The following is a 144,179-nucleotide window of genomic DNA, read 5'->3' on the forward strand; positions in this document are numbered from 1 at the left end:
ACAGACAGCACCAGGCTCCCCCGTCCCTGGGATTCTCCAGGCAAGAACATTGGAGTGGGTTGCCATTTCCTTCTCCAATAACCTATGATAATGAACAACCCTCAAATCTACATGACTCCATCCAGGTTTATTTTTCTTCATGAAATGTGTCCAGCATGGGTCAGCAGAGTCTCCACTTCATTTAATCTCCCGGGTCCCAGGATGACTTCATGCTAATTCATGATCCCACCATCTCTGAGGCTTCCCTTGTAGCTCAGTCAATAAAGAATCTGCCTGTAGTGCAGGAGACCCAGGTTCAATCCCTGGGTTGGGAAGACCCCCTGGAGAAGGAAATGGCAACCCACTCCAGTATCCTTGCCTGGAAAATCCCATGGACAGAGGAGCCTGGTGGGCTGCAGTTCATGGGGTCTTGAAGAGTCGGGCACAACTGAGCAGCTAACACTTACTTATTTACCATCTCTGAAGCAGGAGAAAGAAATGTGCAGTCGGTACCACCAATTAAATCCTTCTACTTGGAAGTGGCACATATCACTTCCACTCATATTTTATTGGCTGAAGTCAAGTCACCAGCCATACTTAACTTTAAGGGGACAGGAAATTGCAATCTTAACAAGGACCCAGAAGGAGGAAAATCAGAATATTTGTGAGTAATTATTACCATACTGCCTATTCCCTGTGACTGACTCAGGAGTTTAATGATACACTGTGGTTTGAGAATTTAGCATTGAGTGTGTGACTCTATGAAAGTGTACCCTGAAGGTCTATGATAAGATCTAGTGTCTTGTGGGAGAAAGCTATTTAACTAATAAGTTAGCTTTGTGGTCCCCAACTTGTTGTCACATTTGCTATAATTCAAGGAAGGTGATAAAAACTGTATCTCTTATAAGCATACTTAGTTGTCCCTTATGAGAACTTTCTATTGTTTTAGGAACTAAGAAAAGCTTTGTCTTCCATTGACGAGTTGGCATGTTTCCAGTTGGAAATTAATTAGAATCTGTGGACTCTGCAGAGAACTAGGTTATAAGCTTTGAATTAGCCCCAAGAGTTAACCTATTTTCTTATCTGCTTTTAACCTTGTTTCCTCCATTGTAATTAATTGTAAAACAATGGTATTATATTTGTCCTTTAGATAAACTACCTCCAGCCCTTTTATGAGAGATGGAGATTGAACAAAGAATTGCAAGTCAGGGTGTTGTGGGGCAGGGGGGTGGGGGGAGGTGGGGAACTTGTCACTTTGTTAAAAACAATAGCTTTCCTGGTGGTGATGTTGTACTATAGTAATGGGCTTTCCAGGTGGTGCTAGGAGTAAAGATCCCTCCTGTCAAAGAAGGAGATGTAAGCAGACGTGGGTTCGATCTTGGGTGGGGAAGATCCCCTGGAGGAGGGCATGGCAACCCACTCCAGCATTCTTGCGTAGAGAATCCTTTGGACAGAGGAGCCTGGTGGGCTAATAGGGTCGCTAAGAGTCAGACACGACCGAAGTGACTAAGCACGCATGCACTATAGTAATGCAAGATGTTGCTACTGGGGGCAACTGTGCAAAGGATATACAGGGTTCCTGGGAGTTATTTCTTAAAACTGCATGTGAATCTGTAATTATCTCAAAGTTAAAAGCTTTTTTAAAAAAAAAATCTACAATAGCTTTCCAAAGACGCTGCTAGTGCAGGTGATTTAAGTTTTTTTAAAGGACTTGAAAATGTCAAGATTCTCTTTCAAACCAATAATGTAATGAAATTCCCAATTTACCGTGCAATAGGAATCATTGTGGCAATGACTTGAAACCACAGATAAGGGATATTTCCATGAATTACTTAAAAGAAAAGGCACAAGATTCATATATTTAAAAAGTGAGAAGCATCGCTGAAGTCTCCCCACCTCGACTGCTGTCATGTCAAAGTCAGAGTTTCCCAAAGAACTCAAACAGCTACAAAACTCTCCGTCAGTCATCTGAGCTTTGAAACAACTGATGAGAGTCAGAGGAGCCATTTTGAGCAATGGGGAACGCTCACAGACTGTGTGGTGATGAGGGCTTCAAACACCAAGCACTCCAGAAGCTTCAGGCTTGTCACATGTACCACGGTGGGGAAGGTGTGGATGCGCCCATGAAGGCGAGGCCACGCAAGGTGATGGAAGAGTTGTGGAGCACAAGGGCCATCTCAAGAGAAGATTCTCAAAGACCTGGTCCCCACTTAACTATGAAAAAAAGATTTTTATGGGTGGCACTAAAGAAGACACTGAAGAACATTACCTGAGAGATTATTTTGAACAATATGGGGAAACTGAAGTGTTTGAAATCATGACTGACTGAGGCAGTGGCAAAAAGAGAGGCCTTGTTTTTGCAACCTTTGATACCGTGACTCCATAGACAAGACTGTCATTCAGAAATTCCACCCTGTGAATGGCCACAACTGTGAAGTAAGGAAAGCCCCATCCAAGCAAGAGATGGCTAGTGTTTCATCCAGCCAAAGAGGTGAAAGAGATTCTGGAAACTTTGGTGGTGGTTGTCAAGGTGCTTTCAATGGGAATGACAACTTTGGTCATGGCGGAAACTTCAGTGGTGAAGGTGGCTTTGGTGGCGGCCATGATGATGATGGATATGGTGGCCGTGGGGACGGCTATAATGGATTTGGTGATGATGGAAGCAGTGTTCGAGGTGGCAGAATCTACAGTGATTTTGGCAATTACAACAATCAGTCTTCAAGTTTTGGACCCAGGACAGGAGGAAACTTCAGAGGATGAAGTTCAGGCCTTTGTAGCGGTTGAGGCCAGTACTCTGCCAAATCTTGAAACTAAGATGGCCATGGTGGTTCCAGCAGCAGCAGTAGCTATGGCAGCGGCAGAGGCTTTAACTACTGCTAGGAAACAAAGCTTAGCAGGGGAGGAAAGCCGAGAAGGGACAGGGAAGCGACAGATCACAACAGATTTGTGAACTCAGCCAAGCAGAGTGGTGACAGGGCCTAGCTGCTACAAAGAAGACATGTTTTAGACAATACTCATGTGTATGGGCAAAAAACTTGAGGACGATACTTGTGACTAATTGTATAACAGCTTATTTTAGTTTCTGTTCTGTGGAAAGTGTAAAGCATTCCAACAAAGGGTTTCAATTTGGGTGTTTTTTTGTTGTTGTTGTTTTTTTTTTGGTGCACCCATGCTGTTGATTGCTAAATGTAATAGTCTGATCATGATGCTGAATAAATGTGTATTTTTTTCAATCTGCTGTGTAAAGTTAGTCCACTCTGAAGCCATTTTGGTAAATTACCCCCAGTGTGAAGTTAGAATTCCTTCAGAGTAATGCCAGTTTCCATTTGAAATTTATTTACAACCTGCTTTGATGGAGAAGCTGTTGTCTTCAGAACCTTGGTGTAGTTGAACTGACAGTTATGTGTTGTGACCTGGAGTTCACTGTTAGAAGGGTCACTCATGAAAAGTCATGGAGTTTCTGTTTTTTTGTTTGGTCATTAATGATTGTTGATGATATATCTAAATTGAGTAGATATGTATGTAATATATCTAAATTGAGTTATGGTACCAGATAAAGTTATAGATGGGAATGAAGCTTCTTTTATTGATTACCCATGATCATCCATTATTATGGGTAATCAATAAAAGATTTAATACCCTCTTGAAAAAAAAAAGTGAGTACTCTCTGCCTTCTTTCCTTTCTCTCTTCTCCCTCTGCTCTCTGTCCCCTTACTTCCTTTTCTCCTTCCCTCTCTTTCTCCCTTCCTCCCTTCTTTCTTTGTTTCTTTCTTTCTTCTTTCTTACATTTTTCCTTTTGAAACACAATTAATCCCTCCTTTTGCTAAAAACTATGGTAAGCAGTTTATAAAGAAGACAGAAAATGTGTCTGCCCACATAGTGCTTATAATTTAAAAGAGGAGACAGTAAAATTGTAGTTGTGATGCATGCTTAGAGTAAAACTAAGAGAGGGCTGAGATGCGGTAAGAGGAGTGAGGAGCTGCTCTAGACAAGGTCATCATCTGAGAAGAGGAAGGAGAGAGAGAGAGAGATTTGCATATTTTTGAGAATCCTTAAAGGTGACCAGTTTGGCTGGAAGATGGTTGGCAAGGAAAAGGCAAAGATTATCTTGGAAACATTGTGGGCAAAGCAAAAGTGTAGTAACTCCAAGCATTGTTATAGGTGACTGTCAGCTCAGACTGACATAATTACTGATATTTGTTCTAAATTAAACAAGTTCATTGTTGAACCAATGGAACTTTAAGTAGTCATTGTCTCTCTGATATACTGTTCGCATATTCTTCCATATTCATTTTCCAAAGAGAAAGCTAATGAACAAGAAGGGAAGTGATTACAAAGTGGGATAGAAAAGTTAGAATTAGTACTATTTAGAGAGCTCTAGGTATGTAAAGTCGGAGAAGGCAATGGCACCCTACTCCAGTACTCTTGCCTGGAAAATCCCATGGATGGAGGAGTCTGGTGGGCTGCAGTCCATGGGGTTGCTAAAAGTCGGACACAACTGAGCGACTTCACTTTCACTTCTCACTTTCATGCATTGGAGAAGGAAATGGCACCCCACTCCAGTGTTCTTGCCTGGAGAATCCCAGGGACGGGGGAGCCTGGTGGGCTGCTGTCTATGGGGTTGCACAGAGTCGGACACGACTGAAGCGACTTAGCAGCAGCAGCAGCAGGTATGTAAAGTACCAGCAATAAGGAAAGTCCTTTTGTTGACACACATAGGTCACAATGTAAATTTATTATGATTCTAGAGCCAGCTCTTTCCATGGGAATGGATATTCTGCTCCTAACATCTCATTCCATCTGCCCAACATTCTGCTAAACATATTTGTAATCTATTTATTTTAATATTAGAAATATAAGGCCTAAATCCCTTGCAAAGATAACACTATGGCTTAAATTTACATTAAAGACTAAAAGACTATTTTGGAGACAGGTTACCTCCAAGGTGTAGAGAAGGAATGGCAATAGATGAGAGGATATTAGGATATCAAGAGAACTAAACTTTTTTTTTAGGGCATGTGGCATCTTAGCTCCCCAACCGGAGATCAAACCTACATCCCTTGCATTGGAGGCATGGAGTTTTAACCACTGGCCTACCAGGGAATTCTCAAGGACTAAAATTTCATGGTAACATCTTATTTATTAATATTGTGAGATGAGTACATGGATGATAAAGATATTAATCTTTATAATGTTTTGGATTTTTGTGTATATTTCTAAATATTTCTCTTTTTAAAAGTGATAATTGCTTTCTCTTTTTAAAAGTTTTTGTTTATTTATTATTATTTTATTTTTGGCTACACTGGGTCTTCATAGCTGTGCCTAACACCTTCTCTCGTTGCCTTGTGTGGGCTTCCCATTGTGGTGTCTTCTCTTGTTGCAGAGCATGGGCTCTAGGATACATGAGCTTCAGTAGCTCTGTCACACAGACAGGCTTAGTTTACCTACAGCAGGTGGAATCTTCCCCGACCAGGGATCAAACCCATGTCCCCTGCATTGGCAGGTGGAGTCTTAACCACAGGACCATCAGGGAAGTCCAGATGATTACCTCCTGACTGTGTCCTAAGAGTAATCTTTAAGCAAGTTAGCTCTTAAAGTAGAAAAAGTAAAGGAGAGGGGACAGATGGAAAGGGCTATGGGAAAGACTGAGTCTACTAATGAGAGATTTCTCAGACTTGAAGAAACTTAGACAGAGAAGAGATTTAAACAGTTGACTAAAGGAAGCCCTTCTTTTTAGAGCAGTTAGTCTGTTCACGGTCATGGGACCAGTTGGTGGAGCTAGTGGAAGAAACAGGGGGTCAGAGCTTCAAGCCAAGAACTCCTGACTTCAGGCTGTTGTCTAAGAATTGTACCACAACTGCCTGGGATTTCCTTTTTGTTTTATCACTGTTGACACCAAATTTCATTTTAGTGACAAAAATACTATCTGGAAGTTAGAAGTAGGTTTGTTATTTAATGGCAAACTGGAGAAAGTATTTTAAACAAGGATGACAAGGAACCGTTTTGGTCCACAGTAGGGTTTCCCAGGTGGCTCACATGGAAAAGAATCTACCTGCAGTGAGGGAGACCTGGGTTCGATCCCTGGGTCAGAAAGATTCCCTGGAGAAGGCAATGGCAACCCACTCCAGTATTCTTGCCTGGATAATCCCATGGACAGAAGAGCCTGGCAGGCTACAGTCTATGAGGTCGCAAAGAGTGGGACATGACTGAGTGACTAACAATGCACAGTAGAGCAAGGAACACGTTTCTGGTAGGAGCCCAACCCAACTGACTTTGCCTCCCAGCGCGCTAGTCTCTGGTTCTGAAAACCTACCCCCTCAGAACTGGGGAAGGAAAACTCATTGGGATCACTTGGGGTCAGCACTGCATCTCCACTGCCCCCCAAGAATACTCGAGTTCCTCAGGTTATCAGACAACCAGCTGTCACTGGCAGAGAACTTACTTTGATATAAAAGGAAGAACTTAATCAGGTTAGTGTTCCAAGAAACTTCAGAACAGCTGCAACTTGGCTGAGAATCTTGTTTATCTTGTTTATCTCTTTAATTGTGCATATAAGCCCAGAGGCTCTCTGATGGCTCTAATATAAAGAATAAATAGTGTGTGGGAATCCAGTAATTAAGTCTCCTTTTGTTTCCTGTGTGGTAATTTTTATGGAGACCACCATGATAATTTTCTCTCATGAGGCTGAGACAGAAAGGAAGTGCCAGGAGAAAACTCAGAAGGAATGAACAACTCAGGAAGTGCATCAATTTCATAATCAAACCTGCACATGTTGGGTTTCAAACAGACTCAAGACTAGCTGGAGCACAGTGATATAAAATCACTTCAACTCCAGAACAAATGCTTTTGTTGATAAAACTGATCATGCCTTTCACATGAATCTTTTTCCGGAAACTCCCTGATGGTCTGATGGTTAGGACTCTGGGCTTTAACTGCTGAGGGCTTAGGTTCAATCCCTGGTGGGGAAACTAAGATCCCACAAGTGGTGTGATATGGCCAACAAACAAATAATAATATCAGAGGGAAGAAAGAGATACAATATAAACAAAATAAAGAATATCTATATAAAACCAACAGCAAATATTTTTAAAAAATAACCTAAACAAATGAAATCTTTTTCTAACCCCACAGTAGTTTCTCAGTAGTATGCACCTCTATTTGATGTTTACTGAGAAATGTTTTGATCACCATTTTCAAATGTGAACGAGCAAATGAATTATCGGGTTAAAATGCAGATTCTGATTCAGTAGACAGAGAATGAGATGGTTGGATGACATCACTGACTCAATGAACATGAGTTTGAGCAAACTCCAGGAGATAGCAAAGGACAGGGAAGCCTGGCATGCTGCAGTCCATGGGGTCACAAAGAGCCAGACACGACTGAGTGACTGAACAACAGCAACAAGATCTGAGATTCTGCATTTCAAGGGGATGGGCCTGAGATTCTGCTTTCTTTCTTTTTTTGGCCACACTGTGAGTCATATGTGAGATCTTAGTTCACCAACTAGGGATGAACCCATGCCCACTGCAGTGGAAGTGTGGCATCTTACCACTGGACTACCAGGAAAGTCCCAGATTCTGCATTTCTAGCAAGTGCCTAGGAGATGCCCATGGTGCTGGCCTAGGTTTTACATAAGCTCTAAACTCATCCAACAGTTACTGTTTTAGATTTTAAAAGACATTCTCTGAAAATAATAAATTAATCCAAACAACTGGAAACTAGGGTGAGTTTCAATGCTAAAGGCTCATGTCTCTTTGGGCCAAGAAGAAACTTTTGTGAGTTGAGATCAAGAGCAAGCTGGTAGACAAAAGCAGTGCCAGGCAAGATGCCACCTGATGGGGAAGTAAGGCTTATTTGGAATTATCTTGTCCATGGGTTATGGCAAACTCAGATCTCATCAATGTCGTTTTCAGAATGAATGGTTACAGTCTGGTTGATGGGATCCAGCAATAATCATAATGGAGCAAGAGGCAGTGATTTTGTTCCAAAGGTGTCAATCTGGATGGAAAATGGATCCACCTATGTCCCGATTGGAAGAGACAATGTACAGGCTTAAGAAGGTGGCTGAACCTCAGTCAGATGGGCTGTGGCTGTGAGCACAATGACTCCCACAAAGAACTGTACCAGCGTAGAAATCCAGTCAATCGGGAAGAGTGGACATGCATGTTGAGGGTTAGGGGAAAAGCACAGTTGGATCCAGGGGGTTATCCAAGAGACACCAAATGCTAGGATTAGGACAGCAAAGCTAATTTCATGCCCCTGAATTTCAGATGTTAAATGCTCTTTGAGACCTGTTTCCAATTAACTCACGAATTAGATGAGATTAAATTAATTGATGCTTTTGAACTGTGATGTTGGAGAAGACTCTTGAGAGTCCCTTGGACTGCAAGGAGATCAAACCAGTCAATCCTAAAGGAAATTAGTGCTGAATATTCATTGGAAGGACTGTTGCTGAAGTTGAAGCTCCAATACTTTGGCCACTTGATGAGAAGAACTGACATTTGAAAAGTTCCTGCTGCTGGGAAAGATTGAAGGCAGGAGGAGAAGGGGGCAACAGAAGATGAGATGGTTGGATGGCATCACCAACTCGATGAACATGAGTTTGAGCAAGCCCTGGGAGTTGGTAATGGACAGGGAAGTGTGGCGTGCTGCAGTCCATGGGGTTGCAAAGAGTCGGACACCACTGAGCGACTCAACTGAACAGAAAATTAGATGAGACGTCTTCAATGCTTGAAGGTAAGTGGTGTTTCAAGAAAAAGCGGGAGCTGCCAGATATGGTATACCTCCTAGATGCTGAACACTACATAGAATGTTTAAGACCCACTACTTTTATATGATTAAAGAATTTTGCTCTGGGAAGATAAGAGAATGAGGAAGATGCAATTCTTTGAAGAGTTACTGGTCGAGTGGGAGTGGGAACTTTGACACAAGTAAGTTCTCATGATCGCCTACATGAAAGGGGAGGGTTGAGAGCAGAGCTGTCTGTGGCCTTCATATGCTCAACTGAATAGTAGCTATTCAAATCAGTAATTATAGGACTTCCCTGGGGTCCAGTGGCTAAGACTCCGAGCTCCCAGTGCAGGGGACCCAGGTTCCATCCCTGATCAGGGAACGAGATCCCACATGCTGCAACTAAGAGTTTACATGCCCCAACTAAAGACCTGGTGCAGCCAAATAAATAAATGATAAAAACTAAGTGAATAAAAAAAATAAGTAAATTTAAAAAAAATCAGTGACTAGCAAGAAGAATAATTGTTGAGTTGAGTCAGGAGAATTACTGACATTAAAGAGAGGTTGCATTGAACTAGGGTGGGGGAAAACTCGTGCAGAAAATGCAAACATTTATCTCGCGATTACAACAAAACCCAGGCCAAGAAAAATATTGTTTCTTTTCATAGGAAACATGAAATTACCTTTTCCTATGTGAAAAACCAAACTGGTGAGGAGTTCTTTTAGAAGTTCTCTGTCCCCATCACTTAACCTCATCCGGCTTCTTATTGCCTTTTAGATTGCCTTGTCAAATCTTACTGGAGAAGCAGACTCACTGATTCTCTTTACTCAGGAATTTACAAAGACTGTCTTGCAAAATATAGCTTTAATATATGGGGTATACTCCTACCTATCTTGGTAAATAAAAGTTCAAACGACTACAAAGATGATTCCTAAATTGAGCGTGGTAGTGAAAGCATCCGTAAGTATGGGGTTGAGGCTGGTTGTCATGCTGTGTAAGGTCAGCAGGGTCCAGGTGACTCCGTGATGTTCATCATAGCCTAGTGAATCTGTGAAACTGATTTTTATCATCAGGGTGGTTGTTTACCTGACAAAATAACCCCATCACTTAATTATACCAAAAATGGAGTTCTTACCATCTACTTTTGGCCACACTGTATTCTCAGGGCATTGATTCAGGTCAAAACCACTAAGGTAACAGTATTTTATGGGGTATTTAATGACCCACCACTAAAAAAATAGTTTCCTCACTGACGCCTGAGATTTCATTGGTGATGTCTGTCTTCATTTAGTCAGTTTAGGTTGTATAACATAACTAGTCCTGAAATTCTTAAAAAACTATTGCCAGTTCCTTATGCAATGAACAGTTTTCTGAAAGCTAGGCATGCCTTAGGTTAGATACTTGAGTCAAAAGAAAATAATACAGTAAGTCCCCTATATACAAACAGGTTTCATTCCAAGAGCTCGTTTTTAAGTTCAATTTGTTCAACAAAGTTAGCCTGCTGCTGCTGCTAAGTCACTTCAGTCATGTCCGACTCTGTGTGACCCCATAGATGGCAGCCCACCAGGCTCCCCTGTCCCTGGGATTCTCCAGGCAAGAACACTGGGGTTGCCATTTCCTTCTCCAATGCATGAAAAGTGAAAGTGAAGTTGCTCAGTCGTGTCCGACTCTTAGCTAGTACCCAACTAACACCACTGGCTTTCTAGTACTGTACTGTAATAGGTTTATAATACTCTTCACATAAGTAATACATAAAAGAAAAACACACAAAAAAGAAAGAAAACATTTTTAACATCACAGTGCAATACCTTGAAAGGTACAGTAGTATAGTACAACAGCTGGCTTAGAGGCACTGGCATCAAGCGAACAGGCAAGAAGAGTTACTGACTGGAGCAGGGAGAGGAGATGGGAGATGGTAGAGCTGAAGGATCATCAGCAATAGGAGATGGAGGGCAAGTGGCAACTTCACTCACCCCTGACCCTGATGTTGATGGAATGCACATTCACATCTTTGAAAGATTGCAACTTGAAGGTTCATATGTAGGGGACTTACTGAATAGTACATGATTTTCTTCTCTAGAAGAGGGAACCATAAGTGTTAAGAATATTGCTTATTATTGTACTAGACAGGGTTCTATAGAGAAACAGAACCAATATACCTACCACCTATACAGTACTTATACATAATGCATGCATGCTAAGTCATGTCCAGCTCTTTGCAACCTCCTGGACTGTAGCCTGCCAGGCTCCTCTGTCCGTGGGATCTCCAAGACGAGAATACTGGAGTGGATTACATTCTCTTCTCCAGGGAATATTCCTGACCCAGGGATCGAACCAGCATCACCAGTGACTCCTGCATTGGAGATTCACTGAACCACCTGGAAAGCCCTGTGTGTAATGTATCAGTTCAGTTCAGTCACTCAGTTGTGCCCGATTCTTTGAGATCCCATGGAGTGCAGCATGCCATGCTTCCCTGTCCTTCACCAACTCCTGGAGATTGCTCAAACTTATGTCCATCAGGTCAGTGATGCCATCCAACCATCTCATCCTCTGCTGTCCCCTTCTCCCACTGTGTACCATTATTATATTGACGAGAAATGTTTAATAGATTATTATAACTATCTTTGAAAACAAATGCAGCTTAATTTCTTTTTAACCAGTTCTGTTTAAAAATAGATACATTGCATTCAGGATACAATCAACTTGAATCCTGAAACTCGAAAGTGTTTCTGTAAGTGAATCTCATAGATTTTTCAAAAATCCTTAGTGATGAATGAAGACCTTTGAAGAGAATGAACCATGGTTTCAATCAACACTGTCCCTTCTGCCTACAGACACAGTTAGAGAACAAACATACACGGAAGAGTCTATATCTTGGCTGTGGGTTTTTTGGTTGCAGGAATGTGATCCTAAGTTGTCACTATTTTAAATAAAGTCAGGCTATAATAGAATATTTCATCTGAAGATATGGTGTCAAGCAACTATGAAAGGTCTTATATGTGGAATCAATTCTTGATTCAAAAAATATGCTTAAGATCAAACTGAATCAGTATAACAGAAAAATAAGTACAAAGGCTGAAAATTCTCCCCTAATTTTTTTTTTCCTTCTGTTAGTAAACCGATATAGAAGAGACACTTTGTACCCTGAAGGAGACTGCTGTCGCATCTGATAAATCATATAAGCTCGTGAATGTATGTCATCACCCTCAGGAATGACAGGTCTATCTTTGTCACCCTTGTGGGATTTCAGCTCTGACACTGTCAGAAAACTTGACTAATAACCTTCAGCTGGACCTTTCGAACTCTGCACTTCTTGATAAAGATCGTGATCAAGGACAATATTTTCACAGGTTGACAGGGTCGGGAGAAGAGGGTCACTGAGGACTTTGACACTTTGAAGTTCAGTTTACAGTACTCGGTGAGAAACCTTAAGTTTTGCTGCACTGGCAACTGTCGGGATGAGTCACAAGAAAATGAATATGTGACCCTCAGAGATACTGCACTGGCTTTATTCTCGCGAAGATATGTGCATATGAGGGCAATTATACACATCATTGTTTGACAAGAAGGACACATTGTTGACATTCTCTAAGTTTAAATCGAATGCCTTCCACTTTATATTGTGCGCTTTAGGGCATGTGTTTTATCAGTGAGAGATTCATTATGACAGTGAATGGGAAGAAGCAATTTATTCCCCATATGTTCAAAATGCAAAAACAAAGGTAAGTTTTGCTAAAGATGAAGCCATACCCAGGGGAAAGGACAATTCTGAAATGCGCATTGCATTTTTTAATCCACGTTTGAAAATATGAGAAAATCTAGATTCTATCCAGGGGATTGTACTCAATTCCTTCCTTCTCAATGTCATTTTGGTTTAAAAACATCATACTACGTTTACATCATGACCAAAAACCTTGGAACATCATAAAACAGTAACTAAGCATGATTATTTTGTGCATTCAATAATGCCGATTTCAAGAGACTACGCAAACAGGAATCCTTGAAATTGCTTTATTGTTGACAAAAACAGTGTATAATTAAAGATTTGATGAGGAACCTGCAAACAATAAAGAATGTGACTATTGCCAGCAAAATACAATTATTCCAAGTCCTTTAGACATTACAAATATAGCTCTTTCACACCAGATGGTTCACATGTAACAAAGCCATTTTAGACTGCTTAATTGTGCTTTGACAAAACCTTCAAAGAATGAGGTAGTTTCCTTTACCCACCATATCTTCCACATTACCATTATTACAATTTTAGTGAGCTTAAATCCTTTTAACATGACCTTTAAATAATTATTCATAAGAGCCAAGCCTTATTTACAAAGTATTTCTTTCTACTTGATTATTCTTAAAGAGAATTTTAAGAATCACTTCATAACTGGAAAATTTTGAGACAAGCAATGGTGGGAGCTTTTTTTTTTTTACAATCAGACTTAGATGCAAGAGAATAAGTTCTATCACACTCCGATTTCCTCTCAGCCATCAAGCAAGCACAAATTCTTCAGAATAGGGAGTTAGGTTCCATGTGTAGGCTGATTGGGCAATTCGTGGGGTCATTCATTCTTATTCATCAATAGGGGACCATCTGCATAATTTATGAATGCATACAAATTAGCTAGCTTATTTAAAGACTTCATTCAAAATTTACTTACAGCCATACTCTTGAGAGAATACTAACACTCTTTAACAACTTATCAATGAAGTAGAATTTGAGGCAGGTATTTGTAATCCTTTCTCGACCCTGAGAATGACTTTAACAACCACTATGAAATTAACTTGAGGTTTCACGGCATGTTGTACAGTTTAGTTAAAAACAAAATGATAATATTCAACTATTTTCCAAGTCAGTTAACCTTCAACAAGGAAAGGGGGGATGGTGGCAAATAGTATTCACAAGGGGAAAAAGAAGTCGTGATTTACTCCAAGCTACATATTTTGTCTCAAGATGATTCACAAATCTTAAAACAGTTGAAGAAAAGACATAATAGACCTTATAGATATGCAATTATGAACTCTTGACCAAACTGGTAGTAATTCGAAGTGGTTCCCATGGAACATGAATGTCAGATTCCCATGTAACATGACCTCAAGGTCATGGTAAAATTCTAGTATCTGATAAGCTGACCACTATATTTAGTTATCTCCTAGCTGGCAATGTTTGTACTTGGCACCTATATTGAAAGCTGGAGATCCCTATGGCTGGCACAAGAGAAAAAAAGCTGTTTTGGACAGCACAGACCCAAGTTTGAGATTTTCCTTTCTTTCTCTACAACCAGTTGTTCTTCCTCTAATATCTCTAACTAAAATTGTCTCCATTCAGTGATGGGTAACAAGGAATCTAGCCATTGCAATAGTGAGCTTGAGGAGAAATCTGTCAGTGAAAATACATTTAAATTCATTCCCATATCACAGTTCACAATTTTTACCATCCCAACAGTGGATTCCACAGGTAAACATGATGTAACTCAAGTTTTAGACCTTATTAATTGGGCCTACTGTGGTATGAAAAATATACTTACTTACCTGAAACTTCAATACTTGAATCCAGCAGAGTCATTTGCTAAGACTGAACTTCATGCTTTTATCATTCACTAAAGCAAATATATTTACATGTATCTGGATTATTTGCTCCAAACTCTTTTATATTCTATTGTTTCATTATCATATCCTCAGATGAATATCTGGCATATATGCTGAAGATGGAAAATAAATCACTTTATTCTATCTTTCATTTTTTAATTTTTTTCTTTTTTGTCTGTACAACTTTCAGGATCTTAGCTTCCCAACCAGGGACCAAACTCCAGCCCCTGCACCAAGTTCAAACCACTGGAAAACCAGGGAATTCCCTACCTTTGTGTTTTTAAAACAGCTTTCTGGCAATGATTTTTTTTTTTAATAAAAAAAATCTCTTTGCAATATTTTAAATGGCCTTTTAAAACCTCAAGCTGTGAAAAACTGTTGTGTTAAGTTTTCCACCTGCTATTTTCTGAGTAGCTGTAATCCATCATTTTCAAGCTAAGTCTAAACAGTTTGATTTATAATTGACATTTTCCAGAAAAACTCACTCTAGAAACATTTTGTTTATTTCAATAATACCTGACTTTGAGTTTAAGAAGATCAGCAAGGATGCTGTACTTTGAAGTGTTCTTTTGTTAGATGTACCACAACAGCTTAACATTGTTCCAAAGGAATGCAGTTAACAAATATACCAAGCTGGTACAATAATTATACCAATATGCAGTGTACAGATTTGTGTGTGTGCTCAGTCGTGTCCGACTCTTTGAGAGCCCACAGACTCTGGCCCACCAGGCTTCTCTGTCCATGGTATTTTCCAGGCAAGAATATTGGAGTGGGTTGCCATTTCCTACTCCAGGGGATCTTCCACCCAAGGATCGAACTCTTGGCAGATTCTTGAGCCACCTGGATAGCTCAGTAGGCAGTAAACCAGGAGGTAATTCCTACCAGTAACTCCTAAGTACTAATCTACTGAGCAGTTTCCCATGAGAGGAAAGAAAGGAATGGAAAAATAGGACATATTTCTTCTAAAAATGAGATGAAAATGTTCATTGTGATTTCTTGATAACAGATGTGCTCTGGCCTTTGCTTCATTATCTAACTGTATTATTAATAAATACTACTTTTATACCTAAAACTTTAAATAGCAGAGTACAAATGCCATGAGGGTAATGTCTATATACTACTTATTTTCTAATCCCTACTGTGAGTTGTTAGGCACATTAATCATCAAATGAATTCATCATCAAATTACCTATAAGCTTTTGTGATCTTTATCAGTCAATATGTTAAGCTTATTGAAAGTGACTCCTTTTGTGGGGAGGTATTTAGAAAAGAGACACCTGAACAAATTCTACCTGTGGGAAAACAAAATGATAGGTGTTATTGTCGTTGTTTAGTCACTAAGTTGTGTCCAATTCTTTGTGACTCCATGGACTGTAGCCCTCCAGGCTCCTCTGTCCATGGGATTTCCCAGGCAAGAATACTGTAGCGGGTTGACATTTCTTTCTCCTGTGTCAAGGATCTTGCCGATTCAAGGATCGAACCAGCGTCTCCTGCACTGGAAGAATTCTTTACTGCTGAGCCACCGGGGAAGCCGGATAGGTGTTATATCTACTAAAATTACTTGCCAGGATTATTCTTTATAACTTAGTTCACATAGCCACAGAAGAAACCCACATTCCAGGAATATCAGGGATCCTCCTTATGTTTCTCTGTGCTGTGTGCTGTGCTTAGTCACTCAGTCATGTCTGACTCTTTGGACCCTATAGACTATAGGCCCCAGGCTCTTTTGTCCATGGGGATTCTCCAGGCAAGAATAATGAAGTAAGTTGCCATGCTCTCCTCTGGGGATCTTCCCAACCCAAGGACTGAACCCAGGTCTCCTTCATTGCAGGTAGATTCTTTATCATCTGAGCCACCAGGGTAGCCCAAGAATACTGGAGTGGGTAGCCTATCCCTTCTCCAGGGGATCTTTCCGACCCAGGAATAGAACCAGGGTCTCGTGCATTGCAGATGGATTCTTTACCAGCTGAACTATCAGGGAAGCCCAGTGTTCTCTAATCCCTGTCTAAACTTTAGTGCACCCCACGAATATTTATTGTTCTCAATATTACAAAAACTATCACTCACTGAAAGTAAACAAGCATTGTTTTCTGCTTAAAATATTCTTTTCCCAATCATAAGGGTAAACTGAACATATAATTTTAAAAAGGAACTTTTTAAGGAAAAAGAATACAGTGATTGAGTGGGAATGGGGAAAATAAATAAGCTTATGGCAGCAACTGATTTTATAGCACAAATTCCTTAAAACAGAGCTGAAACTGCAGCTCTAATAAAAGGTCCCTACAATTCTTTTGACCAAGATATATTCATTTATTGCCTTCAAGTGGGCACCCAATGGGAAGAGCTGACTTGGAAAAAAACCCTGGTGCTGGGAAAAATTGAAAGGAAAAGGAGAAGGGGGCAGCAGAAGATGACATGGTTAGATAGACAGCATCACCAATTCAATGGACATGAATTGGAGCAAACTCTGGGAGATAGCAGAAGACAGAGGAATCTGGCATGCTGCAGTCCTTGGGGTCACAGAGAGTTGAATATGACTGAGAGACTGAATAAGTGCCCCAAAGTGCTCTGATTTGAGGAAAGCCAGACTCCGATAGTTTGGCCACCTGATGTGAAGAACTGACTCATTGGAAAAGACCCTGATCCTGGGAAAGATTGAAGGCAGGAGGAGAAGGGGACGACAGAGGATGAGATGGTTGGATGGCATCACTGACTTGATGGACATGAGTTTGAGCAAGTTCTGGCAGTTGGTGATGGACAGGGAAGCCTGGCATGCTGCAGTCCATGGGATCACAAAGAGTCAGACACTACTGAGTGACTGATCTGAACTGAACTGAGACCACTTGTTTGGGTACAACTGTATCAAGCAACAAAATTGATATGATGAAGAATTCTCATCCAGGGTATATAACATAAGCTTCTCAGATCTTCAGAAGGCTAACACTGCCAAGTCATATAATCAATGTGACATTGCACTTTCTTGTAGCTACTGCAGATCTCTTTTTCCTCCCTAGTGACAACCTTTTAAGAAAAGAATAAAGGGGGTTTACTAAGTAGGAAAAAAAAAAGTGATTCTCGAACAATGTTTCCCAGGCATTTATTCCTTTTTCCCTTTTATTTTTCCGCTGTACTTTTGGAAGAAAAGGTTTTATTATGAGCGTATTCATTCCTGCAAGTTCTGGGAAACATAATACCTGTCCCTGAAATGGACTCGTCTTTTGGTGTATTGTGAGCTGAATCCTTGATAAATGACTGCAACAGAGAAATTCCTAAAAGCAAACAGCTTTAGGAAATGCTCTGGTTATTTCTAATGCCTGAACACTTTGTTTTAATAAGATCTTGGTTTCCACTGATTTTGTTTTGAAAAAGGCTGACGAACTCAGTCTGAAATGTAAAAATGGGGGGAAAAAAATGGAAGGAAGAGAACATGCAAAATAAGCTAATCATTATCATTTTAAGTGCCACCAGTTCTGTTTATAATCATGCACATGTGAATTGCTGAATCTCATTTGATCAACCCAATTAAACATTAAATAATTGCAGCCAATTATGCAAATATCAGCAACAATATTAATTTGTTGATCTTTTTGAGCAGATTAGCCTCACATGTTCCTAATGCTAGACTATCTTATGCCTTAAATGATCAATTAGTGTTACGATAACTAAGTCTTGAAGAATGGATAATTGCCTAGTTATAATGTGCCACTCTTGCTGTATTAATCCACTGCAATTAAACAAACAGTGCACAAGGAAAAAAGATGTGCAGATGTTCCTTTTAAATCTATTTAATAAGTTAGTGTCAAGGTCAATTTCCTGTCTTATTACTTAAATGAGAATGGCAGATTGTGTTCGCTGTTTTAGGAGACTTGGTTCCTTTAAATGTATATCCTTCGTCTTCACGAAGTCTGGTTTTTAAGGGCTTAAAATGCTCTTAAGGTTTGATGAAAGAAATCACACAGACATAATGTCAAGACATATTGTTCTTCAACTTTTACAAGGAACATGTCTAGCCATACTAAATTTAGAGATGCAAAGTATAAAATGTATTTGTGGCAAACAAATGACTTCCATTTCTCATAGGAATGTTGAGTCTGGTTATTATGTGCTACTTGACAAGTTAGAATTACCTTAGGTCATTTCTAGACTACAATATTGAAAGTGAGGTCACAGGTTTAGCAAAGGCAAACGCATACCCTTAGAATGCTACTTGGTGAACAGCGTGCAGGCAGGACAGTTAAAGCATGTCAGACCTGAAAAGAACAGACTCTCCCAAGACTTCAGATTGCCAATTAAGAGCCCCCTAAAAAAGATATTTTTACCATTCCTTTTCATCTTCTACTTTCCTCATTTTCATTTTACCATTCCTATCTAAAAAGACCCTATGGCCAAAAGTCTTGGAAAAGAATCAAAGCCCCATTTGCTATGTGCTGCTAAATGCCTTAAGGAAATTTTTCCAGCACGTCAAAGTTTTAGAATTTTTTTCCTTGCTCTGAAAAGAGAATGAAATATGATCAGCAAGATGAAAGTTATTAGGACTGAAGGAAACCAAAATAAAATGTCTGAGAGTTGACCTTCCAAGGGTAAATGTTTTCTATCAAGATTTGACTTTCCCCTAGATAAACCAGGACACTACAATTTTAACTCACAGCTCCCAAACAAGGAAAATATCATCTATAATCGCTCTCCCTATACCCTAACCATGTGCTTATCCAATCCCCATTCAACAGGAAAGAGCACCTATAAACCCAGAGTATAAAATCCAGAGTATATTCCTCTTTGCTTTCTACCAAAAAACTAAATGATTTATTTTGTATTTAACACTTTAACATTTATGTATTCGACATATAACATATAACATGTCATTTCCATTTGGTTGATATGATATCACCACCTTTTTAGAATTATTACTTTAATTCCCAGACACTCTTCAAATAAGAAATCATTCCTCCAACAAACTACAATCAGAGTATCTCTAATGACTTGGCAGTCCATGGAAATTAAAGACAACATGAGGTAAATATAGACAAAGTCAGAATCAATCACAAATTCTAATAAAGAGGTTTCATAATATAGAAACAAAGAAGGTACACTTCTATAGAAGCTAAATGTTCATTCATTCCTTACTATGGGCCAGGCTGGGGGATGCAAAGATCTATAAGGCACAAGACCCTCAGTCCTGTAGTGAAGCCTGCCCACGAATTACAACACAATCTGGAGACAGCAGGGGTGGTCTTGTTGATGTACCAGTGGAGCCTGGTGCAGACTGTGATATCAGGAAGGAGGAGAGATTCTCCCTAAGAGGACTTGGGGGACCTAGAAAGAAATGTAAGGGAAAGAAATCCAGTTTCTCTAAGTCTTGATTTATAAACAACAACAACACACTTTTCTGAGAATGGAGATGTGGCCTGGGAAATGGAACCTATGAAATGTACTCAGATCAGCTTTCAAACACAAAGACACTCATTGGTTGAGAAGCACAACATAACTTAGGCTAAAGAATAAACATTTTTTTAAAAAAATCTGAGTGAAGCCCTAAGGGAGGCACTAAGATTATGGAGGAAAATTCTACAATTATATGGCTTCCATAATCAACTCTCTAGAGAAGGTAAGGAAAACTTCTAGGAGCAAGTTTAGAAACGATCATTGGACGATTGTGATTCGTCTTCTCTGGCATGAGGAAACAATCGCCCTGGTAACGCAGATAATATGAACAACAGCACAACTAAAATCAGGTAGCCAAAGACATTTCCCATAATTCAAATGCCACAATCTGTCCCAAGCGCACACGTCCCGTTCCTGTCCATTCAGGCTACCGTGATTGTCCAGTCGCTCTCTTCTCTTCCGTACTACAAGAGAAGCAAGAAAACAGGTTTCAGTGTAAAAGCTAACAGCACAGGAACAGCTTATAAATAAACTAAATGATATAACCAACGTTGAACAAATGGTTCATTTCTGTTTTGTACATTAAAAGCAGGTTCATATTGAAAATAAGACTATGTATAAAGAAACAGTCAAATACCTGGGAAGAATCATAGATTGTATAATTATTGTTGAGCTCAAATTTAGAGCTGGTATAGGTTCCTTACATATGCCTTTTCATTGCTATTCTGTATTTAGTTTCTCAGATCATGTCTCGTTTTCGCTTGAATCGCCTCTTTAGTACTAATATAACTTCAGTTGAAATGAATACAAAACATTAGAATTCCTGAATTGGAAAGAACATTACAAATCATCTAGGCTGCAGGGAATGAGCCAAATAAGTGTGGCTCTGGATTTAACTTCAGAGCAGTTCTACTTCTATTTGTTTCGTATACTGGGATTCCACGAAAGGTCTCTTTTGCAGAAAGTTCTAAGGCTTAAAAAATCAAGTGTGAAGAGCAATAAACTTTTAAGTCCAGCTTCTCATTTAAGGACACTAAGGCTCTAGCAAACTCTGTTTTTAAAATTTTCTTTTATTGAAGTATAGTTGATTTACAATGTAATGTTAATTTCAGCTATGCATACATATATATGTATGTGTGTATATATATATATGTACATATACATGTCTATATATATATATGTTGTTGTTCAGTTGCTAAGTCATATTCTACTCTTTGTGACCTCCATTGACTGCAGCACTCCAGGTTTCCCTGTCCTTCACTATCTCCTGGAGTTTGCTCAAACTCACGTCCATTGACACGGTGATGCCATCCGACGATCTCATCCTGTCGCCCCCTTCTCCTCACAATCTTTTCCAGTGAATTGGTTCTTTGCATCAGGAGGCCAAAGTACTGGAGCTTCAGCTTTAGCCTCAGCCCTTCATATATATATATATACACAATATATATATTCATTGGAAGGGCCTATATATATATAGGATTCCCTGGTAGCTTAGGTGGTAAAGAATCTGCTTGCAATGTAGGAGACCCTGGTTTGATTCCTGGGTCAGGAAGTTCCCCTAGAGAAGGGATAGGCTACCCACTCCAGTAGTCTTGGGCTTCCCGGGTGGCTCAGAAGGTCAAGTATCTGCCTGCGATGCTGGAGACCTGATTCGACCCTTAGGTTGTGAAGATCCTCTGGAGGAGGGCATGGCAACCAACTCCAGTATTCTTGCCTGGAGAATCCCATGGACAGAGGAGCCTGGCAGGCTACAGTCCACAGAGTTGCAAAGAGTCAGACACGACTGAACAACTAAGCGTTGTACTGCTGCTGCTGCTGCTGCTAAGTCGCTTCAGTCGTGTCCGACTCTGTGCGACCCCAGAGACGGCAGCCTACCAGGCTCCCCCATCCCTGGGATTCTCCAGGCAAGAACACTGGAGTGGGTTGCCATTTCCTTCTCCAATGCATGAAAGTGAAAAGTGAAAGTGAAGTCGCTCAGTCGTGCCCGACTCTTAGCGACCCCATGGACTGCAGCCTACCAGGCTCCTCCATCCATGAGATTTTCCAGACAAGAGTACTGCAGTGGGGTGCCACCGCCTTCTCCGAAGCATTGTACAGCACCTATATATATATATATTTCCATATTCTTTTCCATTATGGTTTATCACAGAATACTGCATACATTTACCTGTCCTATACAATAGGTTCTGTTGTTTACACATTTTCTATATAGTTTCCTTCTGCTAATCCCAACTTCCCAATCCATCCCTCCCCCACTCCCATCCCCCTTGGCAACCATAAGTCTGTTCTCTTCTAGGAAACTCTTAACTACAGCCCAGTTCTGTCTCTGTGCAATGCTATTTCTCCTCCATCACACTGTCCATGTCCTGGGTGCCTCTTAATGGAGCTTTAAAGACTTCAGAGAGCAGAATCTATCACATTGGTAAAAATACTAGAAGCTAAGAATGGGTCCCCCTACAACCTTCTGGTTTCCTTGAAAAGGAGAATGAAGGAAGCCAGTGTCACTAAGTGACTTACTTAATCCACATCAGCAAGTGTTGCCTACAGAGTATGGCCTCCCACTGTTCACACTGTTGATTTCATAATGAATTCCAGACAAAACATTCCCAAAATCTGCCTGATTTATATATAGAGAGAAATACACGTTTTATTTTTCCTATTTGAATTTCCATTAATACATTAGACACTTTAGCCATTAATAATAATTGAGTGTCAGCCTACTGATATTTTGTATGCTAAGTGGGTTTCCACATTTCCTATTGGGTATGTGTGTGTTTGCATACTAAGTCACTTCAGTGGTGTCAAACTCTTTACGACGCTATGGACTGTAGTCTGCCAGCTCCCTCTGTCCTTGGGATTCTCCAGGCAAGAATACTGGAGTGGGTTGCCATTTCCTTCTCCAGGTGATCTTCCGGAACCAGGAATCAAACCCACATCTCTTGTGTCTCCTGTACTGTAGCTGGGTTCTTTACCATTAGCGCCATCTGGGAAGCCCTATTGACATTTTAGCAGATCTACAAACTTACGATTCATGACTATAATTTCATCATGAATCTCACCAGTTAAAATGAATTTGCTTTCAGTTACTCATTTTAGTTTTATCAACAGTCAAGATCAGTTTTGAATACAATGATAGTCATAGGCTGTGTAATTCTAGGAACCTACAGAATATGTATTAAGGTTTTTCTCTCTTGTCCTGCAACTCATGCTCTCATGTAAAATCATAGCATCTTGAGATATTATTCAAGGGATGTGAGAATACAGCTAATTCATAGTATCTAGACCTAGGTGATTATCACCTTTCATTTCAATGATGAATAATGTACTTTAATTTTCCAAGGTGAAATAATTCAAAGTAGAGATGACAGATTTTAGCAGGAATAGAAATATGCTGCCTTTAAAAGGTATCCAGAGAAGGCAGGGAAAGAAAACACTTGTCTGCATGGACCAGGCTGTCCTTATACTGCGGTCAGTGCTTTTAATGGGCTTCCCTGGTGGCACAGTGGTAAACGAATCTGCCTGCCAATGCAGATGAGAATTTGATCCCTGGGTCGAGCATATCCCCTGGAGGAGGAAATGGCAACTCCAACATTCTTGCCTGGGAAATCCCATGGAGAGGAGCCTGGCAGGCTACAGTCCATAAGGTTGCAAAGAGTCGGACATGACTTAGTGACTAAACAACAAAAATGCGTCCTTAACACTACCATAGCAACAGCCTTTAATGTCTGCAGTGCAGTAAATCAAATCCAGCCTGTGGGATGGTACTTTGAGTCCATGTGGAAGGCTCAGTGTGATGTGCAGAACTTTTCAACTTTTCATCAATTCCAATTAGACCACTGAACTAAAACGTGACTAACAATGACAATCTTATTACTTGCATTCAATGCACATTTGGCAAAAGTTTACAAGGCCTTCGCTAAAACGTGCCTTTTACATTTGGCAGAAAATTCTAAAACATCAAAGGCCAAGCTGCAAGTTAGGCACTTAACTCTCAACAAGGCCAATAAAAATAGAACCAGGGCTGCCCACAAGTTAACACTTCATCATCCTGGTTGTAGGTAATATTCAATGGCCATGCAAAGCTCTGTGATATGAGAACAAGGGGTGAAGTGTGAATTAGGGAACAAGGAGCGGCTGGGAAGCTGGGCAAGGAACTGCAGCATCAAGGCAATCTAGGATGTTCACCAAGTCTGCACACACGCACAGAATAGCTCAGGACTTCTCCAGGGAAAGAACGGTTATTTATTCTCACAAAGCTGCAGCCACTGGTGGGAAAAGAGATTTTTAAAATTCTAACTGGTGATGGGCTATCAATACAGATCACGCTTTGACCCCACTCATCTTCCCTTATTTTAAACTACTGAAGATGTCCACCTCTGGGTCTTGACAATCACTCCTCCCCCTTTCTGAAATGGCAGTAGAAGCACTGCTAGTTACTCAAACGTGCTACCCTGATGTTTACGACCTGGGCTGCAGCTTTTATCTGATCTTGACAGCAGTTGCGATGTATATCTCACTTTGAAAAAAATCTAAATCAGATTCTCTTAAGTTTTTTTTTCTTTTTGTAAAATAATTTGACATTTTTATCTCTTCTCAGAATGTGTTAATACACAAAGGCAACACGTTTTTATTCTTTAGTACTTGCTTGGTGTGTCACTCACCCATTCATTCCTTTCTCAACATTACTGAGGTTCTTGCCTGGCGGTCCAGTGGTGAAGAATCTGCCTTCCAATGGCGGGGACGTGGGTCCAATCCCTGATCAGGGATTTAGGATCCCACAAGCCACAGGGCAACTAAACTCACATGACACAACTAGACAAGCCCACGTGCTGCAATTACTGAGGCCGTGTGCCACAAGAGAAGCCTGCAGGCACCACAACCAGAGCAAGTCACAGCCAAAAATGAATTAATTAAAACAAATTTTAATTAATAAATTAATCTTAAAAATTGAAGAATATAGTACAAAGAGAAAATGTTAGCAGGAGTCAGGGTAAAAAAATTAAAAAAAAAAAAGAAAGAAACATTACTAAGTATGTACCATGGCACAGACGCTGTGAGATACTGGAGTTACAAAAAGAGAATAAAATAACACCCACACTCAAACAACCATGGAACAAAGGCAAGTGTGTGACTAATCAGAACGTACTTTAAAAGTTCTAAGTGATCCTCCAGGGGCTATGGAAAATGGGGAAGAAGCAGCAGTTAAGTGGGTGAATGTACGTTTGTACTAAGGAAAGGAGATGTTATTCTAGAGATTTAAAATATTCTTCAAGGAGATGCATCTTGAAGAAACAACCAACATCTTATCAAACAGGCAAACTGTAGAAGATACAGGAAGGCAGGAAGGAAGCAAATAGAGCAGAGCATATTGGAGGACAGAGAAGACCTCCATATGTCAGAAGCAAAGGTGAGTATGATGGTAAGAGGAATAGCAAAGAGCAATGGGAGAATGAGGGATATGGACAGCATGTTGATGTTCTCCAAGTTCAAGCCTGGTTAAGTATGAACACAGAAGTGCTTTTTTTTGTCATATTGCTGCTGCTGCTGCTGCTAAGTCGCTTCAGTCGTGTCTGACTCTGGGTGACACTATAGACGGCAGCCCACCAGGCTCCGCCGTCCCTGGGATTCTCCAGGCAAGAACACTGGAGTAGGTTGCCATTTCCTTCTCCAATGCATGAAAGTGAAAAGTGAAAGTGAAGTCACTCAGTCGTGTCTGACTCTTCGCAACCCCATGGACTGCAGCCTACCAGGCTCCTCCGTCCATGGGATTTTCCAGGCAAGAGTACTGGAGTGGGTGCCGTTGACAATAAAAACAGCAGCTGTAGTTCTACCACTTAATGAGAACCTGTCATGTGCCAGTATTAAAAAAAAATAAAAAGAAGAAGGGACTTCCCTGTTGGTCCTGCGGTTAAGAATCCACACAATGGTTCAATCCTTGGTCAAGGAACTAAGATCCTACACAAGGAGCAACTAAGCCCACAAGCTACAGCTAGAGAGTCCATGTGCAATGAAAGGATCCTGAATGACAATGAGGATCCCACATGCCACAACTAAGACCAAACACAGCCAAACAAATAAAAAAAAAAAGTCACAAAATCAGTCTGCATTCACTGATTTAAAAAATTGGAAAAGAAAAAGGGGGAAAACTCTAAAACCTTGTCATTTGAAAAGTTTTCCCCCAAGAGGTAATTTGTAGGGCAATAAGACCCAGGGAACTACGTCTAATTAGCCAAATGGGATGAACGCTCAGCCTCAGAGATTCTTGCTCATATACAGAAATATACAAGTTAAATGAAAATCAGATCTGTGGTTAAGAAGGAATTCTCCCCCCCAGAGAAAGAACTGGCAAGAACCTTGAGGATTCTTTGGTTGCTATTGCACTCCTTTTCAATTTCAGAGCACTTGGGAGGAAACATCATGTTTCCATGTAACGTCAAAGAGATCAAATGTAAAACATGGTGCAATTCTATGCTTTTTCCTCAGTAATTACTTAAATTATTTTTCTTGGAGAGAAACAGACAATTTAGTAGCTTGGCTGACAGCATCAATTTGCCATCTTGTAAGAGAATAATTTTGAAACTGTAGGGTTCATGCCCAGAGGCACAAAATAATTGAAGAAGAAAAGAGGTGGTCTTAGATTCCAAAGGATGGTCCTGGGTTACTTAACAATTTGGAGCAGATATGGTGCTTGGTTTGTGGTTTAATTCAGAATCTCATGTATCCCTGCACTTCCCAGGTGGCTCAAGTGATAAAGAACCTGCCTGCCAGGAGAAGCAAGAGACAAAGATTCGATCCTTGGGTCAGGAATATCCCCTGGAGGAGGGCATGGCAATCCACTCCAGTATTCTTGCCTAGAAAACTCCATGGACAGAGGGGCCTGTCAGGCTATAGTCCATGGGGTCGCAAAGAGCTGGACATGACTGATCACATGCATGCTTGCATCCCTTTGTTTCTTCGTTCAGTACAGAGCTCTTGAATATATCATTAGTTTTTTAGTGTTATTACCATTATACTTTACTACCTACGGTAAAAAGAGAAATTACTAACTTCTCAGCCAAGTTATAAAGAGAATACATACAGGTAAGAGAAAAATGTTCTATTTCTCCTCCTTTTCTACTTCATATGTAACTTTTATTTTTAAACCTTTTGATATGGTCTCAAATTTAAATTGAATAAATCTGTCCTTCTATACCAGTTTGCTCTGACTTCTCCAATTTCCTGGTCACTTTTTTCACTACTCTATTCCCAGGCATCTGAAACAGCCTCTGGCATACAGTGTATGCTCAATATAATTGTTGAATGAATGAATCAAAACCATTCACTTCTGTCACCTACATTCCTGCGTTCTGTAATCTTACTTCTAAATATGCTTTTTCTCACAGGGAACTCTCCTCAATTTTATGTGGCAGCCTGAAAGGGATTGCATTTGGGGGAAAATGGATACAAGTATGCTTGTGTCTCTCTGCAATCTTCCTGAAACTACGCAACATTGTTAATTGTCTATACCCCAACATAAAGACTTCACATATATACACTACCAAGTGTTAAACAGACAGCTAGTAGGAAGTTGCTGTATAACACAGGGAGCCTTCCAGTGAATATTCAGGGTTTCCTTTAGGACTGACTGATGTGGAAGCTGAAGCTCCAATAATCTGGCCACCTGATGAGATGAGCCAACTCATTGGAAAAGACCCTGATGCTGGGAAAGAATGTGGGCAGGAGGAGGGAATGACAGAGGATGAGATGGTTGGATGGCATCACCGACTCAATGGACATGAGTCTGAGTAAATGCCAGGAGATAATGAAGGACAGGGAAGCCTGGTGTGCTGCAGCTCAGGGGGTTGCAAAGAGTTGGACACAACTTAGTGACTGAAGAACAACAGGGCATCCAACCCAGTGCTCTGTGGTGACTAAGAGGGCTGGGGTTGGAGGGAGGAACAAGAGTGAGGGGATACATACACACACACACATACTTATGGCTGATTTGCATTGTTGTATGGCAGAAACCAACACAACTTCGTAAAGTAACTATCCTTCAATAAATAAATAAAAATGGTCTTTCTGAGACCTTTCGCAAAGGTTTCCCATCTGTCCCAAAGTTACCTCTGGACTTCTTTTATTCATACTTTAGGGTTAAGGTAATGGCACCCCACTCCAGTACTCTTGCCTGGAAAATCCCATGGACGGAGGAGCCTGGTAGGCTGCAGTCCATGGGGTCGCTAAGAGTCGGACACGACTGAGCGACTTCACTTTCACTTTTCACTTTCATGCACTGGAGAAGGAAATGGCAACCCACTCCGGTGTTCTTGCCTGGAGAATCCCAGGGGCGGGAGAGCCTGGTGGGCTGACATCTATGGGGTCGCACAGAGTCGGACACGACTGAAGCAACTTAGCAGCAGCAGCAGGGTTTTGGGGCATATATGTAGTCACCATCTCAAAGGGGATGATACTCATTTCTGCTTTGCCTTTCAAAGTTTCATGATTATGCTGGCTGAACAACTCAGCTTTTTCTTCTGATTCTATTTAATAGAATTTAGTTTTCCCTCTGTCATCTTCACGACCCAGATAATCACGATGGTGTGATCACTCACCTAGAGCCAGACATCCTGGAATGTGAAGTCAAGGGGGCCTTAGGAAGCATCACTACGAACAAAGTAGTGGAAATGATGGAATTCCAGTTGAGCTATTTCAAATCCTAAAAGATGATGCTGTGAAAATGCTGCACTCAATATGCCAGCAAATTTGGAAAACTCAGCAGTGGCCACGGGACTGGAAAAGATCGGTTTTCATTCCTATTCCCTACGAAAGGCAATGCCAAAGAATGCTCAAACTACCACACAATTGCACTCATCTCACACACTAGTAAAGTAATGCTCAAAATTCTCCAAGCCAGGCTTCAGCAATACGTGAACTGTGAACTTCCAGATGTTCAAGCTGGTTTTAGAAAAGGCAGAGGAACCAGAGATCAAATTGCCAACATCCACTGGATCATTGAAACAGCAAGAGAGTTCCAGAAAGGCATCTATTTCTGCTTTATTGACTATGCCAAAGCCTTTGACTGTGTGGATCACAATAAACTGTGGACAATTCTGAAAGAGATGGGCATACCAGACCACCTGACCTGCCTCTTGAGAAACCTGTATGCAGGTCAGGAAGCAAGAGTTAGAACTGGACATGGAACAACAGACTGGTTCCAAATAGGAAAAGGAGTACGTCAAGGCTGTATATTGCCACCCTGCTTATTTAACTTCTATGCAGAGTACATGATGAGAAACACGGGGCTGGAGGATGCACAAGCTGGAATCGAGACTGCCAGGAGAAATATCAATAACCTCAGATATGCAGATGACACCACCCTTATGGCAGAAAGGGAAGAAGAAATAAAGAGCCTCTTGATGAAAGCGAAAGAGGAGAGTGAAAAAGTTGGCTTAAAGCTCAACTTTCAGAAAACTAAGATCATGGCTGCCAGACCCATCACTTTATGGCAAGTAGATGGGGAAACAGTGGAAACAGTGGCTGACTTTATTTGGGGGGCTCTAAAATCACTGCAGATGGTGACTTCAGCCATGAAATTAAAAGACGCTTACTCCTTGGAAGGAAAGTTATGACCAACCTAGACAGCATAGTAAAAAACAGAGACATTACTTTGCCAACAAAGGTCCATCTAGTCAAGGCTATAGTTATTCCAGTAGTCATGTACGGATGTGAGAGTTGGACTATAAAGCAAGCTGAGCGCCAAAGAATTGATGCTTTTGAACTGTGGTGTTGGAGAAGACTCTTGAGAGTCCCCTGGACTGCAAGGAGATCCAACCAGTCCATCCTAAAGGAGATCAGTCCTGGGTGTTACTGGAAGGACTGATGTTGAAGCTGAAACTCCAATATTTTGGCCACCTGATGTGAAGAGCTGACTCATTTGAAAAGACCCTGATGCTGGGAAACATTGAAGGCAGGAGGAGAAGTGGGTGACAAAGGATGAGATAGTTGGATGGCATCACTGACTCAATGGACATGAGTTTGGGTAAACTCTGGGAGTTGGTGATGGACAGGGAGGCCTGGCGTGCTGCAGTCCATGGGGTTGCAAGAGTTGGATATGACTGAGTGACTGAACTGAAAAAATTATTCTTTATTAACATATTGGAGTTCAATTAAACTTTATATCAGTTCAGAGAGATATATATATAGATAGATAGATAGATAGATATAGTAGAATCAATTTGCTATACACCTGAAAGCTCATAAATCAACCATACATCAATTAAAAAAAAAAAAAAAAAGACTCACTAGAAGAGAAATACCTGAACCATCCATGCAGAAAAGTTTTATTAAATTTCTTCAAATTACTTTTGATTGTTTCTATGTACAAAAGTAGAAAACAACTCTAAGTTTTAAGTCCTCTAATATTAAGATATGCCTTTAAGGTTACAGAAAATTCCTATAGAAAACTTCTATTGAAGAGTAGAATTAAGACAACTTGTAAATTCAAAACCCACAATTTTTCTTTTATTGTTATAAATTTTGCATAAAAGTTGCTAGGTCATCAAAAAATAACATATTTTATCCAAAGTCTTCAATTGCTCTGTAGGGACCTGCTGCTTTTCCTACCCATTTTAAATATTTGCTTAGTTTTTAAGACCACACACCATTTGATGTCACCCATCAATTAAACTTCATTTTACATTTCAATATGAATCTCGGCTGCCTTTTCACCAACTGGCAATGATGGTATCTAGGCTCACCAAATTTTGGAAAAATATCTTTTACAGGCGAGCCAGGTTTACTGAGTATATTATCTGCCTACCTAGAAAGATGCTTAACTGCCTGATATTACTGTAGATTGTTGCTCAGAAAAAAATAGACAAAACAAAGTTAGCAGTACTAAAAAACAGGTGTACATGCTCTTTGACCCAATAATTTCAATTTCAGGAATTTATCCTAAAGAAAAAAACTAAAAATACACTGTTCATAACAATGAAAGAATTTCCAACAACATAAATGTTCAACAAGAAGATTTCTTTAAAAATTATTCTTTATCAACATAGTAGAGTTCAATTAAACTTTATACATGAAACTTTAACATTTACTGATATAAAAAAGCAAATGATTTATTAATTAAAAAAAGCAGGTTAACAAAATTATATGTGATCCCATTGTTAGAAAAACATCTATCTAAAAATATATAAATGCTTACAAAATATTAAAAATCAAGATATCAAAAATTAACGGTGCTTTTATCTGTGATGGAATCACAGGTAATATTATTTTTTCTGTGCTTTCTTCTACTTTAAAGCTTTTTTTCTTTTATAAAAGTTTGTTATACTTTTCAATGAGATTTTTAAATGTTATCAAAATTTACTGAATATATTTATTTTTTAGTGCTAAGTAATTGAGTCTCTGATTCTCTGACTGTGTATGTATGTATTTGTATCTTTTCCCACTTCTTTCCTTCCTTCCTTTTTTTTTTTTTAAAAATATGCATCTTTTTCTCATTTCCTGCTTTGCTCATGCACACACACACTATCAGCAACATCTTCCTTAAATTTAGTTTGTTGATCTCAAATGGCAGTACTTACTCTCTTCTCTCCATGGAGGTAAGATTTGGTTCTAGGCTTTGCGTGAAATAAATAACATCTTAAAAATAGATGCTCTTACCTGAATATCAGTCAGTTTTTCTAAGATGCGGCTTGCAAGCTTAGGACCATTCTCCATAGTTGGAATGTGTATAGTCTATAAAAGAAAACCAGACATGAACTAATTTGAGGATATTCATGTACACAATGACAACAAGTAAGAAACTAAGCAATTTTACCGAAATAGGGAATGGCACTATAATAACCTTGTTACATACGCTAACTTCTATGCCAAAGATTCTTTCTTATTCTTAATTTGAATAAACACAATCTAGTCAATGCTAGGTTGTTCATCTCCCACCAGTTGATTTCAGGGTACAACTGGTTTATATGCCAATCTCCAGGCTGATTTGAAGAACGAACGAGAAGCCAGGGGTACTTAGAACCATGGCTAAACTTAAAGAACCATACTTCCTCCAGCATCCTGAGAATCTACAAAGATGAAATATTAGCCTCCACATCTACCCTTTTGGCAGGGAATGAGAGCTCAAAAGGTATTCTGCCATGAATTAAAGCAAGCCATTTCAGGGACATAAGTTGTTTTTGTTGTTGTTGTTTGTTTTCTGACCTTGTTGTATGGCATGAGGGGATCGAACCAGTGCCCCCTGCAGTGGAAGCATGGAGTCTTAACCACCAGACCACCAGGGAAGTCCATCAGTAACATAAATGCAAACAAGTCTATGTCTTCACAAAAGGGGTTGCTAAATCTGTCTGTTCTAAGCCAAGCTTCCAAGGGCCACAAATTCCACAAAGTTGCACAGATGGTTAAAGTCAGGACAAAGAGATTTTGTGACCCTAATCTGTATTTTGAGTCATGCCTATTCATGCCTTGCTGGCTTGAGGCTTTTGATAGTTTGATTTAAGTAGACAGTCTATACTCCTAGTTTTCTTATTATACACTTTAGGGTAATAGGATAATTAGATATGCCTTTTGGCTCTGAATGCTCCCCTAAAACAAGGCCACAAACTTTATAAACTTACTTCTAGAGATGAAGTAACAATGGACTTTAAAAATCTGACTCAGGGACATCCCTGATGGTCCAGTGACCAAGAATCCACCTTGCAGTGCAGGGGAAGTGTGTTCAATCCCCGGTCAGGGAACCAAGATCTCACATGCTCTGGAGTAACTAAGCCTGTGAGCCACAACTAGAGAGACTCTGTATGCTGCAAGGAAAGATCCTGCATGATGCAGGGAAGACCCGATACAGCCAAATAAATAAATAAATAAATATTAAAAGAAACATGTGCTTTAAAAAAAAAAAGACCTAATGACAACTTTAGTTCATTTAAGTGTAGACCAATAATATATTATCTAGTTATTACCACAGTAAAATGTGAAACAGTAGCTTTATAATCAGTACAAGTATCCATATACAATAGAATAATCTTTTTCCCTTGAAATCATCTATCTGTTCATGCAATTATGTCAAGTTTTTGAAAATCCCAAGCAATGAAGCAACCACCATTTAAATCTGCAGAAAAAAAAAAATCAGTTCACCCAGTTGAGGAAACATAATTATAATGTTGAATTTAAAAACCAATAGAATTTGCATTTACTATTATGACTAATTTAAGCCAATTATATTATAAAAATAATGCCCCTATGCCTCTGAATTATGAAGTTAGATGAGGACAGAGCTATGTTGTTATAAAGAAGCAAGCAAGAAACAACAATAAAAAAACACTGACAAGAAATGGAAGTACAGCATATATAAACAAGATTAATTTAATAGGAGAAAATGTCTTCCAACTAAAAGCTTCTTGAAGTAAATGCATCATGTTTGCCAAATGAAAATTTTTTATGAAGTGGTTTAATTAATGATGATGATGAAGATGAAAAAACTCAATCATCATTCAAAAGAGTTTTCCTTAACAATTTGCTATTCCTCCTACAGTAGTTAGGAAGTACTTTTGGAAACCACAGACTGAAATGTAACTACTTGTAAGTCCTCCTTTATGGCTTCCCTGGTGACCCAGTGGTAAAGAATCAACCTGCTAATGCAGGAGACTCAGGTTGATACCTAGTCTGGGAAGATCCCCTGGAGAAGGATATGGCAACCCACTCCAGTCTTCTTGCCTGGAGAACTCCATGGACAGAGGAGCCTGGCAGGCTACAGCCCACGGGGTCGCAATTCAGACACAACTTAGCGACTGAACAACAACAACAAGAAGACCGATGCTAGATAAGTGTAAGCCTACTGGCATACTTAAGGCAGGTATGATAACCAAGGATGAAACTGTTGGCGCTTTCAGGAAACCACTGGAAAGATGAATAAGTCATTTGCTAACACAGGTTCATAAAGACAACTGCCGCAATTAACAGAATATCAAGTTATTTAAAAAATGCTTTGCATCCTGAGGTCAACTAGCATTTTGTCCATATATATATCCAAAGAGTTAAATTATAGGCAAATGTCTGAAAATGACAGGACGTGAAGAGACAATGTCTTACCTCATCCTGGTACAGTATAGTCGAAACAGGGCAAACAACACAGGCAGTGCCTGAACCAAACATCTCCCTCACCCGGTTCTCCTCCACAGCTGTGATCAAGTCATCCATGGTGAGGTATCTCTCTGATACCTTAAATTCACCCTGTTTGGAACAGAAATAAAAACAAATATAATTCAAGAGGGAGGGGACATATGTATACCTAGGGCTGATCCATGTCATTTTGCAGAAAAAAAACAACAAAATTCTGTAAAGCAATTATCCTTCAGTTAAAAAATAGATTATATATATACATATATATTTAAGGAAAAGACAAGCAAAAAAATGCCCTGAGGTACAGACCTTTCTACTTTACCTTCTGACTGAACTGAAACAATGTCATAATCATGTTTAGAAAGAAAAGCTGGAAAGAGTGACATCATCTTTTGGGAAACACACCAAGATGCTAAGCACCCTACTCCAAGGTCACAGCATCTCTAAATGAGATGATCAGAATATAAAATATAAGATCAGCATGATAGAGTACACAGTATATTTTAATACTTGCTTTCTTTTCTGCCTTTTGTTTGTTATCATGGCCAAAGTTTCACAAGCTGATGCACTCGAATGTTACTTAATGAGTGTTCCAAACCCTTTTTATCATAAGACAAAGTACATTATTATCTAATATTAATAATTATAGCCACTATTTATTGAGCATCAGTTACACACCACGTTCTCTAATTTTTAAGATGGGTCAGTTCAGTTCAGTCGCTCAGTCATATCCGACTCTTTGCGACCCCATGAACCGCAGCATGCCACGCCTCCCTGTCCATCAAACTCCCAGAGTCCACCCAAACCCATGTTCATCGAGTCGATGATGCTATCCAACCATCTCATCCTCTGTTGTCCCCTTCTCCTCCTGCCCTCAATCTTTTCCAGCATCGGGGTCTTTTCCAATGAGTCAGCTCTTCGCATCAGGTGGCCAAAGTACTGGAGTTTCAGCTTCAGCATCAGTCCTTTCAATGAACACCTAGGACTGATCTCCTTTAGGATGGACTGGTTGGATCTCCTTGCAGTTCAAGGGACACTCAAGAGTCTTCTCCAACACCACAGTTCAAAAGCATCAGTTCTTCTGTGTTCAGCTTTCTTTATAGTCCAACTCTCATATCCATACATCAACACTGGAAACATCATAGCCTTGACTAGACAGACCTTAGTCGACAAAGTAATGTCTCTGCTTTTTAATATGCTGTCTAGGTTGGTCATAACTTTCCTTCCAAGGAGTAAGCGTCTTTTAATTTCATGGCTGAAGTCACCATCTGCAGTGATTTTAGAGCCCCCCAAATAAAGTCAGCCACTGTTTCCACTGTTTCCCCATCTATCTGCCATGAAATGATGGGACCAGATGCCATGATCTTAGTTTTCTGAATGTGGAACTTTAAGCCAACTTTTTCACTCTCCTTTTTCACTTTCATCAAGAGGCTCTTTAGTTGTTCTTCCCTTTCTGCCATAAGGGTGGTGTCATCTGCATATCTGAGGTTATTGATATTTCTCCCGGCAGTCTTGATTCCAGCTTGTGCTTCCTCCAGCCCAGCGTTTCTCATGATATACTCTGCATATAAGTTAAATAAGCAGGGTGACAATATACAGCCTTGATGTACTCCTTTTCCTATTTGGAACCAGTCTGTTGTTCCATATCCAGTTCTAACTGTTGCTTCCTGACCTGCATACAGGTTTCTCAAGAGGCAGGTCAGGTGGTCTGGTATGCCCATCTCTTTCAGAATTGTCCACAGTTTATGGTGATCCACACAGTCAAAGGCTTTGGCATAGTCAATAAAGCAGAAATAGATGCTTTTCTGGAACTCTCTTGCTGTTTCAATGATCCAGTGGATGTTGGCAATTTGATCTCTGGTTCCTCTGCCTTTTCCAAAACCAGCTTGAACATCTGGAAGCTCACGGTTCACGTATTGCTGAAGCCTGGCTTGGAGAATTTTAAGCATTACTTTACTAGCGTGTGAGATGAGTGCAATTGTGTGGTAGTTTGAGCATTCTTTGGCATTGCCTTTCATAGGGATAGGAATGAAAACTGATCTTTTCCAGTCCCGTGGCCACTGCTGAGTTTTCTATATTTGCTGGCACATTGAGTGCAGCACTTTCACAGCATCATCTTTCAGGATTTGAAATAGCTCACCTGGAATTCCATCACCTTCACTAGCTTTGTTTGTAGTGATGTTTCCTAAGGCCCATTTGACTTCACATTCCAGGATGTCTGGCTCTAGGTGAGTGATCACACCATCAGGATTAGGTCATGAAGATCTTTTTTGTACAGTTCTGTGTATTCTTGCCAACTCTTCTTAATATCTTCTGCTTCATTTAGGTCCCTACCATTTCTGTCCTTTATTGAGCCCATCTTTGCATGAAATTGTTCCCTTGGTATCTCTAATTTTCTTGAGGAGATCTCTAGTCTTTCCCATTCTGTTGTTTTCCTTCTTTGCATTGATAGCTTAAGGTGGGTATTATCACCCTATTTTACAGACGAGAAAATTAAGATTCAAGGATGTTCAGTGACACCCCTGAGGCCTCACAGCTAGGAAATGGCAGAAATTGGATTTGAACTCAGGTCTGATCTGACTGACTCCAAATCTAGTCCTATTTCTACTGTGTCTTTTATGGAGTAGAAACAGGGGCTGAGTTTAAATATCTGAAATATTTCATTATTTTAAAACATACATAGATAGCATATTTGAGAAATTACACTGTGTATTTTTTTCCCCCTAATTTCACTGATTCAATTGACTTTACAGCAGTAATCCTCTTCTTTCTCTCTGATGCCGTTTCAGGTTGAGTTTCATCACAGAATTATTCGTACACCCTCTCATCAACTTCCGCTGAATTATTTGAACATCTGCTCAAGGATAGGAAGTGGGGGGGGGGGGGAAACCCTGATGCTTTTAAGCTGTGTTTAAACTGTTTCATACTCATTCTTTAATCTGTTTAATTCTCATTCTTTGTTAATAGTTAAAGTTAAAAAAAAAAAAAAAAAAAAAGGCTGGTCAAGAGGCAGCAAAGAATGGATACTTTAAGTAAGAAGAGAGCATTTTTTTTAATGTACAACTCCACAACAGATACAAATGGAAATCACTGCCCTTGGCAAGATTCAAACCATTAGAAGACTGCTTCATGCTGTAAGTATATTTGGAAAGATAAAAAAAAAAATATGCCTGCAATAGAAATGTGGCTTTTTGTAAGTTTCAATTTATCTCAGTCTGCAACTGCAATTAAGTCGTACAAAGGTTAAGTAAATAAATAAATAAATAAACTCCAGAAAATCAGCCAAGTTAAAGCTGAGTTTTGTGTTCTGGAAAAGAAAAAAAAATAATCTCCTGTAAATAAACAGAATTGTTTTTCCTCTCCTCAGCCTCCTTTATCTTTGGACAATTTCCCCCTGTCTGGCAAATACTGGTAACCCCCCACATGCCTCTTGGCGTGTATGTCTCACAGTTTTAAAAATAAATTATAGCTAAGAAGTCAAGAAAAAACTTCCTCCATAATAACCTATTTTTCATGCTAGCAAATCATTAGTGTGGGAAAGCATTTCCACTTGCAACTTGTCATCAAACCTTCTGTACTTGGTTGATTTTTCTCTTTAATGAAACAAAAATTACTGAGCTTGGAAAATACATCTTTCCAATTGCAAACATATTTAGGACAGGGCAAGCTGTTTGAAATTATACCAACAGTCTGTAAATGTCATGCCCAATGTGCCAGCCAGCATGTGGCAGTTGGGTCTTGTCTACTTCAGGGTTTTGTAGAATTATTTATAGCACATTTTCTCTACTTCCAAAGCCTTTTCCAAAGAAACTGTACTCTCCTAGATATGTGTATTTCTAAACATTTGTCCTATTAACACTGTTTGACCACAGTATGTTCAAAGCCTTTTCTTGTCCCCTGGAGACCATTTTAACACATGGGTCAGAAGTCCCATCCAAGAATCTTTGCCAGCTTAACCAACTCATTCAATATTCATCTTGAATATGCGAAGTCATTTCCAATACCGAATGGTTTAACAGACTTGCCTGTGTCATGTGAATCAGAAAGGCTACTGAAAACAACTTTACATTTACTTGAGTGTTTAGATTTTAAAAGGCTGGCGAAAAGGAAGTACACGGAGGATAAACCAGGTGAATTAATAGGAGACACCTGGCATAAAGCTTGAGTCTAGTACTAGAATACTTCTTCACTAGGACAACTTGCTAAACTGGTTTCTGCCTGCCCTTCCCTATAAACAGTACTTATTTGATAATCTTGCCAAGACAGTCCTTCCAGAAGAGTTCTTTTCACTCAAGTTATGATTTAAAGATAAGATAACATTGGTTGGAACTACAGGAGATTATTTCAACACTAAGCTGGACTTATTCTGATTACTTTTTATTTCATGCTTTTATAAAAGGGGTTCATACCAAAAGGTACCCACCCACTTGTGTGCCAAGTCCAGGATGCTCTGCCTCGTCACTCCTGGAAGAATGATGCCATCTAGCGGAGGAGTTGCCAGTTCTTCTTCTATCAATTAGAAATTGGAATAGTTTCAAACTTTATTAGATGCTTTCCTAAACAACAAACACTTCTTGTTATTTTTAAAAACACTTCTTGTTATTTTTCTGGTAACAAACACGAAAAGGGGGCCACTGTTCTGTACTGTCAAATTTTCTAAATCAACTCACACTTCAGGTAGATCCTTATATTTTCTTTAAAAGAAAAAAAAATGCAGAAAAAAAACCAAGAAAGAAAATCAGTCATCCTTCTGCTATTTAGTCACTAAGCTGTGCCGGACTCTCTGCAACACCATGAACTATAGCCCACCAGGCTCCTTGAGGTCCATGGGATTTTTCAGGCAAGAATACTGGAGTGGGTTGCCATTTCCTTCTCCAAAGGATCTTCCTGCCCAGGGGCTGCACCTGCATCTCCTACATTGGCAAATGGATTCTTTATCACTAAGCCACCAGGGAAGCCCCATCAGTCATTCTACCCCCTTCAATTTATCCTTAACCAGTGAAAAATGAGATGGTTTCCCACTAACAAACAATAAGAGTTACGAAATACTCCAAAGAGCAACATTCCAAAAGTCAAAAAACATTCCAACTGAAGAACAATCCAAAAGTCAAAAAACATTGCAAAGTCAAAAAGATTAAAGCTGATTGTGATTAGGAAAATGTAGGTAGACTCTTATCCAGAAACACTGGGCATTACCAAACCTTCTAAGAGTACTGTGGGGTAACCCTGTCCCAAGAGGTATGCATGCCCACTCAGGCTGTCCCTGCTCCCACACTGGCCTTGACAACTCTATCCAGAGTGGCATTCAGCCATGGAGGAGCATCCACATCAGGTATGGAGATGTTGACCTCAGGCTCTGAGATGTGAATGTAATGCATGCAGGGTGGGCTCAAGCATGTATATGCCTAACAAAGAAAACATAAAGAAAAAAAGAAATCCAAACAATAAAATAACACTCCATGGGTGACCCACAGGGCCAAAGCCAAGACACTGGTCTAGTAGGAGAATGACTGCAGACACTCCCAACCGCAGTGCAAGCTGGCATGATGACCTGTCTACAAGACTCAGTGTGGGGCTTCCCTGGGGGCCTAGCAGTTGAGAATTTGCCTGCCCATGCAGGGAACATAGGTTCAATCCCTGGTCGGGGAAGATCCCACAAGCCATGGGACAATTAAACTAAGCCTATGTGCCATAACTACTGAGTCTGAGTACCACAGTTACTGAAGTTCATGCGCCTGGAGCCCGTGCTCCACAAAAAGAGAAGCCATCCCCCTGAGAGGCCTGTGCACTGAACAAATGACCCCCACTCGCAGCAACAAAGACCCAGTACACCCCAAAATAAATAAATCTTACAAAAAAAAGAGAGTGTGGCACACCAGCCATACAGCCTCCTTACAGAAGGATGCCTCTGGTACTCAACATTCCCCTTCCTCCTCACCTCTGGCACCCAGGAAGCGGAATCTAGTGAGAAATTCAAGCCTTAATCACTTTATATAGATGTGGAACCTTACAATAGATGTGTTGCTTGTCATGTGTCTGCAGAGGACTTCACAAGGGATGCTGTAAAGGACCACTGGGTAGCAAAAGTTGGGTAGCAGTCAGTCTTTGAACTCCAGAGCCACTTGATGCAGCCTGAAAGGACTTTAGAGATCACCTAGTGCAGGCCTGTTTTCCAGAAGGAGAAACTGAGGCTGAAGAAACATGTGACTTCCCAAGGTTGGTGACACTGGGGAACACTGCCAGCGCTCAAGTCTCTCAACACTGTGGCCACCACCCTTTCCTTTTGTAGACTGTGCTCTGGACTCATCCACTCCACTGTGGCCACATGAGACGTCCCCAACAACAACACAGCTCTCTGGAATGCCAAGACTCTATGTTTACTCCTGTGTCCCCAAAACTCAACAAGATGCCTGGCCCGGAGTGGTATGTAATACATGTTTTTGAGTTAAAAAAAAAAATCCTCTTTGTTAGGGTATAGCAGTATGATTTCTTTGAATTTTGAGTCAAAAAATCATCTGCTGAAAACCACTGTTTCAAAAGAAGAAAATTTGTTTTTGGCAAGGTTTTGGGGGCTACTTTGATCTCAAGATAAACACGTGTTTTGCAATAGCAAGCAAGCTGGATATATGGATGTACAGATCTACATGTGTATGCACACATACACCCCACACATATAAACAAACAATTCTAGTGCCCCCCAGACTGGACCTCCCCCAAAGTTTGCTGGGCTCTAAGACCATGTGCTAAGTCACTTCAGTCGTGTCCAACTCTTTGCGACCTCATGGACTGTAGCCCACCAGGCTCCTTTGTCCATGGGATCCTCCAGGCAAAAATACTGAAATGGGTTGCCATGCCCTCCTCCTAAGACTGCATAGAGTTCAATGAAAACAGTGGCCCCACGTGGGCAAATGCAGTTTTGTGAAACATATGTAACACCCAAATCTGTAACCACTAGCCTGAGGTCAAGGAACAGAACATCTGCTTCTCTGGTTGCCAGACAGAGATGATGACATGACAACATTTGGGTGAGAAATATTCATTTTCCTCTGCAACCACAAACAAGCTTACAAGAGCCAGAATGAGCTCCAGATTGCTCAACAGGAGGAAAACGGAGCCTACGAACGCAGCTTGTTTTTGACAGAGAAATCATTTGGGGGAGATGAAGAGTTTAGAAGCAATGACAGCAGGATTTATCTGACTTCCCAAATTCAAGCACTAATGGGAACCAGGAATGTGGGTTTGTGTTAATGACCCAAACACCAACAGCACAATCATTCATTCATTCAACAATATATACTGAGCATCTATCAGTATCAGTATCAGCATCAGTGCCGCTGGCCATTCTAAGTGTGAGGGATACAGCAGGGAACAAAATCGATGTAACTCCTTGCTCACCTTCTAATGGGCAGAGGCAAACAATTATATTAAATAGCATGTTAGGCAATGGAAGGGGAAAAAAAGAAGGTGATGGGGAGTGTTGGGGAAAGAGTTTAAGATTTGTATTAAGGTATCCAAGAAAAGGCTTACTGAGAATGGGGTGTGTGGCGAAGACTTGAAGGAGGTGAGTGAGCAGCCACCCAGCACGAGTACTCTGAGCAGAGCTGGTGTAAATGCATCCCAAACTCCCTGTGAAACTCAACCACGAGAATCCCATCTTACTTTCACAGTAGTTCCAGTGTCTAGTATTAGATAATACTGCTTTCTCAACAGTGAACAGTAAGTGTGTATGTCATATGACTCATCAATGAAATAATACAGAATTGGGGGCCCTGTGATCTTACAATCAGGGCTGCGGTTATGGAATCAAAACCCACATGAACAGACACTCAAAAAGGACCTATTGTATAGCACAGGGAACTCTACTCAGTGTTGTGATAACCTGTAAGGGAAAAGAATTTTAAAAAGAATATAAACATACACACACACACACACACACACACACTGAATCACTTTGACATACACCTGAAACTAACACAACCTTGTAAATCAACTATACTTCAGTTTAAAAACAAAAACAAAAAACCCCTGAGTTCCAAGCCAAGTGCCACAAAATAGGGCACAGCACTGTGGCAGCTACCTGGGCCCAAAGGAATGGTGAGTGGGTGCTCACGGAAAGAACTCTGCTTGTAACTCTTATTGGAAAGCTTTTTGGGGGAAAAAACTCAATATTTTGCTGATTTTCAACACATTATTCTTTGTCTTTTCCTAAAGCCACACAGTATAAATCAAAGTTACTAGAGTTGTTGCAATGTCTGTTTCCTTTTTAAGCCCAAAGATTGTTTCTGACATTTCCCTCACTTCTCTCAGAATACTATTCAAACATTTGTTCCATTTCCTTTCTCCTTACTTTAAATTTTATCTGATCTGTCAGTGAACACCCTCAAATTGAAGGAACATCTTCACATTAAAACTATACTTATCTCAGGCAACCATAACCTGAATAGGAACTCTCAAGGTCTTGTATATTTTATAAGAGCCAGAAGACAAATTCATTCAATTCTCTTCTGACCTTTAAAAGCCATGGAAATGGTTCATGATTATTGTTTGCGTAACGGGTCATTTTTCACCAGGACAGTTTCTGGTGTTTCTGGTTAAACTGTGTAGCTCTGATTCAGACTGTGCTTAAATCCTGACATCTCCCGTCCATAAATAAGGATGGTGCCACTTCTGTATGATGTCACTGGTTTTGTTTGGGGTTGCGTGGGTTTTCTTGGCGATGGGGATGGGAGTGGGTAGATGGAAAGAATGAACTGAATCAATTTATTATCTCCTATGCACAGAGTTCAACAGTGGCTGTCAACTTTCAGGCACAGCTTTTGATAGATGTCATATGAAATAACTCCAATTTAGAAATCACAAATATTCCAGTACAAATTGTGTTTTCAAGAGTGTCAGCTACAAACAGCCAGGTATGGAAGGACAAACATAATCTATATCTGGCTTTTCATATGCCAAGGGTTACCAAGGATCAACCCCAGAACATGGTGTACTCACCACACCTGTTTATTCTCGCTGTGACTGGAATATAAGGCTCATCTTGTAATTCTCTGAAAGCAATGCTCAAATTAGCTCTGAAGTCAGCCACATCTGAATCACAATTTCCCTCTATTTGTAGCCAAATAACAAAAGAGCAAGAGGCTACTATATCTGCTTTAAAATTAAAATTTCATTTAAAATCTGAATTAAAACCAATCCCAAGATTTCAGCAGTATTAGGTTGGTCAAAAAATTGTTTGAACTCAACTCAATCTTTGGAAACTTATCATTTTACATTTGGGCTTTCCCTGGTGGCTCAGACTGTAAAGAATCTGTCTGCAATGCAGGAGACTCAGGTTCGACCTCTGGCTTAGGAAGATCCCTTGGAGAAGGGAATGGCTACCCACTCCAGTATTCTTGCCTGGAGAATCCCATAGACAGAGGAGTCATATTTGGAAACTTATCATTTTACATTTCTAGTCTGTGGTTTCTGCCAACTAATTTAAAAGAAAAGAACTGCAAAGAAGGAAAGTGAGCATTCAGGATATTAAAGGTAATAAAGAAGTACTGATTTTTGTCGTAGATATATATTAATGGTCTTAAATGAACCACAATCTACATACAATCCCCAAATTAAGACCAATTTGCCCTAAAAACGGTGTCCTTTATTCAAATAGAGCTCCAGTGTAAATCTGGAAGGCTTCTAATGTATTATCAAAATACGTAGAAAGGGCAATGATTGTTAAATGAATTACAACAAGAGCATGCACTAAATTTCGTATCAGTAGAAAGAGTAGACTATGTTTATCACTACAGTGTCTTATACATAGTATACGGTAAATGACCACAGGCTTCCCCAGTGGCTCAGATGTGAAGAATCCACCTGCTATGGAGGAAGGGTGGGTTCAATCCCCGGGTTGGGAAGAGTCCCTGGAGGAGAACATGGTAACCTACTCCAGTATTCTTGCCTGGGAAATGCCACGGGCAGAGAAGCCTAGCAGGCTACAATCCATGTGGTCACAAAGAGTCAGACACGGCTGAAGCAACTGAGCATGCACGCATGCGTGGTAAATGACCACTGAAATAATCAGATCGGAAAAATGATAAGATAATAAAAAGGATAAAGCAGCACATTTTCAAATAGTGGAGATTTAAATTTCTTAAATTGACAACTCAAAAGTAAGTACATCTAAAGCCAAAAAACAAAGCCAAAAATCTTTGTAAACACTGTAAACTTAAACTCATGTGCACTTGGACAGCAAAAGCACAGAAAACCTTAAGATCTTGGGAGTGTGCTACTTGTTCTCTTGTTCTAAGGTTTTAGTTCTTTTCTCTCCAATCCTACTGAAAATGATTGAAAAATAGCAGAGAGTTGAAATCTGAGTGGATTACCTCCATCTTCATTTATCCAATAAAGAAAAAGATTCATAGTTCCAACTTCAGTTATTTGATTATCTTCTCCATAGAGCCACAGAACCTGCTGACATGCATTTTCCACGGCTTCACATTGGGCAAAAAGAGATGAGCCATAATTCCTTTTAAGAAAGAGGAAACACATGATTATGAATATACTTCATCCCCTACCTCCCAGCAAGTCTTTAATTCAAGCGTGGATGTAGTCAATGTACTAGGTTCTTAATTATATATCCTCTCCAGTTAACTACATAATATTAGAGGAAACACATCAGAGAATCTACATGGTCTGACTACATTCATTTGGGAGAGAGAGATCAAAGAAAAACTGTGCAATTCTAACTTGAAAAAAGAGAACACAGGTGAAGAGCCAAGTCAACAACACTTAAAAGTTATTGAGTATTTTTTTCACATGCCAATCAATTTTACATGAATTACTTCATTTTGGAGGTGTGCTACTTTTTCCCTTTGTTCTAAGGTTCTAGTTCTTTTCACTGGAAAAGACCATGATGCTGGGAAAGATTGAAGGCAAAAGGAGAAGAGGGCAGCAAAGGATGAGCTGGTTAGATAGCATCACTGACTCAATGGACATGAATCTGAGCAAATTCTCAGACAGAGTGAAAGACACAGAAGTCCAGTGTGTTGCAGTCTATGGGGGTCACAAAGAGTCAGACATGACTTAGTGACTGAACAAGAATATTTCATTTAAACCCCACAAAACACTATTGAGTTAGCTACGATCATTAGTCCCATTATTCAGATGAGAAACTGAGGCTTAGAGAAGTAACTTATATCAAGTTATATCTATTAATTAGCAGAGCACCAACTCCATGCTCTAACTGGAACCTTTCAATATAAACAAGAAATACCTATTGCTCAATGTCTAAATTCCCTAAAAGTGAGACAAGAGGCCAGAAATCCTTATTTTAACCAAAAAATATTCCAAAAGCCTGTTTTTCTCAATCAATACTATTCACCCTGGATTATTCAAAGGAACATGGTGTATCTTCCTGGAATGACAATGTAGTTTCTAATATTTATTTACTCATTCATTCATTCATTTGTTACTTGACTCCTAGAAGTTTAAGTAAACTCAGTAGGGGAGCACTTTCCTCTGTGAGTCAGAGTGTAAGATACAATCGACATTTAACACATACAGACACACACATACACACAGCTTGTGGAGAATAAATTCAAACTAAAGAGACAAGAAATTTAGATATATTGGAATTGACTCATATATTTTGACAAATGGTCTATCATTTGGAAGGAGAAATGACCTCTAAATTAAACAGAAATGTTAATGCTTTTTATACCTTAAAATTTTATTTGGCGTTCTTGTCTGGAGAATCCCAGGGACGGGGGAGCCTGATGGGCTGCCGTCTATGGGGTCGCACAGAGTCGGACACGACTGAAGCGACTTAGCAGCAGTAGCAGCAGCAGCAATTTCATTCTTAATGATGCCTAGCTCTCACCATCCTCATTAATGAGTTCTCCAATTATATGTTGCCTTAGGAGAAAAGGATTGGGGCTTCCCTGGTGGCTCAGAGGGTAAAGCATCTGCCTGCAATGCAGGAGACCTGGGTTTGATCCCTGGGTCAGGAAGATCCCCTGGAGAAGGAAATGGCAATCCACTCCAGTACTCTTGCCTGGAAAACCCCATGGACAGAGAAGCCTGGTAGGCTATAATCCATGGGATCACAAAGGGTCAGACACAAGTGAGCGACTTCACTTTCACTTTAGGAGAAAAGGAAGTAATATTTTAAATTTATCCTTTATTAAATGGGAAAAGTATTCAGTAGAATACAAAATATGAATCAATGCTTTAGATAAAACATGAGAGTCCTCAAATATATGTGATGCTTGTTTGCCTTTCTATGCTCCTGGCTGTATAATTCACTTTCCTTGGCTTTTAGAAGACATCAGCAAACAAGTTTGAAAGCACTCCTCTATGACAGTCAGGACTAGGAAAAAACCCTAGACCCATCCTTGGACTATGAAGCCCCAAGAAGTACACAGAAACAATCAAACATACTACCAAAAAATTAATGTTATTATTACTTTCCACAAAATACCCACCTAGGCCTTTTAAATGATCTCTTTTATATCTGGGCAAGATTAAATTTTTAGTATTTCCTAAGTCAAAGTGTAACTTAAACACAGAAGCCATATATTCCAGTGGCTACATGCCATTCTCATCTGCACAGCTTCTCTTCCCACTATATTCTCTTAGGCCCTTCCTATGCAGCCAAGTCATTCTGCTTGGGTTGACAATCATAGCATCCTGCCCCTACCACAAATGAAGAAAAGGGTGGGCAAGTAACTAAGTTGCTCATAAGTTCTTCTTTGAGTTTACTCACTCATTCATTTCAATGTACAAAACCCTTTGACAGATGTATTTTCTCCCTTTGAGAATGGTGGCAGCTTGTCTGCTATGATGCTGGGTCTCTTGTATCCATGATCACCAGCTTTCAAAGCAGAAGACATCTGAATTAGGAGAGCCTTAGGCTAACACATTGCCAGAAGCCTTGACAAGAGAGGGGGGAAGGATAGAAAGAGAGGGAAAAGGAGAGAAGAGAGAGACTGGGGTGGATGTAGCATGAGAAGGACATATGCAAGGGCAAATCAATCTGGTGACAATGAGTCGAGCTCTTATTGGTCCACAGCTACCATCCTACTAACATGAGCCAGTCAATCCCTTCTCTACTCAAGATGGATTGAGCTAGTTTTCTGACCTGTAACTCAAAGACTAGTGACTAATAACTGAAGTATTCTAGAAAGCTATGGGAAATAGACATCATACAATCTGGCGAATGATGAGATTTACTTACACCAAGGTGTTCAGATTCTTTTAAAAGACCCTCAACATGTATACTTCAAAATACAGGCAATGAAATGTCAATTACTAGTCAGTCTGAGGATGACACAATTCTAATATTCAGGAGGCTTTCATTTTTAATGACCATAAAACATCAGACCACCTATATTCAGAACTAATGGCAAATACGCAGTAACTGGGTTCAATTATAAATACTTTTTAAGGAGTATAGACCAGCCTGCAGGGAGAGCTTGGTAGACAGAGCATGGGTTTGGAGCCGATAGGCCCAGATGCAGCTCTTTAATGTCTACTGCTGCTGCTGCTACTACTAAGTCACTTCAGTCGTGTCCGACTCTGTGCAACCCCATAGACAGCAGCCCACCAGGCTCCCCTGTCCCTGGGATTCTCCAGGCAAGAATATTGGAGTGGGTTGCCATTTCCTTCTCTAATGCATGAAGGTGAAAAGTGAAAGTGAAGTCGCTCAGTCTTGTCTGACTCTGAGCGACCCCATGGACTTCAGCCTACCGGGCTCCTCCATCCATGGGATTTTCCAGGCAAGAGTACTGGAGTGGGGTGCCATCGTCTCTACTTCTTGTTATTTAGTTGTTAAGTTGTATGCGATTCTTTTGTGGCCCCATAGACTGTAGTCCGCCTGCCTCCTCTGTCCATGGGACTTCCCAGGCAAGAATACTGGAGTGGGAATCTCCTCCAGGGGATCATCCTGACCCAGGGATTGAACCTGCATCTCCCTCACTGACAAGTGGATTCTTTACCACTGAGCCCAGGGAAGTCCATTTATAGGTGTGTTTTTCCCCGAATACAAATGTGTATCAAAATTCTCTCTCAGGTGTAAACTGTATTATTAATGTCCACTGGGTTATTGATACTTTGGTAATATACTTGGGCTTCCTTCCACATGCTGCCAATATTAAGAAGGAAAACACATGTCCTTGGAAGAAAGAGGAAAATGAAAAAGTGGGAAAACTGTCTACATAAAATTTTAATGTAGAATCTGGGAGACTAGGAATATTAAATACATCCCTCCAAAAGAGTAAATCCTATTGTGTACAATCTAACTGATTGCTCCTAGGACAGAGTCCTGGAGATAAAACCAGAAAGAAAGAGAGCCTCATAATATAAACTACTGTCTGCTGAGAGAGTACCACCTACCAGGCAGGGTACAGGTTCTGAACCCCATTATTTCAACAAATTGTCTTAACACAACCCTAGATGTTATTACACTTTTGAGGATTTGTAGGGAGAAAGGACTTAATTGCATAAGATCATGCAGATATGTGCACGATTCGTGGGTATCTCTTATTCCCAAGTCCATGCTGGAAACCGCTAGGTTCTAACTCCATACTTGTTGAGAGCTCCCTAAGTGCCAGCCAGGATACGAGGCACTTCACATTATCCTCCTTCATCCTCACAGGTAAAGTGGGCATTATTACTCTCATTTTATCAATGAGGAAACTAAGTCTTACAATTTAAATTAATCTAAGTTTAAAAGTTCTAAGATTAAAAAATTTAATCTTAGAATTTTAAAATTGAAACATGTAAAATATCATGTAGTATGAAATGGAAAAAAAAAAAACAAAAAACCCAAGAGACAATGCATGATTTCAGGGTATTGGTATTATTTCACATTAAAATCTATATACATAAAAAAATAAAATAAAATAAATAAAAACATCTAAAAAAAAAATAAAAAAAGATAAAAATACATATATTCTCTCTCTTCCTCAGACTCACTTAGACAGAAAGCAGAAAATTCTTGAGCTTGTGAAAGTCAATAGATATTTAATAACTACCAATTGACTACAGAGGTACTAAAAAAAAAGATTAGAAGATAACTATTGAATAAGTTGGAGGAGGGCATGGCAACCCACTCCAGCATTCTTGCCTGGAGAATCCCCATGGACAGAGGAGCCTGGAGGGCTGCAGTCCTTGGGGTTGCCAAGAGTTGGACACGACTGAGCAACTAAGCACAGCACAGCATTGAATAAGTTAGGTCTAGAAAAGAACAATAATACATAAATCTAAGGTTGCCGCCAAATGTCTTTGTTAACTACACTGAATGACGGTAGATGCAAAATCATTTGTTTCCCTGTGCTCCTCCAGGCTGGGAGTACAGGAGCAGAGAGGTTTGAAACTCTTGGAAACAACAGGCGGGTTTGTGACGAATCCACTCTCTGCTTCATGCCTGCCCTCTTGCCAATTTTGCTTTTATGTATGGGGCCCAAAACTCTCTTCTCTAAGAAATTTCATGTCAATGTCCCCTGATTCTGGTCCACGTGAGCCTAATGAGTCAAACTAGTAATTTATTTTATAGCTGGCTTTATTTCTTAGAGAAGTTTCAGATTATAGAAAACCTGAGCAAAAAACAGAGCTTCTATAACTCTTATTCCTCAATTTCCATTTCCCTTCTTATTAACATCTCACATTAGTGGGGTACACTTGTTATAACCGATGAGACAATATTGAAATACTAGTTGTTCATAGTAACACCGGACTTCAGTCTTTGTGTTGTACAGAAAGTAGTGATTTTTAATTGCTCTTTAATGATCATATATTCTATGAGACTGCCTCAATATCCTCTTTGTAACAAATAACCATCTGCCCAGACACCAAACTAAAGGATTCCCTGCAATTTGTGTCCCCATGTTATCTTTTCCCTAGGCAGGTAGGGGGAGCTAGAGAGTATGATTTAAAGTAGAAAAAATTTTACATTCTCTCTTCATCAAGACTGCTGCTTTACTGCAATGTGCACTGAGAGAAGTTTTAATAGAGTAATACAGATATGCTCTGTGAATACGTCTGAAAAAGTAAAAAAGCCATTGAGAACAAACAAAAAAGTTTTTGATCTGGCTAGCCTAGGACTTAGGAAGGAGATCTAACATGGAATAAAGTGACTTAGTTTATTTAATGAACTCCATCAGAATATTTTTTTTTTTCTGGGCTTCCCTCATAGCTCAGTCAGTAAAGAATCTGCCTGCAATGCAGGATACCTGGGTTTGATCCCTGGGTTGGGAAGATCCGCTGGAGAAGGAAACGGCAACCTATTCCAGTATTCTTGCCTGGAAAATTCCATGGACAGAACAGCCTGGCATGCTACAGTCCATGGGGTTGCAAGAGTCGGATACAACCTAGGGACTAAGCCACCACCATCAGGATTTTTGTGACCCGATGAGGGAATGCAGTCAGTGAGTGAATGCCAAGAGGGATGACAGGACATAGCATTTTACCACCATGCCTTTTTGGGGATAGAAAAGTGAGAAATAGAAAAAGTCAATGGAGGGTTCAAAGCCAGCTGTCAAGGTCTCTCTGGCATGTCGGCGCCACATCCTTCCTCTCTCCCAGGGCCCAGAAGACTGCACTGAGTCACCTTGAGGGCCAGCTGGTGCTCTTCCAAAGGAAGAGCCACGCTGGGTAACCCGGCTATTCTTGTTCACCCGTCGGGGCATTCCCAATTCATGGCCAAGTCCACCCCTGAAATTGTCTAACACTTTCAAATGCTCTTTTATTTCCAGCCAGCTACATATGGCCTATGAGACTGGCCTGACAGAGCCAAAGCAGGGCTGTCCCACAGCCAGTTGGCAGCAGATATGGTTGCAATCTGCGGGAATGAAGACAGCACTTCAGTGAAGCAGGCACCTTCCCCAGACAGGGCTCCTTGGAGCCGACTGAGAGCTTGGGCCCCGACACCAGATGCTCTCGAATGCCAACTGTCAGCCCACGGCCAGGGACCAGCATCCCGGGCAGCTCATCCAAAGCGCTGATTTCATTCCTGGTCTAGTTACTTTAGTTCTTGATTATGTTTAACAGTCAATGTTTCTCCCTTACAAAGGGCCACAGAGGTTATCCTTCAAACATCTAGCACATTCAAACCACTGAAGGCTAAACACAAAATAAAAATGACCATTCCAGTGTGAATACTAATATATATATATATATATATATATATATATATATATGTATGTATTGAAGTGAAATGGCCATAACTAAATGGTCACAAGGGACTCTATCCTTTAGACAGAAACACAGACCAACTTACCCTCCCATCTTGCAGTCTCCGGTCCCACCTTTCCAGGCTCTTACATACTTCGGGTTGGCCCACAGGGACACAGGATTAAAGCTTCCAGTGGAAAAATAAGGTCCCACTGGGCTCAAGATTACAAAGAGCAGGGCTTTAGTCGGCTTCTTGACTCCCAGAGAAGGCTGGAATATAGTACAAGTACACACAACTGTTAATCTAAAATGCAGATGCCAGTCTCGAAGTCTAGAACACATCTGTAACATCTCCCAGAAGCCACAAATGACAGCTGTTACTTCTGAAGCTGAGTTACACAAAGCCTGATGGTCGTCTAAGAAGAAAACACCAAGACTGGGTTCCATTTTGCTTTGCTTTCAGAGTTATGATTTTAAAGGAAAGGCAAATTTGTCTATTGTTTTATTAATAGGTTTTTTGTGCGTGCTCAGTTGCTCAGTCCTGTCTGACTCTTTGCGACCTCATGGATGGTAGCCCACCAGGCTCCTCTGTACATGGGCTTATCCCAGGCAAGAATACTGGAGAGGGTTGCCATTTCTTCCTCCAGGGGACCTTCCTGACCCAGGGATCGAACCCACGTCTCCTGGGGCACCTGCACTGGCAGCGGATTCTTTACCACTGAGCCACCTGGGAAGACCAGTACATTGTCAACTAGCCATATATTTTTGACAACTAGCCATGTAACACCTTTCAGGATTGTACTGATTGGGAACTGAAAAAGGAAAGAACCTAGACATGATTTCAGTCTTTGGGGGTGAAACCTAATATTTGCTTCTCTAACTTGCCTTTCTACTTCATCCAAACACTCTGGTGCCAGCAGACTCGGGCTGGAGAAAGTGCCATTATCGCATCCGACTGTGACAGATAACAGACACCAAAAGTGTAGCTTCACTAGAAGCAAAGACATCAGACAAGACAAATCCCCGCCACCGGGGCCCCTGCCCACCAAAAGACAGAGGATGAAGGACTCAGCAATTCATATTAGGAATGACAAAGAGAGAAAACGGCCTTCCCCAGAAACACTGAGAAAAGCACAAGCCAACAATGCAATCATAAATTTCTTCAGCACAAAAGTAATTACTCTCCGTTGTTTTTTAAAGAGGAAAATTGAGAGGCTAAAAAGTTTTGAGGGCTACATATCTAAAGGCATTAAAGGTTGCTGGGCTATCCTGTACAGTTTAAGGCCACGCAGGTAAGAAAACAAATTAAGACTATTATATTAAATCTTGGGCAATAAAATACATACACCGAGTCCTCAAAAAAGAAGCCTAGTCTGCCTGGATGGGGTAGCAATCTGGTGTGAAAATAATGACAGGAGACTCAAATTCAGCTAATTCGTGACTTTTGTAATATTTAATGAAACTGGCTAAAAGTGGACCTGGGGATATATTTTTTTTTCTGAATTTCAATTAAATCTCCTTTTCTGCTACCTGTTAGCTCAAGGGGCCTCCCCACTACTTATGCCCAGATGAAGAATCAGGTAGGGAAAAGATGTGTGAGCATGATACAGTGTGTTTGTATATGTGCACTCTGATGCCACCAGAGAGGCTTAAGAAATGGGAAGCTGAGTCCATTCACACAGCATGTGAACCTGAGAGTCACACAGGGCTTGGCTGGCCCCAAAGGAAACGGATAAAGAGTGACAGATACCAAGTTAAAGAAATGAGTCAGTTCACAGACTTAAATAATGAACTTATGGTTACCATGGGGAAAGGATGGGGTGAAAGGATAGTTTGCATGTTTAGGATTGACAAGAACATGCAACTGTATTCAATAAGGATCTAAAGTATAGCACAGGGAACTCTGCTCAATGTTATGTGGCAGCCTGAATGGGAGCAGAGTTTGGGGGACAATGGACACATTTATATGTCTGGCTGAGTCCCTTTGCTGTCCACCTGAAACTGTTACAACATTGTGAATAGGCTATCCTCCAATGCAAAATAAAAAGTTCAAATTTAAAAGAAAAAAATGATAAAGAAATGAATCAGCGTTAGGGAAATTAAGTAGTCTTGTTTAGGCTTCAGAGACAAAGCAGAGCAGGCCTCCGACCTTGCTTCTGACCTACATGGATACAGCCCGGACTACTGCTGTGGGTGTCAGCCACACCTGCTGTGAGTGTCAGAAGAGAAACAGGATAGATAGATAGATACATAGGGAGCAGATCTTGGAATTTGTCAAGTCCCTAGAGGATGTCTGGCCTGCCACGCCTAGGACTTAGTAACATTCCAAGATTTGCGTAACAAAGCAAGTGTTAGTTGCTCAGTCCTTCCAGCCTCTGTAGCCCACCAGGTTTCTTTGTCCATGGGATTCTCCAGGCAAACCTACTAGAGTGGGTTTCCATTTCCTTCTCCAAAAAAGGAAACAGCATTGTAAAAACTTAACATAATACCATTGCTGCAGATTTGCTGGCAGATTGATGAAGATATATCAATAACCTCAGATATGCAGATGACACCACTCTTATGGCAGAACGGGAAGAACTAACGAGTCCCTTGATGAAAGAGAAGAGTGAAAAAGCTGGCTTACAACTCAGCATTTAGAAAACTAAGATCATGGCATCCGGTCCCATCACTTCATGGCAAATAGATGGAGAAACAATGGAAACAGTGACAGACTTTATTTTCTTGGGCTCCAAAATCACTGCAGATGGTGACTGCAGCCATGAAATTAAAAGACGCTTGCTCCTTGGAAGGAAAGTTATGACCAACCTAGATAGCATATTCAAAAGTAGAGACATTACTTGGCCGACAAAGGTCCGTCTAGTCAAAGCTATGGTTTTTCCCAGTAGTCATGTATGAATGTGAGAGCTGGACCATAAAGAAAGCTGAGCACTGAAGAATTGATGCTTTTGAACTGTGGTGTTGGAGAAAATTCTTGACAGTTGCAAGGAGATCCAATCAGTCAATCCTAAAGGAAATCAATCCTGAATATTCACTGGAAGAACCAATGCTGAAGCTGAAGCTCCAATACTTTGGCCACCTGATGTGAAGAACTGACTCACTGGAAAAGACCCTGATGCTGGGAAAGACTGGAGGCAGGAGGAAGGGATGACAGAGGATGAGATGGCTGGATGGCATCACTGACTCGATAGACATTCTTGAGCAAGCTCTGGGAACTGGCGATGGACAGAGAAGCCTGGGGTGCTGCAGTCCATGGTGTCTCAAAGAGTCGGACACGACTGAGCGACTGAAAGGAACTGAACTGATGAGGATCTTTCAGTTTGCATCCTGGGATTATAAATGGGAGAAATGAAACCTTTGAAGTCTCACCCACAAAGCGGACACGCTGCCTGGGACCTTTTCCTAATTGGAACTCCAGACTGCTGTCACATGAGACTTCCCAGTGCTGTTAAGTACGGATGTTGGCAAATCCAATTTGGTGATGTATGTACTATTGCTCTCCTCTGCTGTTTCTATTTCTTTTTTCTTTTATGTTAGAATATTCAAAGTAGACTAGATAGTTCTCTAAGAAATATTTGTATTGCTTATATGTATATAACGAATGGCTTATTTTGTTAACAAATCCTCTGGACATGAGGCAAAAGTGAAAACTTTCAGCAAAACAGCCAGCAAGCAACAACAGGTTTTGGTTTTTTTGCTCATTTGGGTTTGTTCTTTAGTGAGGGTTGAAAAGGTCACCCCTACAAAGAATGAGGAGATTTAAACTCCATTTGCTTTTATTGGTTTCATTATTTGGAAAAAGAAATTCCCAGAATAACACACATATCTGCCTTTCTTCCCAACTTTGATAAAAATTGACTATCTTATCTCTGCACTTTCATTTACCTATCAGTTAAGTAAGTACACCTCATATCAGGGGGGCTTTGAAGCTTTACATTAAAAAAAATTATTGACCATTGTAATACAGAATTAAGCTTCTCAACATAATTTATAAATACAATATGCAGGACACAGTATCAATAATTTACCTAGCTTCTAACGTTCTAAATAAAATACCTTATTTATGGATAAGCTGATAAGCATATTATTACTGATATCACATGAATGCCTGGACTTTTTTCACTCTTGTATTTTTTGCAGCCTACACTCTACTAAAAAAAAGTAACAATAACTCATCATCATGGATAAGTTTCATGTTATTCATTTCCTTCCCTTGATTTTAATTGACAGGCAAACTTGCATTTAATCCACTAGGTGGCAGTAGAGAGAAAACAGATGAAAAACAGACTAACACACTAAATCTATTTCTAGAGAAGAATATCTTGATAAAAATCTTTAAACAATATCTTTATCCCTGGGTTAGGACGATCCCCTCGAGGAGGAAATGGCAACCCCATTCCAGTATTCTTGCCTGGGAAATCCCATGGACAGAGAAGCCTAGTGGGCTATATAGTCCATAAGGTGGCATAGAGTTGGACATGACTAAGGAATTAAACCAGCTTCCCTGGTGGCTCAGAGGGTAAAGTGTCTGCCTGCAAAGCAGGAGACCCAGGTTCGATCCCTGGGTCGGGAAGATCCCCTGGAGAAGGAAATGGCAACCCACTCCAGTACTCTTGCCTGGAAAATCCCATGGACGGAGAAGCCTGGTGGGCTACAGTCCATCGGGTTGCAAAGAGTCAGACACAACTGAACAACTTCACTTCACTTAAGGGATTAAACCACCACCACCATTCTTAGCAAGCAAGTCGATTATAGACTAGAATGTCTCGATGCTGAGAGAAAGTGTGTTTATGTGTACTAACTTTTATTTCTGAAATTTAAGCAAGGTCAATTCATATTTTGCAAGCACTTTACGTACTGGTGTCACCTTCATCCTTAAATAATTATTTATGTCAAATATCTTTGCATGAAAAGAACTATGACTGTACTGAAAATGATCACACTGTTTCATGAGTAAGAGTAAATAAAATGTAACTTTTTGCATCAGGAAGGGAACTTGGTGATTGGATCTGTTTCTCCCCTCCACATTTGTTCCTCAGTTCTCCCTTCTTTCCTGGAAAGCAATTTAAATTCTGTACTATTCCTACAGTAAAGAATAGTTTATGATAGCATAATATTAATCAAATGGCAATGAACAACATTCTATGATCACAAGATCAGGATTCTGGTTGAAATAAAATAAAAGCCATATACATAAAGAAAAATATGGATAGTAACAGCTGATAAGTTATGTAGACCAGTTTCACTGTCTTATTTTGATTGATTTTTAAAAATTCTCCTCTACTAGTTTCTTGGATTATTTCAATACATAAAGAACTGAAAGGGGCTTTTAAGAAATCCCTCGGAAAATGAGAAATACAAAATTTTAGATGCAAAGTTTATAATGTCTCAAGGGACCACATTGACTTTGAAGTTGGAATTCTGATATGTTAAAATATATACTCTTTTAAGTTATACCCCACAAATAACAAATAAATATATATATGAGCATTAAATGTGGGTACATCTTGCACAAAATAACAGAACAATTGAGTGTGATGGAAAATAAAGACACATTTCACAGTGGAAATGACCACTTCTGTGTCACTTAGAAAATTACTCTATAGAAAGGCAGGACTTCTAGGGTGATCCATCTGCAGCGGGCATTCAGCAAACTGAGAAATGTACTACTTAATAGTCCATGTTGTGGCCTGGAAGGCAGAGAAACACTGCTGCCATGTAGAGGCTTGAGAACGATTCTGCTGGGCAAGGCAATTAAGGGACAAAAGAAAATACAGAATTAGAAATAACTGGGGGACATTTTTCAAAAAGAAATTTTTAGGGTGCTCCAAATTATTTTTTTGATCCAAAGGGTAGACTAATTAAAAAAAAAAAAAATTCTGCCAGTTATTAAAAAAGATTAGTTAGGGGGGAAAATGACAAAGAATACTGAACTGGGATCCCTAGTAGGCAGGTGGTTAAGAATCCACTTTGCAATGCAGAGAACACAGGTTCGGTCCCTGGTTGGGGAACTAAGATCCCAGACGCTGTGGGGCAACTAAACCCTCGCACCCAACTAGAGTCCATCTGCCGCCTTGAAAAGTCCCCATCGGCCTCGACTAAGATCCAGTGCAGCCAAGTTGGTTAGTTAATTTCTTTTGTTAAGTTTCTATCTTAAAAAAAAAAACAACAAGAACAATGAACTAAGGGGATGCTGTAAGAAACACAGGACTGACCAGTGACCCATTTAGGGTTTCAGCGTGAGTCACATGGGGGAGGAACACCAAATTCATGGAATGTGTTTATAGGAAAAACTAGTTGGCCTGATTTAAGATTTAAAAAATAATTAGCAACCCTCAATAATTACACAGTACTTTCAGGTTTCCAAGACATTCCATAGCCATTATCTCAGAAAATCCAACAATCCAGGAATATTTCTAAGTTAAACTGAGCCTCAAATGATTCACCCAGAGTTTTCATTATTTAGCTCGGGACATCGCTCTACTCTTAGTCCAGAGCTCTTTTTTTGATATCAGAATTTGAGGGCGGGGGGGGGGGGATAAATAAATAAATCGGTGAAATTCTCGAGATTTCCTAATGTGAAGAGAATTCAAACCAGACCTTCCTTCCACCCTCAGCCTTCACCACACTCTCATATTCTATGCATCCTCTGCTCAAACCATATGGAATCTTTTTGGATTCCTCCTTGCTTTCCTACTCAAAATATATAGGTAGAAGGCCTAACCCCCAATGTGAATGCATTTGGAGATAAAGCTTTAAAGGAGGTAAAGTTAAATGAGGTCAAAAGGCCGGTGTCCCAATCCTGTTGGGACTGTGGGACTCTGTGTGTGTTCAGTCACGTCTGACTCTTTGCCACCCCATGAACTGTAGCTCTCCAGGCTCCTCTGTCCATGGAATTTTCCGGGCAAGAATACTGGAGTGGGTTGCCATTTTCTCCTCCAGGGGATGTTCTGGACCCACAGATCATACCCGAGTCTCTTGTGTCTCCTGCACCGGCAGGTGGATTCTTTACCACTGAGCCACCTGGGTAGTCCTGTTATCCTTTTAAGAAGAGACACCAGAGCACAACTATAGAGTGACAAGGTGGACACCTACAAGCGAGGAAGTGCGGCATCACCAGAGACCAACCCTGTTCACACTTTGACTATGGACTTCCAGCCTCCAAAACTGAGAAAATAAATTCTGGTGTTTAAGGCACCTAATCTGTGGGCCTTCCGTGGTGGTCCAGTGATAAAGACTCTGCACTTCCACTGCAGGGGGCAAGTATTTGATACCTGGTTGGGAAACTAAGATCCCGAGTGCCTCATTTTTGAAATTCTGTTGTGGCACCAGGCTTCCCTGGTGGCTCAGGTAGTAAGAATCTGCCCACAATGCAGGAGATGTGGGTTCAATCCCTGAGTCACGAAGATCCCCTGGAGGAGGAAATGGCAACTCACTCCACCAGTATTCTTGCCTGGAGAATTCCATGGACAGAGGAGCCTGGCAGACTACAGTCCAGGGGATTGCAAAGAGTCGGACGACTAACACTTTCACTTTCTGTGGCAACACAAACCAATTGAAACATCTCTCTAGGTAACACAAACCCCTCAATCTCTAATTAAATATTATCTAACTGTCACTTCAGGAAATGAGCTCCAGTTACAAGCCTAGGTGCTTGTGTTACACAGTATTACAGCATCCAGCACTTCCTCAAATGTAGACAAAATACCCATCATGCTTTCTTACAACTGCTTATTTAATTCTCCACCACTCAGGCATCTGTGCACTCCATGAAGGGCAGGACCTTCTTTGCTCCCTACACAAAGCATCCTCTGTTGTTTATTATACCAGGTACTGACTAGACATCAGTTGAACTGTTAGTCATCTTAATAAGACATTTATGGAAAAGGGCTATGAAACCAACCTAGATAACTACTTAGCAAATTTGAATTATTTTATTTAAAAAAAGCTGATGTTAATCCTTATCTGTTGAGTTGATGCCATAGAGAAAACGCTCCTGTCTCCTGCTTGATTTCCTTTAGTGCTGGCCTTCAGACCAGTGGGTAGATAATATATAGGCCCTGAAAGAATATCATGGGGAAAACAAAAGCCAAGAATTTTCTGAGACCTGCTATAAAACAGGCAGGGGACAGGGCTGAGTTTGTTTCTCAGTCCTGTTCAAAGTGAAAGACAACATACATTTAACATTAGACAGAAAGGCTGACCACTCAGCTCTTTTTTTTTTTTTTTCAATAAAAATGATGTTAAAATTTAAAAAAGAAAAACACAGTTAAAAGACCACTCAGCTCTTTTTTTTTTTTTTTTTTCAATAAAAATGATGTTAAAATTTAAAAAAGAAAAACACAGTTAAAAGAAAACTAAAGCTCAGGTAGGAAAGACTAAAAGAACACTTTACAATCTAATATTATGTAAAGGCAGTGATAATATACTAATAGCTCACTGGGTTAGAATAAAGATTAAATTAGATATCTGTTCAAAGTTCCCAGGGTATGATCTTTTTTATGCATCCAATAAATAACAATTTTTACTATTTTTAAATAAATAATACACGATCATAGTAATAATGTTAAATAAATTCAACATGTACCAATTTACAGGACATTCAGATGACATTAAAATGATTGTAGATCTGAGCAATGAACTAGTCAACACTCAGTGCTGGAACTGTGGAGAATGCGTTGGTCCTTGGAAAAAAGACAAGGATTCCTGTACTGACAATGTGGAAAATATAGGTTGGTAAATGTGAAACATAAATAGAAATTGCAGCATGAATTACTAAGCAAATGGCTAAGAATATGGGATGAGGAAGTACCCAGGGAGAGCCAAAATGAATCACTCTTAGGAAAGCATGCTTCATTTCCCTTCTAAAGTAACTCAGGATCAAGGGTCAGCAAACTTCAGCCTGCTGCCAGTTTTGTTTTTAAGTTTCACTGGAACACATTTTTTCATTCATGTATGGCCTATTGCTGTTTTTGTGCTACAAAGGCAGAGGCGAATAGTTGCAAGGAACGCAAAGCCCAAAATATTTAACTACCTGGCTTCCCAAGTGGCGCTGATGGTAAAGAATCCACCCACCAATGCAGGAGACATCAAGAGACATGGGTTCAAGCCCTGGGCCAGGAAGATCTGGAGGAGAGCATGGTAACCCACTCCAGTATCCTTGCCCGGAGAATCCCATGAACAGAGGAACCTGGCAGGCCACGGTCCACAGGGTCACAAAGAATTGGACACAACTGAAAACACTCGGCATGTACACACACACCTGGCCTTTAACAGAAAATGTCTGCCAGCCCTTTCTCTGGATGCCAGGAAAATGCCACAGGATGTTATCGCCTCAGAATCAGGGTCCCCTCACTGACCTAGTCTCATGCTCAGACCTGGACTGCGGGATTCCATCCAGATGGGTTCAATGGACTGGGCCAAGCAAGGCACTGGGCTTGGAGCAGAGCAACAGGTAAGACCAACACAGGGAGCTGGCAACTGCAGCAGTCTCAGCCTGTGAGTTGGCTGATGACGGGGGAAGGATGCTACACTCACGAAAGAGCCCTCTCAGTGACACGAATGTCAGGTGGAGAACCACAAGCCAAGGAGCAAGGCGGGGGGTACCTGGATGTCCCTCCATCCTGTACACGTCATTGCCTGCTGACACTGTCACCTTCAGAAGCAGATGCATAATAGAAGTAGAATTTGGGAAATCTTGTGACTATTTGATCAGTTTCCTCTTCCTTCCAGATCACTGACATCAGCTTAGAAACACGCCATAATACCTCCAGTCTCAAAAAAACACTCTCCCTTTACCACCTGCCCCACTGCCAAGTACCCACCCAGCTCTGTTGCACTGCAGAGCAGAATTCCTCACAAGATTAATGCATACTCACAATCACAACCTCCCTCCTCTCATCCTCTACTGAGTCCATGACATTCAGGCTTTCAGTCCCACTACCCCACTGAAAGATGTTTAAGATCACCAAGGACTCCACGTTGTCAAAGCCAATAATCAGGTCTTGGGCTTCATGGCACTGGTCCTGTGGGTGGGATTTGCCACAGTTCATTGTGTCTCCATGTTCTTCATTTGGCACAGGACACCAAGCCCTCTTGTTTTTCTTTCTACCTTCCAGACTAGACCCCTTAGCTGATTCCTCTTCCTCTCCCTTTCTCTACATGCTGGCCTGCCTCAGATCTCATTCCTTGCCTTCTTTTCATCTCTCTCTACAGCTATTTCCTTGATAACCTCATCCAAGCCCCAGACTGTAAAGGCATTTTATACTAAAGATAAGAATGTAGCACTTACACTCCCAAATCTCTCCTGAATTCCAGTCTGGTGTATCCACCCATCAACTTGATATCACTGGCTGAAATTCCCACATCTCAGACTGCACTCTTGATTCTACCCATTGTCACTCCAACAAATAAAATCCTCTCCTTCACTTCCCCTCATCCCAACAAATGGTCACTAACCAGCAGTAATGGCCCCAAAGCAAAACTGGACGTCGGTTCTCTTACTCTCATAAAAATCTAAGCAAATTTTGTGAGCTGTAATGAATATCCTTGAATGTCTGTCTTTATGTGCACTAGGGGATATGTCTATAGCATAAATGCTGTAAAGAAAGTCTGCATTTTTTAAAGGTCCAAATTCAATTTTGCCTACGCTGCACACTAAATTAATTACAGTTCTTATGTCTGTTTTATTGACAACATAATGGTTGATCAACAGGACAGTGGTTATATAAATGACACCACTCTTTCACAGATTCTAAGATGTCTACTTTTTCACATTTAATGTGTCCAAAATCTAGGCACAGCATTTTATAATTGCTGTTGGCTAAGCAGCAATCATGGAAAAGCTGTTCAGACTTAGAAACAGCTGTTCATACTGATGGTAGTTCCAACAGTCTATGGGCACTGGTGAGGCTACAAATGTCAAAAACTGCACTCTGATTTAGCACCAAAAAATTACTACAAAGAAACAAGCAAAACAGGAATGGGACATGTATTTGGTATTAGTGAAACAAATATGTGTATTAATATTAAACAAGTGCAATTCAACATTTTCTTGCAAAGCAACAACCAAGTCTTCTAATAGGACCTATGGTCAGCAGAACCCATAAGATAATGTTGTTAGCTCTTGTTATTAAGATACATGTAAAAATAAATATGCCTGTCACAAGTGGAGCGGTGCATCTGATGGCAGGAGAAACTACAGATTTTCTCCAAAAATAATATGCATTTCAAAAAATGAGAGACAGGTATGACTCATTCACGAATCACTCAAGACTATCTAGAAAAGTGCTGTGTCATGGTGTAATTGGCAATGTCTTTCCATATCAGTGCATAAAACAGCACTGCCTTATAATTTATGGCATCCTGTGTTCAACTAAGTATGGCATAATGTACCATGAAATAGCTTACAGTTAGGAAAATGAGAGCAAAAAGTGGACAAACTGATTTTTTAACGGTAAAAGACTCGTAAAGGCACCTCACAAAAGGATTTCTGACAGTCAGTATGTGAAAAGGTACTCAACATGATTTGGCCTCAGAGAAGAGAAAATTAAAACCACAGAGATAAGGCTGCTGAACGGGCAAAATTACTAAGATAACACCAATGTGAGCATGACTATGAGGCAAATGGAACTCTCATACATTGCTGGTGGGAGTGAAATGGTACAAACACCTTAAAAAACTGGCAGTATTTAGTAAAGATATAGATATATTTTTATATATCATATATAATTTCTATATATATGTGTATGAATATCACCTCTGGCCCAGCAATTCATCTCTGAGGTTAACACTAAAGAGAAGTATGTATGTATGTCCACCATAAGATACATTCAAAGATGTGCACAACAACTTTATTTAGAACAGTTGGAAATAACTCAAATGTCCATTTGTAGACATTTGGCCCCAGGGGAGTAGGGATGGGTGCGGGACTGTACTGCGGAGGGGAGGAGAGGTGACAGGAAAGGATATAAAAGAGTGTCAAGTGTCCTAGCCATATTCTAATCTTAACAGGGTGTTGGGTCCTCAGATTTTCATTTTTATCCTTTAAAACCTTGCGTGTGTGGGGGTGGGGGCAGGGTAGGTGGGAGTAGGTATGTTTCGAGCAGTTTTTAAAAATCTTGATTATTTGCAAAAATTGAAGAAAGAATTACTGCCATTTTGTAAAAAAGAAGGCTAATACTTAATGTACAAACACATGTAAGCAGGTATGGGTATATATATTTATCAATATATATCTCTAGAAGGATATGAGAAAACTGGCAATAGAAATTGCTTAGAAGAAGGTGAACAGTGGACTCTGGATCAGAATCAGAGTAGGAAGGAAACTTTCTTTCCATTGTATACTTTTGATACTAATTTTTTACCAAGGTTTTCCTTCCCTCAAATCCCTCCCCGCTTAAAATTCCAGAAATACACTGGCAAGTTGCATGTGAAAATTGATATTCTTAAACTCAGAAGCATTGTGAATGAACTTTAGACTTAGAGTGACTGTACATGTGTGTTATTGGATACATGTTACATATTGTAAAATACACAGTACAATACAGAAAATCTGCAGTGATTATTGTCAAATATAATTGAGCACAAGAAAGCTGATAGCTCAGGGAAGGAAACAAAACAGACACAAAGGCAGACTTCACATTATTACAAATGGGGGGCAGGGGGGGCGCTTCCCTGGTGGCTCAGTGGTAAAGCATCTGTCTGCCAATGAAAGACACACAGGTTCAATCCCTGATCCAGGAAAATCCCACGTGCCTCGGAGGAACTAAGCCCGTGTGCCACAACTATTGAGCCATTCTCTGCAGAAGCCAAGGCAACGAGAAGCCTGCGCACTGCAACTAGAGAAAAGCCCATGAAGCAACAAAGACCCAGGACAGCCAAAAATAAATAAATAATATTAAAAAAAAAGATGGGGTGGAGGGTAAACTGGAGATTGGGATTGTCATTCCTGTCAAAATAAGTTAACATAAAAAAGAAAAAAAAATAGGAAAGAAATTAGTCCCATCTGAGTTACATTTCCATAAGCACTCTTATTGAACCACACCCCCGTTTCTTCACAAAAGTGACCTCCATCTACCAATACATTCATTCATGGATCTGACACTCCACAAGCTCCATAAGACACTGAATTCCACGAAGGCAGACAGGAGGTTTTGTTTAGCACCGCATTCCAAGACCAGCACGTAAGGGATGCTGCAGAACAGAGCAAAGATTTCACTACTGATTTCACCTCGGCAGGCTCAGTGTCTTCATCTCTAAAGTGATGCCAATGGCACCTCCTCACGGGGCTGCTGTCAATTGTGCAGGGAGAGCCCTAAGCGTAGCGCCCAGCACTCAGGAGAGCTTCACACTGTCAGGGGATGGGTGTGACAGCAGACTGGACCACTGTGTTTCATCAGAGAACCAGGATTTCCCTGAACGAAAGGAGGCAGGACTTAAGATCTTGAGATTGAAAAGTAAGATGAGCCTACGGTATCTTCCAGGGAAATGGTAACTCTTTCAGCAATTCCCTAAGTTATGTATTTTCAAACTGCTCACTGCAGTATCATATAAGGGGACAGGGAAGTGGAATCCCAGTAAGAGAACTAGGGCAAAGTGTAACACATGTCCAGCATGGGGAACTCTATTGCAGTTAGAAGTCATGGACTGTCTCCTCCAGAATAACGGGAATAAAACCAAAAATAAACAACAAGGACCTACTTAAACACAAAAGCTTTTGCACAGCAAAGGAAACACAAAACAAAAAGACAACCCACACATTGGGAGAAAATATATGCAAATGATACGACCAATAAGGGATTAGTCTCCAAAATTTACAAACAGCTCATGACTCTTAACAGCACCGAAACAAACAACCCAATTGACAAATGGGCAGAAGACCTCAATAGACATTTCTCCAAAGAAGACAGACAGACGGCCAATAGGTACATGAAAATATGTTCAACACTGCTAATTATTTGAGAAATACAAATCAAAACTAAAATGAGATATTACCTTACACTAGCCAGAATGGCTATCATCAAAAAATCCACAAATAATGCTGGAATGGGTGTGGAAAGAAGGGAACCCTTCTCCACTTTTGGTGAGGATGTAAATTGGTACAGCCACCGCTGCTGTGCTGCTAAGTCGCTTCAGTCGTGTCTGACTCTGTGCAACCCCATAGATGGCAGCCCACTAGGCTCCTCTGTCCCTGGGATTCTCCAGGCAAGAATACTGGAGTGGGTTGCCATTGCCTTCTCCAGGTACAGTCACTAGGGAGAACAGAATGGAAGCTCCTTAAAGAAATAAAAATAGACTTACCATATGACCCTGATATCCCACTCCAGGGCATCTATCCAGAGAAAAATATGACCCCAAAATATACATGCACCCCAATATTCATTGCAGCACTGCTTACAATAACCAAGACATGGAAGCAACCTAAATGCCCATGGAATGGATAAATGACAGAGGAATGGATAAAGATGGGGGGGGTGTGTATATATATATATATATAAAGAAAGAAATTTGCAGCAATATGGATGGACCCAGAGAGTATCATTCTGAGTGAACTAAGTCAGACAGAAGCAGAAATATCATATAAGATCCTTATTATGTGAAATCTGAAAAGAAGTGATATAAATGAACTTACTTTCAAAACAAACAGATTCACAGACTTTGAGAATGAACTTCTGGTTGCCGGGGGGAAGATGGGAGAAAGCGACAGTTAGGGATGGACATCTGCACACTGCTGTATTTAAAATGGATAACCAACAGTGACCTACTATATAGCATATGGAACTCTGCTCAATGTTACATGGCAGCCTAGATGGGAGGGGAGGTTGGGGAAGAATGGAAACATGTATATATATGGCTGAGTCCCTTTGCTGTTCACCTAAAACTATCACAACATTGTTTGTTAATTGGCTATAGCCCAATACAAAATAAAACATTTTTTAAAAAGGCAATGGACTGGATATATGCATAATACCCTGGATAGAAATGAAAAACATAGCATGCAGGGAAAACATTAAGAGACACAGTGAAGTGTGTGGGACAAAACCATTCATATAAATTTTAATCATGGGGGTCCAAGGTATTAAGAGATACTTAAAACACATATAAACCAAAAGAATGTTCATTCAATACATGAGAATGATTTCCAGAGACTGAACGATGGGATGGAAAAGGGAATAAAAAAACCAAAGAGATGGTCACATTCTGCCCCAAAATGGTAAGTGGTATGAACTGAGGAGTATCATTATTAACTAAGTGCACCAACACTTCAAAGTAAAAATAAAGAGAATAACAAATAACTATCATCTCCTGTGATAATGCTGAAATGAACAAGAACAGCCTCAAGAGGATGTGGGGAGTGGCCTGATAATAGCAAGCTGATCACAGACCAAATCAATGCAAACAAGCTGTATCTCTAAAAACAGATAATTGAGATTTGAAGATACTAAAAAGGGGGCTGTTAATTTGAAACATGTTAACAGTTATGCAAGTAAGATTTTAAGGTGGTTTATAACAGCAGAATGAGATACATATATAATCTCAAAAAGGACTGCAAAAGAATACATTAACAGTATAGATAAAACCCAAGTGAATGATTACAAATTGCTGCTCTGATAACCAGTTTTGAAATCTGTTCAGATTCTTTCATTTAGAGGCTAATTGTGAAGGGAAAAGATGATAAGATGTATAAGCATAAATAAACAAGGGCTATGAATAAAGGGAATTCTTTTCATGGAAATTGTTATGACTATAGGTAAAATGTATATAGGGAATATAAAGACTTTACAAGGTGATAAAAGGAAAAGAATGACAAGTCTATGACTTTTTTTAATTTAAATATGATTTCAGGTTTTATCTAATTTCTAATTAACAATCAGCAGCAGTTTGAAACACTCCAGCTTTTAATTTCTAAGTTTTTAACTACCTGTAAATATTTCAGAAGATATTGATCTAAATGATGCTGAAATTCTCGTTTTTAAAATTTGGTTTTGGTTATGCTGGGTCTTCACTGCCATGTGGATTTCTCTCTAGTTGTGGCGAGCAGGGGTTACTCTCTAGTTGTGGTGGCTTCTCTTGTTGTGGAACATGGGCTCTAGGGTGCATGGGTTCAGTGGTCGCAGCACTAGGGCTCAGCAGCTGTGGTTCCCGGGCTCCAGAGCACGGGCTCAATAGTTGCGGTGTACAGGCTTTGGGATCTTCCCAGATCAGGGATTGAGTCCAGGTTTCCTGCATTGGCAGGCGGATTTTTTTTTTTACCACTGAGCCACCAAAATTCTCTTTTAATATCAGAATATGTTTGGGATCATGAATGATTTTAGTCTCTATATTTTACAAAAAGCTTATGCAATACTGTTCAGTATTTTTTTAATAATGTAAACTTTAGAAAAAAAATTGTTTTCAACAATCTCTACTCACTGGCTATTTCATTAATTAATTAGTTATTAATACGTGTCCCAGTAAATACTCTTCTGTTTATTACCATCCTAAATCTCAAAGGATTTTAGTAATGAATCCAATTATTATCAAAGAAGGTCGGAAGATGTGAAGAATTACACAAGAACATCAGTACATAGGTATTAGGACTTTCCTGTAGCTCAGATGGTAAAGAATCTGCCTGCAATACAGGAGACCCAGGTTCGATCCCTGGGTCAGAAAGATCCTCAGGAGAAGGGAATGGCTACCCACGCCAGTATTCTTGCCTGGAAAATCCCAGGGACAGAGGACCCTGGCAAGCTACAGTTAATGGGGTCACAAAGAGTCAGACTCACATAAAATAATTTTTAAAATGAAGAAACTGTTGATTATAAGACATGTAAAGAAGCACAGTACCTTTGAAAAAGTAAGGAAATTCATAAGTTGGTGTCAGTTACTCTCAGATTATATGGCAGCTACTAAGCCTTACTGAGTGTGAGAAGCAGTAATTAATAACAGACTGTCATGTCACAGCTCAGGAAAGTGAAAACACCACTTCTGCCCTTAGGGTGAAGTGAAATTTTCAAAGATAAAAATATTTCCACCTTGGTACTAGCTTGCAGTTCCTGGAGGAAATAAAATGTTAAAGACTGCTAGACATATTTTTAATTCTTTCACAAGACTTGGGATGGTGATTCTATTGCAAGTTTTTTAAAAATCTCTGGAGACTTTATTTAAAAGCAGAGTGTTTGATCTTGGATCCACGAATTTAGATTATTTGGGTTGAGTTGGGGCCCAGCAGAAATATGTCTATTGAAGAATACAGAATATTCTCTATACACAAGTGAGTGCCATACCAGAGACTAGAGACCTAGTATATGTGAGCAAGTTGGTGGTTACATCATTTTAAAAATTACCCAACTCAAAGTAACTCTTGGATAAAAGACCCACTTAATCAGTTCAGATAACCATGAAAAGAAGATGAAATGACAGATGTTAGCCAGATGCTGCATATAAGACCAAAATACCAGATAATAGATATAGAGGTGGTCCTGCAATTCTATGAAGGCAGAGACAAGACAGAGCCATCAGAGAATCAAGTAACATAAAAAGGCAAGGAAAAGTTAGTCATCCCAGATGAAAGAATCCCACTGACCTGGAACCCATGGGCACCAACCAATCCTCCAGCCTTTATCTCATGTACCAAATGTAGATACCATGGAAAGGCAATGTGTGATAATTACCAGACTGAACTATACAACATTTGTGTGGTGTGCAAATGTTTAAATCTATATGCTTCACTGAATGCTATTTGTAACATGCTCATTCTGAATGCCTGGTGATTGTTTTTTTTCTGCCTGTACCATGAATTAGAAGATTCTAGTTGATATAAACATAGCAACCAAACACAAACAATATTGACATCAAATGATATCAGTCTTTTATTTCAATTCTTAGCTTACTACTTGGAAAGCAGATATTTAAAAATTCTTGATTCTGAGATCCAAAGTATGATCACATATATAAGCTAATAGAGTGCCATGGGAGGGGACTACTTGGCAGGATTTTTGTCACTGAGGTTCTTAAATTTGGTTGAGCAATAGAATATTCAACTGGAATATCTTGGGATTGGTATAAATATGTGTATTTTAACCAATATCTGGGTAATTCATATGAAAATATTTGAAGACCATCAATAAAGTGAATTATTGGGAGTATCAGCCAGACTATAAAATCAGACTTAAAAGCTTGTTTAACTCTACATTACAGGAATTTCAGGAGCCTAAAGACTTGACTAAATCACAGAACGAGGTATATTAGAAAACTATAGACCAATAACTTTCATAAGCACTGACACAAAAGTCTTAACAAAATATTTGCAAAATGCATACAGCAAAATATAATGTGAATTATTCCCCATAATCAAGTAGGATTTAGCCCAAGAATACAAGTTTGTTTTAACATCTAAAGATGAGTTAATATGATACATGATAATAGAATGAAGGACAAAACCACATTATCATGTCAAGACATTTAGAAAAAGCATTCAACAAAACCCAGCTTCCATTTATGACAAAAACTCTCAACAAACTAAGACTGGAAGAATCAAATCTTAGAATGGGAAAGCACCCCAGATCACGAGAAGGTAGTGCTTTGAAAATTTAAAAACTGCTTCTTCCTAAAATTAAATAATAATATTTTAAAACTCAATAATATTAAAATATAGAAACTTAAGGAGAAGATGACTCTTTAAATTGTTCCAATTCTTTAACAGTTATTAGGAAGACTGCAATTTATGAAATTCATTATCCAGATGCTTAATAGTCTTTCAAAAGGCATCAAAAGGATGCCAAAGGACCACGTAGGTACCCATCCTCTGGCCTTATATATTTCTCTATTGCTTACACTCATATGACCCAGTGGAAAACCTGGTAACCATACAATTACCCCAGAGAGCAAAATGCCTCTACCATAGCAAATGCTCTGTCCCATTTTCCATATGCCACACCTTCCTCATCCACCATCTACAATCAATCTCCCCCCTCACATCACCCATTCTCCATAGGGCCTAACGCTGCTCAGCAGAGGAAGGAGACAGGGACAAGGTCTTTGTATTTTATATCACATACTCACCCACACAGATGGCCATGGTCACTTCAAGTATGTCCTTCTTTTGAAAGGTCACCAACCAATAGACTGAACGACTGGGAGATCTTACAGCCATGTGGTTTAAACCTGTCTCTCTAGCTCTCAAGAATTTCCCTAATATCCACTCTGAACTTGATTTTAACATTTTCTATGGGAGAAGAAGGTCCTTCACTCCCACTCTTTACCAAGTAATCCCAAGACTTCAAGAAAATGAAGATTTAAAAACAGGAGCTCTCTCTCCTCCAAATTTCAAAACTATGACCACACTTACCTTGGAGGAGAATACCCAGACAGGAGGCATTACACTGGTGAACTGAGGAGACTGCAGTTAGTCTTAAAGGCACACAGCCTCGGTCCCTGCTTTACTCATTTATGCTGGTGGCTGTGGCTGTGTTTGTACCACGTGGCAGCGCTGAGTAGTGTCAGAAACCGTATGGCTCACAAAGCTTAAAATGCTGACTATCTGGCCCTTTAAAGAAAATGTTTACAGTCTTAATAATCAAGGGAAAGGAGCATCAGTGATGCTACTGGGGGGTTATTTCAAACTACGTACTAGAAGTTCCACACAAGCATAAACAATGATAATCGCCCACCAAAGTACCCCGAAATAGGAAGTTGGTCTGCACCTCAGTTCCAATGAACGTAGGACGGATATATAGACTCGCAGATGTTGAGTAGGGGACCCATTCCTCATCCAATTTCACAAGCTGCTGAATACACTCTAAAAGCTCGTTCTTGTCAAACGCCTGAAGGAACGAAAAACACAATGAATAATGCAACATTTTTCCACTGCAGCCACAAGAAATGATCCTCATGAGAGCTTTGACTGTTAAAAAAGAGTACTAAGAAGGAAATCCCTGGAGGTCCAATGGTTAGGACTTGGTGCTTTCACCTCAGTGACCCAGGTTCAATCCCTGGTCAGGGAACTAAGATCATGCAAAGCCACGCAGTATGGGCAAAAAAAAAAAAAAAGTACCAAATAAATAAACAAAAATTTATAACTACTAATAATAAAACCAAGCAATTTTTTCTGTGACTTTTCCCCCCTCAAATTGTGATGGAATGATAGATTAATCACATAAGGAAGATAAACAAGTGGTTCCCTACCTCTTACTAAACCCAAATACCAACTGTAGTTGATGACATACTTAAATGTGAGAAAACATTAAGATTTCTATTAAAAAAATACCAAGCATCACTGTCACCTTAAAGCATAATTCTTAAATAAAAGACATAAAGCATAAATCATTAAGGGGAAAAAATGGACAAAATTTGACTATTTAAAACTTAAGACCTTCTGTTCTTCAAAAGATAAAAAAACTGACACACCAGGTGAAGTTTTTTGGTAGTATAACCAACAAAGGATAGTAGCTGGAAAACGTTAAGATAACCTGAAAATCAGTAAGAGACAAATGATACAATAAGAAAATGGGTAAAAGCGAAGAGTAATTTATTTCAGGAAGGTGAAAAAGGGTTTTATGTACTAAATAGGTGACAGCTTATAAAATAAGTAGTTTCTACTTACTTGGCAAGGCAAAGAAACATACTTTCAGAGAGATGTGATGGGTTATTTAAGGTAGACATGAGTCAGAAACACACATGAATAGAGTTCATGACATCAGGATTTGGCTACTGAAGTACTAACTTGTGATAGCAATCACAGTGTAGCAGTGTTACAGAAATCAGGACTGCCAATCATCTAGGACATACCATCTCCCTGTGTCAAGTACAGGGTTTCTGTTACTCCTGTCTAGAGGTAAGATTTAGTGGAAAGACCTTGACTAGGGAGTTAAAAACTTACATCAAAGTTCTTACCCTGTCCCTTTATTCTGTGTGAGCTTAGGCAAGTCATCTAACCTCTCTGGGCTTGAGCTTTTTAATCTGTGCAAAGGTGCTGCTAAAATTTACAAGGCATACCTTCTTGGCAGTGGCTCACTGCTATGATTAAAAATGCAAAGAATGTAAAACCACATAATGCAGTTTGTGGCAGAGTTGATGTCCAATAAATGCTACTTCCCCTTTCTTCTGTCCTCATTTTAAAAGGATTTCCCAATGATTTGTCTGTAACGGGTAAAGAGTAGAACTAGGACTGAATTGAAAGAAATCACCTGAATGTTCCTTCTGCTACTATACTATGGCCTCTGAAGAAAGTGGGTAAAGCATGGGTTCCAAAAGGAAGAAGAAGGAAGGGCTTCCCTGGTGGTCCAGTGGTTAAGAATCCACCTTCCAATGCAGGAGACGTGGGTTCAATCCCTGGTAGGGGTACTAAGATCCCACATGCCGTGGGGCAACTAAACCTGCATGCCACAACGAAGAATCCACACAGCCAAAATAAAATAAAAAGGAAGAAGAAGGAAGAGCCTGGCTAAAAAAAAGAGTCGTCACTTGGGTTTCTTCAACTGAAGACCTTCAGGTGAAGGTCAGGGACAAATGAAATATCGCAATGGAGAAAAGACTTCTTTCAGTTTAGAAAGGCAGCCTGTTCAAGTCTCAGGGAATGAAAGTAATCTAAGTCACCTCCTACCTAGGCATGAACCTTAGGGTCTTTCAACCCACCTCAGAATGAATTTTGCTCCATAACAAACAATGGTATAGTCAGGAGCCAGTGGCTATGAAAAAACATTTTTACATCCTTTTTTTAAAAAAAAAGTTAATAAAACTTGGGGTAAAATATCAAAACAACTAATTGAATCACTGCATACTTAGTAGCATCTTAAGCCACTAGGAAAAACACTCCCTAATTATCTGAGCAGTACACCATATTTCATACTACAATTTCATATAGTCTTTAAATTTTATTATTTCAGTTTGAGGCATATTTTTCTTCCTTTTCCTATTATCTCCCACATACACATTAAATCCCCACAGACACTCATAAAGAAATAGATTGTGGAATTGCCAGATGGTTACTTCTTGCATTTTTACCTCACTGATTAAAAAACAGACCAGAAATAACTTCAGTGCTCATATGGTTTATAGTAAATACTGATCTAAATACTCAGCAATGTTTCATTTGGTGGAATTCAGTGACCCATTACAAGAGAAATTCCTAATTTACGTACCGGCAAAGTGGCCCTCATAGCAGATCGGTACATCCTATCCATGTTGAGGTTTGGCCGAAACAGACGAATTTTATTATCTACTCCCCGAAATGCCTTCAACCCTTCAAATAACTGAAGATAAAAGAAAAATAAATGTTAGAAGGTAAATAAATGAAAACAATCCCCATGTTCTGAAGACTGACTTTTCTATGGCTCTTCTTCACCTTCACCATGTAAAGCTATTGACACAGACCCGAAATCTAGAAAAGCCAGACAGACTGGTTTTAGTCACGGATAAAAAGAAGTCCCTTTATCACCAAAATCTGGAGGGAATTCAGAGTTATGCTTTGTACCACAGGAGCTGGATGGTTAAATAACACATCAGTGGAGGCTGTAAGAAAACACGTCTACACGATGTGGACTGACTACCTACAAAACAGAAATGGAATCAAAGACCCCATAGTACCCTGCCCCCAATCCATTCCAAAACACCCATGTATCTTTTCACTTTATCTGGCTCCTATGAACTCTGGAGAGTGGATATCTATGTGAGTGGAGGTGGTTCAGCCTCCCAAATCACAGAAACCAAGCAGTTCAAGACTCTGGTTAGGACAACGCCACCTTCTTAGGGTGAGGCCACAAAAAAATGCTGAGGAGGGATATGAAAAGACTTTGAAGTTAGTGCATAATGATAAATATATAGAAAAGAGGAAAAATCGAACATTAAATGGGAATTTTTTTGTGTGATAAACTATTTGAGAAAAGAATCTAAAAAGAATGAATGTATGTATATGTACAGCTGAATCATGTTGTTTTAAACCAAAAGCTAACACCACATTGTAAATCAACTATCCTTCAATAAAATTTTTTTTTTAAAAGGGAAATTTCTACCACAGGTTAGCTACATGATTGATATACAAACAGGTTAAAGCAAAGTAAAGATATGGATGATTTGAACACCAGGAAAAAACTAACCTAGTGGACACAGAGCCCTGCACATACCACCTGCAGAAGGCATGTTCTTTTCACATGTTTAAGATAAGCTATTTCAAATCCTGAAAGATGATGCTGTTAAAGTGTTGCACTCAATATGCCAGCAAATTTGGAAAACTCAGCAGTGGCCACGGGACTGGAAAAGGTCAGTTTTCATTCCAATCCCAAAGAAAGGCAATGCCAAAGAATGCTCAAACTACCGCACAATTGCACTCATCTCACACGCTAGTAAAGTAATGCTCAAAATTCTCCAAGCCAGGCTTCAGCAATACATGAACCATGAACTTCCAGTTGTTCAAGTTGGTTTTAGAAAAGGCAGAGGAACCAGAGACCAAATTGCCAACATCTGCTGGATCATCAAAAAAGCAAGAAAGTTCCAGAAAAACATCTATTTCTGCTTTATTGACTATCCAAAGCCTTTGACTGTGTGGATCACAATAAACTGGAAAATTCTGAAAGAGATGGGAATACCAGACCACCTGATCTGCCTCTTGAGAAGCCTGTATGCAGGTCAGGAAGCAAGAGTTAGAACTGGACATGGAACAACAGACTGGTTCCAAATAGGAAAAGGAGTACGTCAAGGCTGTATATTGTCACCCTACTTATTTAACTTATATGCAGAGTACATCATGAGAAACGCTGGGCTGGAAGAAGCACAAGCTGGAATCAAGATTGCCAGGAGAAATATCAATAACCTCAGATATGCAGATGGCAGAAAGTGAAGAGGAACGAAAAAGCCTCTCGATGAAGGTGAAAAAGGAGAGTGAAAAAGTTGGCTTAAAGCTCAACATTCAGAAAACGAAGATCATGGCATCTGGTCCCATCACTTCACGGGAAATAGATGGGGAAACAGTGGAAACAGTGTCAGACTTTATTTTTTGGGGCTCCAAAATCACTGCAGATGGTGACTGCAGCCATGAAATTAAAAGACACTTACTCCTTGGAAGGAAAGTTATGACCAACCTAGATAGCATATTCAAAAGCAGAGACATTACTTTGCCAACAAAAGTTCGTCTAGTCAAGGCTATGGTTTTTCCAGTGGTCATGTATGGATGTGAGAGTTGGACTGTGAAGAAAGCTGAACGCAGAAGAATTGATGCTTTTGAACTGTGGTGTTGGAGAAGACTCTTAAGAGTCCCTTGGACTGCAAGGAGATCCAACCAGTCCATTCTGAAGGAGATCAGCCCTGGGATTTCTTTGCAAGGAATGATGCTGAAGCTGAAACTCCAGTACTTTGGCCACCTCATGCAAAGAGTTGACTCATTGGAAAAGACTCCGATGCTGGGAGGGATTGGGGGCAGGAGGAGAAGGGGATGACAGAGGATGAGATGGCTGGATGGCATCACTGACTCAATGTACGTGAGTCTGAGTGAACTCCGGGAGTTGGTGATGGACAGGGAGGCCCAGCGTGCTGCGATTCATGGGGTCGCAAAGAGTCGGACACGACTGAGCGATTGAACTGAACTGCACTGAACTGAAGATAAGCTAGGTATCAAAAGCAAAAATATAACCATAAGATATACACATTTTGAAAAAAAAAAAAGATATACACATTTCGAAAAAAAGAAATCCATTACTTAATATTAAAATGTGAGTTAAAGGAGAAAAAGAATGGAAATAGAAAATATGCTAAGCTGAATGAGAATGAAAAATAGGGCCTTCAGATGCTTATAGCCTCAAAGCTTACAAGAGAAAAGAAATACAAATTCTGGAGCACAATTAAAAAGCACATGATGAGATGTTTTGCTGAAGTGCAAATAAATATGTGGTTAATTTATTAACTGTAATAAGACTAGAGCTTCGGTTAAAAGATATGGTTGTTAGATTAATTCAGGTGATAACATCTGAAACAAAAAAGCATAAAGAGCAATGTCATATAAACACTTTTAAAAATGAAGCCAGTGAGGTTGTATTGCTAAATATATAACAAAACAAACTTTCAAACAAGAAGCACTGCTGGAAATAAAGAAGGTAAGTAACTTTATAAGGCTCAATTTATTTCAGTTTAAAAATTATACACATTTGATATAGATTCAAATTTATATAAAGATTATATGATAATGTCATTGAATAATGAAGATGCAAAATATACAAAGGATAACAATCTAAGCTGGATTTATCCCAAGAATAGTCAATGGTTTAACATCAGGAAATATATGAAATTCACTATATTAATAGTTTATGTGAAAAAAACTATATATCATCCCACTGACGTAATAAATGCATCTGATAAAACCAAACATTCATTTATGATTTTTAAAAAAAGTTTCCTCAATAACTTAGGAAAAATAGAATCTTCCTTAAGTGATAAAGGCTTTCTTCAATAAATTTGCAACAAATATTATATTTAAAGTGGCAATTTTTTAAAAAGTATAGTTGATTTACAATGCATTAGTTTCAGCATTAGGTATGCAGCAAAGTGATTCAGTTTATATATATATATATATATCCTTTTTCAGACTCTTTTCCATTATAGGTTATTACAAGATATTGAATATAGTTTGTGCTATATAGTAGGTCCTTGTTGTTTATCTATTAAAGTGATAAAATTTAAAGCTTTTCTTTCAGATGGAGGACGTCACACATTACCTGCTGTAACTACGAATACTTTAAATCAATATTCACTACCAATAGTGGGCTTCCCTGGTGGCTCAGAGGGTAAAGCGTCTGCCTGCAATGCAGAAGACCTGGGTTTGATCCCTGGGTCAGGAAGATTCCCTGGAGAAGGAAATAGCAACCCACTCCAGTACTCTTGCCTGGAAAATCCCATGGACAGAGAAGCCTGGTAGACTACAGTCCATGGGATCACAGAGTCGGACACGACGGAGCGATTGCTTGCTTGCCTTGCTTGCACTACCAATAAAATAAAGCAAGGGTCATGAAATAACTTCAGGGGATCTTTCCAACCCAGGGATCAAACCCTCATCTCTTATGTCTCCTGCATTGGCAGGAGGGTTCTTTACCACTAGCACCACCTGAGAAGCCCTGAAATAGAAGTATAAAGTTAGGAGAAGAAAAAAAACTGTCATGGATCTTGAGATGCAGAAAAGAGTAAATGTAGAAAATCCAGAAAAACTGACATAATCTTGTGAAATTATCTATTTAGGCAAGGTAACCAGATAAGAAAGTATATTCCCATGTAACAGCAGCAGTTAGAAAATAAAAACACTATTTAAGGTAGAATTAAAACCAATTCTTAGGCGGGGAAAATCTAACATAAGTGAAAGACATAAGGAAAATATAAAACTTACCAAGTCATTAAAGACCTAACTGAAGCAGAAAGCAATTTCATATTCATAGATTGAAAGATTCAATATTATAAAGACTGCACTAATGAAGAGTGCAGGGAACTCCGCTCAGTGTTACATGGCAACCTGAATGGGAGGGGAGTTTGAGGGAGAATGGATACATGTATTACACGGCTGAGTCCTCAGGGGCCCACTTGAAACTATCTCAATATTGGTAATAGACTATACTCTAATCAAAATTAAAAGTTTAAAAAAATAAAATGCTTTAGGATGAAAAAAATAAAATAAAATATAAAGATGCTGATTCTCCCACAATTGACTAATAAAATGTAATGCAATCCAAATGAAAATCATGTCAGGGCATTTATTTTTCTTGCAACAAACTGAATCACAAAAGTTTGACTGACATGATAAACTAAGCTATAAGAAAAAGCAAAAGAACAAGAAATATCCAAGGCAGTCTTGAAGAGTGAAACAGAAGGACTTGTTCTAGTAGACATCAAGACTCCTTATTAAAAGAGAAAAAAAAAAAAAGACTCCTTATAGTGATTTGGAGATAAAGACAGTGTGGCTTTTGCTCAGACGGAGAAGCAAAACAATGAAACAAAAGAGAGATCCAGATAGACAAGACAATGGAAGGCAAATAGAGATCTAGAAGCAGAATCTCACGTATGTGCTAAGAAGTGCTATGATGTATCAGAAGGGAAAAAGCCTTCTTTAATGGTGCTGGGACAATTGGGTATCTGTAGGAAAATAAAACAGACAAACAAAAAGAAAAACTGGACCCCTACTTCATACAAAAATCAACTTCTGAAATTAAAGACCTGTGACGGACAAAATCAATAACACAGGAAGATGTCTTCATAATCTAGGAGTAGAAAAAGACTCTTTAAACAAGACACAAAACCAAACCTAAAGCAAAGACTGATAAATTCAACTTTTAAAAATTGAACTGTGGAGTTCCCTGGTGGCCTAGTGGTTAGAATTCTGGGGTCTCACTGCCTTGGCCTGGGTTCAATCCCTGATCGGGAAACTAATAATCCACAAAATGTGTGGCATAGGCCCCCACCACCCCAAAAAGTGAAATTTATTTGTCATCAAAAACTTATGGGGAGAATAAAAAGTCAAAGTGTGGAAGAAGATATTTAAAACACATATAAATGACATAAGACCTATATTCAAAATATATAAAGTATTTCTACAAATCAAAGATACCACAATAGAGTGAGCAAAAGATGGAAACAAGCAGGCACCTCAAAGAAAATGAAATCCAATTGACAAACATTTGAAAATGTGTTCAACCTCTTCAGAAGTGGCAATTAATATCACAATAACATGCCATTTTATTAATAAGCTAAAAATTTAAAGTCAGGCTATAAGAACTGGCAAAGTTGATGAGTTGTGATTGAATGTATTTGCTAATTCATGGCTAGTGGGTATAAAAACAGGTAAAATCACCATGGAAAGTTTCCCTTTCTCATAAAATTGAAGATATGTTCAATACCAGCAGCACATTCCTAGATATACCCTCAAGTAGGATTTCTCAAAGTTTTTTGGTGTCAGGTGCCTTCACACTCTTAAAAATGATAAAGGTGTCAAACAGCTTTTATTTAAAAAGTATTCTACCAATATTTACCTTAACCATAGTGAGAAATTGTATTTACTAATAGACTATGACATTAAAATATTTTCATTCACATTATCTATATTTTCCAAGAGGATTAATATTAAATGTGGCCCTGTTTTACATTGTTGCAAATCTTTAACATTTGGCTTAACAAAAGACTACTGGATTCTCACATCTGCTTCTGCATTCAGTCTCTTGCAATAAGAAATTTTGGCTGAAGTACACAAAGAAAATACAGTCTCATATAGATATATGGTTGAGGAAGAAAGTACTTGTGATAACTTTTTCAGATAATGGTGGGTATTAATCTCTGAGACTCCTCTAAAACTTGACAACTGCTGGTCCCTTACAGCTTAGCTGCACTGCAGAATCTGAAACCCCATCAATGAGGTTTTTATACTCTGTTAATTTCTTAAAATCCAATGGTCTCAGTCAGGGTTCAACTGAGAAGAAACAGAACCAGGAGAAATATATATAACATTTACAGATTTATTAGAAGAAATTGCCCAAAGCATCTGTGGAGGCTGGCTAAGCAAAGTCCAAAATCTGTAGGATAAGCACCGAGAAATAGAAGGTCACAAGCAGGCTGGACCAGGAGATGTGAGCTGCAGCCCATCCCCAACTGACTCAGGAAGGGAGAGACAGAGCAAGAGAGTGAGTGCATGTGAGCAGCCAGACCTACATGGATGTCCTGAGGTCAGGCTCACCCACAGTAATCTCCCTCTGGATAACTTCAAATCAACCAATCAGGGACTTTAACCACATCTGCAAAATTCCTTCAAACGGCACCCAGATTAGTGTGGGATTGAATAACTAGAAGAAGGAGTGTGTACACCACAAAATGACCACTGCCTCTCAAAGTCCTCCAAGGTTCACAAGAGAATGTCCTTGCAGTCCAAAACCAAAGGGAAATGAAAAATGGAATTCTAGGGACCTTAGTTTACAATAGCAAACTGACACATCAAAAATCCTATCCTGTACTTGGAAGAATTGTTTTTTAATGTACTTCAGGGATTTTGGGGGTTTGTTTGTTTGTTTGTTTAATTTTATGGCTGCAGCAAGCAGGATTCAGTTCACTGACCAGGGATCAAACCTGTGTCCAGTACAGTGGAAGCATGGAGTCTTAACCCCTGGGCTACCAGGGAAATCCTGCGCTTTGAATGAATCTTTCCTCACACATAAATTTGTAATATCATGGAACACTCACTTGGAAAAATATTGGTTGCCTGAGTTATACAGATCTTTCAAAGGATAACTCCTTTTAAAACTACCAATATCATTAAAACATTGGTAACCACCAATATAATACAAAATAAGACCTCTTTAATAGGAGGAAAGGGTGGGGGAGACAAATGTTCCAAAAATTCCAATTTTCACTTGAGAGCTAGAATTTTATCACTGCCAATAAATACAGTCCATTGTTTGACGTGAAGTGACAGGCTTATTTCATTCATTTTCAAAAAAAACACACACAGGTTTGAACAACTTTGTTCTTTCAAGAAACAATGGCGCCAGGTAGAAAAAGTAGCCAGTTGAGTTCACCACACAAAAACAATCACGCGATTGCTTTTCCTTGAGGCAACCATAGCACTTCAGTTCAACAGTGCTTCATGTGAAATGGATGTTTTCTCACACAGAATAAAATGTTTATGTAAGAGTCAAGATTTAATAGACTCAATCATTATTACACTTCATTGAGAACATTAAGTAAAGCTGACGTTCTTTTTATACTGTAATGCACGGCAATAAACAATACAATGACTAACAGAGGTTGGGTGGCAAAGCGTTATCTGGTACAAATGGCAACACAATGAGGAAGAAAAATAATACCTTGGTATTACTGTGAAGAGTTTTTTACCTTAGGCAATCTCTTCAAAGGGCAGCCTAGGGGGTCTATGGACCATGCTTCGAGAACTGCTGACTTAAAAAAACATGTAAACAAGTACACCAGCATACTATGTTCAAGAATGTTCACAGAAGGAAACTAAACAAGTGCCAAGTCAACAGCAGACTGAATATATTCACATAACATAACACTACTGCTATAAGGAACATACGATGTGGTACCTACCGCCCTGAGACTCGGATAACACAGGTGTCTGCCCTGAGTTTCACACTTTCGAGGGCCTCTCACCTCTATCTTCCCCCAGTTGTGACCTCCTTGGAGCAAGTAGTTGACTGGACCCTTTTCTAGACAGACTCCAAATACTCAGTTCTAGGGATTCCCTGAATTCCCTGCCCAAATGGCCCTGATCCTATTTTCAGGGTCTGAACCGGCCTCCTGATCTCTTAAGAACAGACAGGATCACTAGGGTGATTGCGTCAAAGTCCAAGGGATGGCCAAGGGTCATCTGTTTGCAGGTGGGGTGGGCATCTACATGCATGTGCAAAAGGCCCCTTGTGGTACAGGATGAGTCAGGATTGAAAGAAACAGAGAGGGTGGACTATGGGATGTCTGTTTTTACTTTTGTCCCAGACCCCACGGACGTTAGGATTGGTCCTGGATGGATAGATCTCACATAATATTGAGCTCAAATAATAGATATGTGTGCACATGCACACACACACAATATATATGTTTATATAATTACACTTACACGAAGTTCAAAAAGAGGCAAAATTGTAGTGTTAGAGGTACACATAACCCAAAGTGAAAAGCAAAGAAAAATCATCATAAAAGTAAGAATAACAAGTGCCAGAAAATACAGGATTTATGACATAGATGGGGCACAAAGAAGGCTTCTGGGATACTCAAGCTGTCCATTTCTTTGCCTGGATGGTAGCTATTTGGGCATTCCTTTATAAGCATTCATTAAATAGTATGTTGTCCACTTTTTCAAATTATGCTTTATCTCACTAAATATTTATCTTAACCTGAAAATGAAGTACATGTTGTAAAATTTCATTTTCTTTCATCTAGGTTCCCTACTCACACTTCCATTTCTCTCCTTCACTATGTGAATATGTCACTATTTATGGTCGGGAAGATCTACTGGAGAAGAGATAGGCTACCCACTCCAGTATTCTTGGGCTTCCCTTGTGGCTCAACTGGTAAAGAATCTGCCTGCAATGTGGAAGACCTGGGTTCGATCCCTGGGTTGGGAAGATCCCTTGGAGAAGGAGAAGGCTACTCACTCCAGTATTCTGGCCTGGAGAATTCACTGTATAGTCCATGGGGTTGCAAAGAGTCAGACATGACTGAGCAACTTTCACTTTTCCCTTTTTTATCAAAAAATACATTTGAAACAAAACCACATGTAGTTTTAGCTCTAAAAACAAACAAAAAAATGCGGCTGATTAGTGGAGGAGAAAGATGTCCAAGGAGACTATATGCATGTTAATTTGTGGGTCAAAATAATATGACTCTAGGACGGAGGAGCCTGGTGGGCTGCAGTCCATGGGGTCGCTAGGAGTCGGACACGACTGAGCGACTTCACTTTCACTTTTCAGTTTCATGCATTGGAGAAGGCAATGGCACCCCACTCCAGTGTTCTTGCCTGGAGAATCCCAGGGACTGGGGAGCCTGGTGGGCTGCCATCTATGGGGTCGCACAGAGTTGGACATGAGTGAAGCGACTTAGCAGCAGCAGCAGACAGGATCTGCACCCAGGATGTTTTAACTCCAGAATCTAAATGATAAACTACATTTTTCTCACTTAAAACAATTAGAAGAGCTGACCCATATAAGATACCCAGTAGAGGGCATATTGCAGGATTTCAATAAACAAATGTAGTTATTTTATCAATATCAATATGAATATTTACTATTTCCATCTTTCAGCCCCTTAAATAATAGGCCACTGCTTGATTCTTGAATCCCAATATTCTAGGAAAGATATCCAATATATTAAAAATGAGTGACAGCAGTCTGCAACACTTCTCTGTACATGGGATTTCCTAGATAAGAATACTGGAGTGGGTTGCCATTTCCTTCTCCAGAGGATCTTCCCTACCCAGGGATTGAACCTGTGTCTCCTGTATTGCAGGTAGATTCTTTACCACTGAGCCACCAGGGATGCCACACAGGGAACAGGGAATATATTGTATATTTGGCTAAGTGTGTATCCTAAGAAGGACCACAGAAAGCATCTTCTATTTAATATTTAATGCTTATAATTATTCCATTCACGCTTGAAGGCTGACATTTGATTAAATGTCCCTTAACATGCATAACAAGTTACTGCTGTCATAAAACCATGCAGTTAGCATTAAAATATAAATATAATACTGTACCTAATGATCCATTGTCAATCATTAGAAGATCTAAGAGCAGTGACTTAGTGAGATATTAACAGTACAGGCTTTTTGATTGCTAATTTTCTTGCCAACTGTCCTTCCCATTTGCTCCAAATAATTTTCTGATGATACTGTAAGCCAATGTTACAAGTTTCACGTGCAAAACATTATATTTCTATTCTCTACACCCTAGAGTGTGCTTACCACCTACATGATTTTTCAATTGACATTTTAAAAATTTAAGATAATCTGAAAAATTAGTTAAGACTCACCTTCAATCCAACTGTTTATATAGACACTTATGATTGCCTCTAGTTAATACGGTAAAGACCATGCTGCCTTAGAGCTCTTTGAGCAGGGAAGCTACTTAGTAACCACAGTGAAGACCAATGTCACCATCATTAATTTCCAAGTACTTACTTCCACAGCATAGTGGAAAGCCGATGAACCCGGATGCAGTGAGAGGTTTTGAAGAGGTTTGATGCGTGGTTTCTCCCATCCAAGCTCCAAGGACCACTCCACTGTTAACATGTGATCTGTAAAAACCGTTCCAAAAACCAGAGTACTGGAGTCTGGTTTTTCCTTTAAAACGGTGGCTCGTGTGATTATTAGATCTTCAGCCTGGGGAAGAAAGTCAGCACCATTAAAGAAAAGTAACTGAACATCCACTAGCTAGAGGAGCTGCTGCTGCTGCTGCTGCTAAGTTGCTCCAGTCGTGTCCAACTCCATGTGACCCCATAGACGGCAGCCAACCAGGCTCCCCCATCCCTGGGATTCTCCAGGCAAGAACACTGGAGTGGGTTGCCATTTCCTTCTCCAATGTATGAAAGTGAAAAGTGAAAGTGAAGTCACTCAGTTGTGTTTGACTCTTAGCGACCCCATGGACTGCAGCCCACCAGGCTCCTCCATCCATGGGATTTTCCGGCAAGAGTACTGGAGTGGGGTGCCATTGCCTTCTCTGAGCTAGAGGAAGCAGAGAGTAAAAAGACAGAATTTAAGTCACTGGCCATTAAAAAGTGAAATCATTTAACTTTTAAATGTTGGCAACTAACTCAGAAACTTAACAACACTGGGTGAGCCAAGCAAAACCATGTCTCCATTCAGAATCCGTTGTTTCATATCTCTGCAATGTAGGGAATTCCCTGGCAGTCCAGAGGTTAGGTTAGGAGCTAAGATCTCAGAAGCTGCGAGGTGCAACCAAAAAAAAAAAAAAAACAACAATTCTTTGTAATGTATACTACCAAAACAAATAACAGAACTAAAATTTTCCAGTGACGTTTAGAAACTGGGACGAAACAATAGATGGGGTCAAATCATGCTAAAAGAAGAACATATCTCTTCATTTCCATCATTAGACCCATGTAGCACATTCGGGAAAGAAGAAAGGCGGGTCTTAGAATCAAAACAGCAGCGCTCACAATGACTTATTAAACTAAAAAGAATGTCATTAAGAACTGAATCTCTTGGGATGGTTATACTCCGGCTCCCCCAAAGAATTCTTGGCAGCAGCTTCCAAAACCCTCTGGGTACATGGTAGGAGACAGGCAGCAGAGTGAAGCAAATGTTTTCCTCGTTGAAAACAGAAGTACAGATTGAACACTAAGATATAAATCCTCTATTCTGTGTTGAGGAAACAGTGAACAAAGGACCCCTTATTCAAAGAAAGATAAATAAGAGTAATAGGAAACAACTTCACACAGCCCCATTGCACCAGCTCTCCACAGCCGGCTTGCCCATTACAAATGACCACCACATACGCATCCGGATCACAGACAATAGCATCACTAACTTTACAATAACTGTACAACAGCTAACTCAAACCACAGGGGAAGGCGCACTCAGACTACTCAAACACAAAACGAACCAAGGACAAGTTCAGGCTGTGATCAGGCTGTTAGGAAGGTCAGACTTCATTTCTTTCAATACACAAAGCAGTCATTTCCCTACCCCCACAAAGCAAGTACAGAACTTCAGAACTTCACTTTGTATCATCACCTCTTATCATTATTTTTTGAATGACCTAGTTATATCTGGTTAATTCACTGCTTTACAGCCACCTTTGTGGTTTGATATATTATGAATAATCATCAGTTATTTTTAGAGTAATATTTAGGTCCAAAATGTTATTTATTTTAAAACAACCAGAAAGCTTCCATTATAAAGAAGCATAAAGGACAACATGTGTGCGTGCTAAATCGCTTCAGCGAGTCCGACTCTTTGCGACCCTATGGACTGTAGCCCGCCAAGCAGTCTCATTCACTTCCATAGCTTCAGTTATCACCTGTGGTGGTGGTGGTTTGGTCGCTAAGTCTTGTCTGACTCTTTCGAGTCCGTGGACTGTAGCCTGCCGGGCTCCTCTGTCCGTGGGATTCTCCAGGCAAGAATACTGGAGTGGGTTGCCATGCCCTCCTCCAGGGGATCTTCCTGACCCAGGGATCGAACCCGTGTCTCCTGTATAGCAGGCAGATTCTTTACCACTCCAACATATGTACACCATGGCTAATTCATGTTGATGTGTGGTAGAAATCAAACCAATACGTAAACCAATCATCCTTCAATTAAAAAGAAATTAAAAAAAAAAAAAGAAGTTTGCCAGTCCATTGAGACTGTTTGGTTAAGAACTCTAGCTAGAGTACTTGCAGTTAAATGTCCAGCCCCAGCATGGTGCCAGGCACACACAATAGTAAAGGTTTTCTTAGATACTGAAAATAACATTTGGTTGATTTCAGCTGCACTCGATAATGAATGACAGACTCATTCCCAGAAGATGGCCAGGATTTAGAGTGAGTGAAATCCTAACATACACTTTTTATTACATGAATGGTTTCACAGTATTCTTGTACAATGAAGCACTTGTGCTTTCGCTTTGGTTAGTTTTTTTTCAGTGGCTTGGGGGATCCTGGGCTAAGAAAAATCTGGAACTATAGCAATACAAGAAGACAAACTCAATGCAAATTTTCACTTATTAACACCATTAACAAAAGTTTCTTAATAACAGGGGAAAGTAGTAAGATACACAAGAAAAACAGAAAGATGAAAGTAGATGAAAATGGGGTGGAGATACTGTGAGTAGAAGGGGTGAGTTTTTAATCCATGAATTCAGGATACATCTTAAATACTTCCAAAGCAACAGACATCGGCTTTTTTTTTTTTTTTCCAAAGACAAAACCAATGATTTACATGGTTCTTCAAAAGTAAAATGACTAAATTCTAAATTCTGTGGTTTTAATAAAACAATTTAATTCTTTAAAAAAAGTAAAATGAAGTTTGACTTCCCATCTACTATTTCTAATATTAGGTAGTCAATTCTATTATTAGTTAATAAACAAGAACCCAATCACACAGGGTCTTTCTACCTTTTGGGATTTCTAGGTTTTCCAGTAACCCTACCTGCCATGAAACCAACAGGCAATGGAATATATACAACTTTATTCCAACAACTTGCAACACAGGAGACCAAGGTTGATTCCTAGTTGGAATGATCCCCTGGAGAAGGGAATGGCTACCCACTCCAGTAGTCTTGCCTAGAGAATTCCATGAATAGAGGAGCTTGGTGGGCTACAGTCAATCGGGTCGCAAAGAGCTGGACAAGACTGGGCAACTAACACTACCGTTAGTATTTCAACAACAATCTGCATAGAAACTTCTAAAAACAAGACTATGGCTTTGCCTCATATCCAACTGTAGGGTGACTTCTCTTCCTTCCCTTACTCCTTTCTTCCTTATCTGCTTTATTATTCTTAGTATTTTGCGTTTTTATTCACTCAGTGAACACTGTACCAGTCCAGCGGCTCAGGCACTGCACTCAGCAAGCACAGGAGGTACCAAGATGCAAGGGTTCAGTCTTCCTTCTCTGCCATGCTCACTGCCAGTCAAGGACAAGTGGTAGCCACTGTGAGCAAGTGTTACTCATTCAGTTTCCAAGGTTGTTACCCCTGCCCCTCTGTCACACAGCAACCAATAGAAACTTATCTAAGTTTCAGGAGGAAGCTACAAAGAGGAAAAAAAGCAGAACTGGTTAGAACTAACCAGGACCAAGATGGCAGAAGATGTGACTTCCACTAGACCTTGGGTGTCACTGTACATCATTGTAATACAGTATCTAAATGACACCCCCCCCAGCACCATGACAGCTGACAAGTGCCATGACAACAGCCGGAAAAGCCACATATAGGGACTGAAAAGCAGAGCTGCATCAGTTCTAGGTCCAAACCGCACTCCTGTTCTCAGATAACTCATGGATATTATAACTCCCACTCTTTCCAGTTGCCTCCCTTATACTTCAATCCTCTTATACATTTGGTGTCTTTGCCTGACTGGGGTTGAAAAGTTGATTCGTGAGGGTTCCCACTTCACCACTGAATAAAGCTTGTGCTGTTTCAGTCTCAGCTTCAGTTTTGTTATTGGCTGCACAAATATGACCAGAAAAAGAACCTCCCTGGCAGACACAGGGGTCTTAGCTCAGAGTAGAACCCTAGCATAGGTCCATTCAACCAATTCAGCACCAAATTAACCTAACAATTTTTGAGCTACTGCGTACCTGTATTGTGCCAGGCACAAAGAAACTCAGGGAATGAAACAAGTCCTCTTCTCTTAGTGAGGGGGAAAAACAATATAAAGAATAAGTGGTTTGGGCCAGGGGGATGTGCCAGCCTTGACAGAAGGGGTTTGGGAGAGAATGGATACATGTATATGTATGACTGAGTCCTGCTATTCACCTGAAATTATCACAGTATTGTTAATCGGCTATACTCAAACACAAAATGTTTTTGGTATTAAAAAAATTAAATTAAATTAAAAAAAAAGATTTTTTACATAAATAAAAAGAAGGCAGGCATATTATGATTCGGAGAAGGCAATGGCACCCCACTCCAGTACTCTTGCCTGGAAAATCCCATGGATGGAGGAGCCTGGTGGGCTGCAGTCCGTGGTGTTGCTAAGAGTCGGACACGACTGAGCGACTTCATTTTCACTTTTCAATTTCATGCATTGGAGAAGGAAATGGCAACCCACTCCAGTGTTCTTGCCTGGAGAATCCCAGGGACGGGGGAGTCTGGTGGGCTGCCATCTATAGGGTTGCACAGAGTTGGACACGACTGAAGCGACTTAGCAGCAGCAGCATATTATGATTATAGATAACAAATACCTGGAAAATTCAGAGCTGGCCTAATTACCTTGTGGAGTTCTTCTACTCTTTTTTTAAAATTCCTTCACAAATGGCACTTTTTTTTTCTCATTATAAATGCAGTATCTGTTACTTGTCAAATATTTGAAAACGACTAAAGAATTATAAAGAAACAAAATAAAATCAACCACAATCACAAAAGCAAACAAAAAAGAATAAGGAGATAAACAGATGTCAAGAAGTGATCAGTGCTATGAAAAAAATGAAAGTTTAAAGGGATAGAGTGGGAAAGAGAATGCTTATTTTAGATGGAAGGGTTAGGGAAGGCCTCCCAGATGAGGTGACATTTGAGCAGAGACTTGAATGAAGACAGGTCATGTAGAGATTTAGGGGCAAAGTATTTCAGGCAGAGGAAACAAGTGCAAAGGCCCTGAGGTGGGAACACACTTGGTAGGAACAGGAAACAGCAGAGTCAGTGTGACAGGGATGCAGGGGAAGTGAACTGACAGAAAATCTTAGAGGCTCTGTGACTGCTGGCATAGGGACAAGGAGGGGCTGAGAGAACCAATTACCCCATTGTGTGTGTGTGTGTGTGTGTGTGTGTGTGTGTTTTGTGTGTGTGTGTGTGTGCTGTTCCACCAGTCGTGTCCAACTCTTAGTGACCCTACGGACTGTAGCCCACCAGGCTCCTCTGTCCATGGGATTCTCCAGACAAGGATACTGGAGTGAGTTGTCATGCCCTCCTCCAGGGGATCTTCCTGAAAGACTGAACCCATGTCTCTAGAGTCTCCTGCATTGGCAGGCAGGTTCTTTACCACTAGCAACCTGGGAAGCCCACCCCATTGTATACTGATTGACATTTCAGTTCTCCATGTACTCTGCCTCTATGCAACCAAGATTGTACCCCATCTTTCTTATTTCCCCAGGACCTTTACCACAGACATTGCTGGCAGTTGAGGTAACCCAAGTTTCTCTCTCCATTCCTGGTAATTTGTAGGAGCCGTTAAGGCATGGCTACCATGTTTTAATTTGCTTCTGTTTTTATGAAGCATGAAGGAGCAAAGTTGAAAGGAGGAGAGTTTCACCAGTAAAATAAGAGAATCTGGGTGATGTTGAGCTTTTTCTTTGAGCCTCTACACTTCCCCCTTGGCATCAGAGATTCTCAATCCTGAAAAAACACTGGACTTAACTGCATAAGTTTTTAAAAACACGAAGCTGGACACCATTCTAAAATCCCAGAGGGATGGAGCAGGACTGTGCTTGTTTGTTTAAGTTATCCAAGTGGATTCTAACTGTAGTCAGGGCTGAGAAACATACCATACCATTTCTCCTGAAAATTTCACCAACTTAAACAGCAATGGTTCCCAGCATCGGGTACTGAGCTGATTTACCTGGGAGGATTTATTTTTTTAAGAAAAATATCAATGCCCATGCCCTACCCTAAGATCAGTGAAAAAGAGATTCAAGAGTGGGGCTCCACATCAGTTTCAGTTTAAACTGTTCAGTTGAAAACTCTCCAGGACAGGCTAGTGCACGGGAAGGGCTGAGAACCAGCAACAGAGATTCAGATCTAACGGATCTGTGAATTCTTACTGAAAGCCACGTACTCTCTCACAATCATAGGAACTTGGTCATCTCAAAGTGAGTATGTCCAAAATGGAACACATAATATTTCCTTCAAAATTGGGTACCTATGTCTGATATTCATATTGCTTTCTACTTCCTGACTTCTCAATCATTAATTTATTCAAAAAATTCTACTAAAAGAAGGAAAGAAAAATGAAAAGTAAAAATCTCTAGCCTTTGCCTGGCAATCACATTTACACTTTCCAGAGATGACCTCTGCTAGCAAATTCATTATGTGCATGCTAAGTCGCTTCAGTCGTGTCCGACTCTTTGCAGCCCCATGGACCGTAGCCCACCAGGCTTCTCTGTCCATGGAATTCTCCAGGCAAGAATCCTGGAGTGGGTTGTCATCTCTTCCTCCAGGAGATCTTTGCAACCCAGGGATTGAACCTGCATCTCCTGCATTGGCAGGCGAATTCTCTACCGCTAGTGTCACGGGGGAAGCCCAAGGATCTAATCAAAGTCCAAAGAAAGGGGAGGAAAAGGACAATACAGACAAATCTGTACCCTTTGGTCACAAAAGCAAAATTTTCTCAGAAATTCCCTTATGCCTTATTGGTTAGAAATGTATCACACTGATATCTTCAGCTGCAGGGGAGGTTGAAATGCAGGTTTGTCATTCAGGGTTGGTCAGAGAACTGCAAATAAAACCAGAATTCTGTTAATAAGGAATATGTCTGGGGCTGTACATGAGGCTTCCCAGGTGGCTCAGTGGAATCCGTTGCCAATGCAGGAGACACAGAGAAGCATGAGACACAGGTTCGTTCCCTGGCTCAAAAAGATCCCCTGGTGGAGGGCATGGCAATCCACTCCAGTATTCTTGCCTAGAGAATCCCATGGACAGAGAAGCCTGGCAGGCTACAGTCCACAGGGTCACAAAAGAGTCAGAAACAACTTAGCAACTGAGCACGTCTAGGGCTGTATTGGGTGTACACATTAGCCCAGCACACAGCGCCTCAGCACTTAGGAATTCTTGTTTATACACCTTTGTCTAACATGGGAACAGACAGAAGGACTAAAACTCGGCTGCAGATGCCTCCCCACTCTCACCTCTTTTTTTCCATTATTTCTTCCACGTGTAAAATTGAACATAAGGCACCTCCAGCTTATCTCAACTCCCTCCCTTCTTCCTCCAGCATTAAGTGTGGAAACCAGAACCCCTACCCAACCCAGTAGTCTGGGGTGTCCTCAGCTTTCCACCACCAATCACTTGCCTTACCCATTTCTCATGCAACCCTTTGATATAGACAGCTCACTCTCCCAAGTGCTTGGTTTCCTCTATAAAGTCCCTTGGATTGATTTAAACAATTGGGAAAAAGAGTCATTTCTCTTGATCATATTGGCCTCTCATTTAGCACAGTATCATATCAAATATGTTTGACTAATTCTGTTCTAAACCTCACTAAACCTGGATTGATCTTCATGGTTTTGGATATCTCAACATAATACACTGCTATAGGAAAAACAAAATTGAAAACAAAAACCTGTACTTACTATAAATCATAAAAGTCCTTTCTGTTGTCATGATTGCAAACCCTTACAGAGTCAACTTGAATAATAATCTGGGCCTAGAATATACTTTTCTGAATCCTCTCTTCAAAATACTTCTAAGACCACCCATAATGGGTGGGACTCACTGTTAATGGCAAAGCCTTTTTTATGTTTTTAAGTTCAACTAGTGCTACTGTGATAATTTGCTAATACTAGTTAAGTTGCTTGAAATAAAAAATAAATGACTATATTGCTAGGTATTAGTTTCCTTTCAGTAAACTACTACATCTTCTTGTAAGACGTGTAATTTGTTAATGAAGTGAATTGCAACCCTCTAACATTCTGATTTGTACACGAGGATTGCTCCCACATGCAGCTTTGTAAAACAGCACACTCATAGGTGCCTTCAGAATTTCATCAAGAACTCCAATTCTCCTTTATTGACAAAAATGCCTGCAATTCTGGAAACTAAAAATAACAGCTGTTAACCTGAATGCAAAAAGAAATTACCTAAGAAAACCAAATATAAACAATGAGGTGATACAGTTGAATGAAATTCAAAATTAAGCAAGTAACATGCAGGTGTGTGACTGGTTTGAGTAGATGTGAAGTACAGTTCAAAGAGGAAAACAGCACTCACGTAAAAGAAACAAATTTTCTGCACAATTTTTATCAGAGTTCTTTAGAAGCCATCTTTTTCCTATAGTTCCTTTCTAAAGATGGATAAAACAGCAATATTTGTAACATGTTATTTCCTCCTTCATGATTACTCTGTCTCTTCCTAATGCTTCAACTTTCTCCAGTGATTTCAAAGTCAGGGTGTCTCATAACATACGCTTGTGGAAAAATTTGTAAGGCCACAATGGTCTGTGAAACAACATGAAATATGACAAAAATAGGGCATATTAAAAAACAACCATTTCTTGACACAAAATGTGTGGTTGGGGAACCATTTGCTCTGAGATGGGGAAGCATGCACCAGGCTAGTGCAACTAGGTTAAGAGCCCCTGAGGGCTATTATTAGCTCTGAATTCAAGCAACATCCAATTGCCATCAGTACTTCTCTGAGTTGGCACTTAAACTTTCAAAGGCTGTCTCTGGATTATAACTGTCAGGACTTCCCAGGCAAGAATACTGGAATGCATTGCCATTTCCTCCTCCAGGGGATCTTCCCGATTCAGGTATCAAACCTGTGTCCCTTGCGTCTCCTGCATTGGCAGGCAGATTCTTTACCACTGTGCCACCTGGGAAGCCCTCTAATTGCATAACTTTAAAACAAGTGCATCTGTCTTGCTCTAGTTGGAAAGCCATGGGTGCTACATTTGTTATCATTTAGAGACATTTTTTTAAACCTAATAAGGAAGTTGTATGGATGAGAGAGTTAGGGCTGTGGAGAGAATTTGGGCTGTGGAAGCAAAGGGAAGGGGAAGAAACAGACAGTTGATCTCCTTGAAACGAAGATAACCCTGGAGTCCACAGAAAGATTCCCTAGGATTTCCCAGTAATAAGGGACCTCATTACCGGACTCTCGGAAAATGGTTTCCTTACTTTAAAATTACTGTATCAACATGTATATGTATGAATGAGTCCTTTTGCAGTCCACCTGAAACTATCACAGCATTGTTAATTGGTTATACTCCAATGTAAAATAAAAAGTTAAAAAAAAAATAAAACAACTGTATCAAAATGGGAGAAGGGATACAATATGAAAACTATCCAAGAGAGATCAAAAGGCAATTTAAAGTTATAAATGAGGTGATCAAGAAGGAAATAGAAAAAGTCCAAAGCCAACATGGTCCTGTAATATCCACCATTTTTTTGCCCCACAAATTACCGGTTTCATTTTTCATTTGCCTCTTCACATTGCACTGTGAATTCAACCACAATTACCACTGATGTTTTGATATGCAAATACATAAGCATAGAATATCAGTGGGCTTCCCTGATAGCTCAGTTGGTAAAGAATCTGTCTGCAATGCAGGAGACCCTGGTTGGATTCCTGGGTTGGGAAGATCCCCTGGAGAAGAGAAAGGCTTCCCATTCCGGTATTGTGGCCTAGAGAATATCAATACATTCCCCTTAACTAAAATCTAAAGTATAGAAATTTAAATTAACAAAGAGAAGATTATTTACATGATGAATTAACCCTTCCCTTTGCAAACAATTATTCTATGTATAAAAGTATAAAAGCCTTTTGGGAAATTTTTTCATTAATCTATAGCCTGTGAGGAATTTACTATATAAGATGACCCTTAGAGATTATCAAGTAAGAATCCTTTTTATTTCATTCTTTCAAGGATCCATATCTCAACATCTAAGTCCCTAAAATGTATTAGAACTTAGTCTTCATAGACTAGCAGCGTATATCTATCTACTGTTGGGTTACAGGACACTATCTTTAAAGGACAAGGAATAACATGAACAAATAAATTCACAAACGTTTTAGTAAGGAAATTACTATATCATATTTTGATTTTTAAAAAATCCTGAGAGTAGAGATCTTACATTAAATTTATCTTTGGATTTCTAATGCCTAGCACAGTCCCCGGCACATAGTAAGAGCTGGGTACGTGTGAAATTGATGAGCAAGTCTCATCCGTCTCTGAACCCTGACAGGATGTGAGATCATTAGGACACTGTGCTATGGATGACAATTGACAGTGACTGAAACAGGCAGAAGAGCAGAAGGAGGAAAAAAGAAAAGCCACGGAGGAAAAAATCTCCGTGGCCTGGAGGAGTCGGGAATAGGTGGAGATAATGAATTAAGGAGAAAATGATAATAAACCTTACATTTATGTTCTTATGATTTTTAAAATACTTTACAAGATTCTTTCTCTCGCTTCTCACTATTCCTCTGTGAAGTACAAGGTTATTTAATATATAAACCCCAGAATTTAGAGAGAAATGAAGGAAATACAACCTTTTTTTTGTTTGTTTTACTGTAAAATGTTAGCTGCTGCTTAAAGAAGAAACAAATGAGTTAGCTTTTTCCACAAATAGGGTGAAGGGTTAAAAGTATTATATAATCAGATAAACCTCAAGGTGAAAGTCACGAACTGGTTATTTTCCAAGAAAACTTTTAAAATTCATGAAATAAGCAATTAACTGCCCGGTAATTTTATACGACTGTCCTACACTGCTCCCCATATGACTTTTTCCCCAGAAGAGTGGAATTTAAAATGCATGGCAGCTTATTTCATTTATTGTATAAACCTGTGCGGAGAAAACTGCCCCAAATCTCAACAAGAAATGGCTGTATTCAACTGAACTGCTGTTTCACTTAGCCTCTGGCAAGTAACCTACCTTGAAAGTCTCCACTGCCTCTTTGGATCCGCCTTCTCCGGTACCTTCTGCGGAGCATCCATTATTGCAGTCCTTAAAGAAGAATTAAATCCATTAAGTAAAACCAGGTGTCTCACTGGGGTCTGGGGTAATCAATATCACTCACCATCACACCCTTCGCTGCTCTCGGGTCTGGTCCCCAAGCAAACAGGAAAAGGAGAATCAAACACCCAGGCACCAGCCCCAAAGAAGAGCGTCCTACGAGAGCTGTCCTTCTCTTTCTGCCCTGTCGGAGGTCGCGGCTGTTTTTGTCCTCCACCGCTGGCTTCGAGCAGACTGATTAAATTCCAGGTTCGCCCTGAAGCGCCAGGGTTCACCAGCAAAGAACAAGAAAGTAATTGTCTCCCTTTTATCCGAGGAAATAGTCTAGATTAGGGCTTAAAGCCATTAACAGAGAAATCTCCTGGGCGCACTCAGCCTCGTGGTCTTGTCGATCACGGGCGCACAATAGCAAGCCTGGAAAAGCGATGGGGACCAGAGTGAACCATTTTCTCCACGGGTAGGGTCCTCCAATGCAGGCTCAAGGACACTCGTTAAGGACAGAACTCATGGAATGAGGGAGTAAAATTTTAAAAACACTTAAGGACGCAATGGAAACAGGTCGGACAGGAAAAGGTACTGACCTTCAAAAAAAAAAAAAAACCTAATCTGCTACATCACTAGGGAAGAGAGGAAGAAAAGGATTCAGGGAGGCAAAAGGCTACGGGCAAAATATTTTGGGGTGGCGAAGGCACGCAGGATGTGGCTGTCAGTTCTGGCAGCCCAGAAATTCCGTTCCCTCTGCTCCCCCGCCCCACCCCCGCCGCCCCCACCTCTTCCACCAAAGCGGATTCCATGGCGACCCTCACTTTCCCGGTGGCTGTCCGCGCCTCGCTCCGGAGCAGGTCACCGGCGGGACTTTTAGATCTGGCTGGCGGGGGCCTCTCCGAGGCGTTCGCAGACTGGGACTCTAGATTTGGGGCAGGGATGGGGAAAGAGAAGACTCCCGGATGGAGACAGAATGGTGGTGCAAGGCGAGGCAGGATGGTGCGGGAAACAGCAGCTGCGCGCCCGGCCAGGCCCGTGGACTTCCGAGAGCCTGGGGTCCGATCTGCCCCACCCCTATTCCTACTCCCACCCCCGCGAAAGCCTGTGGTCTGGGTACCTGAGGGACGAGGGCTGCGGCGGCGGGGGGCGGGCTGGCCATGGGGAGCCTTCCGGGGCGCGCGGCAGCGGAGAGCGACGGCGACACGCTGCGCCCGGCTCCACGAGAAAGCAGGCGGAGCGGCCAAGCCCCAGCGCACGCACCGCGCGGAACCGGCCGCCACCGCCCGGGTGCCCCGGCCACCAGGCGCAAGGAACAGCGTAGCCACTCCATCATCCCTGGGGGAGAAACTGATCCTCCAGACGGGAAACTCCAAGCCCTAGTCCCAGCCCCCAGGGCACGAGAATGCAGGAGCGCCTTTCCGCGAACAGGCACTGAGCAAGCATCCTTATTTACCAAACAACGCCACGGTGGGCCTGGAAACGCCCCTCTGCCGTGGGGGAAGCCACTTCTGGTAAATTAATTTTTCTTCAGGACAAATTTTCCTTTGACAAACCCATAAAAGGCAGTTTCTGCTTCCCTCCGCCCCTCCTGCCCGGAGAGTTTACAACTGAGATTGCCAGTTGTGCCTGGACGGTTATCTGCCACTGACCCCCAAAACTGAAGGAGAACGTGAATCCAGGCTTTGGATTTCACCACCAACCAAGTCGGATTTGCAAGCTTGGAGTGTTAAACTTTTTTCTGCTCAAAGACCTCAAGGCCACTCAGACCCACTTACCACCCCTCCACCCCCATCCATCGGTTTCAGGCAAAGTAGACCACGAGCTCCTAACCAAGCGGCTTTGACAGTTTTTTGTTGTAGGCGTGTGATAAAAACATTTAGAAACTGAGCTGGGAAAGTGACATCGGAAAAGGAAAAGGAAGAATGTAATGGCTATTGTCTGCTGTGTGCTCCTGGAGCAATGTCAGATTAAATTATGAGCCTTTCTGGGCTTTTAAAGGAATAGGAAGTGGTGACTTGTGCTGATTTGATCTTAGAAAGTGGGAGAGTGGTTAAGGAAATGGCAACCCACTCCAGTGTTCTTGCCTGGAGAATCCCAGGGACGGGGGAGCCTCGTGGGCTGCCGCGTATGGGGTCGCACAGAGTCAGACATGACTGAAGCGACTTAGCAGCATCAGCAGCAAAGTCAATATAGCTGTAATCTTATCGCCCAGAAATTGCATGCACTTCTCCCTTCCTCTCTCCCCTCCGTACTAGACATAGAAAAGCCTCTTAGGCTGGGGTGGAGCCCTAACAGGTCACATGTCACTGGCAACCAGAGTCTCTTGTTAAACAGATGTAAAATTGAACAATTGAAAGAAAATACAGATTAAGTATACTCAAGTATACTTTTGAACAATTAAGAGAAAATATAGATTAAGTATACGCAAGAATATTTGTGAACTATTGAAAGAAAATACAAATTAAGTGTACTCCTACCCCAAGCATAAAAATAAGAAACGCTTAGTTGAAGAGTTTCAAACAACTTATTTGCATTCAAAAGTCTGGTTTAAATGTGTATGGGGATTCCCAGGTGGCTGAGCAGTAAAGAACCTGCCTGCCAATGCAGGAACCACCGGAGACTGGGAGTCTATTCCTGGGTCCAGAGATGGGGAAGATTCCCTGGAGAAGGAAATGGCAACCCACTCCAGTATCCTTGCCTGGAGAATCCCATGGACAGAGGAGCCTGGTAGGCTACAGCCCATAGGGTCACAAAGAGTTGGACATCACTGAGCAACTGAGCACAAATGTCTATATCTTACTATTAATTCAATTATTTTATAGGTTATTATTTTATAGGTAGATACTAAACAGCTCTGATTTCCTTGCCATTTTAAGGAATGACCTGTAAGTGACCATTAAGTGACCTGTAAACCCTCCCTATTCAGCCAAGAAAGCCTGTATCATACATGAATGATGTTATTAAAAAATTACTACAGGGTCCCCCTGACCTTTCCTCTTTCCTCCCCTTCAGAGCCAGACTCTCTCTGGTGGGAAAGCACCATCTTTATTAACTGCTGCTACTTCCTTCCCTTTCAAGTGACTATAATTTGACTTCTGTTCAGTTATTCCACCTAAGCAAGGTTCCTAATAGCCTTCATTTTGCTCAACCCAATGGTTCTGCTTCATGAGCATTTTTATGGCTCCACCTATATGCTGATGACTCCTAAATACTATTTTTTTTCAGTCTGCCTCTCTTGTGAGCAGTAATGTGCTTACAATCAAAAGTCTAAAATATTCATTAAGTGTGTAACATTTGTGCCTGCACTGGGTTAAGTGCTGGATATGCACGGTGAGCACACCTCCATCCTGTTATATAGCATTGTCTCCAGTCAAATAGGAAAATGTTACTTGTGTTTAAAAGTGTTAATTAATCCCTGCAAATGTGAAAATGCATATGTGGCTTAAGAGCCTCTAATGATGAAATGTAACTGACCTAGAAAAGTCCGGCAAGGAATCCTTGAGGAAAGATGTGGATTAAAAAATTCACTACAGGAAGAAAGGATGAAGAACGTCAGGGATGAAAGTGAGTTCCAGGCAGAAAGGACATCTCTAAAAAGGAAAGGAATGTGGAGCTTACAAAAGAGGGTGGGCTTCCCTGGTGGCTCAGTGGGAAAGAATTCTCCTGCCAATGCAGGAGATAGATACTGACTCAGTCCCTGATCTGAGAAGATCCAACATGACTAAGAGGAACTAAGCCTGCACGCCACAATTATTGAGCCTGTGCTCTAGAGCCCTCAAGCTGCCTCTACTGAAGCCCACACGCCTTAAAGCCCATGTTCCACCACAAAGAAGCCACCGCAGTGAGAAACTCAAGCACAGCAACTAAAGAGTTGCCTCTGCAACTAGAGAAAAGCCCTTGCAGCAACGAAGATCCAGCACAGCCCAAAAAAAAAAAAAAGATGAGAGCTGGAGGAGACATCCGAGGAGGGTGATCCAACTGGTGAGACTGGGAGGGTAGGCAAAAAGCCAACCAGGTAGTGGCCTTTGGTAGTGCCTTAGAGAGTTTGTTGTTCAGTTGCCTAGTCATGTCCGACTCTTTGTGACCCCATGGACTGTAGCATACCAGGCCTCTCTGTCTCTCACCACCTCCTGAAATTTGCCCAAGTTCGTGTCCATAGCATGGGTGATGCGATCCAGCCATCTCATCCTCTAATGCCCACTTTTCCTTCTGCCCTCAATCTTTCCCAACATCAGGGACTTTTCCAATGAGTCAGCTGCTCCTTATCAGATGACCAAAATACTGGAGTTTCAGCTCCAACATCAGTCCTTCCAATGAGTATTCAGGGTTGATTTCCCTAAGATTGACTGGCTTGATTCCCTAAATGTCCAAGGGTCTCTCAGTTCAGTTCAGTTCACTCAGTCATGTCCAACTCTTTGTGACCCCATGGACTGCAGCACGCAAGGCTTCCCTGTCCATCACCAACTCCCAGAGTTTATTCAAACTCATGTCCATTGAGTCAGTGATGCCATCCAACCATCTCATCCTCTATCATCCCCTTCTTCTCCTGCCCTCAATCTTTCCCAGCATCAGGGTCTTTTCAAATGAGTCAGTTCTTCATATCAGGTGGCCAAAGTATTGGAGTTTCAGCTTCAACATCAGTCCTTCCAATGAACATTCAGGACTGATTTCCTTTAGGATTGATGGGTTTGATCTCCTTGCAGTCCAAGGGACTCTCAAGAGCCTTCTCCAACATCACAGTTCAGAAGCATCAATTCTTTGGCGCTCAGCTTTCTTTATATTCCAACTCTCACATCCATACATGACTACTGGAAAAACCATAGCTTTGACTAGACAGACATCTGTTGGCAAAATAATGTCTCTGCTTTTTAATATGCTGTCTGCTGCTGCTGCTAAGTCGCGTCAGTTGTGTCCAACTCAGTGGGACCCCGTAGATAGCAGCCCACCATGCTGTCCCGTCCCTGGGATTCTCTAGGCAAGAACACTGGAGTGGGTTGCCATTTCCTTCTCCAATGCATGAAAGTGAAAAGTGAAAGTGAAGTCACTCAGTCATGTCCAACTCTCAGCGACCCCATGGACTTGCAGCCTACCAGGCTCCTCTGTCCATGGGATTTTCCAGGCAAGAGTACCGGAGTGGGTTGCCATTGCCTTCTCTGAATATGCTGTCTAGGTTGGTCATAACTTTTCTTTCAAGGAGCAAGTGTCTTTTAATTACATGGCTGCAGTCACAATCTGCAGTGATTTTGGAGCCCCCCCAAATAAAGTCTTTCACTGTTTCCATTGTTTCCCCATCTATTTGCCATGAAGTGATGGGACCAGATGCCATTATGTTGAGTTTTAAGCCAACTTTTTCACTCTCCTCTTTCACTTCCATCAAGAGGCTCTTTAGTTCTTCTTCATTTTCTGCCATAACTGGTGTCATCTGCATATCTGAGGTTATTGAAATTTCTCCTGGCAATCTTGATTCTAGCTTGTGCTTCATCCAGCCCTGCATTTCTCATGATGTACTCTGCATATAAGTTAAATAAGCAGGGTGACAATATACAGCCTTGATGTACTATTTGGAAACAGTCTGTTCCATGTCCAGTTCTAACTGTTGCTTCTTGACCTGCATACAGATTTCTCAGGAGGCAAGTAAGGTAGTCTGGTATTCCCATCTCTTTAAGAATTTTCCATAGTTTGTTGAGATCCACACAGTCAAAGACTTTGGCATACTCAATAAAGCAGAAGTAGATTTTTTTTTTGAACTCTCTTGCTTTTTCAATGATCTAACGGATGATGGGCTTCCCTCATAGCTCAGTTGGTAAGAATCTGCCTGCAGTGCAGGAGATGCAGGTTCGATTCCTGGGTCAGGAAGATCCCCTGGAGAAGGAAATGGCAATCCACTCCAGTATTCTTGCCTGGAGAATCCCATAGACAGAGGAGCCTGGCAGGCTACAGTCCATGGGGTCACAAGAGTCAGGCATGACTTAGCAACTAAACCACCACCACCAGCAGATGTTGGCAATTTGATTTCTAGTTCCTCTAGCTTTTCTAAATCCAGCTTAAACATCTGGAAGTTCACAGTTCACATACTGTTGAAGCCTGGCTTGGAGAATTTTGAGCATTACTTTGCTAGCATGTGAGATGAGTGCCATTGTGCAGTAGTTTGAACATTCTTTGGCATTGCCCTTCTTTGGGATTAGAATGAAAACTGATATTTTCCAGTCCTGTGGCCACTGCTGAGTTTTCCAAATTTGCTGGCATACTGAGTGCAGCACTTTCACAGCATCATCTTTTAGGATTTGAAATAGCTCAACTAGAATTCCATCACCTCCACTAGCTTTATTCGTAGTGATGCTTCCTAAGGCCCACTTGACTTCTCATTCCAGGATGTCTAGTTCGAGGTGAGTGATCACACCATCATGGTTATCTGGGTCATTGTAACACATCAGTATGCTAAATGACACACCCACAGGTGCCATGATTGTAAGCATCAAAAGTGGATGGTGGTCCCATTCCTGAAAATCCTCACCCCTTCCCAAAAAAAGCTGGAATTACTCCTCCCACTCATTAGCCTATGAAATTTTTATTGTTGTTCAGTTGCTAAGTCGTGTCCAACTCTTTGTGACCCCACAGACTGCAACACACCAGGAGTCCCTGTCCTTCACTATCTCCTGGACTTTGGTCAAAAATGTGATCCAACCATCTCATCTTCTGTGTTCCGCTTCTCCTCCTGCCCTCAATTTTTCCCAGCACCAGGGTCCTTTACCAATGAGTTGGCTTTTCACATCAGGTGACCAAAGCATTGGAGCTTCAGCATCAGTCCTTCCAGTGAATATTCAGGACTGATTTCCTTTAGGATTGACAGGTTTGAGTCCCTTGGAAGAGTCTTCTTCAACACCACAGTTCAAAAGCATCAATTCTTCAGTGCTCAGACCTCTTTATGGTCCAACTCTCACATCTGTACATGACTACTGGAAAAACCATGGCTTTGACTATACAGACCTTTGTCAGCAAAGTGATGTCTCTGCTTTTTAATATGCTGTCTAGTTTTGCCATAGTTTACCTTCCAAGGAGCAAGTGTCTTTTTAATTTCAAGGCTGCAGTCACTGTGCACAGTGATTCTGGAGCCCAAGAAAATGAAAATACCCACCCCTATAAAACCTGATAACCCCATACCCTGGCACCACTCTAGCCTTCTGAGATGGCCCACACTCTGTCTACAGAGTGTGTTTCTTCCTTGTATAAACCTTCTTTCACTTTACTATGGCTCATTCTTGAGTTCTTTCCTGTGTGAAGCCAAGAACTCAGACTTGGCAGCCGTCTGAGGCACTCAGATGTGACCCGCGAAGTGACCATCCTCTCACACCCCACTCTCTTCCCTGAAACAGTTCCTTTCTCAGATTACTTAATAGCACTTCCTTGGGGAAAGATCCTTGAGCCCTGTCTAGGCTACATGGGCCCCTCTGCTATTTATTTCTACAGAATTCTTTCCATTACAAAATAACTGTCATGCTTTATTTTAATTATTTGATTAAAGTTACTCTACTTTTAAGGATGGGAACGTGTGTCTATTTTGTTTGCTTAGCAATCTCCCCTCAACCAATGCCAGGCACACAAATGAGACTTAACTATCTGTTGAATTGCAGCTCTCAAATTTTTTAAAAGTATGTCTTTAATATATTTTTAAATTTTAGCTACTAAAGTTTACAAATGTAACAGGGCTCTAGATCTAGGCTTCTTTCTCCATAAAACTGTTCAAAATCTTTCTCCTTCCTTTTCCTCTCTTTTCTTCCACTATTTCATCTCTTCTCTTAACCAGCCATCCTATAGGCTTTCAACGTATTATGACTCTTAAGGGACTGGATCACTTTCCAATGTGATGATGGAAACGTTCTGTCTCTGTGCCAAGTCATGTGTGGATATTGAATAGTTGAAATGTGGTCAGTGTGCCTAAGGAATTGAAGTTTTAATTTTGCTTAATTTTCATTCATTTGCATTTCATTTAAATAGCCATGTGTGGCTCTGGTCTCAGTGCAGTTTGGGAGCATTGTAACACGTTTGATCACAGCTGAGGGCTGGTATCCTGGCTTTATCACTTATCAACTCTATGATCTTGAACAAATGACTAACCTCTTTCGAGTTTGAAAAAAGCTATTTTTTAAAAAGCTATCCTTTTTCGTTTTAAATTTATTTTTAGGAACACTGGGTCTTCATTGCTGTGCACGCACTGTTCTCCATTTTCAGCAAGTGGAGGCTGCTCTTCATTGGGTTGCATATCATTCTTCTCCCCCAGCTTCTCTCCATCACTGCCCCTCTCTTCTGGCCACAGTCTCACAAGAGATCCCCCCACCCGCTCCTTTCTTGACCTCCCATCTCCTCCCTGCTTTCCTACATCCACCATGCTGTCATCAAAGTGCTTGCTCTGAAAAGCTTTTTCTAAACCAGTCACGCCCCAATTCAAAACCATAATGATATCTGCTACAAGTTGAGCCAGTTACAATGTTCTGGGTACTTTGTAACCCAATGAAGACCTGCTGGGGCCTTCCGGAGAGAGACCCCTCCCCCATATTCTCTGCTTTAGCTCCTCTCTGAAGTACCTAGATCATCGTATCTAACACATATGTCAAGTTGTTTTACAGAGGCTAAAACCACCACCAAATGGGAGAAGTTAATAATTGACAATCATAACCATGTAGTCCCCAGACCTATCGGTTCCTAAAGATTGATGCTGTGAACCCCTATTACTATTACTTCACTATCAATCCATCATTACTGTGCACCAGCTGATCACATAGCCTTGAACATCCCTCCCTCACCTGGACTTTAAAAATGTTTTGCTGAAACCCACCAGGGAACTTGGGTGCTTTGAGCACTAGCTGTCCTGGACTCCTTGCCTAGCTGGTGCCCTGCAATAAACATTGAACTTTCCTTCACCACAAGCTGGTGTCAGTAGACTGACTTTATCATACATGGGCCAGTGGACCCAAATGTGGTTCTGGAACACTTTGGGTATACATTTTCTCAGCTAGTATTCCAAACAGCCCCCTTCACCCCTCTCCCCCAACACACCACCACAGGTTCTACTTTCTGGATTTTCAGTGATTCAGAGACATTACTTAAATTTCCCAGGATGAAACAGCTGTTAGTTAAGTCAATTTGTCCACAAGGTTGTGATCTCACCTACAATTCTGTCTTGTTCCAGTGGCTCCAGGTTTTATGACCGTAAACCCATCGGTAAAAATTGCAGCATGTGTGGTAGGCTGTGTTTTCCAAATATTAGCCACTACATTTTCTCCCATGCATATGCTCTTCTGCTCAACCCCATCAAGCAGTGGAGTTTTCCCCTTACCCTTTTGAATTTGTGAGTGTTTTTAACCAATAGAATAGGACAGAAATACAAATGATGCTGCTCCTGTTTTAGGCATGTACTGTAACTGGCCTGGAATCTTCTGCATCTTCCTCTTGGAAGGTGCTTGGGACTCCCGCACCTGGTACCCCGCCACCATGCTGTAAGAAGCCCAAATAAGGGAGAAGCTGCATATAGGCTCACTAATCAACAGTCCCAGATGAGCTCCCAGCCAGCATCCAGCATCAGCTGTCAGCTGTGGGAGTTGTCATCTTGAGCATCCAGCCTTGTTGAGCATTCAGATGACCGAAACCACATGAGAAACCTCAGGTTAAAACTACTCTGCTCTTCTTGAAGCAACTACAGAAGATGGACCATCATCCTTCAGGTTCCCATAAGAATATGGGAGTAAAATCTCTGAGGGAGGGATGAAACAGCAGGGAAGAGGGCAGGGTCCAACTTTTGAAAGAATGACATAGCTCAAGGACACAACATAAACTGTTTAGAATCAAATGGATCCAAGATGGCAGACAAGTCAGCTTGACTTGATCCTCAACCAGCAAGCTAAATGACACACCCAGAGGTGACATGACAGCTTCAAGGCATGTCCAAAGACCAGAAAGTGGGTGGTGGCCCAATTCCTGGAAATCTCCATCCCTTCCCCAAAATCATTGGAATAATCCTCCCACTTATTAGCCTATGAAATTACCCAACCCATAAAAGCTAACCACACTACATTTTGAGGCTGCTGCACTCGCCCTTTGCAAACTACTCTGCTGTTACAGACTTAGAGAACAAACTTATGCTTACTAGGGGGGAAGGGTAGAGGGGAAGCATAGTTAGTTTGAGATTGACAGGTACACACTGCTATATTTAAAATGGATAACCAACAAGGATGGATTGTATAGCACAGGGAACTCTACTCAATATTATGTAACAACCTAAATGAGAAAAGAATTTGAAGAAGAATAGATACATGTATATGCATAAGTGAATCACTTTGTTGTACATCTGAAATGAATATATTGTTAATCAATTATACTCCAATATAAAATAAAAAGTTAAAAAAAAAAAAAAAAGCCTTACTCTACTGAGCCCAGATAATCTACTACTGCTGCTAAGTCACTTCAGTCGTGTCCGACTCTGTGCGACCCCATAGACGGTAGCCCACCAGGCTCCCCCGTCCCTTGGATTCTCCAGGCAAGAACACTGGAGTGGGTTGCTGTTTCCTTTTCCAATGCGTGAAAGTGAAGTCGCTCAGTCATGTCCGACTCTTAGCGACCCCATGGACTGCAGCCTACCAGGCTCCTCCGCCCATGGGATTTTCCAGGCAAGAGTACTGGAGTGGGGTGCCATTGCCTTCTCCAAGATAATCTACAGACTGTGGTAAAACATTTTAAGCCACAGAGTTGTGGGGTAATTGGTTATACAGCAGTGTTAACCAAAACAGCATGCAAGCCTAACATATATTTATATAGTTATTTATGAAAATAACAATACATAATGTCATACACAAAAATAGGGATAAAAAATGAGATAAACATGAAATAATTAGCATTTTAAAATATATTCTGAATTATGGTTGTTTTCTTATACTATCCTTGGTTAAATGCCAAATATACAGAAGGGCTAAGTAATCAATAATGACAGTTGATACAATTCCCTTTCAAATAGTCTTCTTGATGATACCACAATTTTGTGCTCCACTGTTTGTTAATTCTGACTAAATCATCAAAATTTCTATGTTGGAATATGGATAATGGAAAAGTTGTAATACGAATTGGAAAAATCATGCTATTTTGATTTTGCTATTTCCTTATTTTTATATCACTAATACTTTATTATTTTTTTTAAATTTAACTATGGTAGTTAGTGTCAGTCACTCAGTCATGTCTGACTCTTTGTGACCCGATGGACTGTGGCCCTCCAGGCTCCTCTGTCCACAGAACTCTCCAGACAAGCATACTGAAATGGGTTGCCATTTCCTACTCCAGGGCATTTTCCTGACCCAGGGATCAAAACTGAGTCTCCCTCATTGCAGGTAGATTTTTTACCATCTGAGTTGATTTATTAAAATATTGTGTTAGCTTCAGGTATACAGTCTCAGATTCTTTCTTTTCCATTATAAATTATTTCAAGATATTGAATATAGTTTCTATGTTGTATAGTAAATCTTTTTTTTTTTTAATCTTTGTTGTTTATTTTATATATGGTAGGGTGTATCTGTTAATCCTGTAATCCTAATTTATCCCTCCCCCTTCCTTTTCCCCTGTGGTAGCCATAAGTTTGATTTCTATGTCTGTGAGTCAGTTTCTGTTTTGTAAATAGGTTGATTTGTATTATTTTTTAGATTCCATATATAAGTGATATTATATAATCTTTGTCTTTCTCTGTCTGACTTACTTCATTTAGTAAGAAAATCTCTAGATTCATCCATGTTGCTGCACATGACAAGCTTTTGTTCTTTCTATGACTGAGTAATATTCCATTTTATATATATATATATATAAAATATTCCATTATATATATCTCCACATCTTTTTAAATCAATTGTCTGTTGATGAGCACTTGAGTTGTTTCCATGTCTTAGCTATTGTAAATAGTGCTGTTATAAATACTGGGGTGCATACATCTTTTCAAATTATTATTTTTTTTAAATCTCTTTTGGATATATGTAGGAATGAGGTTGCTGGATCAAATGTAAATCTATTTTCAGTATCTTATGGAAGCTCCATACATTCCCATCAACAGTGTGGGAGGGTTCCCTTCTCTCCACATCCTCTCCAGAATTTATTTTTGTTTGTGTTTGTTTTCTTCTGTTTGCAGAAATCTTTCAAGCTAGTTGTCCCTTTCTCAAGGATCATCAATGAACACTGGCTGACATAATCTGTCTGCAAAGCCCCTTCAGTTCAGGTCAGTTCAGTTGCTCAGTTGTGTCCGACTCTTTGCAACCCCGTAGACTGAAGCACACCAGGCCTCCCTGTCCATCACCAACTTCTGGAGCTTGCCCAAACTCATGTCCATCTAGTCGGTGATGCCATCCAACCATCTTATTCTCTGTCATCCCCTTCTCCTCCTGCTTTCAATCCTTCCCAGCATCAGGGTCTTTTCCAATGAGTCAGTTCTTCACATCAGGTGGCCAAAGTATTGGAGCTTCAGCTTCAGCATCAGTCCTTCCAATGAACATTCAGGACTGATTTCCTTTAGGATTGATGGGTTGGATCTCCTTGCAGTCCAAGGGACTCTCAAGAGTCTTCTCCAACACCACAGTTAAAAAGCATTAATTCTTAGGTGCTCAGCTTTCTTTATGGTCCAACTCTTACATCCATACATGACTACTGGAAAAACCAAAGATTTGACTAGATGGACCTTTGTTGGCAAAGTAATGTCTCTGCTTTTTAATATGCTGTCTAGGTTGGTCATAGTTTTTCTTCCAAGGAGCAAGCATCTTTTAATTTCATGTCTGCAGTCACCTTCTGCAGTGTTTTGGAGCCCAAGAAAATAAAGTCAGCCACCGTTTCCACTGTTTCCCCATTTATTTGCCATGGAGTGATGGGACCAGATGCCATGGTCTTTGCGTTTTGAATGTTGAGTTTTAAGCCACCTTTTTCACTCTCCTCTTTCACCTTCATCAAGAGGCTCTTCAGTTCCTCTTCACTTTCTGCCATAAGGGTGGTGTCATCTGCATATCTGAGGTTATTGATATTTCTTCTGGCAATCTTGATTCCAGTTTGTGCTTCGTCCCGCCCAGCATTTCGCATGATGTACTCTGCATTTAAGTTAAATAAGCAGAGTGACAACAAAATAGCCTTGATGTTCTCCTTTCCCAATTTGGAACCAATCCTTTGTCCATGTCCACTTCTAACTGTTGCTTCTTGACCTGCATACAGATTCCTCAGGAGGCAGGTAGGGTGGTCTGGCATTCCCATTTCTTTAAGAATTTTCCACAGTTTGTTATGATCCACACAGCAAAGCCCCTTAACCTAGATCATATAAATTGCCAGTCACAACCCACTCTGCTGAAAGAGGGTGAATCCTTGAGGCTACACAGGAGACTCCCCCCCTCCCCTCAGGACACTCACTGCTCAGATGGTGACAGTATGAGCATCTGATGGACTGAGTAGAGGGTGCCCATGTCAGTCCATGTGAATTAAATATTAGTACAATTTCACTTTTTCCTAGATGTTAGAGAAAACATAATCAATGCTTCTGACACCCCAGTAGTCTCTGTTCACATTCTGGGTGTGCACACCCACTTTAACATCACTGGGCTTGCAGACAGAGTGCAGACCCCTCAGTGGATTCTGCATGTCCTGAAGTTCTTGCTTTCTCGCCCTTCCTGCCCTTCCCCTCACTCTCACTGGCTCTTCTCACTTTCCTTGATACACAGAAGAAACCCCTAGCATGGCAAGTCTCTACACTAGGGTCACCTCGACATACTCTAAGGAGTGACAGGTGGACAGAGAAACAGACACCTAAAGACTCCAGGCAGAAAGATTAGAAATTTCGTTTCATGTTTGGAAACAATTACGCTTATAATTTTGCATTTTACAGAAATAGAACCACATATCAACTTCTGAGAGGGAGAAATTAATCCTAAATAAATGAGGTTTGCTTTTTAAAATCCAAAGTATTATATCCTGGATTGTTTCAGAGAACATTTTGTTTTCCACCAAAAGCAGCTGCTCCCTTTTTTAAGAGCACAAATTAATCTGCTTTGAGGAAATTAACAGCAGAAAGAAAAGGCCTTGCTTGGACCATGACCAAGGTAGATGTATTAAGTTTTAGTCATGATTGTTAAGTACTAATTACAGTAGAATCCACAACATACTCCCATTAAGATAAACTACTTTTAATAAATACATAGGTAAATAGGAAAAAATGAGAAGTGGTTGATGATCGACCTAAGCAAAAGATACACAGCAAAGGAAAATTAGGTATTTTGGAGTACAGTGAATGCTTGGGAAAAGTTAATGAAAGTGCTTTTCCTGTGAGTGTAACATATGTTCAAGAAAATACAAAATACTAGCTTCTTTCAGATAAGTCTCTTTTACTCTAAGAAGTGCCTTTCCCTATCAGAACTGTGAACAGGGAACTTATCACCGCCTACTCTTTGAGATCATTCAGAGTATGCAAGAGAAATGCCAACAAGTGGAATGTGAGGCTGTCAAGCTTTCTCAAGGTGAAAAAGCCAAGGGCATGCCTTGGATATCTGTCATTTACAGCAGGCTTTTTATAAACCTCAAATCCTCTAATTTTAATGTGGAGAGATTAAAAGACAGACATGTGTGTCTGTTGCCTGGAAAAACAATGGCCTGCTTTCTTCAATGTTCCTCGCCAGCCCAGATGATTCATTAAACAGAGTCAGGGAATGGAAGAGGCAAGGCCTTTCAACAAAAGTTGTCATTGCTTCTGCTGCCTCGATCTTAAACATGGTCCAAATTCAGACTTTCACTACACACACCAAAACTTCCTGCTCCCTTTTTTTGTTTCCGACATGCAACAGGAACCTAGTTTCCCAACCAGGAATCGAACCCACGTCCCTTGCATTGACCGTGCAAAGTCTTAACCATTGAACTGCCAGGTAAGTTCCAAAACTTCCTGCTTCTAATGCCATTCTCCATTCAGGGTAAAAAACAGCAATAAGACAAAGAAGTGAAGCCCTGCAGTGCGTTTATGGTGACTTAAGGTTAAATGGCTTTATTGACACAATCATCTGAACTGTCCATTGCTTCGTGCTCTTGTGGTCTGCTGGGTGATTTGGAGTGAATGAAAGAAAAGCTTTTCTTTTGTAGCATGGGAGAAGGGCTGTTGTAAGAAGGGAGGTGGAAAGAAGAACTAACAAGCTGCTTGCTTCTCAGATGTTTTCCAGCAGGCAGAACTTGGGAAAGACTTATTTAAATAAAGGCTGAGCATCTGAAAGTTAATCATCTTTGGTGGTGTTTTGGAACGTCTTCCTGGACCCCCAGTTAGGAGATGCTCGTTTAACCTACGTTTATTACAGCTGTTACGGCACTTCACCACAGTTTTCTCTCATCTGGGCAGTGACTTCGCTCTCTTTTGGATTTCCAGTGCTTAGTGCACCACCAGGCAACTATGTGAACCTCAAAAAATATTTTCTGAATAAACTGGTTGAATGTATAAATCCACCAGGTTTTTGTTTCAATTTAAAAAATGATATAATGGATGTTAACGAAACTTACTGTGACAATCAAAAAAAAATGGACAAATAAGCTGATCTGTTTTACACAAACGTGCATATAAGGAGAGAAGGAGAAAAAGAAGAAAACAGATAGCTAAGTAAACTCAATTGTGTTAGGCATTAAAGAATCAAAGATTTTAAAGAGGCTGTTTGTTAAAGCTCCCTGTCATAGATATATTGAACCTTGTAAACCTTTATCTGTTTACAAGATATTTTGCCTATGTCTCCTAACTTCCACACATTTCTGAATAGAAATGTCCCTTGGAACTTTTTCTGAATCTCAATAAATCAAAAGTTCCAAGTTCATTATAGGATTTTGTTTCAACCTCTAGCTCCCTTATCTAGGAGATCTGTAACCTTGGGCAAATCACCTAATATCTCTAAACCTCACATTAATTTCTTTTTTTTTTTAATTTATTTTTAACTGGAGGAAAATTGCTTTACAATATTGTGTTGGTTTCTGCTGTTCAACCACACAAATCAGTCATAATTATAGGTAGATCCCCTCCCTCTTCTTCCTCTCCCCCTTTCCCCCAACCCACCCCTCTACTGCTACTGCTAAGTCACTTCAGTCGTATCTGACTCTGTGCGACCCCATAGAAGGCAGCCCACCAGGCTCCCCCGTCCCTGGGATTCTCCAGGCAAGAACATCCCTCTAGATCATCACAGAGCGCCAGGCTGGGCTCCCTGTGTTACACAGCAACTTCTTACCAGCTATCTATTTTACACACGACAGTAAAATACACACTTCGATGCTACTTTCTCTATATGTCTCACTCTCTCCCTTCCCTCACTGTGTCCAGAAGTCTGTTCTCTACATCTGGGTCCCCATTTTTTTCCCTGTAAATAGGTTCATCAGTACCATTTTTCTAGATTCCATATATATGCATTAATACATGATATTTGTTTTTCTCTTCCTGACTTACTTCACTCTGTATAACAGGCTCTAGTAAACCTCACATTAATTTCGGAATCTCAGCTACTTTCCCTACAGAGGTAAAAAGGAAATATGTAAGTTAGAGCATTTTGCAAACTTATGAACAGAATATATTATAGCTGTTTTTTTTTTTTAACATAAAGTTATCAAGTTTATAGAGAGACCTTATAACGCAGTCAGAAGGCAAGTAAGACTCTGGAGTAACTTTGCCAGCCAGATCCAGTGGCTCTGCAAGCGTGGTCTAGTTGCTTAACCTTTCTGTGTCTCAGTTTTTCCACTTGTGCAATGCTAATAAATAGAGTTTTCATGAGGACTAAATGAGGTAATTCACGTAGGGCCTGTGTTGGCATACAGTAAGCCGTCACCGTTGATTATAATCATTATGGTGACAACTCATATTGAATCTTCATATTTGAGAAAATTTGGCCTCTGTGAAACTGGAATTATTTCTAATTTTAGAGAGATGAAAGGAACCACAGGACTTTCACCTTGCTACAAATAGACCATGTGGTCTTTACTCAGTCCTGCTGTTTGGCTGAGAAGTGGTAGTTTCACCTCAAATGCCCCTTAAATCCTCTTGGCAAACTGACCACCCTAAGTGGGCAGCACTTCCACCTTTGTCCTAAGAGGTCCACCAGCTTTTTAGCCTTCCCTCAGATTATTGGAGTAACATAGAGAAGACCAGTTTTCCATTAATGCTTCAATGCTTGGATTTGGTGCAATTCTCAAGTAAACTAAAACTTGCTTCAAAAAGCCTGGTTAATTTTTTTCTCTGCTTTTAAAAATTGGTATGGAAGCTCTTTTGCTCTAATGATGCCAGTATACATTTTTCCCGCTAAACTAAGTCCAATATATGACAGTCTCAATTTACAAAACAGATACAGGCTTTCTACAATGCAAAATTTTACCACAGATGGCTTTTAAGTAGCAATTTACTGTGTGCACTTGAGTATGATTAGTTTACAAAATGTAAGTAGACGTTATAACTTTACAATAATACACCCATCTACTGTATAAAAATAGGCTCAACAGTAAAGAATTGCACTTCTCATGCCACTCTACCTTCTGCCATAGACAAAGATGGTTTTAAAGTGTGAGCACATGTATTTTATACTTACATATTTTTAAAATTGAGGTATAATTGACAGATAACACATTAGCTTCAAGTGTACAACATAATGATTCTACATTTGCATATAGTGTGAAATGATCATCCAGTCTTCTTAACATCTGTCACCATACATAGTTACAGAATTTTTTTTCTTGTGATGAGAACTTTCAAGATCTGCTCTCCTAGCAACTTTCAACTATGCAGCACAGTGTTGTTGGCCACAGCCATCATGCTGTACATTATATCCACAGTTAACTTTATAACTGGACAACTGTACCTTTTGACTCCCTTCACCCATTTTGCCCAGCCGCCAGCCCATCTCTGGCAACTACCAATCTGTTCTCCGTATCTATGAGCTTGGTTTTGTTTCTTTCTTTGTTTGTTTTTAGATTCTATATATGTGAGTGAGGTTATACAGTATATGTCTTTCATTGTCTGACTCAATTTTACATTGCATAATGCCTTCAAGGTCCATCTATGTTGTTGCAAATGGAAAGATTTTTTTTTTCTTTTGGCTGAATAATATTCCATTGCATATGTATCTGTACATACTACAATTTCTTTATTCACTCTGCTGATGGACATTTAGGTTGCTTCCATGTCTTGGCTATTATAAAGAGTGCTGCGGTGAACATCAGTTCAGTTCAGTTCAGTTCAGTCGCTCACTCATGTCCAATTCTTTGCGACCCCATGAACTGCAGCACGCCAGGCCTCCCTGTCCATCACCAACTCCCGGAGTCTACCCAAACCTATGTCCATCAAGTCGGTGATGCCATCCAGCCATCTCATCTTATGTCATCCCCTTCTCCTCCTGCCCCCAATCCTTCCCAGCATTAAGGTCTTTTCCAATGAGTCAACTCTTTTCATGAGGTGGCCAAAGTATTGGAGTTTCAACTTCCAACATCAGTCCTTCCAATGAACACCCAGGACTGATCTCCTTTAGGTTGGAGTGGTTGGATCTTCTCGCAGTCCAAGGAACTCTCAAGAGTCTTCTTCAACACCACAGTTCAAAAGCATCAATTCTTCGGCACTCAACTTTCGTCACCGTCCAACTCTCACATCCATACAGGACCACTGGAAAAACCACAGCCTTGACTAGATGGACCTTTGTTGGCAAAGTAATGTCTCTGCTTTTAAATATGCTATCTAGGTTGGTCATAAGGGGTACATAAATCTTTTCAAGTTAGTGTTTTCATTTTTCTCAGATAAATATCCAGAAGTACAATTGCTGGATCATATTGTAGTTCTATTTTTTAATTTTTTTAAGGAGCCTCCATAATCTTTTCCCTAGTCTTTGCACTGATTTGCATTCCAATCATCGGTTCACGAGGGTTCCCTTTCTCCACATTCTCACCCACACTTGTTAATTGATGTCTTTTTGATAATAGCCCTTCTGAAAGGTGTGAGGTGATACTGTTACATGGGATATCATTTTCCCAACCATGTATAGAGTGGGTTGAAACAGGAGGAACTGAAAGAGGGGAGACCTTTGGGGAGTGTATTCCACCATCTGGGACCTAACCCAGAAAAATGTACAATGAATGGTAGAAATTCTGGAGTCTACAGAATGAGAACTTACTGGATGGCAGACCAGGGAGGAAGAAAAACAGTTTCCACTCTAAAGTCCATCATGTTTTATTTCCCCATCATGTTTTATTTATTTCTTTATTTATTTTTTGAAATGTGTTTTCTGCATGACATAATTTTTTTTTTCCCTAGCTGCTCCATGCAGCTTGAAGGATCTTAGTTCCCTGACCAGGACTGAACCCATATCTTTGGCAGTGAAAGCTTGGAGTCCTAACCACTGGACCATCAGGAATTCCCCTACCATGTTTTAAATACAAAGCATTAATGAACAGTTCTTAAGGATGGATGTTCAATATGAGACTGTTCTCAGTCTGGAGTTAAAGAACCAAGAGCCAATACTGTTCTGGAATCCTGCCTTTAATGAGTGTGATTTGTGTTTTCCCCGAAAATCAGCTTTCATGTAGTGTGGCGGGTGCTTGTGGTGTTCAGGCACGTCACATGCCAGCTGGGATGCATTCTCCATGGTTTGCTCTCTTGATTGTAAGAGATATAACACACCTTGGAGGTCTCCAGATTATTTAATGAGACATTCGGCAGCATTTCCTTCACTTCTAGGCAACCAAAGCACAAACTCCGTAACAGCTGTAGTTGTAGAGGGAGTGAAGATTGACGATGTATCCTTAGTACATTGTTTTCATAGTTTCCATTAGTCACAACTTAGTCAACTGTAAGCGGCTTCCCAGGTGGCTCAGTGGTGAAAGCATCTGCCTGCAATGCAGGAGACATGGGGACACAGATTCGATCTCTGGGTCTGGAAGATCTCCTGGAGGAGGAAATGGCAACTCCAGTATTTCTGCCTGGGAAATCCCATGCACAAAGCAGCCTGGGGGGGAACAGTTCATGAGGTCGCAAAGAGTCAGACATGACTGAGTGACTGAGCGCACACGCACAATAGACTGTAAAGTTCTCTAAATCCATTCCACGCCCCTTCCTCACTTCTGTAATTTTCTATTGTTAGAATACACAATGCATGCTCACGCTACAGATTGCCAGGGGCATATCAAAAGATAGCATGAGAAAAAAAGAAAGACTAGGAAAGAAAAATTGTCTTAGTTCATTTGGGCTGCTGTAACAAAGCAACAAAACACAGCCTGGGCAGTTAATAAACAACAAACATTTATTTCTCACGGTTCTGGAGGCAGGAAGTCCAGGGTCATGGTACCAACATGGCCGGCGAGGGCCTTCTTTGGGGATGCAGACTTTTTGTCCTGTCCCATGTGGCAGAAGGGGCAAGGGATCTGTCTGTCTCTTTTCCAAAGGACTAATTCCAAGTGTGAGAGTTCCATCCCCTTCCAAATGACACACTTCCTAATACTATCACCTTTAGGAGTTAGGATTCAACATGTGAATGCTTGGAGGGTGGGGGAGTGGGGAGGCGGGGAGACACATTCAGATCATAAAAAACCCTCAAATTATTTCATATTTGTTAGGTGATGAAACACAACCACACACATACATACATTTTAGTGAAAGAAGCAGGTGTCCTTATAAGCTGGCATGTGAACCTGTTGTTCTCATCAAATGAGTCATCAAAGATTTGAGAGTTAATTTACATGAGTGGATGTGTCAGTGTTACTTTGACAAAAAAACATGAACACACACAAAACACAAGATGTTCCTTGCATAAGCAATGAACATACTGCATAATAACAACCACCCTCTATCAGATACATCCTACATCAGGCCCTTAATTCCACTCACGTTTCATGCAACAACACTGTCAGGTAGATATTATTGTTATTATAAACTCCATTTTACAGATGAGAAAATTGGAAACTGTGCAATGATTAGCTAGGATGATGTGCAGGACTCAGTGCTCACAGCTGTGATTTATTACAGGATGAAAAAGGACCAAAGGCAGATCAGCAAAGGGAGAAGGCACAGGGGACAAAGCCCAGAGAAAACCAGGCACAAGCTTCCAAGAGTCCTCTCCCAGCAGAGTCACACAAGATGCACTTCATTCCACCAGCAACACATTGCAACAACCCGTGTGAAATGTATCCACCAGGGAAGCTCATCAGAGACACAGTGACAGAGGTTTTTATTGGGGGCTGGCCATATAGGCACCCTCTACCAGCATAACAAATTTCAGATTCTTATAAAGAAATAGATGTTTGGCAGAAAACACATTGCTTGTACTATTTGTGGCCAAAATAGTTTGGGCACAGTGACCCACTCTTATCTGGGAATTGTGATAAGTCTCTGAAAATTCAAGTTCCCAGACACCAGACAAGGGCCAGCCTTGCCAGCAGATCTTTCCAAGATGAGCCATCTCAGGCTTACTTTGTTAATGCTTTTTGACTTGACCAATTGTAGAGAGGTTGTCACTGAGGACAAAGGGCATGAAGCATCCAAGTAAAGTTCTCATGTTCACTTTAGAGATAACTGAACTGCATCTCAGGAAGGTTGACTGCCTTGATCAAAGTCACATCTATAAAGAGGCAGTGCTGGTACTAGAACCCACGTCTTCAGACCACACAGAGCACCTGACTGGTTGTTATTGTCATTTAGTCAGTAAGTTGTGTCCGATTCTTTGTGACCCCATGGACTGGAGCACGCCAGGCATCCCTCTCCTTTACTATCTCCTGGAGTTTGCTCAAACTCACGTCCATTGAGTCAGTGATGCTATCCAACCATCTCATCCTCTGTCACTCCCTTTTCCCCATGCCCTCAATCTTTCCCAGCATCAGAGTCTTTTCCAGTGAGTTGGCTCTTCGCATCAGGTGGCCGAAGTATCGGAGTTTCAACTTTAGCATCAGTTCTTCCAGTAAATATTTAAGGTTGATTTCCTTTAGGATTGACTGTTTTGATCTCCTTGCTGCCCAAGGGACTCTAAAGAGTCTTCTCCAGTACCACAGTTTAAAAGTATCAATTCTTCATTTTTCAGCCTTCTTTTTGGTCCAACTCTTTCATCCATACATGACTACTGAAAACCTGACTGATACGAAAGTAGAAATAGTCTGTGTAGCCCATGCCTATCTCTGCAATTACTGGGGATCCCAATCAATTTGTTTAATTTTTACTCATTCACTGTTAGATTTTATTATAAGACAAACACAAAAGTACAAGTTGATTTTGCACAGGTGGCTTTTTGATCTACATGTTGGCATGATTATTTTCAGTCAGGTATATTGTAACTTACTGTCTCATTTCCTTCCTTTCCTAGACTGGGGAAATTGCTCTAATTTATTAAAAAATACTCAGTTCAGTTCAACTGCTCAGTCGTGTCCAACTCTTTGCTACCCCATGGACTGCAGCACGCCAGGCCTCCCTGTCCATCACCAACTTGCGGAGTTTACTCAAACTCATGTCCATTGAGTCAGTGATGCCATCCAACCTTCTCATCCTCTGTCGTCCCCTTCTCCTCCCACCTTCAATCCCGCCTAAAAAATATTGCAATTCTTAATAACTTAAAATAACAATGAGAGAGGAGGGAAAGAAAAGGAAAGCTCCTTCACAAGAGAATGCTAGCTAACCCATGCTGAGAGTGATATAATTAGATCATTCAAGGGACGCTCAAGTCATCAGATAAAAGTGACTGGAGAATGAGATATTCACAGTCTCAAAGAATCAGGTCACAGATTAAATTTGAATTAAAAAGGAAGAGGCAATTTCCTGATGGTCCAGTGGTTTAGGACTCAGTGCTTTCACTGTTGTGGCCTAGGTTCAATCCCTGGTTGGGAACTAAGACCCTGCAAGCTGTGTGGCACAGCCAAAAAAGAAAAAAGGTAATAAAAATTAAAACAAATTGAAAAAAGCTTCAACTCTTGGGTGATGAGGAAATGATCAAAACTCCAGTTATGGGGGATAGAGGGGTAAGAGGAGAATTCAAGGTGATTTATATAGACAAGCTTTATGTAACAGTACTGGGAAAACTGAGTATGTTATTATTAATATTTATCCTGAAAATATTTGCTTGAGATTCCAATTAAACATGGTGGAACATATGGCCATTTTTGCACAGTCCTTCCAGAAACTCACTGAGATAACAGTACTTTTTGTTTTTTTGGCCACGCCGCGTGGCATGTAGAATCTTAGTTCCTCAACCAGGGATTGAACCTGCACTCTCTGCAGTGGAAGCATGGAGTCTTAACCACTGGACCACAGGGAAGTTCCTCAAAGATGTTTTTTAAAGTGCAATCCACAGAGAAAACAGAATGGGAGACAAAGCAATAGTACTGAGTGATGTAAACCCATTCTGGACGGCAGAAAGACAAGAGTGGAGAAATTACCAATTCCGCAACTTAGGAAGAACGAAAACCACAGTGCCCAAAGGAGACACTAATGAAAACCTGATTGCCCTCATAGAAGCTCAGAAAGACTCAGAACAAAGGCACCAGAGACTTTTAAAGGTGAGGCTGAAGTAGGGAGTTTTGATAAACATCTGCATAACCATTACTGAACGGCATTAACCCGAGAAGAGTACAATCAGCAAGCAGTTCATTTTTCTCTCACCACCACCCCCAATCTCACTTAAACCTAGCTCCCCATCTGGAGATGACCAGGCTGATCCTATTGTGTTCCAGTCATATTCAAGTATGAGTTCAAGCTTGTTTTCAAGTATTTAAAAGACCCAGTAAGAACTGAAATGAAACTTTCACATCACATTGACAGCTGCTTCTCTCTGAGCAGGCCCCACCTCAACCTCAGGAGCTGGAATGCAGCCTTTCAGTTTTTTGTTTTGTTTTGTTTTGTTTTTACCCCTTTCCTTGTTCTGTCTTCTCTCCACTCTCCTGCAGCTGTTTCTACACCCCCCAGGGTCCTGTGTACCAGGAACAAGAGGAAACAGGAACAGACTTGCTAGGACTGTTACAATTGCCTCCCACCCCCATCCCCCAGGGCAAATGGTCAAAGGCTGGCTCTTTATAGCGTCACAGTGCACTTCTGGATGCTTCTCACACCTGTGTTCTCGTGCCCCATCCCCAAAGGAGACCTCTGCCCTGCACTTCCTCACTGCAACAGTGCATGTTCTGCCTCACCTCCGAAAGGACCCCCGCAGCTCTGACTCCGACATTACACCCTCTAAGCAGGTGGTCTAAGTCAGGTCCCAGGTGCTTCTAACATGGCTCTTTTTCTAAGAGTCCACATAGCCCATGGCATCTTTGCCTCACGAAACACTGGAATTGTAAACTGCATCCTTTGAAGACCCCTATCTTGACTCTCCCAGCACAGGCAGCACCAGTCAGCCAAGATTATCCCAAGGGAGAGTCACACTCTGGCTCTGGTATAGAAGAGCTCATCCATGTAAGATTCATATACTCTTACCTCTGGGTCTCCACACCCATCCAGCACAGCCAGGTAACTACTTCCTAATTCTAGTAGGAAAGAGAGATTTATTCCCTGGAGAAATGGGACATAAGAGATTCAGGCTTGAAGGAATCTAAACACTTTTCTGGGAAAATATGTGAAAATTCACACACTAAATGATGGAACCTTTAGTTCCCTATGAATGTAATGTTAGTCGCTCAGTCATGTCTGACTCTTTGAGACCCCATGGACTGTAGCCCACCAGCCTCCTCTGTGGAATTCTCCATGCAAGAATACTGGAGTGAGTTGCCATTCCCTTGCTCCAGGGGATCTTCCTGATTCAAAGATCAAACCCAAGTCTCCTGCATCGCAGGCGGATTCTTTACTGTCTGAGCCATCAAGGAAGCCCAACATAGGCACTAAGTCCTATGCAAATTGGATAATTCTTCCCGCAAAACACTACATAAGACTCTGAAAACAGAGCTAGAATTAAGACTAGCTGGGAGTCCTCCAATGAAATAGCCTAGTCACTCCCGCATGGTCATAAAACTTTGAAATGGACCAGAGAAGGGACTAAGCATGTACACAGAGATTCCTAGAGGTTTCTTACTGCCCTAAGTATTAAACATAAATGAGGTGCCTCTAGCCAACAGATGTTTGAGGAAAGCCTCCTACATAGAAGGCAACCTACGTGGCCCCCGCCCTAAAATGCAGAAATAAGAGGTGTAGGGGAGGGCTAATACAGAGAGTAGGAGAAAAATGGCTTAATTATAATCGATTTCCTCAGAAATAAAGAAAAGATATTTCACCCATGAAATAACATGATATTATTTCAATAATTAGAGAATTTTTAAAGATCTTAGAAATATGAAGACTAAAATTTTAAAATGCAAGGGAACGGTTGGAAGATAACATTGACAAAATATCCCCCTCCTAAAACTGCACATTCGGGGAGAAATTTTTTAATTAGAAAATCAGTCAAGGTGGTCTAACAATAAATTGATAGGAATTTAAGGAAAATAAAACAGAGGAAGAGGAGAAGAAATTATCAAAAGATAAATGACCAGAAAATATCCTAGGATGAATAAGGACTCATGTTATCATAAAGTTAATAATAGATCCTTAATGGTTCTGGAAAGAACAAAAATAGGTTGTACATAAAAGGGATCTGAAATAAGAGTGCTCCTTGACTTCTCCTTGGTGCCACAGGAAACTAGAACATAATATTGTAATTCCCTTAAAATTTGGATGCAAAAGTCATTTTTAACTCAGAAAACTGTTCTCAACCAAATATCAATCTAGCGCAATAGTAGAACAAAAGCATTTTCGGGCATGCAAGGAATCAAAACATTATCTCTCATATACTGTTCAGTTGGCCACTACTGAAGGATATGTTCCACACAAATGAGGAAGTAAACTAAGAAAGAGGAAGCCACAAGATTCAGAAATCTTGGGACCCAACACAGAGGATACAGGATGCCAAGTAGAAGTCTTCGAAAGAGTTTCACAAGTGGCCTGGAGAGAAACCAGCACAGACTGAAACAAGAACAAAAAGAGGGGCAGAAAAAAGAGTCCAGGGGGGAAAAAAAAAGGATATCTTTGATGTATGCAAAATTATAGAGGCTTTTGGAGAGTTGAGAATAATTCATAATAAATACATAGTAAAGGAAGCAAATGGAAGATACTAAGGCAATGATTAACTATAGGAAAAACAAAAAGTTGTGTAAGAAAAACAAAATGTAACCATAAAAAACTACTTGACCCACAGTGACGTTTTAAAAATGGAATTCCATCTTCTGCTCAAATGATCCACTACACCTTGAATAAAATCCACACTCCTTATCATGGCTTAAAGGAGTATTTACGATGTTTCCCCTTGATCTCTAAACTCCAGGAAATTTAGTAAGCTAACTCTGCTGCTCACCATGTATAGGACGCCACCTCCATGTCCCATGGTTTGTCATGGTACTCAGGTCTTAGTGCAAAGTTTATCTCCTCTGTGAGGCTTTGCCTAACTAGCCGGTACAAGTTAGTACTCACTTCCCCTCAGTTCTATCACCATAACATCACTTCATTTTATTTTCTTCTTACTGCATCACTAATTGAAATATTTTATTTGTTAGCATTTGAAAGGAGAAGGCAATGGCAACCCACTCTAGTCCTCTTGCCCGGAAAATCCCATGGATGGAGGAGCCTGGTAGGCTGCAGTCCGTGGGGTTGCAAAGAGTCAGACACAACTGAGCGATTTCACTTTCCCTTTTGACTTTCATGCATTGGAGAAGGAAATAGCAACCCACTCCAGTGTTCTTGGCTGGAGAATCCCAGGGACAGCGGAGCCTGGTGGGCTGCGGTCTATGGGGTCACACAGAGTCGGACAAGACTGAAATGACTTAGCAGCAGCAGCAGCAGCAGAGAGGAAATTAGAATAACCTTAGTTGCCCTCCTCCAGGGGATCTTCCCAACCCAGGGATTGAACCCAAGTCTCCTGCATTGCAGGTGGTTCTTTACCATCTGAGCCACCAGGGAAACCATGGATAGAAGGGCTTTACATTTGTTATTTCATTCAATCCTCACAGCATCCTTGTGGGGTACATACTATTATTTTCTTTATAGACAAGAAAACAGAGGCACAGTTAAATAACTTGTTGGAGATCACTTGAGAGCAAAGCTGAGAATCACACACCAACAGTGTGGCCCCAGACTATCTTCATTACCATCATGCTACTTGGCCTTTCCCTACAAGTGCCAAGAAGTGTGTCCGACACTCCCTACTCTTCCTCCTCAAAGCTTCAAGACCTTGAGAAGTGCCCAGTGCTTACACAGAAAGGACTCTTCACATGTTTGTTCAAGAAATGCATTACAAGAAAAAATAGAAGTGCATTACAGGACTTCCCTGGTGGTCCAGTGGTTAAGAATCCATCTGCTATTGCAGGATTAGCTCCTCAGTCTGGGAAGAGTCTACATGCTGTGCGGCTACCAAGCCATCAGCCACAACTACTGAAGCCCACATACCGTAGAACCCATGCTCTGCAACAAGAGAAGCCACCATGATGAAAAGCCCACACACCACAACTAGAAAATAGCCCCTGCTCTCTGCAATTAGAGTAAGCCTGCTGGCAGCAATGAAAAGCCCAGTGCAACCGAAAATAAATAAATAAATATTAAAAAGATAAAAAAGAAAAACTTTATTAAAAAAAGAGAGAGAAATGCATTACAGTAATCTGAAGTCATCACCCTGAGGAAAATGAAAAGAAGGAGGTGGATGTTTTGCCTCCTTTGCTATTAGTTTTATCACTGACCACATCTCAGCTTTGTTTTCCTTTCAGCACCAATGGTTTCTGGTTCTTCTAGGTTTAGAACCTCCTGCTCAAGTGATTTCTGTCTTCCTGACAAGCTTTGGGTCATTTGGTGGCTCCATCACTTTATTATTATCTCTCCTTTCTCTCTAATCCTGTTAGCTCAGTTCAGTTGCTCAGTCATGTCTGACTCTTTGCAACCCCGTGGACTGTAGCACGCCAGGCCTCCCTGTCCATCACCAACTCCTGGAGCTTGCCCAAACTCATGTCCATCTAGTCAGTGATGCCATCCAACCATCTTATCCTCTGTCGTCCCCTTCTCCTCCTGCTTTCAATCCTTCCCAGCATCAGGGTCTTTTCCAATGAGTCAGCTCTTCACATTAGGTAGCCAAAGTATTGGAGCTTCAGCATCAGTCCTTTCAATGAGTATTCAGGACTGATTTCCTTTAGGATTAACTGGTTTGATCTGCTTGCAGTGCAAGGGACTCTTAAGAGTCCTCTCCAACACCACAGTTCAAAAGCATCAATTCTTCAGTGCTCAGCTTTCTTTATGGTCCAATTCTAACATCCATACATGACTACTGGAAGAACCAAAGCTTTGACTAGATAGATCTTTGTTGGCAAAGTAATGTCTCTGCTTTTTAATATGCTGTCTAGGTAGGTCATAGCTTTTCTTCCAAGGAGCAAGTGTTTTTTAATTTCATGGCTTTCAGTCACCATCTGCAGTGATTTTGGAGCCCAAGAAAATAAAGCCTGTCACTGTTTCCATTGTTTTGTCTAATCTTGTTAAGATGGTATAACTTGTCTGCTGTACAAGGACTGAGGACAAGGTGGCCTCATCCTCTGGTATGAGCCCAGGGTGAAATGGGCATGATGGTGACTGTGTCTTGGGCCAAGTGAATCCAGTGAGTTTAGGGAAAGGGCATCCTTTCTCCTTTAGGGAAAGGGCATCCAGAAGACTCATTGGTAAAGTGGAGGGGGAAGAACAAGAAGCTAGAAGACCACTCTTCACTGGACCTTTAATCCAAGGAGAAATCCAGAGTGCTTACAAGCAAAAAATGATGATTTGGTCCCAATCGACACTAAGACAGAATATTCCAGAGAGGGTTTACAGAGAGGCCAGACAGTTCAGGTGGCCAGGAAAGAGAGCACTATAACAGTATAGGCCCAAATGGACCCTAAACAAAGTCCCAATAAAATCAACTCATCCCCCTGTCTTTTTTTACACCTTACACCACCACCACTCCCACTAATCCAAGCATCATCATCTCTTCGTTGCATGTCACTGTAATCTCCTAACAGCCTCAGCTGTCTCACCAAAGCAGGCTTTCCTAATGGTGAATCTCCTCGTGTGAACATCTTACTTTATAATCTGGAGAATCTGATAACATTCTAAACCATCAAAATCAAAGCAGGCTTTCCTAATGGTGAATCTCCTCGTGTGACCATCTTACTTTATAATCTGGAGAATCTGATAACATTCTAAACCATCAAAATCTGCCTCCTTGGGGCTTAACAGTTTCCCCCTCAACTTGTCTCTTTCCTCTTGCATTTTCAGAAAGAAGAAACCTTCAGCCGTTGCTTGGAAATCTCAACTGAATCTCAGTTAACCACTTCCAAGTTGTTTTCCATATAGCTATAATCCACAAGTCCACTAGGCTTTCTTCTACTATATAATAAGGATTTCCTCTGGTTTCCTTGAACATTTCCCCCAATACTCTCAGAGCCCTTATCAGTAGTGCTTTTAACATCCATATTTCCAACAACAATCGGTTCAAGACATCAAGGCTTTTCTTTTTGTGATCCTCAGATTTCTTCCATCATCTGTCCAGTGCCCAATTCAAAGCCACTTCCTTATTTTCAGGTATTTGTTACAGTCAGTACCAAAATTCATATTCATTTTCTGTTGTTGCTATAACAAATTACCATAAATTTTGTGGCTTAAAAATAACAGAACTTTATTATCATAGAATTCTGGAGGTCAGAGTTCCAAGTTAAGTGAAGTGAAATGAAGTGAAAATCGCTCAGTTATATCTGACTCTTTGCAACCCTGTGGACGATAAAGTCCATGGAATTCTCAAGGCCAGAATACTGGAGTGGGTAGCCTTTCCCTTCTCCAGAATTTAGATACTAGTCAAATTCTCCAGGGGATATTCCCAACCCAGATATCAAACTCAGGTCTCCTGCATTGCAGGCAGATTCTTTACTATTCGAGCCACCAGGGAAGCCCAAGAGTACTGGAGTGGGTAACTTATCCCTTCTCCAGCGCATCTTCCTGACCCAAGAATCGAACCAGGGTCCCTGCATCACAGGCAGATTCTTTACCAGCTGAGCTACCAGGGAAGCCCCTCCAAGTTAAGGTATAGAATTTGTTTCCTTGCTTTTCCACCTTCTAGAAGCCACCTGTATTCCTTGGCTCAAGGCCCCTTTTCCATCTTCAGAGCAAGCAGTATAGCATCTTCACATCTCACTCTTTCTGTCTCCCTCCCTTGCTCCCTCTTTCCCCCTAACCTCTGCTTCCATTGTAACATCTCTTTCTGTGAGCCTCCTGCCTTCTTCTTGTAAAGACCTTTGCAATTAAATTGATCTGAGCCAGAAAATCAAAGATAAGCTCTCCATCTCAAGATCTATAACTTAGTCACAAAATTTTCTTTACCATAAAAGTTTCAGGGGATTAAGCCACGGGCATCACTGAGTTCATTACTCAGCCTACCACACTTACCAACCACCTATCGTAGGCCAAGTATTGGATTACATGTGTTTGCACAGTGGCAAAGAACTAGATATGCTCTCTGTCCTGAAGAAATATACGATCTAGTGGGAAAGTACATCAGAGATCAATCCCCAAACCAGAACAGATTATCACACTCACAAGTGCATGTGTGCATGCTCAGTTGCTTCAGTCGTGTCCAACTCTTTGAGATCCTATGGACTGTAGCAAGCCAGGCTACTCTGTTCATGGGATTCTCCAGGTGAGAATACTGGAGTGGGTTGCCTGCCCTCCTTCAGGGGATCTTTTCACACCCACATCTCCTGCATTGCAGGCAGATTCTTTACCCACTGAGCTACCTGAGAAGCCCAATCACACCCATAAATAACTGTAAATTGCAATTCGTGCTCTAAAGGACTTGGAATCACAGAGGATCATATGATCAGCTGTGAAGTAGTGACATTCAGTCTGAGGCTGGCAGGGTGGTAAGGAGCTAGCTTGATGGGGAGCCGGGGGAAGGCCTCCAGGGCAAAAGGATCAGCCCTGAAGAAAAGTTTGGGGGGGTGAAAGAAGCTGGAAAGATGAAGTGAGGCTGCAAAGGTAAGAGTGATCAGAAGTTCTGGTGCCTTGTAGAGCACAGAGGGAGACTTTGGGTTTTAGTCAAAGCATAAGAGGAAGGGTTGAGAAGCTTTTTAAGCCAATGACAAATGTGATCACTCGGCTTTGTGGAGAACAGACTGGGGTGGGGGTGTGGATAAGCTAGAGGTGAACAAAAATAGAAACCTATTAATATTTACCCACTTAATATCCATTTATTATATATATATACCCATATATATTATATACCCATATAATATAAGCCCATTGACTAGAAGAGAGTGGCCTGAACTGTGCACTTGGCAGCTAAAATGGAGAGAACTGTGGAGATGTAAGATGTATCTTGAACCAAAAATAATTGATGGGACTTGGTATAATTAAATGCCATTTAAAAGTCTGGGATATGACCATAGGTATGGATGGATTATGAGGAATATTATGTATTAATGGAGATGAGATGCAAGAAAGGGGAATGGACCATCCATTAACCTTGAAATAATATGAGAAAATAGCACTTAAGATGGAAGAGAGAATGAGGAGCAAGTGCCAAAATCTTAAGTGGATAAGTTTGAGAGCATGTGATAGTTAAGAGGCAGAAAGAGATGGCACAGATTGCTAGACTGAGCAGGGGAAAGAGGATTTTAGGAGAAGTCTGATGGGACAGAATGGGCAGGGTGAAGGAGACCAAGCCCTTCTAACTCGAGAGGGAAAAGAGTACAGAACATGAGCCCCCAACCCAGGTGACGGAAGTGACCTCACCGGAGGGCTAGAGGGGTGGGAAGCATTTAAGGAAGGAGTGGGGAGGGGGTGCTAATACTGAGTTGTAAAGGGTCCTATGGACAAATTTGGGTGGGAGGTTCTAGTGAGGGTTGGGACAAGAGAGAAAACCCAGAGCATCAAGGGATAGTGAAGCATGGAGATATTGTGAGCAAAGTGTGATGTGCTGAATTTAGTCCCTGGGTTGCCAGTGTTGTGAGTTCTCACAGTTCATTCTTTGAGAATGTTGAGTACACGGGGCCCTGTATTTACCAGCGATCTGGAAGAGAGGCCAGGCACACGTTTCCTCATGGTCTTTTACAGCAAAGGAATGGGTGATTGAATCTAGGTCCAGAAGTCTAGGGTTGCTCCTACTTCCTTGTTCGGCTGGCCTTCTCTCCTGCTTCTTCTCAAACATCACCTCCACTGTAAATCTTGCCTTGACTTCTCTGATCAGCATTTTTCAAATAAATAAATGTACACAGTTAAAAGGATCCTGGGGATTTTCCTTTAATCTGTATATAGAGAGCTTACTCATTCTTCCCTCCACTAGTTTTTTTTTTTTTTTTTAACTTCATTCTTTTTTACATCTGTTGGATATGTGGATGACTGCCAATCTTTTGTTATTACAAACAGTGCTGCAGTAAATTCTCTGGTTTGGATGTCATTTCACACAGGTACAAGTAAATACAAGTCACTTCTAATTAAACATTAACAATGATGTTGAACTATTAAATCTATCTCATAGTGTGTAGTTAAGTTCATGTGGTTGCAAAGGACCCCTCATTCCCAGCATCAAAATGTTGTCTTTTAACATCAAATTGTAGACTGACGGGCTACTGTGAATAAGTGTTCTAAGAACATCATCAAGAGGAGGAGAAGTGCCTGGTTGCCTGCTGGACTAGCAGACACGACATTTTTTGTTTTGTTTTCAGACACAATGTTAATGTAAGGGGCAAGCATGAAATAATTAAAGTAGCATAAACATTATTGGCATACGATAGCCACATATCCACTAAATTACTGACACTACTAAGTACAGCAAATAGAATACAGCCCCAAAAGAAAAGAAAAATAAGTTAATTTTCAGGAAACTTTTAAATAGTGACTATAGTAAGTGGCAAAATTGTCCACAGAAGATTTGAGAAGTCTTGGTTCTTGAGGTATTTGAGTGGAATAGAATTGAAAGCTCGAAAAATAAACTTAAAAGAACAATCCTTCTTTAGCAGAAGTAAACGCCTAAAACGACCTAAGAGGTTTTTTCTTTCAAAATTCCAGTGTTCAATAAACACTGCCTCTAAGTGCCTCTTTTGTTGGATTTGTTTGCCAGCGTATGCATTAATTAGTTTGCTTAAAAACTGCTTTGTTTGCAACAACAACAAAAAATCCCCATGTTAAACAGTACTGGAACGAGTTAACATTCCTAGACACTTAGAATTTGTTCTAAATTCTAGCCAGTTCCTTGGGGTGTGGCAGGGACCCTTTCTCTTTACATACTGCCTAAATCTGAAGGCAGTAGTGATTTAGTGAACCGGCATTATTGAGTTTGTTTCTTAAGATTTTCATGGGTCCAGTTCATATTGTTGTGTGGCATCTTTTTGAATGAACTTTTCCAGAAATGGTTTCAATGTATGCTTACAATCTATGTACAGTTTCACCACTGACACTCTAAAAACCTCAGTCAGTAGCTGTATGAAATGAATCCTTCAATAGGCATTAAAACATGTGTTTACTGTTGTCTGTGTTTTTATAACCCTCTATATTTTGGTAGTAAATTACAGTTCTGACATCAAATAAATTCCAATGCGGAAAAATGTATTTACAGTTTGAAAACAAAGAAATATAAAACAGAATCAATGAATCTGAATCTAGGAAGTCTAGAAAGAGGACGTTGATTTAGCTCAACCAGTATCTGTAAAAGCACCACTAAAGGTACAGGGTTCACGCAAAAGAGGAAAGGTGAGTGCTGAGATTGTAGGATATGATCAATGTCTTATTTCCTGACTCCAAAAGGAGACTCTACTCTTAACCTTCCCATCTTTCACGTTCTCATTCCACTGTAAAACAAGTCACTGTTTTACACTCCACTGTAAAACAAGTCACATGAGAACATGGGGATGAGCCACATGATGAGTGGCATCATGGAGGGGACAGATGGGAAGAAGGTATAAATGGCAAGGAAGGAATTTTTTTGAAAATTATTTATTTTAATTTTGGCCGCTGCTGCTGCTAAGTCGCTTCAGTCGTGTCCAACTCTGTGCGACCCCATTGACAGCAGCCCACCAGGCTCCTCTGTCCCTGGGATTCTCCAGGCAAGAATACTGGAGTGGGTTGAGTGGGTTGTCATTTCCTTCTCCAATGCATGAAAGTGAAAAGTGAAAGTGAAGTCACTCAGTCGTGTCCGACTCTTTGCGACCCCATGGAGTGTAGCCCACCAGGCTCCTCCATCCGTGGGATTTTCCTGGCAAGAGCACTGGAGTGGGGTGCCATTGCCTTCTCCACTGGATCTTTAGTTCTGGGCACGGGCTTTCTCTAGTTGAGGTGAGTGGGGGCTACGCTCTAGTTGTGGTACTCTTGCCTTTCATTGCAGTGGTGTCTCTAGTTGTGGAGACACAGCTAGATGTTCCCTTTGGGCAGGAAGTTATTAATGAAATGGGAAACCTAAGCACCCCAAACTACTAAACTCTACCAAGAAATTATGTGTTAACCCTGTTTAATGAAATGGCCATGTATACTCTTCAAAATGAGATGAAGATCAAATAAATTTGGGTGCAGCTTCCATGAATTAAGTTCTGCTCTTGACTATTGTAGAGGATCAGAATATGATATTCCAAAATATGCCACTTTGGGATAAGGCTCTAGAGCACTCAGGTTCAGTAGTTGTGGCTTCTGGGCTCTAAAGCAAGGCTGAGTAGTTGTGGTGCACGGGCTTAGTTGCTCCTCTGCAGCATGTGGAATCTTCCCAGACCAGGGATGAAACCTGTGTCTCCTGCATTGGCAGGCAGATTCTTAACCACTGGACACCAGCAAAGTCCAGGAAGGAAGGAGTTAGACATGAATATATGGAAATATGAAAGCTCATCTTGAAGAATAGTAAATCCTCCACTATGACTGGAGGAGCCCATACACATAAAAGAGAGGATAGATTAGAAAAAGACTTCATACACTAAATTAAATTCCATAGACAATGGGAAAGTCATAGAGGAATTTTGAGTGCGTGAGTGACATAATCAAAATAATGCATTAGGAAAATTTAAAAAAATTAATCTTGAGACCAACTGAAAGACTTTTGAAATAATTCAAGCAGGAAATAATGAGAGCATAAATCATTGTTACACCAGCAGTGGGAAAGAGAGAACATATAGAAACAAATAAAATAGAATCCGTAGAATACAGTATCTGATTGGAATGGAGTGGGGTGAGGAGGATAAGAGAACAAAGAAGTGAAAGATGGTTGGACTTGGGCCAAATATGCTAAGGCAGGGGTCATCTGGTAGCAACACAGCCATGTAGATGTTCCCTTTGGGCAGGAAGTTATTAATGAAATGGGAAACCTAAGCACTCCAAACTACCAAACTCTACTAAGAAATTATGTATTAGCCCTGTTTAATGAAATGGCCATGTACACACTTCAAAATGAGATGAAGATCAAATAAACTAAGGTGCAGCTTCCATGAATTAAATTCTGCTCTTGACCATTGCAGAGGATCAAAATATGACATCCCAAAATACGCCGCTTTGGGATAAGGGTTATTTTAAGCTGAAGGCACAAGAGAGCCAACAGACACACCAGGAAGCCTCCCTGGAGCCTCCCTTTCGCCGACTAAAAGTAGAAACTTCTGAGAAATGAGGACTGCCCAAAGTCTCCTCGCCAGCTGAAGTTTTATAGCCACAAAGGAGCCAGAAAGTCAGTACTGAGATGGACCTGAACAAAAAAATCTTACCCCATTCGTATCCCTTGTATATTTACCTCCCCACAGACTGCTGCCCTTGGAAATCTAAAACGTTAGCCTTTGTCTCACCAGTTCTCTACAAATGTGTTTTTCTTGGTTGGGATGTTATATAAACCCACATTTTAACCACCCTGTGAGTTAGTCATCACTGAGTTTCTCCTGTATGTATGCAAACTGCAGAGATAATCAACGGTTCTCCTCTTCTTCCCCTCTCCTTGGTCAGCCTAATTTGCAAAACACCAAGAAATGAACCTAAAAGATAGAAGAAAATGTGTTTTCCTCCCCTACACTCTACACCTTGGGTCTTTATGAGATAGAAAGAAGAAACTGATAACATGTATGGTTAAAAAACAAAGAAAATATTGGTTGTCTTTCTGTTTGGTCTAAAGACAGGCATGTTCCTTTTTTTAAAAAAAAATGATTTATTTATTTGGCTGTGCCAGGTCTTAATTGTGGCATCCAAGATCTTTGATCTTAATTGCAGCATGTGAGATTTTTAGTTGTGACATCAAACACTTAGCTACAGCATGTGGGATCTAGTTCCCTGACCAGGGATTGAACCTGGGACCCATGTATTGGGAGCTCAGAATCTTAGCCACTGGACCACCAGGGACGTCCCTAGAGGCAGGTGTGTTTGATATTCAAAGAGCAGTGTGGATCTCTTGCTTATATTTCTAGCTGATTACAGGAGCAAGAGCCAATAGCTCTCCAGTACTGTAAAAACTAGATTATTTCAGTATTTTCCACCAGTCTTCCATGCTATATGGACTACACTGTCCTGATTTTAACAACAAATAATTTAGATATAAAATTTTGTGCCTATGTATATTTGTACATTTTGTTGGGGGAGACTGTACATTCTTCTAAGATTTATAAAGTGATGTCAGATCCCAAAAGGATTAGAACACCAGTGAAGGAGATAGCACACTGGACTAGGAGTCAAAATATCTAGTTCCTCATCATGTTGTGCTATTTGTGGCCTTAAACAATTTAAGCAGGTTTTCTGATCTTAATTTTCCCATCTGTAAAATGGGAGTTAATAATATAATTGTCATGCTTTCCTCATATGAAGATTTTGAGGTTATAATTCAATGTTATATAACTTATATAGCATTTAGAAATATAAAGCATCTCTACTTTTGTTAACTAAAGAAGTCCTTCTCAAAACCTGAATGTGTTTCCTCTATAAACATCAACACTAACCTTGCAAGTATACAGACCATTCACCAACCTTGAAAGCCATGAAATTCCTCATAATGCATTATTATGCTTTCCCAAGCAGACCTTACAACTCCATTTTAACTCCACCTTTTATCTTCAAAGTTCAAAGAAACATTTATTGTCATTATAGATTCCTGCACTGATATCTAGCACTAAAATCCAAACAATACAACTCTGAGTCTGAATCAGCTAAAAGGAAATGAAAGGTACTAGGCAACACTGCTCTTTACCATACTGATGGAATGTTAACAACTGCTGAGTGATCACCGCGTGCAAATCCATACTTGGCCTTAAACCCAAATTCCGTGAAGGTCTTTGTTGGTCACGTAAGAGACATTTGTGGCATGTTTGGCCTAGAACATCCCAACAGGTGCCCCTTCTATCTAGATTTATAAGGAGTCAGAATTTGAACTTTCATGTCCTAGAATTCTTAAACATTTCCAGTCAAAATAGCAAAATCATTTCTCAGACGAGGGGTTAGACTGTATATGCAATTGGTCACATATTCAGATCCACATAGCAAAATAAAAAAACCAATGAATTAGTTCTTTTTAGATGAAAAATAGACCTGTTAATGTAACTAGCCAAATTTTACAAATATTTCACAATTTTTCAATCACAAAGAATCACATGTTTTCAATACAACTCTTCCAGACCTTTGCTTGTTGTAATGTAATTTCCTCTATTTTTTTTAAACTTGTCTTCCTTTTTCCTCTTTTCTTGACCTTTTCCCTATATTTCCAGAGTGTGATTATCTCTTTCTTTAAGATTTTCTTTCTCCCATTAATCATTGAACAGGAGAGAAATAGTTTGCAAAATGGTTTTTCCTACAAAAAGGGCATGGCCTATATATGACAATAGGAAAATATTTATATGCTATGCTATATTAATAAACTGATCTAATTTCTAAGTTATTTTAAGGATATAAGTACTCAATTTTTAGAGGTAATTCAGCCTGTAGACTTGAGAAGACAAATGAGAAGCACAGGTGCAACTGACACATGAACCCTCCTGTGTGATAGAAAAGACTTTCTGCTTTGGCTTCACACTCACCGTTGATACTGTCAATCATAGACTAGATCTTATGATAAGAATGTTTGCAATTGCAAAGTTAGGTTTAGAATCAGAGCATCTCCAATATTCCATTTTAAAACATTTAAAGCATGTTGCACCTTAAGTTGATATTATACAGTGTCCAATTTCAGTGGACTTAGTTGAATGGCCTCTGACATGCATTACCAAATGGGCTACAGAGGCTCAGGAAAGCCCATCAGTAGGAATTTTTACCATATGTCACTTTAAATGTTTAAAGCATTTGGACAGCTGTTAAGGGGATAAAGTTACGACACAAAGGCTGCCATATTTACAACTGTAAAATGAGCAGATTGGCCACAGTTTCCACCTGTGCTCAGAAAGAATGATAGTATTATATAGAAAGTAGAAGATGCCTGGGATAATGATGTCCATCTTGGAAGTTACCAGATTCTCATTCTAATATGGTAACCAAATCCCCTCGGGCATAATAAGGCTCAATATTCCACTGGGTTTGTCTAGAGTGGCATCTGTTAGAGGAATAACAGTTGCCAAGCCTAAAATAAGCTAGAGAAAGCCCTTCATTTTCATCTTCTTACCCCCACTGAGAATCAGACAACCTGAAACCCCCAAACACATAACTAAACCAAACACGCAAGGTACCCACAGTTTAGAAATAATTCTTCATTTATGCACAGAAATAGTTTACTCATAACCCTAGACCTCCCAGTGTATACTATCCAGCTGTGCCCTTCTTTAAAAAAATTTAAAACTTTAATTAAATGACCCAGGAGAACAGAAAAGGGAATTCTCTAGCCCCAGACCCACGATCATAGCAGAGTCGGAAAAGAAGAAGAAAGACTCCAGCAACAACTCAACGAAAAGCCACGGACTCTGATTACTATGGCCCTCCCAATGTCCAATTCCTCTGTGTAAAGACTTCTCCCCTTGCTATGCAGAGACTTGCTGTGTGTGGCTGGCCTTGGTTACAGACCCCAAATTTTAATTCTCTACTGACCCCCAAATAAACCCATCTGTGTCAGAGAAATATTTGCTGCAGTCTATTTGTTTTAGGTCAACCCTCCCCTGGTCTATTATCTTGATATCAGAAATAATGTACTTAAGGGGAGCACAACAGACCACCCCCAAAATATGCCTCTTTAGCATAAGGACAATTTTGAGCTGATCATTTTTGAAAAGCTGTAGACACAAAAGAATATCTGAAAACAGAGTAGAAGTTGCATTTATAAGGGAAATCCCCATTTGGAATGGTGTCTCCCTCTCTGTACCAGAAAAAGAAGGATAATAAAATCTCTAGAAACTCTTAACAAGGAGAAGGTACTGACTTAAACATGAAGTTTATTTGTGTTTTCCATAATTAACCTTCCATAATTAGCTTGCACCAAACCTCAATATCTTTCTTTAGTCTTTAGCTGAAGATGATATTTAAGGTGGTAGCTTGGGTCATTTCAAAGAGTTACCTAAGTTTTCCTGGATATCTTCAATGTACACAGGAGGTATACATGTTATTAAACTTGCTCCCCCCAACTCCTCCCCCATTAATCTATGTTTTATTATGGGGATGTTTCAGCCACTAGGGCTTCTTGATAAAGAATCCGCCTGCCAAAGCAGGAGATACTGGCTCAATCCCTGGGCTGGGAAGATCTAGAGGAGGAAATGACAACCCACTCCAGTATTCTCACCTGGGAAATCTCAGGGATGGAGGAGCCTGGTGGGCTACAGTCCATGGGGTCACAAAGAAGTCGAACACAACTCAGGGACTAAACAACAACAGATCAGCCAAGAATTAAGAAGTATAGAGGGAGAATTGTTTTTCCTCTGCTATAGAGCTAAAAGTCCTGATCTGAGCTAAGAGATAACATCTGAAATTATGAAAATAATTGGGAGATACACAATTACTGAAAGAAACCATAACTTGATTTTAATTCTTCACATAAATCTCTGTAATAATCAACTATTTTCAACTTTCTTTCACAAGATTTAAGCCCATTTCAAATATTTAGACCTTCTTAGATTCAATGACCCGACAAGCAAGAGAAATTCTGGCATTACAAATGGAAGTTTTCTTAACTCACCTTCCTTTTTCTCTATAGTTCTAAAATCAGATGAAATTATTTATTACAGAGACTCACTAAATGAAATACTGGCCAAAATGAAACTCTCATCCATTGTTCTTGCTTTTTCTTTTTTTCTCACCACCTCAGGTTCTACCAATGCCCTTTTGTTAGGCCTGCTTAACTAGCTGCACTTCTCTGAGCTTGGCCTGAGGGGCCACATCGTGTGTCTGGAATGTGAATCCCCACCCCCTCCCTGCCAGGCCCCTTGTTGGGCCCCCTGCACACACACAAACAGCCCTCTTCCTTCACTTAACCATGCATCCCTGACAAAGACTTCTTGTCTCTGTCCTTTCAGATACACGTCATCTCCACTTTCATTCAGTAAATTATAATAGGTACTTCCCACTTTTATACACATCTTATTCAATGGGTATGCAATTTTTCTCACTCGGTTGTTTGTTCTGTATGTGTCCATCTTAAAATAATAGCTCCCAGGCAAGACTATGTCTGGAAAATTATCTGAGGACAGAACTTATCAAGGGCTTCCCAGGTGGTTCAGTGGTAAAGAATTCGCCTGCCAAACAGGAGATGCGGGTTCCGTCCCTGGGTTGGGACGATCCCCTGGAGAAGGAAATGGCAACCCACTCCAGTGTTCTTGACTGGCAAATCCCATGGACTGAGGAGTCTGGTTGGCTGCAGTCCATGGGGTGGCAAAGAGCTGGACATGACTTATTGACTAAGCAGCAGCAGCAGCACAGCAGATCTTATCATGGTGTTATGCGCAAATCATTTTTTAAAAATGATGATTATGATATAAATACTGAGGTAAAAGGTGAGTAGAAATGTTTTTGAAAAAAAAAAAAGGGAACCTTACATACACCTTAGATCATGCCTAGAACACATAATCATTTCTTTCTTAATCTTAGTAAAATATAAGAAAACAGAGATGAGACTACTTGAAGAGATTCTCCAGTTTCCTGTGTAAAGGGCCAGGTGTTTTGTACTCATGCTAAAGCACCCATGAATTTACAGAAATGCATAATCCACTAAATTCCACCTGGGACAGGAGAAAGCTGAAAAGCAAGACTGTTTATTCTCATAATTCTCTCCTTTTACTCACTAATTCGATACTCAGAGTATATTTTTCATCTGAAATTAGACAGGAGCAAGCCAGAAATAGAAATCTCTAGAGACTTTTTTCAACACAGCACATTTGCATGATCCCTTTTAATACAGAACTACATTTTCCACTCATTTCCTGCTTAATCACAGTGGAAATGTTTGTTTGGTGAAAAGACATCCTTTCTTGTAAGCACAGATGTAGACTGGGATGGGTTGTGGGTAAGCCCAGTTAGCAACTGTACTTAATGCTCTCCTAGGAAACTCTGAACCGTGGCCTTTTTCTCCTCAAAGTTCAGACTGCATATAGGACTCGCCTACTTCCAGGATGTTGGATAGCAATAGCACTTGCCCATGCTTCGGTTTTTTTAAAACAATTGCAGTTTTACAACGTGGGAAAACAGAACCCTGTTCATTTCTACACCTTCCTAAGTAATAAGCAGCTGGGCTCTTTATCCTTGATTAGCATAAGAATAAATGTCACTAGGGTGCTCTTGAATTAAAAAAAAAAAAGCCCTTAGGCTTATTTGATGATTTGTAACTAACTCCTAGAAGCTTGAATTTCCACAAGGAACAGAATAAGAAGAGCCTTCTGTTTTTAATAGAGATGGGACAGATTCCTTCCATCTCCCACCGCCACCTAGTTCTGAACCTTTGTAACTTACAGCCGGCAGAAAACCGCCATATACTACCAGGGACACTCCCAGACCTCTTCTCCAAAACCCCCCACCTCCTGTGCATCTTAGAAATTGAGAAGAGCTTCCTCTCCCTTTCTAGACTTCAAAACAGGCAGGGGAAGGAGCTGCGTGCCGCCTTTTATCTCGCTTCACAAATACAGCTGTGAAAAACCTTGAGGCGGCACATCCTGTGACGAGTTGAGCAGAAATCTGAAGAGAAAAATGAAGGGAAGGCTCGGTCCGAGCTTCATTGATAAGGAAGATGCTTCAAGCATTTTGCATGGCAACCAGCGAGCCGGTTCTTTCTCCGTCCCCTGTCTGCCAACTCTGTCTGAGGAATCGCGGGCTCAATTCATACATTGTTGTACAAGTACAGTCATTATCACAAGCGGTTACCTTCATCGTGGGGCCAGAGCTCGAACACAGCAGCTAGAGGTGAGAGGAGGCAGAGGCGCTGCGTCCCGAGCGCTCCGGGAGGCGCGGGTCTGGGGAAGCGGCCGGGGTAGCGGCGGGCACACGTGGCGGGCGCGTTGCAGACTGGCCCGGGCTGCGAAGTCTGCTGGCTGTCCTGCAGATTGCATCAGCAGGAAGAGTCTTGAGGCTGTGTTTCCCCTACACTGCCCCCAGAGGGTAGCGTTTCTTCCAACACGAAAATTCCTCCCCTGCACCCAGCTCAGACCCTTATCCACCTCTCAGCTCACCCGTGGGGTTGGAGGAAGATGCTAGCGTTTCAAACACGTTACCCTTGGATTAGTGCCTTGGCGTGTGCGTTATCTTTGATGTGAAAATGTACCATGTCAAGGAGGAGGGAAAAAAAACAAAACAGATCACAGTCCTTGATTGCGGTTCCCTCCTGAGCCGGCTGCCTGCCCACCTGACTTCCGACTCTCCCCAGAGCAACTTTCCCGCATGCCCCTGCTCAAAATTACACAGTGGGTCCCCGACATCTAAAACAGAAAATTTTAAATGTTGTTTTTCGCATGGGAAGAAGCACATGCATGATTTTTGAGAGTTTGCCCAATCTCTGTTTCTCCCACCCCCTTCCTCTAGTCCCACAGTCCCTGCTCAAACTTTTTTTTTTTTTTTTTGGTCAATTTCTTTTGTACCTGGGGAAATCATTTTAATTGATTGACTGAACATGTAAAATTCTTTCTGATTTGAACATTGCCTGCTAGACCAGTTCATCCTCTCTGGGTCCTCTCTTGTCTTCCATATGAAAGCTCCAGAATTGCTACTTCTCCAGGTCTCAGGTCAGGCTCCAGGATTTTTGCTTAAATGCCCTTCTGGTTGACCGCAACTCACTCTGTCAATCAGGCAACTTCCCGTTTTTGTAACTATAGCTGAAGTCTTTACTATGAAATCAAAGCTGAATCCCTCAGGCAGAATTGAGCCCTTGTCTGTACACTGTGCTTTGTCCATATCCCTTATTTTAATTATTTGTTGGCATGGATGTGCTTGTCTGGGAAATCCCATGGACAGTGGAGCCTGGCAGGCTGCAGTCCACGGGGTGGCAAAGAGTCGGACAGGATAGCGACTGAGCATGCATACTCGGTGTTACATCATTAGATTATGAGATTCCTGAGGGTGGATACTTTATGGTAGTCATCTCCTAAAGCTAGGGTGAGGCAGGAGGCAGATACCTCCTCACTCCACAGCATCAAGCAATTGGAGATTTAACCCCAATGAACTGAAACTCTAGAATAAGCAGGACAATTTAGGGAGGAGGCTGGGCCCTGCCCAGACCACCACATATTTCTTTTCTCGAAGTCAGGAGATCGCCCCAACCACACATGTACAGAAAAGGTTCCTTGAAGGTCAAAGGGGGAGTATGTCAAGGGCTGTTCTACCCATATGCCTTTTCAGTAAAATCCATTTTGGCTAAGAGATGCATGTGCACACATGGAAGGATCCTGAGATATACCAAATATAGACTGTGAACCAGGCAAATCAGAATGATTGGCCAAAGGAAACCCAGAAGAAATACCACATAAAAGTAATTCAAACTGCCACGAGGACTCGACTCAGCGACACTCTTGGAGTCCACCTATGTGGCTATCCACAAGAATTTTACTTTTTTTCCCCCTCTTAATAAATACTTTATTTGGTTCATTACTTTCCATCTTTGTGGGAGTTCTTTTCTGCAAAGCCAAAGGGCCAGGGCCTTTGTCACTAACCACTGGTCTAGTGGCTAGGATTTGGTGCTCTCCCCACTGCGACCCAGCCTCAGTCTCTGGCTGGGAACCCATGCCCTACTCCAAGCCATTGCTTGGAGGCCACCTGAGATCATATCGATCATCCTGGAGAGGGAGTGTTCAACACAAATGTGTGTGTGGATGCTTAACTAAATTTGGTTAGGTGAATGAATGGTTAAATTGTATGAACATAAATCAAGTAGCAAAGTGTCCATCAACTACTGAATGGGTAAATAAAATGTGGTATATTCACAGAATAGAATATTATTTGGTAATAAAAACAAATGAACTACTGATGCATGCTGCGTTTAACCTTGGAAACATTACACGAAGTGGAGGAAGCCAGTCACAAATGATCACCAATCATAATTCCATTTATCTGAAATATCTGGAATAGGACAGAAAATAGATGGTTATTGCCAATCTGGGGTGAAAGAATGGGGCAATAGAGAGTCACTGCTAATGTGTATTGAGTTTTTTGTGGGGATGATGAAAATGTTCTAAAATTAGATTGTGGTGAGGGTTGGACCACTCTGTGAATATAATAAAATAGAATTATACTCTTTAAGTAGGTCTTCCCTGTAGCTCAAATGGTCAAGAATCTGCCTGTAACGTGGGAGATCCGGGTTCGATCCCTGGGTGGGGAAGATCCTCTAGAGAAGGGAATGGCAATCCACTCCAGTATTCTTGCCTGGAGAATCCCATGGACAGAGTAGCAGGCTGCAGTACACGGGATTGCAAAGAGTCAGACACAACTGAGCAACTAACACTACTACAATACTCTTTAAAAAGGTAAATTGTATGAGGTGAACTACATCTCAATAAAGGTATTTTTTAAAAAATCAGGTAGCTAGTAGAAAACTTTATGAGAAGAAATAAAGCATGGGAAGGTGATAGAGAGTGATGGGGTGACAGATCTGAATGAATTAATGAGTAGATTCTGAACCATGCCTGGCAATGACATCTGGATCCAATGACTTTCCCATGAAAGGATTCTTTCAGCAATGAAGGAAGAGAGAAGGTGGTGTAAAGGCAAAGGGAAGCTAGAAGTAAAGCGAAAGAGGAATTGAGGGAGTTAACATCGGCACAAGGACCTGAGGACCATCGGCTGTGGCTGTGTTTGTTCTCCCATTTCCCTCTGGTGTTGAGAAGGAGGTCCCACAGATCTCCCTCTCTGTGACATGCACACATTTCCCAAACTTCCCTCCCGGACACCAAAATTTCTGTTCTCAAATGAAGAGTGTCATCATCAGCCAAGACTGTCATTCTGTCAGTGACTCAAGAAAGTCACAGTTAAAAGATATTGAAGGAAGTTGGATTCTTCAAACTTAATGTAGTCCATATCTGTATCCATAGGCAGGGGGTTTTTTGTTGTTGTTGTTGTTTGTTTTTGTTTTTGCTGAACTTGAAGAAGAGATAGAATTTCTAGCAGTCTCCAGAGACACTAGCTTTGAAGGGGACTTCAGAGTCCCAGAAACCCAGCTCCTTTTTGTCATCAGTGTTATTAAAAAATCTGCTATTGTATTCATTATGAAGATTACATGCCAACTATGTACCTGCAGAATTTCTCTCATGTATCTTACTAAATCTTCTTTAGAGGAAAGAAAAGTCACATTCTCTCAATTTCTGGGACGTGGTTCAGGAGAACTAGCAGAAAACAATGATGCTTTCTGTCATAAAGAATAGAGGGGGACTTCCTTGGTGGTCCAGTGGTTAAGAATCCACCTTGCAATGCAGGGGATGTGGTTTCAAACTGTGGTCATGGAACTAAGATCCCACATGCTGCAGAGCAACTAAGCCCAAGTACTGAAACTACTGAGCCCAAGTGCTCTGGAGCCAGTGAGCCGCAAATAGAGAGAAGCCTGCAGTGCAAAAGATCCTGCCAAGTAAAATAAGATAAATAAATAAGTATTTTAAAGAAAAGAAAAGTAGAGGCACATCTAGTCTAGAATTCTACTCTACAAATTCAGAAAAAGACTCCTTTTCTCTAGTTTTCAAAATGAAAATTGCTACAAGGTTTTATCTTTTTTATGTTCCCTCTAATGCCCGCAACTATTATATATGTATATCATTCAGTCAGTCAGTTCAGTCACTCAGTCATGTCCAACTCTTTGCAACCCCATGGACTGCAGCACACCAGGCCTCCTTGTCCATCACCAACTCCCGGAGCTTACTCAAACTCATGTCCATTGAATCAGTGATGCCATCCAACCGTCTCATCCTCTGTCAACCCCTTCTCCTCCCACCTTCAATCTTTCCCATCATCAGTGTCTTTTCAAATGAGTCAGCTCTTTGAATCAGGTGGCCAAAGTATAGGAGCTTCAGCTTCAACATCAGTCCTTCTAATGAATACTCAGGACTGATTTTCTTTTTTTTTTTTTTTCCTAGTTTTCTGAATATTGAGCTTTTTCTTTTTTTTTTTAATTTTATTTTATTTTTAAACTTTACAAAATTATATTAGTTTTGCCAAATATCAAAATGAATCCGCCCCAGGTATACATGTACTGGTTGAATCTCCTTGCAGTCTAAGGGACTCTCAAGAGTCTTCTCCAACACCACAGTTCAAAAGCATCAATTCTTTGGCGCTCAGCTTTCTTTATAGTCCAACTCTCACATCCATACATGACTACTGGAAAAAATATATATATTTGTATATACATACACTAAATTTAATACTCAAAAATTCATTTATACTATACTTCATGGAAAGTTTAAGAAATTTTCCAGGAAAAATTGAACTCAATGGATTTACTTTTAGTCTTCTTCATTTTTTTAAATAAAAAATTTTATTTATTTATTTATTTTTGGCTATGCTAGTCTTCATGGCCACGCTGGGGTTTTCTCTAGTTATGGTGAATGGAGGCGACTCTCTAGTTGCAGTGTGCAGGCTTCTTGCTTCAGTGGCTTCTCTGTTGCAGAGCACAGTCTTCTAGGATGAGCGGGCTTCAGTGGTTGTGGTGAATGGGCTCAGTCATTGGGATTCTTGGGCTCTAGAGAACAGGGTCAGTAAGTTGTGGCACATGGGCTTAGTTGCTCCAAGGCAACTAAGATCTGGGATCTTCCCTGATCAGGGATTGAACCCATGTCTCCTGCATTGGCAGGTGGATTCTTTATCACTGAGCCACCAAGGACGTGCCTACTTTTAGCCTTTTTTATATACATGAAAGTGAAAGTGTTAGTTGCTCAGTTGTGTCCAACTCCTTCCAAGCTCATGGATTGTAGCCTGCCAGACTCCTCTGTTCCGTGGAATTCTCCCAAATCAGGGAACGAACACAGATCTTCTGCATTGCAAGCAGATTCTCTACAGACTGAGCCACCATGCATACTAGAATCTAAATTCCATGCAAAATTAGACTCACTGTATCAGAGAGTATTGGCCACCCCGATCAAAATTGGAGGGGGAGGTACCAAGTTAGATGATGTGTGCCCACATTATCATTGGTATTGATAACCAAAGACAGAAAGGGCTCAACAAGGATTTCTTATTGAACATGGAAGATGTAGTAACCCCAGCTGTCCCTAAATAAATTACTAATCTGTGGGTCAACTGTCCCAGGACAGGATAGAATTTTACAACTCCCTTACACTTTCTTTTGATCTGATTCTTCTTCTTTAATAAGTTAGCTTACTTTTTAAAATGTTTATTTATTTGGCTGTGCTTGGATTTAGTTGCAGCTTGCAGGATGTTTAGTTGTGCATGTGAGATCTAATTCCCTGACAAGGGATGGAAACCAGGCCCCCTGTTTTGGGAGAGAGGAGTCTTAGCCACTGGACCACCAGGGAAGTCCTTTGATCTGATTCTTTATTCTTGTCCCTCATGGAGCAAACAGACTCAAGCCTAACTCTATATCTCTAAACTAAGTTAAGAGAAGACTTCCCTGCTGGCTCGCCTGCAATGCAGGAGATGTGAGTTCGATCCCTGGGTTGGGAAGATCCTCAGGAGAAGGAAATGGCAACCCACTCCAGTTTCTTGCCTGGGAAATCCCAAGGACAGAGGAGCCTAGCAGGCTTCAGTTCATGGAGTCACAAAGAGTTGGACACAGCTTAGCAAGTGAACAACCACAAAAGGCACTTTTTCATGAATAGTCATCAAACAAAGTGAAAGTTGCTAAGTCGAGTCCAACTCTTTGCAACCCCATGGACTATACAGTCCATGGAATTGTCCAAGCCAGAATACTGGAGTGGGTAGCCTTTCCCTTCTCCAGGGGATCTTCCCAACCCAGGAATTGAACGGGTGTCTCCTTCATAGAAGGCAGATTCTTTACCAACTGAGCTATCAGGGAAGCCCAACACAAATTAGGGAAAAGCACTGGCTTTAGAACCAGATCTGAATTTGTATCCCCAGGTTCACTAATTTGTAATGTATAACTGTTCATGAAATTATTTAATCTCGTGGAAACTCGATTTCATTTTTTAACATCACTAATACAAAAAAAGGAGTACCTACCTTAGAGGTATGTTTTAAGAGAGAAATGAGTTATTACATGTACAGTGCCCATCACTGGAGGCCCACTTTATTTGCTCCACACATCTCCTATGAATCCTTCAATCCCAATCACTTAGAATAAGTAACAGCTGATCATTTCCCATAAGGAATAAGTGAAGGATATGGACTGAAGGTGCAAGAAAAGAAATTCCAGAATCTTAAAGACACATCTTAACCAAGAAAAGAACACCAAGAGGGAATTTATGGAATCTTTCTTCTGAATCCTTTAAAAATAAGCTAACACCCATCTGTCTTGAGAGGATATTGTAAATCTTTCTGCTAGCTTTCTATCATGTCTCAGGGCGCTTCTCACCCTGACTCACAAAGTTGGCTGCTTTTCCCTTGAAACTCTTTCCTTCCAAGATACTAGGCTATCCTGGACCCTCTCCAGTCTCTCCAGCAGGTCCTTTCCCTAATTATGATCATACTTCTTTCTTCTCCTGCCTTCTAGGTGTAGGCAAGATAGCCATCCCACCTCAACCTGGCCCTGACACCCTCTTCCTAGGTGTCTCAACTGTCACTTCAAGTCTGATTGTCTCCGAAACTATGCCTCCGATTCTAATCTCTCTCCTGATCTCCAGACTTTATTTCCAAAGGCTCATAGCTCAGTCTGGGTTCGATTCCTGGGTCAGGAAGATCCCCTGGAGAAGGAAATGGCAACCCACTCCAGTATTCTTGCCTGGAGAATCCCATGGACAGAGGCGACTGGCAGGCTACAGTCCATGGGATCGCAAGAGTCAGGCACAACTTAGCGACTAATCCACCAGCATAGCTGATTCATCACTATTATTTCAAGTCCAGTTGGTCCAAATCCAAGCACACAATCTTCTTTCTTAAACCTGTTTGTCCTGCTGTCTTCCTTCTCTCCACTGATGCCATCAACATTCT

General features: G+C 40.6%; 1 protein-coding gene, 1 long non-coding RNA gene and 1 pseudogene across 4 annotated transcripts in view; 2 read left to right on the top strand and 1 right to left on the bottom strand.

The window, feature by feature from the left end:
- Window positions 1–1,888: 1,888 nt before the first annotated feature.
- On the top strand, window positions 1,889–2,859 carry LOC129641514 (heterogeneous nuclear ribonucleoprotein A1-like; annotated as a pseudogene).
- Window positions 2,860–12,708: 9,849 nt separating this feature from the next.
- BCAT1 (branched chain amino acid transaminase 1) lies at window positions 12,709–98,673 on the bottom strand. Of its 3 annotated transcripts, none has more exons than XM_055572045.1 (11): window positions 95,877–98,673; window positions 94,694–94,765; window positions 83,569–83,769; window positions 73,067–73,177; window positions 70,631–70,750; window positions 51,052–51,215; window positions 44,159–44,301; window positions 38,215–38,300; window positions 33,762–33,902; window positions 31,332–31,406; window positions 12,709–20,146 (listed from the first exon to the last, which is right to left on the bottom strand). In XM_055572045.1, exons 1-11 carry the CDS (start codon window positions 96,090–96,092, stop codon window positions 20,105–20,107), a joined length of 1,371 nt encoding a protein of 456 aa, XP_055428020.1. In that variant the 5' UTR covers window positions 96,093–98,673; the 3' UTR covers window positions 12,709–20,104. The 3 variants fall into 3 exon arrangements, with proteins under 3 accessions (XP_055428020.1, XP_055428039.1, XP_055428030.1); XM_055572064.1 differs by lacking the exon at window positions 95,877–98,673 and adding an exon at window positions 95,545–95,681; XM_055572055.1 differs by lacking the exon at window positions 95,877–98,673 and adding an exon at window positions 94,839–95,428.
- Window positions 98,674–136,422: 37,749 nt separating this feature from the next.
- LOC129646205 (uncharacterized) overlaps window positions 136,423–144,179 on the top strand; it is an 11,652-nt gene continuing 3,895 nt past the window's right edge. Inside the window, exon 1 of the long non-coding RNA XR_008711768.1 lies at window positions 136,423–137,048. This is a non-coding gene — a long non-coding RNA (uncharacterized LOC129646205). The remainder of the gene's footprint in view (window positions 137,049–144,179) is intronic.

This window comes from Bubalus kerabau, chromosome 1 (genome assembly GCF_029407905.1).
Source record: "Bubalus kerabau isolate K-KA32 ecotype Philippines breed swamp buffalo chromosome 1, PCC_UOA_SB_1v2, whole genome shotgun sequence".
NCBI classification, from domain to species: domain Eukaryota; kingdom Metazoa; phylum Chordata; class Mammalia; order Artiodactyla; family Bovidae; genus Bubalus; species Bubalus kerabau.

What these genes read in the sequence shown, in the direction of transcription:
- BCAT1 (XM_055572045.1), bottom strand. Translation starts at nt 96,092, where the DNA reads ATGATGGAGTGGCTACGCTGTTCCTTGCGCCTGGTGGCCGGGGCACCC. An exon ending in CTTTCCACTATGCTGTGGAA is followed by an intron (nt 73,178 to 83,568) that starts GTAAGTACTTGG and finishes TTTTATCTTCAG; the next exon opens with TTATTTGAAGGGTTGAAGGC. An exon ending in CTATGAGGGCCACTTTGCCG is followed by an intron (nt 70,751 to 73,066) that starts GTACGTAAATTA and finishes TCGTTCCTTCAG; the next exon opens with GCGTTTGACAAGAACGAGCT.